At 43.8% G+C, this 121896-nt stretch overlaps 2 protein-coding genes and 1 long non-coding RNA gene across 3 annotated transcripts; 1 reads left to right on the top strand and 2 right to left on the bottom strand.

Annotated features, from left to right (window-relative positions):
* Window positions 1-6094: 6094 nt before the first annotated feature.
* On the bottom strand, window positions 6095-47703 carry acad9 (acyl-CoA dehydrogenase family, member 9). The gene is made up of 17 exons (XM_082959537.1): window positions 47420-47703; window positions 47083-47176; window positions 44815-44916; window positions 44566-44672; window positions 44364-44464; window positions 39396-39474; window positions 39075-39249; window positions 37166-37239; window positions 33572-33647; window positions 33281-33471; window positions 31191-31319; window positions 27676-27755; window positions 24576-24702; window positions 20011-20088; window positions 13744-13872; window positions 8118-8190; window positions 6095-6571 (listed from the first exon to the last, which is right to left on the bottom strand). Exons 1-17 carry the CDS (start codon window positions 47588-47590, stop codon window positions 6471-6473), a joined length of 1887 nt encoding a protein of 628 aa, XP_082815663.1. The 5' UTR covers window positions 47591-47703; the 3' UTR covers window positions 6095-6470.
* Window positions 47704-55159: 7456 nt separating this feature from the next.
* Window positions 55160-63373, bottom strand: LOC106566286 (uncharacterized). Its single transcript, XR_014379827.1, has 2 exons — window positions 62973-63373; window positions 55160-57479 (listed from the first exon to the last, which is right to left on the bottom strand). It is a non-coding gene; the product is annotated as an uncharacterized LOC106566286 (long non-coding RNA).
* A 27677-nt stretch (window positions 63374-91050) lies between these two features.
* On the top strand, window positions 91051-95546 carry LOC106566281 (homeobox protein BarH-like 1). The gene is made up of 4 exons (XM_014134170.3): window positions 91051-91609; window positions 93625-93916; window positions 94166-94250; window positions 94774-95546. Exons 1-4 carry the CDS (start codon window positions 91408-91410, stop codon window positions 94939-94941), a joined length of 747 nt encoding a protein of 248 aa, XP_013989645.1. The 5' UTR covers window positions 91051-91407; the 3' UTR covers window positions 94942-95546.
* The last annotated feature ends 26350 nt before the right edge of the window (window positions 95547-121896 follow it).

Here is a 121896-nt window from a genome sequence, read left to right as displayed (position 1 = left end):
GTAACCCTGTAACTATTAACACTGTAAAGTCACCTGTAACCCTGTTCATGTACCTATTAACACTGTAATAACACCTGTAACCCTGTTCATGTGACTATTAACACTGTAACCCTGTACCTATTAACACTGTAATAACACCTGTAACCCTGTACCTATTAACACTGTAATATCACCTGTAACCCTGTTCATGTACCTATTAACACTGTAATATCACCTGTAACCCTGTTCATGTACCTATTAACACTTTAATAACACCTGTAACCCTGTACCTATTAACACTGTAATAACACCTGTAACCCTGTACCTATTAACACTGTAATAACACCTGTAACCCTGTTCATGTGACTATTAACACTGTAATATCACCTGTAACCCTGTTCATGTACCTATTAACACTGTAATAACACCTGTAACCCTGTACATGTGACTATTAACACTGTAATATCACCTGTAACCCTGTACCTATTAACACTGTAATAACACCTGTAACCCTGTACCTATTAACACTGTAATAACACCTGTAACCCTGTTCATGTACCTATGAACACTGTAATATATCACCTGTAACCCTGTACATGTGACTATTAACACTGTAATATCACCTGTAACCCTGTTCATGTACCTATTAACACTGTAATAACACCTGTAACCCTGTTCATGTGACTATTAACACTGTAATATCACCTGTAACCCTGTACATGTAACTATTAACACTGTAATATCACCTGTAACCCTGTTCATGTACCTATTAACACTGTAATATTACCTGTAACCCTGTTCATGTACCTATTAACACTGTAATAACACCTGTAACCCTGTACCTATTAACACTGTAATAACACCTGTAACCCTGTACCTATTAACACTGTAATATCACCTGTAACCCTGTTCATGTACCTATTAACACTGTAATAACACCTGTAACCCTGTTCATGTACCTATTAACACTGTAATAACACCTGTAACCCTGTCAGACCTATTAACACTGTAATATCACCTGTAACCCTGTTCATGTACCTATTAACACTGTAATAACACCTGTAACCCTGTTCATGTGACTATTAACACTGTAACCCTGTACCTATTAACACTGTAATAACACCTGTAACCCTGTACCTATTAACACTGTAATAACACCTGTAACCCTGTTCATGTGACTATTAACACTGTAATATCACCTGTAACCCTGTTCATGTACCTATTAACACTGTAATAACACCTGTAACCCTGTACCTATTAACACTGTAATAACACCTGTAACCCTGTACCTATTAACACTGTAATAACACCTGTAACCCTGTTCATGTACCTATGAACACTGTAATATCACCTGTAACCCTGTACATGTGACTATTAACACTGTAATAACACCTGTAACCCTGTTCATGTACCTATTAACACTGTAATATCACCTGTAACCCTGTTCATGTGACTATTAACACTGTAATATCACCTGTAACCCTGTACCTATTAACACTGTAATATCACCTGTAACCCTGTAACTATTAACACTGTAATATCACCTGTAACCCTGTTCATGTACCTATTAACACTGTAATAACACCTGTAACCCTGTACCTATTAACACTGTAATAACACCTGTAACCCTGTAACTATTAACACTGTAATATCACCTGTAACCCTGTTCATGTACCTATTAACACTGTAATATCACCTGTAACCCTGTTCATGTGACTATTAACACTAATATCACCTGTAACCCTGTACATGTGACTATTAACACTGTAATATCACCTGTAACCCTGTACCTATTAACACTGTAATAACACCTGTAACCCTGTAACTATTAACACTGTAATATCACCTGTAACCCTGTTCATGTACCTATTAACACTGTAATAACACCTGTAACCCTGTACATGTGACTATTAACACTGTAATAATACCTGTAACCCTGTACCTATTAACACTGTAATATCACCTGTAACCCTGTAACTATTAACACTGTAATATCACCTGTAACCCTGTTCATGTACCTATTAACACTGTAATATTACCTGTAACCCTGTTCATGTACCTATTAACACTGTAATAACACCTGTAACCCTGTACCTATTAACACTGTAATAACACCTGTAACCCTGTACCTATTAACACTGTAATAACACCTGTAACCCTGTTCATGTACCTATGAACACTGTAATATCACCTGTAACCCTGTACATGTGACTATTAACACTGTAATATCACCTGTAACCCTGTAACTATTAACACTGTAATATCACCTGTAACCCTGTTCATGTACCTATTAACACTGTAATATTACCTGTAACCCTGTTCATGTACCTATTAACACTGTAATAACACCTGTAACCCTGTACCTATTAACACTGTAATAACACCTGTAACCCTGTACCTATTAACACTGTAATAACACCTGTAACCCTGTACCTATTAACACTGTAATATCATCTCTAACCCTGTTCATGTACCTATTAACACTGTAATATCACCTGTAACCCTGTTCATGTACCTATTAACACTGTAATAACACCTGTAACCCTTCACCTGTAACCCTGTTCATGTACCTATTAACACTGTAATATTACCTGTAACCCTGTAACTATTAACACTGTAATATCACCTGTAACCCTGTTCATGTACCTATTAACACTGTAATAACACCTGTAACCCTGTTCATGTACCTATTAACACTGTAATATCACCTGTAACCCTGTTCATGTACCTATTAACACTGTAATATCACCTGTAACCCTGTTCATGTGACTATTAACACTGTAATATCACCTGTAACCCTGTACATGTGACTATTAACACTGTAATATCACCTGTAACCCTGTACCTATTAACACTGTAATAACACCTGTAACCCTGTCAGACTATGAACACTGTAATAACACCTGTAACCCTGTACCTATTAACACTGTAATAACACCTGTAACCCTGTACCTATTAACACTGTAATAACACCTGTAACCCTGTTCATGTGACTATTAACACTGTAATACACCTGTAACCCTGTTCATGTACCTATTAACACTGTAATAACACCTGTAACCCTGTTCATGTGACTATTAACACTGTAATATCACCTGTAACCCTGTACATGTGACTATTAACACTGTAATATCACCTGTAACCCTGTACCTATTAACAATGTAATAACACCTGTAACCCTGTAACTATTAACACTGTAATATCACCTGTACCCCTGTTCATGTACCTATTAACACTGTAATAACACCTGTAACCCTGTACATGTGACTATTAACACTGTAATATCACCTGTAACCCTGTTCATGTACCTATTAACACTGTAATATCACCTGTAACCCTGTACATGTGACTATTAACACTGTAATAACACCTGTAACCCTGTACCTATTAACACTGTAATAACACCTGTAACCCTGTACCTATTAACACTGTAATACACCTGTAACCCTGTACCTATTAACACTGTAATAACACCTGTACCTATTAACACTGTAATACACCTGTAACCCTGTAACTATTAACACTGTAATATCACCTGTAACCCTGTTCATGTACCTATTAACACTGTAATAACACCTGTAACCCTGTTCATGTGACTATTAACACTGTAACCCTGTACCTATTAACACTGTAATATCACCTGTAACCCTGTCAGTACCTATTAACACTGTAATATCACCTGTAACCCTGTTCATGTACCTATTAACACTGTAATAACACCTGTAACCCTGTACCTATTAACACTGTAATATCACCTGTAACCCTGTTCATGTACCTATTAACACTGTAATAACACCTGTAACCCTGTAACTATTAACACTGTAATATCACCTGTAACCCTGTTCATGTACCTATTAACACTGTAATAACACCTGTAACCCTGTTCATGTACCTATTAACACTGTAATAACACCTGTAACCCTGTACCTATTAACACTGTAATAACACCTGTAACCCTGTACCTATTAACACTGTAATAACACCTGTAACCCTGTACCTATTAACACTGTAATATCACCTGTAACCCTGTACCTATTAACACTGTAATAACACCTGTAACCCTGTACCTATTAACACTGTAATAACACCTGTAACCCTGTTCATGTGACTATTAACACTGTAATATCACCTGTAACCCTGTTCATGTACCTATTAACACTGTAATAACACCTGTAACCCTGTTCATGTGACTATTAACACTAATATCACCTGTAACCCTGTACATGTGACTATTAACACTGTAATATCACCTGTAACCCTGTACCTATTAACACTGTAATAACACCTGTAACCCTGTACCTATTAACACTGTAATAACACCTGTAACCCTGTTCATGTACCTATGAACACTGTAATATCACCTGTAACCCTGTACATGTGACTATTAACACTGTAATATCACCTGTAACCCTGTACCTATTAACACTGTAATAACACCTGTAACCCTGTTCATGTGACTATTAACACTGTAATATCACCTGTAACCCTGTACCTATTAACACTGTAATATCACCTGTAACCCTGTAACTATTAACACTGTAATATCACCTGTAACCCTGTTCATGTACCTATTAACACTAATATTACCTGTAACCCTGTTCATGTACCTATTAACACTGTAATAACACCTGTAACCCTGTACCTATTAACACTGTAATATCACCTGTAACCCTGTAACTATTAACACTGTAATATCACCTGTAACCCTGTCCATGTACCTTTTAACACTGTAATAACACCTGTACATGTGACTATTAACACTGTAATATCACCTGTAACCCTGTACCTATTAACACTGTAATATCACCTGTAACCCTGTAACTATTAACTCTGTAATAAAACCTGTAACCCTGTTCATGTACCTATTAACACTGTAATAACACCTGTAACCCTGTTCATGTACCTATGAACACTGTAATATCACCTGTAACCCTGTACATGTGACTATTAACACTGTAATAACACCTGTAACCCTGTTCATGTACCTATTAACACTGTAATATTACCTGTAACCCTGTTCATGTACCTATTAACACTGTAATAACACCTGTAACCCTGTACCTATTAACACTGTAATAACACCTGTAACCCTGTACCTATTAACACTGTAATAACACCTGTAACCCTGTAACTATTAACACTGTAATAACACCTGTAACCCTGTACCTATTAACACTGTAATATCACCTGTAACCCTGTTCATGTACCTATTAACACTGTAATATTACCTGTAACCCTGTTCATGTACCTATTAACACTGTAATAACACCTGTAACCCTGTACCTATTAACACTGTAATATCACCTGTAACCCTGTACCTATTAACACTGTAATTACACCTGTAACCCTGTTCATGTGACTATTAAACACTGAATCTTAATCTCTGAATCTGAGCTGCCACATGGATGGCGCCAACCCAGGGAAGCTGCAGGACATGCTGAAGGATCGACCAATGAAATACTTCCTCAGAAAGCCTGGCCTCACCTTAAATGTAGGGCCAGGCAGTGTCAGAGGCCTTAAAAATAGCCAAAGACTCCAGCCAGTCTAGTCATGGACTGTTCTCTCTGCTACTGCACGGCAAGCGGTACCGGAGCGCCAAGTCTAGGTCCGAAAGGCTTCTTAACAGCTTTGTTGTAGAGAGCACGTTGTTCGCCCTGGGACCGTTCCTGGACCAGTCTGAGCTGGGACGACAACACCATCATTCTACAACAAGCACCACGTCCTGTACCTCACAACCTTTAACAGACTCACATTATGTTTACAAGATAATCACAACCGTAAAGAGACAAAAAGACGATTAGAAACAGGGGAAATGGGGTCTGTAGCTGATGGCTATAGGAGCCGTCTCCTCAGGTCTATCCAGCCTTAAGGACCATAAAACATAAGTGTGATGTCACTTCCTGCAGGGGAGTTCCTGAAGCAGAGGTCCTTTCAGGACTAGAGGTTGGCTCCGCCCCTAACAGAAGAGGAGAGGCGTGTCCATATCTACCAGAAACCCACCACCCCCTATGACATCAGACAGTCAGCCGGCCAATGACAGCCGGCCAGGGAGGTCACCTTGCACCGACACGTCAGGGAACCATTTGAGACGAACCATCAGACTGAAACCACACTATGAAAACAAATCAACTCTTTAATAGAAAGGCCAGTAACCTACAACCACTGTTCACTTCAACCAAAGTTCCATCAGTAAAACAAGGTCATTATAGTCAATCGTAGTTCTAAATGATATACAGAATTAAATGAACATCATAAAGACTTGCTTCAGAACTGAGGAGATAGTTATTGCTCGTTCACAATACAGAGTAGAGGCATGTAGCCATGGATGGAACTTTAGGGTCACAGGACCTCGAGGTCCGGCTCTACTGGTCCCCTAATGCCTTTACAGTGCCCTACTTTTAGGTTGCTACATATGGCTCTGGCCCAAAGTAGTGCACTGCATAGGGAATAGGAGACCATGTCTCCTCCAGTCACAGAGTTCTGTTCCGGTTCTAGAAGGTTCTGTCCAGAGGGTGGGAACAGACATAGGCTCTCTTCTCCAGGACCTCCCTGGCGATCTTCTTAATGTTCTCATCTTGGTTCTCAGGTGAGTCTGGAACAAAAATAACATTCATTAGCCTACACACACACACACACACTACCTTCATTACACACACACACACTAGCCTACAACTATTGATCTGATAAAACAATATAGAGTGGTTCTCTCTCTGAGGACGTTGTGTAACCGATTCTCTCTCTCTCTGAGGACGTTGTGTAACCGATTCTCTCTCTCTGAGGACGTTGTGTAACCGATTCTCTCTCTCTCTGAGGACGTTGTGTAACCGATTCTCTCTCTCTCTGAGGACGTTGTGTAACCGATTCTCTCTGAGGACGTTGTGTAACCGATTATCTCTCTCTGAGGACGTTGTGTAACCGATTCTCTCTCTCTCTGAGGACGTTGTGTAACCGATTATCTCTCTCTGAGGACGTTGTGTAACCGATTCTCTCTGAGGACGTTGTGTAACCGATTCTCTCTCTCTCTGAGGACGTTGTGTAACCGATTCTCTCTCTCTGAGGACGTTGTGTAACCGATTCTCTCTCTCTCTCTCTGAGGACGTTGTGTAACCGATTCTCTCTCTCTCTGAGGACGTTGTGTAACCGATTCTCTCTCTCTCTGAGGACGTTGTGTAACCGATTCTCTCTCTCTCTCTGAGGACGTTGTGTAACCGATTCTCTCTCTCTCTCTGAGGACGTTGTGTAACCGATTCTCTCTCTCTCTCTGAGGACGTTGTGTAACCGATTCTCTCTCTCTCTGAGGACGTTGTGTAACCGATTCTCTCTCTCTCTGAGGACGTTGTGTAACCGATTCTCTCTCTCTGAGGACGTTGTGTAACCGATTCTCTCTCTCTGAGGACGTTGTGTAACCGATTCTCTCTCTCTGAGGACGTTGTGTAACCGATTCTCTCTCTCTGAGGACGTTGTGTAACCGATTCTCTCTCTCTGAGGACGTTGTGTAACCGATTCTCTCTCTGAGGACGTTGTGTAACCGATTCTCTCTCTCTGAGGACGTTGTGTAACCGATTCTCTCTCTCTGAGGACGTTGTGTAACCGATTCTCTCTCTCTGAGGACGTTGTGTAACCGATTCTCTCTCTCTGAGGACGTTGTGTAACCGATTCTCTCTCTCTGAGGACGTTGTGTAACCGATTCTCTCTCTCTGAGGACGTTGTGTAACCGATTCTCTCTCTCTGAGGACGTTGTGTAACCGATTCTCTCTCTCTGAGGACGTTGTGTAACTGAAACAAAACATATGAGTGTTCACTAATTATAATAGCTGCTACAATTATATGTTAATATGTTGATCACACGTGATGCTGTGGCTGGCTGGTTGGCTGGCTGACTGGCTGTGCATTGAGGTCACCGAGCCGACAAGGTTAAAAACCTTCCAATGAGCCCTTGGGCAAGGCACTTAACCCCTAATGTCTCCAGGGTCACTGTTGGAGGTGTCAGGGATAGTTGGGATATGCAAAAAATACACATTTCCAATATACACATGCGTACATGTGTGAACTAGGATAAATGTAAGCACCCCACAATGAGACCTCATCAAAAGTAGTGCACTATAAAGGGAATAGGGTGCCAACTCTGTCCTACTCACTCTTCTGTAGCTGCGTTATCCAGTAGTTGTTCTTGAAGAAGGCGTCGGTGCAGAACGTGTTAGCCAGAAGCACCTAGAACAGCAGGATCTTCATGAGGAAGGCAAACAGAAATCATACTACGCTGTCGGTTAGTGGAGCAACCAATAAGCTTCAAGACGTATGAATAATAAAACTAAATATTACCATGTTAGATCCTACTGCATGTTTTATTTAACCTTTATTGATCGAGGCGAGTCAGTTAAGAACAAATTCTTATTTCCAATCACGGCCTGCCCCAGCGACGCCGCCCTATGGGACTCCCAATCACGGCCTGCCCCAGCGACGCCGCCCTATGGGACTCCCAATCACGGCCTGCCCCAGCGACGCCGCCCTAAATCACGGCCTGCCCCAGCGACGCCGCCCTATGGGACTCCCAATCACGGCCTGCCCCAGCGACGCCGCCCTATGGGACTCCCAATCACGGCCTGCCCCAGCGACGCCGCCCTATGGGACTCCCAATCACGGCCTGCCCCAGCGACGCCGCCCTATGGGACTCCCAATCACGGCCTGCCCCAGCGACGCCGCCCTATGGGACTCCCAATCACGGCCTGCCCCAGCGACGCCGCCCTATGGGACTCCCAATCACGGCCTGCCCCAGCGACGCCGCCCTATGGGACTCCCAATCACGGCCTGCCCCAGCGACGCCGCCCTATGGGACTCCCAATCACGGCCTGCCCCAGCGACGCCGCCCTATGGGACTCCCAATCACGGCCTGCCCCAGCGACGCCGCCCTATGGGACTCCCAATCACGGCCTGCCCCAGCGACGCCGCCCTATGGGACTCCCAATCACGGCCTGCCCCAGCGACGCCGCCCTATGGGACTCCCAATCACGGCCTGCCCCAGCGACGCCGCCCTATGGGACTCCCAATCACGGCCTGCCCCAGCGGCGCCGCCCTATGGGACTCCCAATCACGGCCGGATGATTCAGCCTGAATGTGTTGGATTAAGACTTACTGACACTGTAAACTTCCTGATACAGCGGTAATACTGACACTGTAAACTTCCTGATACAGCGGTAATACTGACACTGTAAACTTCCTGATACAGCGGTAATACTGACACTGTAAACTTCCTGATACAGCGGTAATACTGACACTGTAAACTTCCTGATACAGCGGTAATACTGACACTGTAAACTTCCTGATACAGCGGTAATACTGACACTGTATACTTCCTGATACAGCGGTAATACTGATACTGTATAAATACTGATACTGTATACTTCCTGATACGGCGGTAATACTAATATTGTATACTTCCTGATACAGCGGTAATATTGATACTGTATAAATACTGATACTGTATACTTCCTGATACAGCGGTAATATTGATACTGTAAACATACTGATATTGTATACTTCCTGATACAGCGGTAATATTGATACTGTATACATACTGATACTGTATACTTCCTAATACAGCGGTAATATTGATACTGTATACATACTGATACTGTATACTTGGGGATGACCAGGTATATCTCACTGGTCACCCCCAAAGCCAACACCTCCTTTGGCCGCCTTTCCTTCCAGTTCTCTGCTGCCAATGACTGGAACGAACTACAAAAATCGCTGAAGCTGGAGACTTATATTTCCCTCACTAACTTTAAACATCAGCTCTCTGAGCAGCTAACCGATCGCTGCAGCTGTACACAGCCCATCTGTAAATAGCCCACCCAATCTACCTACCTCATCCCCATATTGTTTTTATTTACTTTCTGCTCTTTTGCACACCAGTATCTCTACTTGCACACCATCCTCTGCTCATCTGTCACTCCAGTGTTCATTTGCTAAATTGTAATTACTTCGGTATTATGTCCTATTTATTGCCTTACCTCCTCACGGCATTTGGACACACTGTATATAGACGTTCTTTTTTTCTATTGTGTTATTGACTGTACGCTTGTTTATTCCATGTGTAACTCTGTGTTGTTGTTTGTGTCACACTGCTTTGCTTTATCTTGGCCAGGTCACAGTTGTAAATGAGAACTTGTTCTCAACTGGCCTACCTGGTTAAATAAAGGGTTATATATATATAATATATAAATACCTGGTTAAATAAAGGGTTATATATAATATATATAAATACCTGGTTAAATAAAGGGTTATATATATAATATATAAATACCTGGTTAAATAAAGGGTTATATATATATAATATATAAATACCTGGTTAAATAAAGGGTTATATATATAATATATAAATACCTGGTTAAATAAAGGGTTAGGGTTATATATATATATAAATAAATACCTGGTTAAATAAAGGGTTATATATATATATAATATATAAATACCTGGTTAAATAAAGGGATATATATATATATAATATATAAATACCTGGTTAAATAAAGCCTTTGTGACCCACCATAAGGGTTGAGCAGTGAAAACACAGACGAAGAATAAGTAAAAAAATATCATCTTGGCAGTGGAGAGAAAAATTTGCAGTTTGAAATCCTGCCATGGAGCAGAAAGACAATTTTGCACTTTTAAAGCCAATTTCTGTCAATTATCCACATTATGCCATGGCTAATGCTGTGTGGTTATACTCAAACATTATAACAAAATCAATGGTGGCCTGATTGTCTAGCTTTTAAAAACTCTCATCAGGTTTCCAGGTAAAGTAATAACACAATGTAGCAGTAATGCTTTCAGAGCAGCGCTCTGGGAACATCAGGTAAATGTTTTATACAAACATTATAATCAGCGCAACCTAACGAATGTTCTGGGAAATTTCACATAGCCAATTCTGGTTTGCTGGATAGTGTACAGTACAGTACTACCTCATGGTTGTAGTTCCTGAGCCCTATAGAGGTAGTGTACAGTACAGTACTACCTCATGGTCGTAGTTCCTGAGCCCTATAGAGGTAGTGTACAGTACAGTACTACCTCATGGTCGTAGTTCCTGAGCCCTATAGAGGTAGTGTACAGTACTACCTCATGGTCGTAGTTCCTGAGCCCTATAGAGGTAGTGTACAGTACAGTACTACCTCATGGTCGTAGTTCCTGAGCCCTATAGAGGTAGTGTACAGTACAGTACTACCTCATGGTCGTAGTTCCTGAGCCCTATAGAGGTAGTGTACAGTACAGTACTACCTCATGGTCGTAGTTCCTGAGCCCTATAGAGGTAGTGTACAGTACTACCTCATGGTCGTAGTTCCTGAGCCCTATAGAGGTAGTGTACAGTACAGTACTACCTCATGGCCGTAGTTCCTGAGCCCTATAGAGGTAGTGTACAGTACAGTACTACCTCATGGTCGTAGTTCCTGAGCCCTATAGAGGTAGTGTACAGTACAGTACTACCTCATGGTCGTAGTTCCTGAGCCCTATAGAGGTAGTGTACAGTACTACCTCATGGCCGTAGTTCCTGAGCCCTATAGAGGTAGTGTACAGTACTACCTCATGGCCGTAGTTCCTGAGCCCTATAGAGGTAGTGTACAGTACTACCTCATGGTCGTAGTTCCTGAGCCCTATAGAGGTAGTGTACAGTACTACCTCATGGCCGTAGTTCCTGAGCCCTATAGAGGTAGTGTACAGTACTACCTCATGGCCGTAGTTCCTGAGCCCTATAGAGGTAGTGTACAGTACTACCTCATGGTCGTAGTTCCTGAGCCCTATAGAGGTAGTGTACAGTACTACCTCATGGTCGTAGTTCCTGAGCCCTATAGAGGTAGTGTACAGTACTACCTCATGGTCGTAGTTCCTGAGCCCTATAGAGGTAGTGTACAGTACTACCTCATGGCCGTAGTTCCTGAGCCCTATAGAGGTAGTGTACAGTACTACCTCATGGCCGTAGTTCCTGAGCCCTATAGAGGTAGTGTACAGTACTACCTCATGGCCGTAGTTCCTGAGCCCTATAGAGGTAGTGTACAGTACAGTACTACCTCATGGCCGTAGTTCCTGAGCCCTATAGAGGTAGTGTACAGTACAGTACTACCTCATGGCCGTAGTTCCTGAGCCCTATAGAGGTAGTGTACAGTACTACCTCATGGCCGTAGTTCCTGAGCCCTATAGAGGTAGTGTACAGTACAGTACTACCTCATGGCCGTAGTTCCTGAGCCCTATAGAGGTAGTGTACAGTACTACCTCATGGCCGTAGTTCCTGAGCCCTATAGAGGTAGTGTACAGTACTACCTCATGGCCGTAGTTCCTGAGCCCTATAGAGGTAGTGTACAGTACTACCTCATGGCCGTAGTTCCTGAGCCCTATAGAGGTAGTGTACAGTACAGTACTACCTCATGGTCGTAGTTCCTGAGCCCTATAGAGGTAGTGTACAGTACAGTACTACCTCATGGTCGTAGTTCCTGAGCCCTATAGAGGTAGTGTACAGTACTACCTCATGGCCGTAGTTCCTGAGCCCTATAGAGGTAGTGTACAGTACCATCTCATGGTCGTAGTTCCTGAGCCCTATAGAGGTAGTGTACAGTACTACCTCATGGTCGTAGTTCCTGAGCCCTATAGAGGTAGTGTACAGTACTACCTCATGGTCGTAGTTCCTGAGCCCTATAGAGGTAGTGTACAGTACTACCTCATGGTCGTAGTTCCTGAGCCCTATAGAGGTAGTGTACAGTACTACCTCATGGCCGTAGTTCCTGAGCCCTATAGAGGTAGTGTACAGTACTACCTCATGGTCGTAGTTCCTGAGCCCTATAGAGGTAGTGTACAGTACTACCTCATGGTCGTAGTTCCTGAGCCCTATAGAGGTAGTGTACAGTACTACCTCATGGTCGTAGTTCCTGAGCCCTATAGAGGTAGTGTACAGTACTACCTCATGGCCGTAGTTCCTGAGCCCTATAGAGGTAGTGTACAGTACTACCTCATGGCCGTAGTTCCTGAGCCCGATAGAGGTAGTGTACAGTACTACCTCATGGTCGTAGTTCCTGAGCCCTATAGAGGTAGTGTACAGTACTACCTCATGGCCGTAGTTCCTGAGCCCTATAGAGGTAGTGTACAGTACTACCGCATGGCCGTAGTTCCTGAGCCCTATAGAGGTAGTGGCGTGAAAAGGTATTTGCCCCCTTTCTGAATATGTTTTATACTGAATGTTATCAGATCTTCAACCAAAACCTGATAATAGATAAAGGGAACCTGAATGAACAAATAACTAAAATGTGCCACTTATTTAATTTAATAAACAAAGTTATGCAACACCCAATGCTCCTTTGTGAAAAGGTTTGTGCCACCTTTAGCTGCAATGCCTGTTGATCAGTCTAACATTGCTGTGGGGAATTTTGGCCCACTATTCCATGCAGAACTGCTCAACTCAGCGACACCTGAACTGCTCGTTTCAAGTCCTGCAACATCTCACTTGTGATTAGGTCTTGACTTTAACTAGGCCATTCCAAAACTTAAAATGTGTTGCTTTTTAGCCATTTTCATGTCGACTTGATTGTGTGTTTTTTAGATCATTGTCTTGCTGCATGACCCAGTTGCACTTCAGCTCGCAGATGGAAGGCCTGACATTCTGAGGTTCTTAATGTGGAATGCACTGTTTGACTTTCACCAGATGTGGATAAAATCAGAAAGGGGGAAAATTCTTTACGACACTGTATATCAACAAGATGGTGATGTATAGTTCAGTATTACCTCATGGTCGTGGTTCCTGAGCCCTATAGAGATAGATCTACTAGATCGTGATAGGACGGCTGTCATGGCATACAGGTTGATCAGGACGTCAGCAACACGCTTCAGGATCAGCTGCTCCTCTACTATCGTCTGGAGGAACAGAAAGACACAGGTATATACATCCTGAAACTATTCAGACCCCTTCACTTTTTCCACGTTGTTATTTTACAGCTTTATTCTAAAATGTATGAAATAAAACGTTTTCCTCATCCATCTACACACAATACCCCATAACGACAAAGTGAAAAAATTCAGACCCTTTGCTATGAGACTCGAAACTGAGCTCAGGTGCATCCTGTTTCCATTGATCATCCTTGAGATGTTTATAGAACTTGGAGTCCACCTGTGGTAAATTCAATAGATTGGACACGATTTGGAAAGGCACACACCTGTCTATATAAAGGTCCCACAGTTGACAGTGCATGTCAGAGCAAAAACCAAGCCATGAGGTCGAAGGAATTGTCCGTAGAGCTCCGAGACAGGATTGTGTCAAGGCACAGATCTGGGGAAGGGTACCAAAACATTTCTGCCGCATTGAAGGTCCCCAAGAACACAGTGGCCTCCATCATTCTTAAATGGAAGAAGTTTGGAACCACCAAGACTCTTCCTAGAGCTGGCCACCCGACCATAAGGAGAAATTGTGGGATAAGGGCCTTTGTCAGGGAGGTGACCAAGAACCTGATGGTCACTGACAGAGCTCCAGAGTTCCTCTGTGGAGATGGGAGAACCTTCCAGAAAGACAACCATCTCTGCAGCACTCCACCAAATCAGGCCTTTATGGTGGCCAGAGGGGGAGGAGGAGAACAGGAAAGAGGGGGAGGACAGGAGGAGGCAGAGTAGATGGAAAGGAGGAGGTAGAAGAGGGGGAGGGAGAGTCGGTGGACAGGAAGGGGAGAAGAGGAGGAAAGTAGGAGGACAGGAGGCGACTGAATATTTTAAAAGCCTTGTTGGTGACAGTGACAAAATTAAGCTGTTTTAAAGCAAATTCCCTGCAATTCTACACATTTTGCCATGGCTTATGCTGTCTGAGTGACTCAAACATTCTAACAAAATCAATGGGGGTCCCATGCATGCCAATTTTTGATTCTCCCTGACTGTTGTCATGACTCTCCTGTGAGGATCAGAAGGATCAGGTTACAGTGGGTCAGCTCTATAGCACCCTCTCTCTCCTGCAGCGGGGGAGAGGGATGAAGTTGTCCCGGTTTTATGACTTAACAACAGGATCGTAAATACCTTGCAGGAACTGTATCTTTGGACTCTGCAGTATTGAAATAGAATGTCTGAGTGTAACAGAGACACTTGGCCAAAACTGTAACATCAAAACAATATTTCTAACGTAAATAATGTGGGAAATGGTTGGTGCGGCTCTAAACAATAATCATGTCAAATAAGTTGTTGTTTTGTGATATCATTAACCTCTCTGGGCTAGGCGGGACGAATTCGTCCCACCTACGTAACAGCCACTTGCAGCCTGTGGCGCGATTTTCAAAACCTTAAAAATCCTATTACTTCAATTTCTCAAACATATTACTATTTTACAGCTATTTAAAGACAAGACTCTCGTTAATCTAACCACACTGTCCGATTTCAAAGGCTTTACAACGAAAGCAAAACATTAGATTATGTCAGCAGAGTACCAAGCCAGAAATAATCAGACACCCATTTTTCAAGCCAGCATATAATGTCACCAAAACCCAGAAGACAGCTAAATGCAGCACTCACCTTTGATGATCTTCATCAGATGACAACCCTAGGACATTATGTTATACAATACATGCATGTTTTGTTCAATCAAGTTCATATTTATATCAAAAACCAGCTTTTTACATTAGCATGTGACGTTCAGAACTAGCATACCCCCCGCAAACTTCCGGGGAATTCGCTAACATTTTACTAAATTACTCACGATAAACGTTCACAAAAAGCATAACAATTATTTTAAGAATTATAGATACAGACCTCCTCTATGCACTCGATATGTCCGATTTTAAAATAGCTATTTGGTGAAAGCACATTTTGCAATATTCTAAGTACATAGCCCAGGCATCACGGGCTCGCTATTTAGACACCCGGCAAGTTTAGCACTCACCATAATCATATTTACTATTATAAAAGTTTCATTACCTTTTGTTGTCTTCGTCAGAATGCACACCCAAGACTGCTACTTCAATAACAAATGTTGGTTTGGTCCAAAATAATCCATCGTTATATCCGAATAGCGGCGTTTTGTTCGTGCGTTCCAGACACTATCCGAAATGGTAAAGAAGGGTCGTGCGCATGGCGCAATTCATGACAAAAAAATTCTAAATATTCCATTACCGTACTTCGAAGCATGTCAACCGCTGTTTAAAATCAATTTTTACGCCATTTTTCTCGTAGAAAAGCGATAATATTCCGACAGGGAATCTCCTTTTCGGCAAACAGAGGAAAAAAATCACAAAGGCGGGGGCGGTCGGGTCACGCGCATAAGCCCAGAGTCCCTTGATCGGCCACTTGAGAAAGGCGATAATGTGTTTCAGCCTGGGGCTGGAATGACGACATTCTGTTTTTTCCCGGGCTCTGAGCGCCTATGGACGACGTGGGAAGTGTCACGTTAGAGCAGAGATCCTTAGTAAAAGATAGAGATGGAAAAGAAGTTCAAGAAATGGTCAGACAGGCCACTTCCTGTAAAGGAATCTCTCAGGTTTTGACCTGCGATTTGAGTTCTGTTATACTCACAGACACCATTCAAACAGTTTTAGAAACTTTAGGGTGTTTTCTATCCAAATGTAATAAGTATATGCATATTCTAGTTACTGGGTAGGAGTGGTAACCAGATTAAATCGGGTATGTTTTTTATCCAGCCGTGTCAATACTGCCCCCTAGCCCTAACAGGTTAAGGACGGTATAACCAAATAATGTTAACTCTACAAATGTATACATCCCAGTTATCAGATTTATATCTAGATGTTGTGGAACTTATATGATTAAATATGAAACTATTTGTGAGAAGATTAAATGTGATTAGCCTTCTAAATGAGAATGATCTTTCATGTGAAGTTTTACCCAGTTGGTAACCACGCCCACGTGAGCACAGACATTATGACAAAAGGAGGGAACGCCCTTTTTCCCCCAAGTGTTTATTAAAGGACTCCTAACAAAATGTACATTAGACCAGAGAATGTGAGGATCATCCACATGTTGAAATGGTTGGAATCCCTACAGACCAGACAGCGTGGAGCGGTGGCTACATGGCTGAGAAATTGTTTAAAACTAAAGACAAGTATACGTGTAGCGCTAGCAGAATACGTTACGAAAGGGTTTAAAGACTCCAATACCGGAAAATGTTAAGACCCTCTGAAACTCTCTCTCTCTCGGACTACACAGGAACATTCAGTCTGCAGCTGTTGTTGCACCGTTAGCCTAGGAAACTCGACCGAAGACAAGAGACAAAGAACAATTTCCTCTCACCACTATAGGTATCTCTAGGGTATCTACTCTAAACAAACAGAGTGAAGGACAAGGCCCGCTGAACACCGTGTGGTACACCTCTGGAAGAGCTGTTCTAACAGACACTCTGAGACCAAGAAATTACGACTACAAAGGACATGGTGACCTCTGGTGGACAAGCAGAGACTTTCTGTTGACTGACTCCCCAGAAAATGGACCGGGTGATTTCAACAGAGATGACAAAGACATACAAGCATAAATATGTACTTTGCACTTCTAAATCCGAATGAGCGATTGTTAGGTTGCTAAATATTCATATTTACGATGAGCGTATTATTCAACTGTATGTACGATAGTTGAATTCCTTTGTCTCTCCTTCTCCCGCTCTTTCTTTCCCCACCTCTTTCATTGTGTAACCAGCTGTCATATCGGGTTAGTCCACTAGGGGCTTTTCATTGTGTAACAAGCCGTCATATCGGGTTAGTCCACTAGGGACTTTTCAATGCATCATGTTAATGCTCATGAGGAGTATTAATCTATCCTGTGTGTTTATGTATTTCTGTGTGATTATTTCATTAGTTAATAAATACTTAAGCCAATTTGTGCAAGCTGATTCATCATGGAGACCACGGTTCTTTCAGATTTATAGGATATTACGACGTTCAGAATGAGACTGAAATAGGAACTTCTGCAAATGAATGGTGGGATGTGAACGACAGTAGATGACACACCCCTTCAACATGCATACTGTAAACAGACCAAACTCATCTCGTCTTCTCATATTATCTTCGGTTTCTGTGAGGAAAAAATGCATGGCGTGCTGAAACTAATCGACGGATTACTTTACATTTCTAGAAAGTGTTTTACCTAATTATTTCGATCAACGGTGAGCTCACTCGTGATGTGATTAATTATACATAGTAATTGCTATTAGCTAATTCATGGTATAGTTTACGTCAGCCGAGAGTTAGAAAATATGACCGCTTGTGTTGCGTCAATCTTTCCTCAGCGCTAGGACAAATGTAGCCTACATTTTTCCGGTTAGGATGATTGTGTTATGCTATAGATACTTCTGTGAATATCTGAACATTGCATACAAAAATAAACTGCTCACATTCTGGACATAACTTTGTAAGGACTGTGTTTGTGTAAATAGTTTCTGAAAAAAAAGTGTGGCCAGCTCAAATGCTGATTGTTGCGTCATTCGAAACTGGCCGTTCTAAATGAGCGTTCTAAATGAGCGTTCTAAATGAGCGTTCTAATCACACGGGGTGCGATCGTACGCTTCAGGGACCACTGTAGAACGATCACACCCCGTGTGATGGTACATGTGAAAGGGTTAACTTGGCTTTCGAAGACCTTAGAAAGGCAGGGTAGGACAGATATAGGTCTGTAGCAGTTTGGGTCTAGGGTGTCTCCCCCTTTGAAGAGGGGGATGACCGTGGCAGATTTCCAATCTCTGGGTATCTTCTCAGATGATACGAAAGAGGTTGAACAGGCTAGTAATAGGGGTTGCAACAATTGCGGTTGATAGTTTTAGAAAGAGAGGGTCCAGATTGTCTAGCCCGGCTGATTTCTAGGGGTCCAGGTTTTGCAGCTCTTTCAGAACATCAGCTATCTGGATTTGGGTGAAGGAGAAATGGGGGAAGCTTGGGCAAGGTGATGAATTATCATTGATGTAGTTTATTTTTACCAATCACTTAAACATATTTAATAATGATCTCTTAGCTAGCTTGATGACTGTGGGCATTTTTCTTACTCTTTGTTGTTCTATATAGAGACAGCTAGAAGGGCCATATCAGATTGTTGTTCTACATAGAGACAGCTAGAAGGGCCATATCAGATTGTTGTTCTACATAGAGACAGCTAGAAGGGCCATATCAGATTGTTGTTCTACATAGAGACAGCTAGAAGGGCCATGGGTCATATTAGATTGTGTAGAAATTCAGGAAATGAGCATAAGATGTTTTCCCAGACCCCCCGCCAAGTTATGCCCCCCCCCCCAATATCCACAACATCGTAGTTAGGAAGCCTGTACAGAATAAAAAAATATTCCAAAACATACATCCTGTTTGCAAGCATGGTGGTGGCTGCATCATGTTCTGGGTATGCTTGTCATCGACTGCAGAGTTTTAAGGATAAAAATAAACAAAATGGATCTAAGCAAAGGCAAAATCCTAGAGGAAAACCTGGTTCAGTCTGCTATCCACCAGACACTGGGAGATTCACTTTTTAGCAGGACAACCTGAGTGGCCGAGTTACAGTTTTGACTTAAATTCGCTTGACAATCTATGGGAAGACCTGAAAATGGTTGTCTAGCAATGATCAACAACCAATTTGACAGAACTTGATTAATTTTGAAAATAATAAATAGGCAACTGTTGCACAATCCAGGTGTGGAATGCTCTTTGGGAGTTTTTCCTAGCCACCGTGCTTCTACATCTGCATTGCTTGCTGTTTGGGGTTTTAGGCTGGGTTTCTGTATAGCACTGTGACATCGGCTGATGTAAAAAGGGCTTTATAAATACATTTGATTGATTGATTAGCCTTACCCAGAAATACTCACAACTGGAATCGCTGCCAAAGTTGATTCTAACATGTATTACCTCAGGGGTGTGAATACTTACGTAAATGAGATGTTTCCGTATTTAATTTTCAATACATTTGAAAAAATTTCCCAAAACACGTTTTCACTTTGTCATTATGGGGTATTATGTGTAGATGGGTTGTTTTTCTTTCATCCATTTTGAATTCAGGCTGTAACGACAAAATGTGAAATATGTCAAGGCTATAATGTACCTTTCCATATCTGTACAGCAGGTTCTCCACTGTGGAGCCAAAATGGGCCACGTTCTGCTCCAGTTTCTTGGCACTGTCCTGGGAGAGAATAGGGGACAAGGAAACTATGACTTCATTTATACATTCCAGTCACTCATTAGATCAGGGTCTCCCAACCCTCTCCTCGGGCCACCCCAGACTTTTTAGCATTTTTGTTTTAACCCTAAACTGGCACACCTGATTCAATTAGTCAAAGGCTTGATGATTAGTTGACAAATTGAATCAGGTGCATCAGTTTAGGGTTAAAACAAACACGCGGAACGTCTGGGATGCCCGAGGAGAGGGTTGGGAAACTCTGCATTAGATCCCACCGAAGTGACAGAATGGTTCTAAAACAACATGTGACAGAATGCAGGGTTTGTACAGACAGTGGCAAGTCAAATTCAAGGATATTCAAGTACTTATTCATGCAATAATATTCATTTTCAAGGACCATCAATTTGTAATTGTTACTATTATGCAATTGTTTCTAGTCGCTTCCGACTGGCAGCTTTAGTGTCGCCGGTCTGGAGAATGGCGAGTGGGCTGTGTGAGGAAAACGGCAGGAGCACGGGAACGGCAGGAGCGCGGGAACGGCAGGAGCGCGGGAACGGCAGGAGCGCGGGAACGGCAGGAGCGCGGGAACGGCAGGAGCGCGGGAACGGCAGGAGCGCGGGAACGGCAGGAGCGCGGGAACGGCAGGAGCGCGGGAACGGCAGGAGCACGGGAACGGCAGGAGCGCGGGAACGGCAGGAGCACGGGAACGGCAGGAGCACGGGAACGGCAGGAGCACGGCTGCTGCTTGATAAAGCGGAATATTGCGGGTGCCCCAAGAATGAGGCAATTGGCAAAAAAGCTCTGAAGTTTGTTGCAAAGAAAATGTCCATATGTAGCTCGTTTTTGGTCACAGGTCCAGGAATGGCTGAAGAATTGCAATATTTACCTAGAGCTATGCAAATAGTCTGGGTAGCCATTTGATTAGATGTTCAGGAGTCTCATGGCTTGGGGGTAGAAGCTGTTTAGAATCCTCTTGGACCTAGACTTGGCGCTCCGGTAACGGTTGCCATGCGGAGGTAGAGAGAACAGTCTATGACTAGGGTGGTTGGAGTCTTTGACCTTCCTCTGACACCGCCTGGTATAGAGGTCCTGGATGGCAGAAAGCTTGGCCCCAGTGATGTACTGGGCCGTTCGCACTACCGTCTGTAGTGCCTTATGGTCGGAGGCCGAGCAGTTGCCATACCAGGCTGGGATGCAACCAGTCAGGATGCTCTCGATGGTGCAGCTGTAGAACCTTTTGAGGATCTCAGGACCCATGCCAAATCTTTTTAGTTTCCTGAGGGGAAATAGGCTTTGTCGTGCCCTCTTCACGACTGCCTTGGTATGTTTGGACCATTCTAGTTTGTTGTTGATGTGGACGCCAAGGAACTTGAAGCTCTCAACCTGCTCCACTGCAGCCCCGTCGATGAGAATGGGGGCGTGTTCGGCCCTCATTTTCCTGTAGTCCACAATCATCTCCTTTGTCTTGATCACGTTGAGGGAGAGGTTGTTGTCCTGGCACCACATGGTCAGGTCTCTGACCTCCTCCCTTTAGGCTGTCTCATCATTGTCGGTGATCAGGCGTATCACTGTTGGGTCATCAGCAAACTTAATTGTTATTGTTTATTAGTTTACTCCAATTGGGGGAGGGGTGGTAGGGTTTGTGGGGAATAATAAGGGAAGGTATATTCTTTAAAAAGTGTGTTGAAAAGTTTGGGGTCACTAAGAAATGTCCACATGTCATTGGAACACAGGAGTGATGGTTGCTGATAATGGGCCTCTGTACGCCTATGTAGATATTCTGTTTCCAGCTACAACAGTCATTTACAACATTAACATTGTCTACACTGTATTTCTGATCATTTTGATGTCATTTTAAATGGGCAAAAAAGGTGCTTTTCTTTAAAAAACAAGGACATTTCTAAGTGACCCCAAACTTTTGAACGGTAGTGTATATATTTACATCCAAAAATATAGGGGATTGGAAATGATGCAGACAATTACATTGATGGAAGAAACAATCTATCCTCAACATGAAAGCTGATCCACCCCCTAAAAAAATATATAAATAAAACATAAAAATAAAGTAACAACTTGAGAAAATGTCTAATTTTCAAGGTATTCCAGTACTTTCAGGATGTCCATTAGAAAGGGCTTGAACAGTTCACTAAATAAGGGCTCTTCTTAACCAGACTAAATTATGGGTTAAAAGACAGCTTTGATGTCATTCTGAAATACTTATTTTAGATTACTTATTACAGGGATCATCAACAGGAATGTTGCGGGACAATTTTTTCTTGAGCAGATGGTCAGAACATAATTACAAATTATTTGTAGAGTGCAAATTGACCGCAAGAAGCCCAAACCGAAATAATATTTGACTAAAACAATAATTTCAAACCTTGCTTACATTTGTATACGATCACAAATCTCTCTCATTTGTGGGAATACTTTGGAACAGATTTTCCCAAAATGGTATCACTTGGTGTTTATTTTTTCACAGTACTTTAGGTCCAACAATTACACAGACAAAATAGCCAGTGGGCCACCAGTTCGTAAGCCTGTGGGGATCAATACAGTTCAAAACAATTCCACCACACTAGGATGTTCCAGCCAGGTTAATAGTATTATATACACAGTACATTCGGAAAGTACTCAGACCGCTTGACTTTCTCCACATTGTTACATTACAGCCTTATTCTAAAATGGATAAAATAAATTATTTTCCTCATCAATCTACACACAATACCCCATAATGACAAAGCCAACACAGTTTTGAAATTTTTTAACATGTTTTAAAAAAGAAAACCCCCCCAGAAATACCTTATCTACAAACAAACCAGTCAAAGGTTGACACACCTACTCATTCCAGTTATGACACAGCTACTCATTCCTATTTTCTACATTATAGAATAATAGTGAAGACATCAACACTATGAAATAACACATATGGAATCATGTAGTAACCAAAAAAAAGTGTTAAACAAATCAAAATATATTTTATATTTGAGATTCTTTGCCTTGATGACAGCTTCACGAGGTAGTTTCCTGGAATGCATTTCAGTTAACAGGTGTGTCTTGTTAAACGTTAAGAATGAAAGAAATTCCACAAATTAATGCTTTTGAGCCAAATCAGTAGTGTTGTGACAAGGTAGGTATACAGTAGATAGCCATATTTGGTAAAAGACCAAGTCCATATTATGGCAAGAACAGCTCAAATAAGCAGAGAGAAATGACAGTCCATCATTACTTCAAGGTCAGTCAATCCGGAAAATTTCAAGAACTTTGAACGTTTCTTCAAATGCAGTCACAAAAACCATCAAGCGCAATGATGAAACTGGCTCTCATAAGGACAGCAACAGGAAAGGAAGACCCAGAGTTACCTCTGCTGCAGAGGATGTTCATTAGAGATACCTGACTCAGAAATTGCAGGCCAAATAAATGCTTCACAAAAGTTCAAGAAACAGACCCATCTCATCAACTGTTCAGAGGAGACTGTGTGAATCAGGCCTTCATGGTCGAATTGCTGCAAAGAAACCACTACTAAAGGACACCAATAAGAAGAAGAGACTTGCTTGGGCCAAGAAACACGAGCAATGGACATTAGACCGGTTGAAATCTGTCCTTTAGTCTGATGAGTCCAAATTTGAGATTTTTGGTTCCAACCGCTGTCTTTGAGACGCAGAGTAGGTGAACAGATGATCTCTGCATGTGTGGTTCGCACCGTGAAGCATGGAGGAGGAGGTGTGATGATGTGGGGGTGCTTTGCTGGTGACACTGTTGGTGATTTATTTAGAATTCAAGGCACACTTAACCAGCATGGCTACCACAGCATTCTGCAGTGATACATCATCCCATCTGGTTTGCGCTTAGTGGGACTATCATTTGTTTTTCAACAGGACAATGACCCAACACACCTCCAGGCTGTGTAAGGGCTATTTGACTGTGAGCACACAGCCTAGACAACGCAGGAGTGGCTTCGGGACAAGTCTCTGAATGTCCTTGAGTGTCCCAGCCAAAGCCCGGACTTGAACCCGATCAAACTTCTCTGGAGAGACCTGAAAATAGTTGTGAAGCGACGCTTCCCATCCAACCTGACAGAGCTTGAGAGGATCTGCAGAGAAGAATGGGAGAAACTCCCCAAATACAGGTGTGACAAGCTTGTAGCGTCATACCCAAGAAGACTCGAGGCTGTAATCGCTGCCAAAGGTGCTTCAACAAAGTACTGAGTAAAGGGTCTGAATACTTATGTAAATGTAATATCAGATAAAAAAATATATAAATTTGCACAAAAAAACATTTTGCTTTGTCATTATGGGATATAGTGTTTAGATTGATGAGGGGGAAAAAAACTATTTCATCCATTTTAGAATAAGGCTGTAACGTAACAAAATGAAGAAAAAGTTAAGGGGTCTGAATACTTTCCGAATGCTCTGTAGTACTGCATATGAGGTACATACCGTCCCATTCAGTCCCAGGGTTAGAGGTTATAGGTTAAATAAGGTACGCACCGCCAGACTAGGATGCACCACCCCATCCATCCCAGTCAGTCCCAGGTCCACCTTCCTCCCCAACGCGTCTCCCAACTTCCTGCCCAACATCTCCAAGGCCACACCCACATTCCCCTTCTTCATCTCCCTGATTGGATAAGGTAGAGAGACAGGTGACAATTTCAGAATTTTACAGATAGAAATGTAATGAATTGAGCTGATTAGATTCCCCATAATACACTAATATATATATACTGCTCAAAAAAATAAAGGGAACACTTAAACAACACAATGTAACTCCAAGTCAATCACACTTCTGTGAAATCAAACTGTCCACTTAGGAAGCAACACTGATTGACAATACATTTCACATGCTGTTGTGCAAATGGAATAGACAACAGGTGGAAATTATAGGCAATTAGCAAGACACCCCCAATAAAGGAGTGGTTCTGCAGGTGGTGACCACAGACCACTTCTCAGTTCCTATGCTTCCTGGCTGATGTTTTGGTCACTTTTGAATGCTGGCGGTGCTTTCACTCTAGTGGTAGCATGAGACGGAGTCTACAACCCACACAAGTGGCTCAGGTAGTGCAGCTCATCCAGGATGGCACATCAATGCAAGCTGTGGCAAGAAGGTTTGCTGTGTCTGTCAGCGTAGTGTCCAGAGCATGGAGGCGCTACCAGGAGACAGGCCAGTACATCAGGAGACGTGGAGGAGGCCGTAGGAGGGCAACAACCCAGCAGCAGGACCGCTACCTCCGCCTTTGTGCAAGGAGGAGCAGGAGGAGCACTGCCAGAGCCCTGCAAAATGACCTCCAGCAGGCCACAAATGTGCATGTGTCTGCTCAAACGGTCAGAAACAGACTCCATGAGGGTGGTATGAGGGCCCGACGTCCACAGGTGGGGGTTGTGCTTACAGCCCAACACCGTGCAGGACGTTTGGCATTTGCCAGAGAACACCAAGATTGGCAAATTCGCCACTGGCGCCCTGTGCTCTTCACAGATGAAAGCAGGTTCACACTGAGCACGTGACAGACGTGACAGAGTCTGGAGACGCCGTGGAGAACGTTCTGCTGCCTGCAACATCCTCCAGCATGACCGGTTTGGCGGTGGGTCAGTCATGGTGTGGGGTGGCATTTCTTTGGGGGGGCCACACAGCCCTCCATGTGCTCGCCAGAGGTAGCCTGACTGCCATTAGGTACCGAGATGAGATCCTCAGACCCCTTGTGAGACCATATGCTGGTGCGGTTGGCCCTGGGTTCCTCCTAATGCAAGACAATGCTAGACCTCATGTGGCTGGAGTGTGTCAGCAGTTCCTGCAAGAGGAAGGCATTGATGCTATGGACTGGCCCGCCCGTTCCCCAGACCTGAATCCAATTGAGCACATCTGGGACATCATGTCTCGCTCCATCCACCAACGCCACGTTGCACCACAGACTGTCCAGGAGTTGGCGGATGCTTTAGTCCAGGTCTGGGAGGAGATCCCTCAGGAGACCATCCGCCACCTCATCAGGAGCATGCCCAGGCGTTGTAGGGAGGTCATACAGGCACATGGAGGCCACACACACTACTGAGCCTCATTTTGACTTGTTTTAAGGACATTACATCAAAGTTGGATCAGCCTGTAGTGTGGTTTTCCACTTTAATTTTGAGCGTGACTCCAAATCCAGACCTCCATGGGTTGATAAATTGGATTTTCATTGATTATTTTTGTGTGATTTTGTTGTCAGCACATTCAAAAATGTAAAGAAAAAAGTATTTAATTCATTCAGATCTAGGATGTATTATTTTAGTGTTCCCTTAGATGCATGTATGTATGTATGTATGTATGTATGTATGTATATACACACATACACATATACATACACATATATATACATACATACATATATATATATATATATATACATACATACATACATACATACACATATACATACATATATATATACATATATATATACATATATATATACATATATATATACATATATATATACATATATATATACATATATATATACATATATATATATACATACATACATATACACATATATATATATATACACACACATACACAAAAGTATGTGGACACCCCTTCAAATGAGTGGATTCGGCTATTTCAGCCACACCCGTTGCTGACAGGTGAATCAAATCTAACACAGCCATGCAATCTCCATAGACAAACATTGGCAGTAGAATGGCCTTACTGAAGAGCTCTGCGACTTTCAACGTGGTCCATACAGAAATGGTTTGTTGAGATCGTGTGGAAGAACTTGACGGGCTGGCACAGAGCCCTGACCTCGACCCCATCGAACACCTTTGGGATGAATTGGAACGCAAATTGCGAGCCAGGCCTAATTGCCCGACCTCACGAATGCTCGTGGCTTAAGTCCCCGCAGTAATGCTCCAACATCTAGTGGAAAGCCTTCCCAGAAGAGTGGAGGCTGTTATAGCAGCAATGTTCCAACATCTAGTGGAAAGCCTTCCCAGAAGAGTGGAGGCTGTTATAGCAGCAATGTTCCAACATCTAGTGGAAAGCCTTCCCAGAAGAGTGGAGGCTGTTATAGCAACAATGTTCCAACATCTAGTGGAAAGCCTTCCCAGAAGAGTGGAGGCTGTTATAGCAGCAATGTTCCAACATCTAGTGGAAAGCCTTCCCAGAAGAGTGGAGGCTGTTATAGCAGCGAAGGGGGACCAAGTCCATATTAATGACCATGATTTGGGAATGAGATGTTCGACGAGCAGGTGTCCACATACTTCTGGTCATGTAACTTATCTTAAAAAGGCTGCAATATGCAGAAATCACACCACAATTTCCTGGTTGTTAAATCTGTAATAGTTAGCCTAATTTCAGTTCATGACAAAACAAGCAGGTATAGTGTGGAGAATCACTGTACCATCTAAACCTCTGTGAAATACATTTTCTATAACCAAGATTAGTATTTTCAGCTGTTTGAAGCTGGTGTACAAAACCAAAAGACGTAAAAACGAAGAAATAGAAATAGCACAAATAGAAGAGATCTACCGCTTCTTGGACTTGCTTTCAATGCGAATGACTGATCTACAACTCACATTTCTATATGAATTTGATCAGGTCGCCCAAAAAGTTTCTTACTTGATTTTGCCTGTCAGTATTTTTCCAGCGTACTGCATCCCAGTCAGAGCTATGTACATCCTCAGGATCTCATTGGTGCCCTGAAGAGACAGAACACAACGTCAAGTTAAGACCTCTTCATAACTACAATCTAACATGTTCATATCTCCAGTAGATACAGAGCCTTCAGAAAGTATTCACACCCTTCGACTTATTCCACATGTTGTTGTTATTATTATTTTTTTATTCTTGAAGCTCTATCAAATTGGTTGTTGATCATTGCTAGACAGCCATTTTTCACGAATGCCATATATTTTCCAGATGATTTAAGTCATAACTGTAACTCGGCCACTCAGGAACATTCGACGTCTTCTTGGTAAGCGACTCCAGTATATATTTGACCTTGTGTTTTAGGTTATTATTCTGCTGAAAGGTGAATTGGTCTCCCAGTGTCTGGTGGAAAGCAGAAAACCAGGTTTCCTCTAGGATTGTGCTTAGCTCTACTCCGTTTATTTTTATCCCCCCCAAAAAAACCCTAGTCCTTCCTGATGACAAACAACATACATGCAGCCACCACCATGCTTGAAAATATGAGTGGTACTCAGTGACGTGTTGGAGTTTCCCCCAAACATAACGCTTGGTATTCAGGACTTAAAATGTATTTCATTGCCACATTTTTTACAGTTTAACTTTAGTGCCTATCGTAAACAGGATGCATGTTTTGGAATATCTGTATTCTGTACACGCTTCCTTTTTAGGTTAGTATTGTGGAGGTAACTACAATGTTGTAGATCCATCCACAGTCTTCTCCTATCACAGCCATTAATCTCTGTTTAAAGTCACCATTGTCCTCATTGTGAAATCCCTGAGCGGTTTCCTTTCTCTCCGGCAACTGAGTTAGGAAGGACACCTGTATCTTTGTACTGACTGGGTGTATTGATACACCCTTCAAAGTGTAATTAATAACTTCACCATGCTCAAAGGGATATTCAATGTTTGCTTTTATTTTACCCATCTACAAATAGATGCCCTTCTTTGACAGGCATTAGAAAACCTCCCTGGTCTTTGTGGTTGGAATTAGAGGTCGATGACTTTTCAGCGCCGATACCGATTTATCGGTAAATTTTTTATTTGTAATAATGAAAATTACAACAATACTGAATGAACACTCATTTTAACTTAATATAATACATCAATAAAATCTATTTAGCGTCAAATAAATAATGAAACATGTTCAATTTGGTTTAAATAATGCAAAAACAAAGTGTTGGAGAAGAAAGTAAAAGTGCAATATGTGCCATGTAAGAAAGCTAACGTTTAAGTTCCTTGCTCAGAACATGAGAACATATGAAAGCTGGTGGTTCCTTTTAACATGAGTCTTCAATATTCCCAGGTAAGAAGTTTTAGGTTGTAGTTATTATAAGAATTATAGGACTATTTCTCTCTATACGATTTGTATTTCATATACCTTTGACTATTGGATGTTCTTATAGGCCCTTTAGTATTGCCAGTGTAACAGTATAGCTTCCATCCCTCTCCTCGCTCCTACCTGGGCTTGAACCAGGAACACATCGACAACAGCCACCCTCGAAGCAGCGTTACCTATGCAGAGCAAGGGGAACAACTACTCCAAGTCTCAGAGCGAGTGACGTTTGAAACGCTATTAGTGCGCACCCCGCTAACTAGCTAGCCATTTCACATCGGTTACACCAGCCTAATCTCGGGAGTTGATAGGCTTGAAGTCATAAACAGCTCAATGCTTGAATTATTGCGAAGAGCTGCTGGCAAAACGCACGAAAGTGCTGTTTGAATGAACGCTTACGAGCTGCTGCTGCCGACCACCGCTCAGTCAGACTGCTCTATCAAATCATAGACTTAATTATAACATAATAACACACAGAAATACGAGCCTTGGGTCATTAATATGGTCGAATCCAGAAACTATCATCTCGAAAACAAAACGTTCTTCCTTTCAGTGAAATACGGAACCGTTCCGTATTTTATCTAACGGGTGGCATCCATAAGTCTAAATATTGCTGTTACATTGCACAACCTTCAATGTTATGTCATAATTACGTAAAATTCGGGCAAATTAGTTTGCAACGAGCCAGGCGGTCATGGACACAGCCAGCACTGCTATCATCCATCACCACATAACATAGCCATCACTGCCATCATCCCTCACTACATAACATAGCCATCACTGCCATCATCCCTCACTACATAACATAGCCATCACTGCTATCATCCATCACCACATAACATAGCCATCACTGCCATCATCCATCACTACATAACATAGCCAGCACTGCCATCATCCATCACTACATAACATAGCCATCACTGCCATCATCCATCACTACATAACATAGCCAGCTCTGCTATCATCCATCACTACATAACATAGCCATCACTGCCATCATCCATCACTACATAACATAGCCATCATCCCTCACTACATAACATAGCCATCACTGCTATCATCCATCACTACATAACATAGCCAGCCCTGCCATCATCCATCACTACATAACATAGCCATCACTGCTATCATCCATCACTACATAACATAGCTAGCACTGCCATCATCCATCACTACATAACATAGCCAGCACTGCCATCATCCATCACTACATAACATAGCCAGCCCTGCCATCATCCATCACTACATAACATAGCCATCACTGCCATCATCCCTCACTACATAACATAGCCAGCACTGCTATCATCCATCACTACATAACATAGCCAGCACTGCCATCATCCCTCACTACATAACATAGCCATCACTGCCATCATCCATCACTACATAACATAGCCATCACTGCCATCATCCCTCACTACATAACATAGCCAGCACTGCTATCATCCATCACTACATAACATAGCCAGCACTGCCATCATCCCTCACTACATAACATAGCCATCACTGCCATCATCCATCACTACATAACATAGCCATCACTGCTATCATCCATCACTACATAACACTGCCATCATCCATCACTACATAACATAGCCAGCACTGCGTTTGTTTTTATTGAATTAAACTTCAACTATGTACTTTATTTAGTTAAAACTACTTTTCTTTCTGTTCGCAAAATCATTATTTAGCTCTGTAGGCTATTGGGCCAACATACAGTGAAGCCCTAAAAGTTTAGGCTTATGCACTAATACCAGATAGCCTAAAATAATTAAAGAAAAACCACAATGTAGCCTATAGATATAAATTGCACAAGAAATATAAATGAATGGATTATTGGTATTGTTTCTCTTTACTCAACCTGCCCGCCCTTCAGCCACACAATAGTTCTGGACCCCCAAACCCGTTCGCCCCGTGGATAGACCCGCAGGGACTGAGTTATGAGTCAACCCGCCAATCACTAGCATCTAGTCGGTCAAGGTGGACATCTGTCCTCTGGTGGACACTACACAGTTAACTCTCTGTTATTACAGGAGAAACACTGCACTGTGTGTGTGTGTGTGTGTGTGTGTGTGTGTGTGTGTGTGTGTGTGTGTGTGTGTGTGAGAGCTACCTCGAAGATCAGCAGGATGCGGCAGTCTCTGAGGTAGCGTTCGTAGGGATAGTTCTTAGTGTAGCCCAGCCCTCCTAGGACCTGCAGAGCCTCAGACACACAGATCCAGCCTCCCTCAGAGCTGAACACCTGCAGAGAGAGAGGTGAGCAAAGACACAATAAGGTACTCTGTCATGTAACCAGTACCTACAGAGAGAGGTGAGTAAAGACAGACAATGAGACAGTAGTGTGTCTATAGTGTAACAGTAGTGTGTCTATAGTGTAACAGTAGTGTGTCTACAGTGTAACAGTAGTAGTAGTAGTAGTACTACTATCAGTAGCAGAAGTAGTACTACTATCAGTAGCAGAAGTAGTACTATCAGTAGCAGAAGTAGTAGTAGTAACAGTAGCAATAGTATGAGTAGCATCAGTAGTAGTAGTAGCAGTAGCATCAGTAGTAGTAGCAGTAGCATCAGTAGTAGTAGCAGTAGCATCAGTAGTAGTAGTAGCAGTAGTAGTAACAGTAGCAATAGTATGAGTAGCATCAGTAGTAGTAGCAGTAGCATCAGTAGTAGTAGCAGTAGCATCAGTAGTAGTAGCAGCAGTAGTAGTAGTAGTAGTAGTATTGGTATTAGCAGTAGTAGTAGCAGTAGTAGTAACAGTAGCATCAGTAGTAGTAACAGTAGCATCAGTAATAATAGTAGTACTACTATCAGTAGCAGAAGTAGTAACAGTAGTAGTAACAGCAGCATCAGTAGTAGTAACAGCAACAGTAGTAGTAGTAGCAGTAGTAACATTAGCATCAGTAGTAGTAACATTAGCATCAGTAGTAGTAGTAGTAGTAGCAGCAGCATCAGTAGTAGTAACATTAGCATCAGTAGTAGTAACAGCAACAGTAGTAGCATCAGTAGTAGTAACATTAGCATCAGTAGTAGTAGTAGTAGTAGCAGCAGCATCAGTAGTAGTAACATTAGCATCAGTAGTAACATTAGCATCAGTAGTAACATTAGCATCAGTAGTAGTAACATTAGCATCAGTAGTAGTAGTAGTAGTAGCATCAGTAGTAGTAACATTAGCATCAGTAGTAACATTAGCATCAGTAGTAGTAGTAGTAGTAGTAGTAGCATCAGTAGTAGTAACATTAGCAGCAGTAGTAGTAGTAGTAACAGCAGTAGTAGTAGTAGTAGCAGTAGTAGCAGTAGTAACAGTAGTAGTAGCAACAGTAGCATCAAAAGAAGTAATAACAGCAGTAGTAGCAGTAGTAGTAGCAGCAGTAACAGTAGTAGTAGTAGTAGTAGCAGCAGTAGTAATAGCAGTAACAGTAGTAGTAGTAGTAGCAGCAGTAGTAATAGCAGTAACAGTAGCAGTAGTAGTAATAATAGTAGCATCAGTAGCTCAATCAGCATCAGTAGTAGTAGTAGTAGTAGTAGTAGCAGCAGCAGTAGTAGTAGCAGCAGCAGTAGTAACAGTAGTAGTAGCAACAGTAGTAGTAGTATTAGTAGCAGCAGTAATAGCAGTAGCAGTAGTAGTAATAGCAGTAACAGTAGTAGTAATAGCAGTAACAGTAGTAGTAGTAGTAGTAGTAGTAATAATAGTAGCATCAGTAGCTCAATCAGCATCAGTAGTAGTAGCAGTAGTAACAGCAGTTTGTAGTAGTAGTAGTAGCAGTAGTAACAGCAGCAGTAGTAGTATTAGTAACAGCATTAGCAGCAGTAAAAGTACCTTAACCATAGCAGCCTCTAGAGAACAGTCATTATTAGCAGCAGTAGCAGCAGTAGCAGCAGTAGTAACAGCAGCAGTAGTAGTATTAGTAACAGCAGCAGTAGTAGTATTAGTAACAGCAGCAGTAGTTGTAGTAACAGCATTAGTAGTAGTAGTAACAGCAGCATTAGCAGTAGTAACAGCAGCAGCAGTAGTAGCAGCAGTAGTAGTATTAGTAGCAGCAGCAGTAGTAGTTGTAGTAACAGCATTAGCAGCAGTAAAAGTACCTTAACCATAGCAGCCTCTAGAGAACAGTCATTATTAGCAGCAGTAGCAGCAGTAGCAGCAGTAGTAGCAGTAGTAGCAGTAGCAGCAGTAGTAGTACCACAGTATAGCAGCAGTAAAAGTACCTTAACCATAGCAGCCTCTAGAGAACAGTCAGGGACCCCCGGCCGATCCATCATCCCAGCCGTCAGGTACGCCATGCTCTCCATCACAAATGCATTCTGGGCCATCACCGCAAACTTCTCTTGGATCATCCCAAACTCACTGAGGTTCTTACCAAACTGTTTCCTGCTGCCAGCGTACTCTGCTGTCATCTCTGGAGGGAGACAAGATACACCATTCTCTTCATTACTACAACCATCATCATCATCATTATGAGCTTCTCACACTCATCATTATACTCTACAGCTTCATACCGATGAGTTTCTTGATCATTCCAGAGCCGGCGCTGCCCATACTGAACCTGCCAGAGTTCAGGATGTTCATCGCTACCTGGATAATGACACATACAGAGAATCAGTAAACGTTTAAGTGAAAACACATGTACAAAGATACAGTGGGGGAAAAAAGTATTTGATCCCCTGCTGATTTTGTACGTTTGCCCACTGACAAAGAAATGATCAGTCTATAATTTTAATGGTAGGTTTATTTGAACAGTGAGAGACAGAATAACAACAACAAAAATCCAGAAAAACGCATGTCAAAAATGTTATAAAATGATTTGCATTTTAATGAGGGAAATAAGTATTTGACCCCTCTGCAAAACATGACTTAGTACTTGGTGGCAAAACCCTTGTTGGCAATCACAGAGGTCAGACGTTTCTTGTAGTTGGCCACCAGGTTTGCACACATCTCAGGAGGGATTTTGTCCCACTTCTCTTTGCAGATCTTCTCCAAGTCATTAAGGTTTCGAGGCTGACGTTTGGCAACTCGAACCTTCAGCTCCCTCCACAGATTTTCTATGAGATTAAGGTCTGGAGACTGGCTAGGCCACTCCAGGACCTTAACCTGTTAGGGCTAGGGGGCAGTATTGACACAGCCGGATAAAAAAACGTACCCGATTTAATCTGGTTACTACTCCTGCCCAGTAACTAGAATATGCATATAATTATTGGCTTTGGATAGAAAACACCCTAAAGTTTCTAAAACTGTTTGAATGGTGTCTGTGAGTATAACAGAACTCATATGGCAGGCCAAAACCTGAGAAGATTCCATGCAGGAAGTGGCCTGTCTGACAAGTTGTTGTTCATCTTGGCTCTTTTTATTGAAGACTGAGGATCTTTGCTATAACGTGACACTTCCTACGGCTCCCATAGGCTCTCAGAGCCCGGGAAAAAGCTGAATGATATCGAGGCAGCCTCTGGCTGAAACACATTATCGCGTTTGGCAAGTGGCCGATCAGAGGACAATGGGCTTAGGCGCGTGCACGAGTCGACCCCGTGCTTTATTTTCTTTCCTCTTTTTACCTAAAAGCAGATTCCCAGTCGGAATATTATCGCTTTTTTTACGAGAAAAATGGCATAAAAATTGATTTTAAACAGCGGTTGACATGCTTCGAAGTACGGTAATGGAATATTTAGAATTTTTTTGTCACGAAATGCGCCATGCTCGTCACCCTTATTTACCCTTTCGGATAGTGTCTTGAACGCACGAACAAAACGCCGCTATTTGGATATAACAATGGATTATTTGGGACCAAACCAACATTTGTTATTGAAGTAGAAGTCCTGGGAGTGCATTCTGACGAAGAACAGCAAAGGTAATAACATTTTTATTATAGTAAATCTGATTTTGGTGAAGGCTAAACTTGCTGGGTGTCTAAATAGCTAGCCCGTGATGGCTGGGCTATGTACTTAGAATATTGCAAAATGTGCTTTCACCAAAAAGCTATTTTAAAATTGGACATATCGAGTGCATAGAGGAGTTCTGTATCTATAATTCTTAAAATAATTGTTATGCTTTTTGTGAACGTTTATCGTGAGTAATTTAGTAAATTCACCGGCAGTGTTCGGTGGGAATGCTAGTCACATGCTAATGTAAAAAGCTGGTTTTTGATATAAATATGAACTTGATTGAACAAAACATGCATGTATTGTATAACATAATGTCCTAGGGTTGTCATCTGATGAAGATCAAAGGTTAGTGCTGCATTTAGCTGTGGTTTGGGTTTATGTGACATTATATGCTAGCTTGAAAAATGGGTGTCTGATTATTTCTGGCTGGGTACTCTGCTGACATAATCTAATGTTTTGCTTTCGTTGTAAAGCCTTTTTGAAAGCGGACAGTGTGGTTAGATTAACGAGAGTCTTGTCTTTAAAATGGTGTAAAATAGTCATATGTTTGAAAAATTGAAGTTTTTGCATTTTTGAGGAATTTGAATATCGCGCCACGGGATTACACTGGCTGTTGAGTAGGTGGGACGCAAGCCCACCTAGCCCATAGAGGTTAATGTGCTTCTTCTTGAGCCACTCCTTTGTTGCCTTGGCCGTGTGTTTTGGGTCATTGTCATGCTGGAATACCCATCCATGACCCATTTTCAATGCCCTGGCTGAGGGAAGGAGGTTCTCACCCAAGATTTGACGGTACATGGCCCGTCCATCGTCCCTTTGATGCGGTGAAGTTGTCCTGTCCCCTTAGCAGAAAAACACCCCCAAAGCATAATGTTTCCACCTCCATGTTTGACGGTGGAGATGGTGTTCTTGGGGTCATAGGCAGCATTCCTCCTCCTCCAAACACGGCGAGTTGATGTCAAAGAGCTCCATTTTGGTCTCATCTGACCACAACACTGTCACCAGTTGTCCTCTGAATCATTCAGATGTTCATTGGCAAACTTCAGACGGGCATGTATATGTATCCTTGAGCAGGGGGACCTTGAGGGCGCTGCAGGATTTCAGTCCTTCACGGCGTAGTGTGTTACCAAGTGTTTTCTTAGTGACTATGGTCCCAGCTGCCTTGAGATCATTGACAAGATCCTCCCGTGTAGTTCTGGGCTGATTCCTCACCGTTCTCATGATCATTGCAACTCCACGAGGTGAGATCTTGCATGGAGCCCCAGGCCGAGGGATATTGACAGTTCTTTTGTGTTTCTTCCATTTGCGAATAATCGCACCAAATGTTGTCACCTTCTCACCAAGCTGCTTGGCGATGGTCTTGTAGCCCATTCCAGCCTTGTGTAGGTCTACAATCTTGTCCCTGACATCCTTGGAGAGCTCTTTGGTCTTGGCCATGGTGGAGAGTTTGGAATCTGATTGATTGATTGCTTCTAAGGACAGGTGTCTTTTTTACAGGTAACAAGCTGCGGTTAGGAGCACTCCCTTTAAGAGTGTGCTCCTAATCTCAGCTCGTTACCTGTATAAAAGACACCTGGGAGCCAGAAATCTTTCTGATTGAGAGGGGGTCAAATACTTATTTCCCTCATTAAAATGCAAATCAATTTATAACATTTTTGACATGCGTTTCTCTGGATTTTTTTGTTGTTATTCTGTCTCTCACTGTTCAAATAAACCTACCATTAAAATTATAGACTGATCATTTGTCAGTGGGCAAACGTACACAATCAGCAGGGGATCAAATACTTTTCCCCCCCACTGTATTAATCCTGCTGTAGGACTCATTGCGGCCAGCACTAGTTGGTTAAACGAACGACTAAAATTAACAAATCACTCAGAAAAACGAATCAGGGGCTCCCGAGTGGCGCAGCGGTCTAAGGCACTGCATCTCAGTTCTAGAGGCGTCACTACAGACCCTGGTTTGATTCCAGGCTCTATCACATCCGGCTGTGATTGGGAGTCCCATAGGGCGGCACACAATTGGCCCAGTGTCGTCCAGGTTTGAGTTTGGCCGGGGAAGGCTGTCATTGTAAATATGAATTTGTTCTTAACTGACTTGCCTAGTTAAATAAAAGGTTAAATAAAAAAAAATGTAATGACTCTCCAGCTAGTGAAAAGAGACGTTGAAAAATAACTGCACATCAGTAGCATAGAACAGAGGGAAAAGGGAAGTGACATCACCTTGAAGCCTCCTCCTACTTCTCCTATTACATTCTCCACAGGAACTGGACAGTTGTCGAACGAGACTTCACATGCTGGTGGACAGAAACAGTTATAGAACAGTGAACGGTACACAACAGGGATTTTCCTTGGCTAACTGACCGCTACAGTTATCTTGTTACAATACTTTTAAATCCTTGAAGAGGAGTGAATGAGATCACACAAGGAGAACAGGTATTATTGGTCCGTTTTACCTCTGGCTTTCCGTGATTACCTCTAGACTAACACCAACAGAAGTACTGTTATTTACTCCGCTAGGCTAACACTAACAGAAGTACTGTTATTTACTCCGCTAGGCTAGGCTAACACCAACAGAAGTACTGAGTGTGAAGGTGAACGGAAAGGCTGGAGCAACGAACCGCCCTTGCTGTCTCTGCCTTGCCGGTTCCCCTCTTTCCACTGGGATTCTCTGCCTCTAACCCTTTTACAGGGGCTGAGTCACTGGCCTACTGGTGTTCTTCCATGCCGTCCATGGGAGGGGTGCGTCACTTGAGTGGGTTGAGTCACTGACGTGGTCTTCCTGTCTGGGTTGGCGCCCCCCCCCTTGGGTTGTGCCATGGCGGAGATCGTTGTGGGCTATACTCGGCCTTGTCTTAGGACGGTAAGTTGGTGGTTGGAGACATCCCTCTAGTGGTGTGGGGGCTGTGCTTTGGCAAAGTGGGTGGGGTTATATCCTTCCTGTTTGGCCCTGTCCGGGGGTATCATCGGATGGGGCCACAGTGTCTTCTGATCCCTCCTGTCTCAGCCTCCAGTATTTATGCTGCAGTAGTTTATGTGTCGGGGGGCTAGGGTCAGTCTGTTACATCTGGAGTATTTCTCTTGTCTTATCCGGTGTCCTGTGTGTATTTAAATATGCTCTCTCTAATTCTCTCTTTCTCTCTTTCTGTCTTTCTCTCGGAGGACCTGAGCCCTAGGACCATGCCTCAGGACTACCTGGTATGATGACTCCTTGCTGTCCCCAGTCCACCTGGCCGTGTTGCTGCTCCAGTTTCAACTGTTCTGCCTGCGGCTATGGAACCCTGACCTGTTCACCGGACGTGCTTGTTGCACCCTCGACAACTACTATGATTATTATTATTTGACCATGCTGGTCATTTATGAACATTTTAACATTTTAACATTTTGACCATGTTCTGTTATAATATCCACCCTGCACAGCCAGAAGAGGACTGGCCACCCCTCATAGCCTGGTTCCTCTCTAGGTTTCTTCCTAGGTTTTTGGCCTTTCTAGGGAGTTTTTCCTAGGGAGTTTTTCCTAGCCACCGTGCTTCTTTCACATGCTTTGCTTGCTGTTTGGGGTTTTAGGCTGGGTTTCTGTACAGCACTTTGAGAATATCAGCTGATGTACGAAGGGCTATATAAAAATAAATTTGATTTGATTTGATTTGATTACTGTTATTTACTCCGCTAGGCTAGGCTAACACCAACAGAAGTACTGTTATTTACTCCGCTAGGCTAACACCAACAGAATTACTGTTATTTACTCCACTAGGCTAACACCAACAGAATTACTGTTATTTACTCCGCTAGGCTAACACCAACAGAATTACTGTTATTTACTCCGCTAGGCTAGGCTAACAGCAACAGAAGTACTGTTATTTACTCCGCTAGGCTAACACCAACAGAATTACTGTCATTTACTCCGCTAGACTAACAGCAACAGAAGTACTGTTATTTACTCCGCTAGGCTAACACCAACAGAAGTACTGTCATTTACTCCGCTAGACTAACAGCAACAGAAGTACTGTTATTTACTCCGCTAGGCTAGGCTAACAGCAACAGAAGTACTGTTATTTACTCCGCTAGGCTAGGCTAACAGCAACAGAAGTACTGAAGTGAACATCAACAGTAGGTATAGAGGTGATCTTACTGTTAGACCCCCTAATGCCTAGTTTGTCTTCTGGTTTTCCGCTGATGATCCCTCCGAAGGCTCGCTCTACGATGAAGGCAGTGATCTTATCTTTCTTCAATCCATCCTCTCCTACCACCTCCGTACGAGCAAACACCGTCATCAGGTCTGCAAACCCACCGTTGGAGATCCAGATCTGGACAGAAGATCATTCAGCATGGAAATAGTCCCACCACTGTCCTTTAGACTGAATCATCATAGCACAAACACAAAGTACCAACAACAGCAGGTAGCTAACACATGACTGACAGGCAAAACACAGGTAGGAGAGGAACGTCTCACCTTTGACCCGTTGAGCAGGTATGTTTTCCTGTCTTCTGATAGGGTGGCTTTGGTCTGAATGGACGCAGCATCACTCCCACTGAAACATACAGGATCCACAGGAAACAGTCAGATTCAGAGAACATGACAAAACCACCTTTAAAATACACAACCACTTCCGTCATTGGTTTGGTATTATAAAAGCTGGAAAGCTTTCCAGTGGCTAAAAGACAGCTTTACGGCATACAGATCCAGATGATGTGTGATTGGTCGAAAAGCAGAATGATGTCATCCAGAGTTGGTTCAGGATGGTAAGATTTCAGCAGGTTGTGTTTTTAATTTCACCTTTATTTAACCAGGTATTTATATATTATATATATAACCCTTTATTTAACCAGGTATTTATATATTATATATATAACCCTTTATTTAACCAGGTATTTATATATTATATATATAACCCTTTATTTAACCAGGTATTTATATATTATATATATATAACCCTAACCCTTTATTTAACCAGGTATTTATATATTATATATATAACCCTTTATTTAACCAGGTATTTATATATTATATATATAACCCTTTATTTAACCAGGTATTTATATATTATATATATAACCCTTTATTTAACCAGGTATTTATATATTATATATATAACCCTTTATTTAACCAGGTATTTATATATTATATATATAACCCTTTATTTAACCAGGTATTTATATATTATATATATATATATAACCCTTTATTTAACCAGGTATTTATATATTATATATATAACCCTTTATTTAACCAGGTAGGCCAGTTGAGAACAAGTCCTTTATTTAACCAGGTAGGCCAGTTGAGAACAAGTTCTCATTTACAACTGAGACCTGGCCAAGATAAAGCAAAGCAGTTCGACACAAACAACACAGAGTTACACATAAACAAACATACAGTCAATAATACAATAGAAACATATATATATATATAGTGTGTGCAAATGTAGTAAGATTAGGGAGGTAAGGCAATAAATAGGCCACAGTGGTGAAATAATTACAATTTAGCATTAACACTGGAGTGTTGCAGTAGGTTCGTACCTACCAGGCTCAGTGGGACAGACGGTATTTACCTGCCAGGCTCAGTAGGACAGACGGTATTTACCTGCCAGGCTCAGTGGGACAGACGGTATTTACCTGCCAGGCTCAGTGGGACAGACGGTATTTACCTGCCAGGCTCAGTGGGACAGACGGTATTTACCTACCAGGCTCAGTGGGACAGACGGTATTTACCTGCCAGGCTCAGTAGGACAGACGGTATTTACCTGCCAGGCTCAGTGGGACAGACGGTATTTACCTGCCAGGCTCAGTGGGACAGACGGTATTTACCTGCCAGGCTCAGTAGGACAGACGGTATTTACCTGCCAGGCTCAGTGGGACAGACGGTATTTACCTGCCAGGCTCAGTGGGACAGACGGTATTTACCTGCCAGGCTCAGTGAGACAGACGGTATTTACCTGCCAGGCTCAGTGGGACAGACGGTATTTACCTGCCAGGCTCAGTGAGACAGACGGTATTTACCTACCAGGCTCAGTGGGACAGACGGTATTTACCTGCCAGGCTCAGTGAGACAGACGGTATTTACCTGCCAGGCTCAGTAGGACAGACGGTATTTACCTGCCAGGCTCAGTGAGACAGACGGTATTTACCTGCCAGGCTCAGTGAGACAGACGGTATTTACCTGCCAGGCTCAGTGGGACAGACGGTATTTACCTGCCAGGCTCAGTGGGACAGACGGTATTTACCTGCCAGGCTCAGTGGGACAGACGGTATTTACCTGCCAGGCTCAGTAGGACAGACGGTATTTACCTGCCAGGCTCAGTGGGACAGACGGTATTTACCTACCAGGCTCAGTGGGACAGACGGTATTTACCTGCCAGGCTCAGTGGGACAGACGGTATTTACCTGCCAGGCTCAGTGGGACAGACGGTATTTACCTGCCAGGCTCAGTGGGACAGACGGTATTTACCTGCCAGGCTCAGTGGGACAGACGGTATTTACCTGCCAGGCTCAGTGGGACAGACGGTATTTACCTACCAGGCTCAGTGGGACAGACGGTATTTACCTGCCAGGCTCAGTAGGACAGACGGTATTTACCTGCCAGGCTCAGTAGGACAGACGGTATTAACCTGCCAGGCTCAGTGAGACAGACGGTATTTACCTGCCAGGCTCAGTAGGACAGACGGTATTTACCTGCCAGGCTCAGTGGGACAGACGGTATTTACCTACCAGGCTCAGTGGGACAGACGGTATTTACCTGCCAGGCTCAGTGAGACAGACGGTATTTACCTGCCAGGCTCAGTGAGACAGACGGTATTTACCTGCCAGGCTCAGTGGGACAGACGGTATTTACCTGCCAGGCTCAGTGGGACAGACGGTATTTACCTGCCAGGCTCAGTAGGACAGACGGTATTTACCTGCCAGGCTCAGTGGGACAGACGGTATTTACCTGCCAGGCTCAGTGGGACAGACGGTATTTACCTGCCAGGCTCAGTGGGACAGACGGTATTTACCTGCCAGGCTCAGTGGGACAGACGGTATTTACCTGCCAGGCTCAGTGGGACAGACGGTATTTACCTGCCAGGCTCAGTGGGACAGACGGTATTTACCTGCCAGGCTCAGTGGGACAGACGGTATTTACCTGCCAGGCTCAGTGGGACAGACGGTATTTACCTGCCAGGCTCAGTGAGACAGACGGTATTTACCTGCCAGGCTCAGTGGGACAGACGGTATTTACCTGCCAGGCTCAGTGGGACAGACGGTATTTACCTGCCAGGCTCAGTGGGACAGACGGTATTTACCTGCCAGGCTCAGTGAAACAGACGGTATTTACCTGCCAGGCTCAGTAGGACAGACGGTATTTACCTGCCAGGCTCAGTGGGACAGACGGTATTTACCTGCCAGGCTCAGTGGGACAGACGGTATTTACCTGCCAGGCTCAGTAGGACAGACGGTATTTACCTGCCAGGCTCAGTGAGACAGACGGTATTTACCTGCCAGGCTCAGTGGGACAGACGGTATTTACCTGCCAGGCTCAGTGAGACAGACGGTATTTACCTGCCAGGCTCAGTGGGACAGACGGTATTTACCTGCCAGGCTCAGTGGGACAGACGGTATTTACCTGCCAGGCTCAGTGAGACAGACGGTATTTACCTGCCAGGCTCAGTGGGACAGACGGTATTTACCTGCCAGGCTCAGTGGGACAGACGGTATTTACCTGCCAGGCTCAGTGGGACAGACGGTATTTACCTGCCAGGCTCAGTGGGACAGACGGTATTTACCTACCAGGCTCAGTGGGACAGACGGTATTTACCTGCCAGGCTCAGTGAGACAGACGGTATTTACCTGCCAGGCTCAGTAGGACAGACGGTATTTACCTGCCAGGCTCAGTGAGACAGACGGTATTTACCTGCCAGGCTCAGTGAGACAGACGGTATTTACCTGCCAGGCTCAGTGGGACAGACGGTATTTACCTGCCAGGCTCAGTGGGACAGACGGTATTTACCTGCCAGGCTCAGTGGGACAGACGGTATTTACCTGCCAGGCTCAGTGGGACAGACGGTATTTACCTACCAGGCTCAGTGGGACAGACGGTATTTACCTGCCAGGCTCAGTGGGACAGACGGTATTTACCTGCCAGGCTCAGTGGGACAGACGGTATTTACCTGCCAGGCTCAGTGGGACAGACGGTATTTACCTGCCAGGCTCAGTGGGACAGACGGTATTTACCTACCAGGCTCAGTAGGACAGACGGTATTTACCTGCCAGGCTCAGTAGGACAGACGGTATTTACCTGCCAGGCTCAGTAGGACAGACGGTATTAACCTGCCAGGCTCAGTGAGACAGACGGTATTTACCTGCCAGGCTCAGTGGGACAGACGGTATTTACCTGCCAGGCTCAGTGGGACAGACGGTATTTACCTACCAGGCTCAGTGGGACAGACGGTATTTACCTGCCAGGCTCAGTGAGACAGACGGTATTTACCTGCCAGGCTCAGTGAGACAGACGGTATTTACCTGCCAGGCTCAGTGAGACAGACGGTATTTACCTGCCAGGCTCAGTGGGACAGACTGTATTTACCTGCCAGGCTCAGTGGGACAGACGGTATTTACCTGCCAGGCTCAGTGGGACAGACGGTATTTACCTGCCAGGCTCAGTAGGACAGACGGTATTTACCTGCCAGGCTCAGTGAGACAGACGGTATTTACCTGCCAGGCTCAGTGAGACAGACGGTATTTACCTGCCAGGCTCAGTGGGACAGACGGTATTTACCTGCCAGGCTCAGTAGGACAGACGGTATTTACCTGCCAGGCTCAGTAGGACAGACGGTATTTACCTGCCAGGCTCAGTGGGACAGACGGTATTTACCTGCCAGGCTCAGTGGGACAGACGGTATTTACCTGCCAGGCTCAGTGGGACAGACGGTATTTACCTGCCAGGCTCAGTGAGACAGACGGTATTTACCTGCCAGGCTCAGTGGGACAGACGGTATTTACCTGCCAGGCTCAGTGAGACAGACGGTATTTACCTGCCAGGCTCAGTGGGACAGACCATATTTACCTGCCAGGCTCAGTGGGACAGACGGTATTTACCTGCCAGGCTCAGTAGGACAGACGGTATTTACCTGCCAGGCTCAGTGGGACAGACGGTATTTACCTGCCAGGCTCGGTGGGACAGACGGTATTTACCTGCCAGGCTCAGTAGGACAGACGGTATTTACCTGCCAGGCTCAGTAGGACAGACGGTATTTACCTGCCAGGCTCGGTGGGACAGACGGTATTTACCTGCCAGGCTCAGTAGGACAGACGGTATTTACCTGCCAGGCTCAGTGAGACAGACGGTATTTACCTGCCAGGCTCAGTGAGACAGACGGTATTTACCTGCCAGGCTCGGTGGGACAGACGGTATTTACCTGCCAGGCTCAGTGGGACAGACGGTATTTACCTGCCAGGCTCAGTGAGACAGAAGGCAGCTACATGTTCTCCTGAAGCCAGCTTGGGGAGATATTTAGCCTTCTGCTCCTCACTACCGGCTATAAGGATCCCCTAACACACAGCAAGACATCACAGGTTCACAAACAGCAGAAACATTATACAACACAGATAAAAAGAAACAGCCTTGAATCCATCGGTGCAGGACTCTTTACCTTGAGTCCGATGGCTTGGTGGGCAGCCAGTGTAACTGCGATGGATCCATCCAGAGAGATGATCTCTCCTAGTCGGGCATACATGGTGTTGGACAGACCCAGGCCACCTAGGAAGTTATGTGGAGTGGTGTCATGTGTCCAGAAGTAACAAGATCTCTGATACAGTATGAAGACCTTACCAGCGATAGGTCTAATGTTTATTGTACAGGCTGTGACCTTACAATACTCCTCTGATATTAAACTCCTCACCGTACTCCTCAGGCACCTGGATACCGAACAGTCCCAGCTCCTTCAGTCCATTCAGAGTCTCTGGAGGAATCTTAGCTTCATGGTCGATACGCTTGGAGTCCACTGAAATACAAGGACAGGTCTCAGACCACCACACTGGAACACAGTCCCACACTGGAACACAGTCCCAGAATAACACAGTCCCAGAATACCACACTGGAACACAGTCCCAGAATACCAGACAGTCCCAGAATGCAACACTGGAACACACTCCCACACTGGAACACAGTCCCAGAATGCAACACAGTCCCAGAATGCAACACAGTCCCAGAATGCCACACTGGAACACAGTCCCAGAATGCAACACTGGAACACAGTCCCAGAATGCAACACTGGAACACAGTCCCAGAATGCAACACAGTCCCAGAATGCAACACAGTCCCAGAATACCACAGTCCCAGAATGCCACACTGGGACACAGTCCCAGAATACCACACTGGAACACAGTCCCAGAATACCACACTGGAACACAGTCCCAGAATACCACACTGGAACACAGTCCCAGAATACCACACTGGAACACAGTCCCAGAATACCACACTGGAACACAGTCCCAGAATGCCACACTGGAACACAGTCCCAGAATGCAACACAGTCCCAGAATGCCACACTGGGACACAGTCCCAGAATACCACACTGGAACACAGTCCCACACTGGAACACAGTCCCAGAATGCAACACTGGAACACAGTCCCAGAATGCAACACAGTCCCAGAATGCAACACTGGAACACAGTCCCACACTGGAACACAGTCCCAGAATGCAATACTGGAACACAGTCCCACACTGGAACACAGTCCCAGAATACCACACTGGAACGCAGTCCCAGAATACCACACAGTCCCAGAATGCAACACTGGAACACAGTCCCACACTGGAACACAGTCCCAGAATGCAACACTGGAACACAGTCCCAGAATGCAACACAGGAACACAGTTCCAGAATGCAACACAGTCCCAGAATACCACAGTCCCAGAATGCCACACTGGAACACAGTCCCAGAATGCAATACTGGAACACAGTCCCAGAATGCAACACAGTCCCAGAATACCACAGTCCCAGAATGCCACACTGGGACACAGTCCCAGAATACCACACTGGAACACAGTCCCAGAATACCACACTGGAACACAGTCCCAGAATACCACACTGGAACACAGTCCCAGAATACCACACTGGAACACAGTCCCAGAATACCACACTGGAACACAGTCCCAGAATGCCACACTGGAACACAGTCCCAGAATGCAACACAGTCCCAGAATGCCACACTGGGACACAGTCCCAGAATACCACACTGGAACACAGTCCCACACTGGAACACAGTCCCAGAATGCAACACTGGAACACAGTCCCAGAATGCAACACAGTCCCAGAATGCAACACTGGAACACAGTCCCACACTGGAACACAGTCCCAGAATGCAATACTGGAACACAGTCCCACACTGGAACACAGTCCCAGAATACCACAGTCCCAGAATGCAACACAGTCCCAGAATGCCACACAGTCCCAGAATGCCACACTGGAACACAGTCCCAGAATACAACACAGTCCCAGAATACCACACAGTCCCAGAATACCACACTGGAACACAGTCCCAGAATACTACACTGGAACACAGTCCCAGAATACTACACTGGAACACAGTCCCAGAATACTACACTGGAACACAGTCCCAGAATACCACACTGGAACACAGTCCCAGAATACCACACTGGAACACAGTCCCAGAATACCACACTGGAACACAGTCCCAGAATACCACACTGGAACACAGTCCCAGAATACCACACTGGAACACAGTCCCAGAATACCACACTGGAACACAGTCCCAGAATGCTACACTGGAACACAGTCCCAGAATGCAACACTGGAACACAGTCCCAGAATGCAACACTGGAACACAGTCCCAGAATGCAACACTGGAACACAGTCCCAGAATACCACACTGGAACACAGTCCCAGAATACCACACTGGAACACAGTCCCAGAATGCAATGATACTTATCCATGAAACACAAAGTCTCTCAGAATAAAATGCAGATTATTTGAACTAAACAATAACACTGACTGGGGTGACTAGACAAGGTCTCCTAGAATGAAACAGCACTGAAAGACAACAGTCTCTATAAACTGATTGACTAGTATGAAGGTCCATTAGAAGAGAACCACACTTTGAATCTGAGTCTTGTATAAAGGACAGCAGTCTCTTCTCTCAGGCTCACCCTCTTCAGTGAAGAATTTCTCTACCGGAGCAACAAACGAGTTGATCTCCTCCAGCTCTTCATTTCTAATCTCTGGATAGGGGAAGCACTCTGCCTGGAGGAGGAATCAGATACTTGGTTCATTTATCCTTCTGGGTTTTAGGATTTTCTCATTGTCTTCCAAGGCAACAAATGGCTTCTCTCTGGCTAGAGGTGACAGCTGACAATAACAAGGGAAAGATGGCTATGGGTGAGCAAGTTATCTGAGCAAGCTAGCACATATGTCTTAGACAGTACGGCTAAATCAACATTGTATTCATTATCTAGAATTAAAAAAACTAGCTAGCTAGTCGCTTACTTTGTTAACTTTGCCAAGGAACAGGTCCTTGGCGTAGGCCAGGTTCCGAGCATGAGTTCTGATGGTTCGGTGAGGTAAGGTGACTTCCTTGGCAGCATGTCTTGCGTTAGATGTTAAAATCTCTCCATATTTAACAGATCTGGATAAAGCTATAAGTCTGTTGATATTCATTGCCCTGTCAAATTTTCACCTCTCCCAGACTTCTGCTGCTTCCGAAAATGGGTTAAAAGCAGGTTAAAATATGGTCGTAGCTATACGGGATCCATGGGACGTCCCGACACTGACGTCACCCATACGTAACCATTTTACATTTTAGTCATTTATCAGACGCTCTTATCCAGAGATACTTACAGTAGTGAATACATACATTTCATACATATTTTTTTTTTTCGTACTGACCAGTAGTTAAGGTAAGGGTTAAGGTTAGGTAAGGGTTATGGCTAAGGTTAGGATACGGGTAGGGGTTAAGGTAAGGGTTAAGGTTAGGTAAGGGTTAAGGTTAGGTAAGGGTTATGGCTAAGGTTAGGATCTAGGGTAGGGACGCGCCAAGGATACCGAATAGCCCTAACAGTAAACAGACCTTTCACCTCATTCTGTCGCATACTGATGACGTGAAATGGGCGTTTCGTAATGAATCAGCTGCAATTCTTCATTAAACCACTGGAGGGGACTGTTTATTCAGGAACAAAATGTACATGGAAGTGCTCACCGCCTGCTAAAAAAAACAATAGACACATTTCTGTATACTGCACATGTATAATGAACAAAAATATAAACACAACATGCAACAATTTAAAATAGTTTACTGAGTTACAGTTCATAAGGAAATCAGTCAATTGAAATCAATTCATCAGTCCATAATCTATGAATTTCACATGACTGGGAATACAGATATGCATCTGTTGCTCACAGATACCTTAAAAACAAAGGTAGGAGCGAGGATCAGAAAACCAGTCAGTATCTGGTGTGACCACCATTTACCTCATGCAGTGTAACACATCTTCGCATAGAATTTATGAAGCTGTTGATTGAAGAGGAGTGGGACAACATTCCACAGGCCACAATGGCTGTGTGAAGTTGCTGGATATTGGTGGGAACTGGAACACGCTGTCGTACACGCGTTGATCCAGCGCATCCCAAACATGCTCAATGGGTGACATGTCTGGTGAGTATACAGGCAACAGCTCTGGTGAATTTTCCTGCAGTCAGCATGCTAATGGCACCGAACACTTGAGACATCTGTGGCATTATATTGTGTGACAAAACTGCACATTTCAGAGTGGCCTTATTGTCCCCAGCACAAGGTGCACCTGTGTAATGATCATGCTGTTTAATCAGCTTCTTGATATGCCACACCTGTCAGGTGGACAGATTATCTTGGCAAAGGAGAAATGCCCACTAAACAGGATGTAAACAAATGTGTGCACAAAATCTGAGAGAAATAATATTTTTGTGTTTATGGAACATTTCTGGGATCTTTAATTTCAGCTCATAAAACATGGGACCAACACTTTACCTGTTGTGTTTATGTTTTTGTTTAGTATATTAAACTAACATATGGAAGCCCATTCAAGTCAAATGCGCTGAATACAACCTTACCGTGAAATGCTTACTTACAAGCCCTTAACCAACAACGCAGTGAAGAAAAATAAGAGTTAAGCACATATTAACTAAAGTAAAAAAATAAAAAGAGCAACAAAATAACGAGGCTGTATACAGGGTGTACCGGCAACGAGTCAATGTGCAGGTTAGTCGAGGTAATATGTACATGTAGGTGGGATTAACGTGACTATGCATAGATAATAACCAGTACCTCTTTCTCCGTCTCTTCACACAGATCACGGGGATCAGGGCCTGTTCCCGAGGAAGCAAGCCAAGCACAACTCCAACATTAAGTTTGCAGACGGCACAACGGCAGTAGGCCTGATCACCGTCAACAATGAGAGGGAGGTCAGAGACCTGGCAGTGTGGTGCCAGGACAACAACCTCTCCCTCAATGTGATCAAGACAATGGAGATAATCGTGGACTACAGGAAAAGGAGGGCTGAGCACGCCCCCGTTCTCATCGACTGGGCTGCAGTGGAGCAGGTTGAGAGCTTCAAGTTCCTTGGTGTCCACATCACCAAACTAACATGGTCCAAGCACACAAATACAGTTGTGAAGAGGGCACAACAACACCCTTTCCCCCTCAGGAGACTGAAATGATTTGGCATGGGTCCTCAGATCCTCAAAAGGTTTTACAGCTGCACCATCGAGAGCATCCTGACTGGTTGTATCACCGCCTGGTATGGCAACTGCTCGGCCTCCGACAGCAAGGCACTACAGAGGGTAGTGCATACTGACCAGTACATCCCTGGGGCCAAGCTTTCTGCCATCCAGGACCTCTATACCAGGCGGTGTCAGAGGAAGGCCCTAAAAATGGTCAAAGACTCCAGCATCCCTAGTCATAGACTGTTCTCTCTGTTACCGCACTGCAAACGGTACCGGAGCGCCAAGAGGCTTCTAAACAGCTTCTACCCCCATAAGACTCCTGAACACCTAATCAAATGGCTACTCAGACTATTTGCATTGCCCCCCCCCCCCCTCCCCACACCACTGCTACTCTCTGTTGTCATCTATGCATAGTTACTTTAATAACTCTACCTACATGCACATACTACCTCAACTAACCGGTGCCCCCGCACATTGACTCTGTACCGGTACCCCCTGTAAAAACAGTTGAAGTTGGAAGTTTACATACACCTTAGCCAAATATATTTAAACTCTGTTTTTCACAATTGCTGACATTTAATCCTAGTAAAAATTCCCTGTTTTAGGTCAGTTAGGATCACCACTTTATTTTAAGAATGTGAAATGTCAGAATAATAGTAGAGAGAATGATTTATTTCAGCTTTTATTTCTTTCATCACATTCCCAGTGGGTCAGAAGTTTACATACACTCAATTAGTATTTGGTAGAATTGCCTTTAAATTGTTTAACTTGGGTCAAACATTTCGGGTAGCCTTCCACAAGCTTCCCACAATAAGTTGGGTGAATTTTGGCCCATTCGTCCTGACAGAGCTGGTGTAACTGAGTCAGGTTTGTAGGCCTCCTTGCTCGCACACACTTTTTCAGTTCTGCCCACATATGTTCTATAGGATTGAGGTCAAGCCTTTGTGATGGCCACTCCAATACCTTGACTTTGTTGTCCTTAAGCCATTTTGCCACAACTTTGGAAAGTTGCTTGGGGTCATTGTCCATTTGGAAGACCCATTTGCGACCAAGCTTTAACCTCCTGACTGATGTCTTGAGATGTTGCTTCAATATATCCACATCAATTTCCTCCCTCATGATGCCATCTATTTTGTGAAGTGCACCAGTCCCTCCTGCAGCAAAGCACCCCTACAACATGATGCTGCCACCCCCATGCTTCACGGTTGGGATGGTGTTCTTCAGCTTGCAAGCATCCCATTTTTTCTCCAAACATAACGATGGCCATTATGGCCAAACAGTTCTATTTTTGTTTCATCAGACTAGAGGACATTTCTACAAAAAGTACAATCTTTGACCCCATGTGCAGTTTCAAACCGTAGTCTGGCTTTTTTATGGCAGTTTTGGAGCAGTGGCTTCTTCCTTGCTGAGCGGCCTTTCAGGTTATGTCGATATTAGACTCGCTTTACTGTGGATATAGATACTTTTGTACCTGTTTCCTCCAGCATCTTCACACCAAAGTACCTTCATCTCTAGGAGACAGAACACATCTCCTTCCTGAGCGGTATGACGACTGCGTGGTCCCACGGTGTTTATACTTCAGACGTTTGGAAATTGTTCCAAGGATGAACCAGACTTGTGGAGGTCTACAATTTCTTTTCTGAGGTCTTGGCTGATTTTCCCATGATGTCAAGCATGAGTTTGAAAGTAGGCCTTGAAATACATCCACAGGTACACCTCCAATTGACTCAAATAATGTCAATTAGCCTATCAGAGCTTCTAGGGCCATAACATTTTCTGGAATTTTCCAAGCTGTTTAAAGACACAGTCAACCTAGTGTATGTAAACTTCTGACCCACTGGAATTGTGATACAGTGAATTATAAGTGAAATAATCTGTCTGTAAACAATTGTTGGAAAATTACTTGTGTCATGCACAAAAGAGATGTCCTAACCGACTTGCCAAAACTATAGTTTGTTAACAAGAAATTTGTGGAGTGGTTGAAAAAAACAAGTTTTAATGACTCCAACCTAAGTGTATGTAAACTTCTGACTTCAACTGTAGTCTCGTTATTGTTATTTTACTGCTGCTCTATAATTACTTGTTACTTCTCTCTTATTCTTATCCGAATTTTTATGAAAGTGCATTGTTGGTTAGGGGCTCGTAGTTTAGTTTATTAATTCGACCATTTTAAAAAACAATCACACATAAAACTTGAAAAAGCTATACATGCACATGAGTTAAATCACGGAGGATAACACACTATGAAGCCTGGGACTTATTTCCATTGTTAACCCTCCCGTTGTCCAGGCCGGGTCAGAGCGACCTGCCGGCTCGGCCACGCGTTAGGAGCCGTTCCCCCGCGTCCAGGCCGGGTCGGAGAGACCCCCCTGGCTCGGCCACGCGTTAGCCCTCCCGTTGTCCAGGCCGGGTCAGAGAGACCCCGGGGGAAGCGTTAGCAATGCGTATGTTATATCCCCCTCTGCAGTTGTCTAGGCCGGGTCAGAGAGACCCCCCCCGGCTCGGCCGTGCGTCAGCAATGCGTATGTTATATCCCCCTCTGCAGTTGTCCAGGCCGGGTCAGAGAGACCCCCCCCGGGCCGGGCGCGGCGCGTCAGCGTGCAGTCGGCCGGCCGTAGAGAGGCTACTAATATTGTCAGGAAGAAGAAGAAGAAGAAAAAGAAGAAGACGAGGACGACGATGAGGACGATGGCGAGGAATACGACCCCGCCGAGTGCAAGGCCGCAGCCGGCGCCTCGCCGCGGTCCCGATTTCAGCGCGGCTCAGGTCCTGGAACAGATAGCCTCCAGCGTCGACCGAGAAGACGAAGAAGACTTTTGCGATTCCGAAGAGGAGGACGTTTCGGAAGACGGCGAGGAATACGACCCCGAACGTGACGCGGACGACTCGGCCTTGCGGTCGCGCTCTTCTTCTTCGGAGGAGGAGGAAGAGCGAGAGGGAGAGCGAGACACGGCCGCCGCCCGAGAGCGAGACAGAGAGCCAGAGCGAGAGTACACGGCGGCGGCGGCGGCCTCTGCCCAAAGGGCCCGAAGGGAGACGTTGCTGTCAAAAAACGGCAAAATCAAATGGTCCTCCGCGGCCTATCGCGGCCCGGACCTGCCCCGCGCCGTCCACCACCCCGGCCCCGCGGTGACGCCTGGCCCTACGGCCTACGCGGCGTCGCGCGCGCTCGACATCGAGTCCACCTTCCGGCTGTTTGTCACGCCGGCGATAGAAAGGATCGTCGTGGACATGACCAATCTGCAGGGGGTGAGAAAATACGGCGACGGCTGGCGACCCATGGACTCGGTCGACCTGCGCGCCTACCTAGGGCTGCTAATCCTAGCGGGCGTCTACAGGTCCCGGGGCGAGGCCGCGGCCAGCCTGTGGGACGCGGAGAGCGGCAGGACCGTGTTCCGAGCCACCATGCCGCTCATGGTCTTTCACAAGTACTCGAGGCTGCTGCGATTCGACGACCGCCGGTCGAGACCCGCGAGACTCGCCGCCGACAGACTGGCGGCCATAAGAGAGGTCTGGGACCTGTGGGAGGAGTGGCTGCCGGCCCTCTACAACCCGGGGTCCGACTTGACGGTGGACGAACAACTGGTCCCGTTCAGAGGTACCGTGTGCGTGTGTGTGTGTCTGTGCGTATCTGCTGTGAGTATCTGTGCGTGTACTAGAGAGGTAGCGTCGGCGTGTAACATAAACGCCGTGCGCCCCCCAATGATGAGCCAGCGGTAGTATAGAGGGGTAGCGGCATCATCATCATCAGCAGCAGCAGCAGTATCAGCAGCATGACGCTGCTTGATGAGCCAGCGGTAGTATAGAGGGGTAGCGGCATCATCATCATCATCAGCAGCAGCAGTAGCAGCAGCAGTATCAGCAGCATGACACTGCTTGATGAGCCAGCGGTAGTATAGAGGGGTAGCGGCATCATCATCAGCAGCAGCAGCATCAGCAGCATGACGCTGCTTGATGAGCCAGCGGTAGTATAGAGAGGTAGCGTCGGCGTGTAACATAAACGCCGTGCGCCCCCCAATGATGAGCCAGCGGTAGTATAGAGGGGTAGCGGCATCATCAGTGACGCCGCCGCCGCCGCTAATCTCCTTCCTCTCCCTCTCCCAAAAGGGCGCTGTCCTTTCCGACAGTACATCCCCAGCAAGCCGGCCAAATACGGCATCAAGTCATGGGTGGCCTGCGACGCCAAGTCCAGCTACGCTTGGAAGATGCAAGTCTACACCGGTAAGGCGGCCGGCGGAGCCCCCGAGAAGAACCAGGGCGCCCGCGTCGTCCTCGATCTCACGCAGGGGCTGCCCGCTGGTCACAACGTCACCTGCGACAATTTCTTCACCGCCTACAAACTCGGCCAGCGGCTCCTCGAGAGGAACCTCACCATGGTCGGCACGGTGCGAAAGAACAAGCCCGAGCTCCCTCCCGCGCTGCTCCAGTCAAAGGGCAGACAGGTCTCGTCCTCCAGGTTCGCCTTCACGCCCACCGCCACTCTGGTGTCCTACCTGGCAAAGAGAAATAAGAACGTGCTGCTCCTGAGCACGCTGCACACGGAGGCCGACGTTAGCGATCGCCGCGACCGGAAGCCCCGGCCCTCATCCTAGACTACAACCGCAACAAGGGCGGCGTGGACAACCTAGACAAGGTGGTCGGCACCTACAGCTGCAGACGGATGGCTGGCCCCTGGTCATCTTCCACAACATCCTCGACGTGTCCTCCTACAACGCCTTTGTCATATGGCGAGAGATCAAGCCCGACTGGATGCCTCGGAAGCGGAACAAGAGGAGGGTGTTCCTGGAGCAGCTGGGAAAGGCGCTTGTCAAGCCCTTGATACAAAGAAGGCAGCGTCTCTCCCGCACCGAAGCCGCGCTCGTCAAAGTCCTGCAGAGTGCCGACCGCGACGCCGCTCCTCCGCCAGCCCGGGAGCACGCCGCCGGCCCGGACGCCGCTGGCCCGGCCGCCGCCCCGCTAGTGGCGAGTAAGAGGTGTCAGTTCTGCCCGCCCAAGAAGGACGCCAAGACACACACGGCGTGCTGCAGGTGTAAGAAATACATCTGCAAAGGCTGTTCGCACGCCTACTGTCACACTTGTGCCCTCTGGGCCTTTAGCCGAGACGGGACAGGGTGACCCGCCCGGGGACACGGGGAGTAGGCAGAATGGGAGGACAACGGGAGGGTTAAAATGATAAACTTGGATTAGCTAACACAACGTGCCATTGGAACACAGGAGTGATGGTTGCTGATAATGGGCCTGTTTTTAATGGAATATCTATGTAGGCGTAAAATCAGCTGTTTCTAGCTACAATAGTCATTTACAACTTAAACAATGTCTACACTGTATTTCTGATCAATTTGATGTTATTTTAATGGACAAAATGTTTTTCCTTTTCTTTCAAAAACAAGGACATTTCTAAGTGTCCCCAAACTGTTGAACAGTAGTGTAACTAAACCAAAATGGAACATGCAGAAAATACATTTCTGAAGCAACAAAATGATACCTTGTTCACCCCCCCTCAATAACCCATAACGAAAAAGCCAAAACTGGTTTAGACATTAATTTATTCAAAATAAAAAACAGAAATAACACAATTACATTAAGTATTCAGACCCTTTTCTCAGTACTTTATTGAAGCACCTTTGGCAGTGATTACAGCCTCGAGTCTTCTTGGGTATGACGCTACAAGCTTGGCACATCTGTATTTGGGGAGTTTCTCCCATTCTTCGCTGCAGGTCCTTTCAAGCTCTGTCAGGTTGGATGGGGAGTGTCGCTGCACAGCTATTTTCAGGTCTCTCCAGAGATGTTAGATCGGATTCAAGTCCGGGCTCTGACTGGGCCACTCAAGGACATTCAGAGACTTGTCCCAAGGCCACTCCTGTGTTGTCTTGGTTGTGTGCTTAGGGTCGTTGTCCTGTTGGAAGGTGAACCTTCACCCCAGTCTGTGGTTCTGAGCGCTCTGGAACAGCTAGTACAGCCCCTAGTACCTTAGGTAGTACAGTATAGCCTCAGCTAGTCCAGCCCCTAGTCCAGCAGGTAGTACAGTATAGCCTCAGCTAGTCCAGCAGGTAGTCCAGTATAGCCTCAGCTAGTCCAGCTCCTAGTCCAGCAGGTAGTACAGTATAGCCTCAGCTAGTCCAGCAGGTAGTCCAGCAGGTAGTACAGTATAGCCTCAGCTAGTCCAGCAGGTAGTCCAGCAGGTAGTACAGTATAGCCTCAGCTAGTCCAGCAGGTAGTCCAGTATAGCCTCAGCTAGTCCAGCTCCTAGTCCAGCAGGTAGTACAGTATAGCCTCAGCTAGTCCAGCAGGTAGTCCAGTATAGCCTCAGCTAGTACAGCAGGTAGTACAGTATTGCCTCAGCTAGTACAGCTCCTAGTCCAGCAGGTAGTACAGTATAGCCTCAGCTAGTCCAGCAGGTAGTCCAGCAGGTAGTACAGTATAGCCTCAGCTAGTCCAGCAGGTAGTCCAGCAGGTAGTACAGTATAGCCTCAGCTAGTCCAGCAGGTAGTACAGTATAGCCTCAGCTAGTCCAGCTCCTAGTCCAGCAGGTAGTACAGTATAGCCTCAGCTAGTCCAGCAGGTAGTACAGTATAGCCTCAGCTAGTCCAGCTCCTAGTCCAGCAGGTAGTCCAGTATAGCCTCAGCTAGTCCAGCTCCTAGTCCAGCAGGTAGTACAGTATAGCCTCAGCTAGTCCAGCAGGTAGTACTGTATAGCCTCAGCTAGTCAGCCCCTAGTCCAGTATAGCCTCAGCTAGTCAGCCCCTAGTCCAGCAGGTAGTTGGTTTTGAGAGAGAGCCTTGACAGAATGATAACCACGCCACAGAACTGTATACATTTATCAATGATACATGTTCCAACTCGGGTCCCTTGACACAGAGGCAAGTACGCTAACCCCAAGATAGACAACTCTAGAGCTTCTCCCTAACCCTTAACCCTAACCGCTTAACCCTAACCCCAAGATAGACAACTCTAGAGCTTCTCCCTAACCCTTAACCCTAACCCCAAGATAGACAACTCTAGAGCTAACCCTAAACCTTAACCCTAACCCCAAGATAGACAACTCTAGAGCTTCTCCCTAACCCTAACCCTTAACCCTAACCCTTAACCCTAACCCCAAGATAGACAACTCTAGAGCTAACCCTAACCCTTAACCCCTAACCCTTAACCCCTAACCCCTAACCCTTAACCCTAACCCCAAGATAGACAACTCTAGAGCTAACCCTAACCCTTAACCCTAACCCCTAACCCTAACCCCTAACCCCAAGATAGACAACTCTAGAGCTAACCCTAACCCTTAACCCCTAACCCTTAACCCCTAACCCCTAACCCTAACCCCTAACCCCAAGATAGACAACTCTAGAGCTTCTGAAAGGTTGTTCTAGTGTGGATATGAATGGAGGCTATGGTCATAACAGAGAACAGAAAAACATGGATGTCTGAGAGTAGTTGTTCTGCTGGTCAGGGAAGGCAATAGATTGTATAGTTATCTTCTGATCAGGGTAAAATCACTACCCCACAACAATACAATCTACTACCTCACAACGCCTCAGCAGATAGACAATGACTTCATAATGTTGACGATGTACCTTGATGATTTCTTCCTGTTCGTTCTCAAAACACCACAGCAAATACGATCAGAATAGAATCTTTTACAATGACCATAAGAGGAGATTGACTGTAGTATCCTTGGTGATTGACACATTGAGAAAGACAGTAGGTTGTACAGTTATCTCCCAGTGTGGGTGTGACCCTAAAACTATCCAACCTACTACCTCATCCCACTGAGCTGAGGAACCTGGAGAGGAACCTGGAGAGGAACCTGGAGAGGAACCTGGAGAGGAACCTGGTCTGATCCACCTCACAGCATCTGTTGAGAGAGAGACTGGATAGTAATACTGCCACTTTTAGGATCAATTCCATCATATCAAACAAACAAAAAAATTTTTTTTTTTTTTAATTCCTCAATCTACACACAATAACCCATGATGACAAAGCAAAAACAGGTTTAGAAAATGTTGCAAATTTGTCCTTATACTTTTTGTTATTTGCAGAATTCAGGGGTAGAGGGATTTGAGAGAAACCTTTTATTCAACTAGTTGTGTTATTCTGGGGGTGTTTTGAGGCCAAGGTTGTGGACCAAGGTTTCCAGAACCTGCTGATCTCTTACGTGGTTTAACTAAGGGAAAACACTGGGGAAATACAGAGTTGAAAGACGGGAGTAAAGTCTGGTCAGCAGGACTCCTCATCGACCTGATTAGAAACGGTTTTTATATAAACAATATCAATCAACATCTTAAAAGCTCTGCCAATTACTTTAGTTCAATATTCTACATTTAATGCTACTAATCCTCCCCATCATTTAATGCTACTAATCCTCCCCATCATTTAATGCTACTAATCCTCCCATCATTTAATGCTACTAATCCTCCCCATCATTTAATGCTACTAATCCTCCCCATCATTTAATGCTACTAATCCTCCCCATCATTTAATGCTACTAATCCTCCCCATCATTTAATGCTACTAATCCTCCCCATCATTTAATGCTACTAATCCTCCCCATCATTTAATGCTACTAATCCTCCCCATCATTTAATGCTACTAATCCTCCCCATCATTTAATGCTACTAATCCTCCCCATCATTTAATGCTACTAATCCTCCCCATCATTTAATGCTACTAATCCTCCCATCATTTAATGCTACTAATCCTCCCATCATTTAATGCTACTAATCCTCCCCATCATTTAATGCTACTAATCCTCCCATCATTTAATGCTACTAATCCTCCCCATCATTTAATGCTACTAATCCTCCCATCATTTAATGCTACTAATCCCTCCCATCATTTAATGCTACTAATCCTCCCCATCATTTAATGCTACTAATCCTCCCCATCATTTAATGCTACTAATACTTCCCATCTGTTCATTTCCAGCTGCCAAAGAGAAGTGGAAAGTTGGAAAGTGGTCAAATGTCAGCATAAAGAATACCTTTATTAGCCAAATTATTTAGAGAGAATGATCAATAAGGGAGGCAGATAAACAGGTCAGTCTGTGGGCATATAGAGGAGGAGATATCTGGAGTATTTACTATTCAGATAAACAGTGAGGAGCTGCCTTGTCTAAAACCCACTGGGACTCAGAGCAGGTACGTCAGGAGCTGCCTTGTCTAAAACCATTGCATGGTACTACTAGATGCAAAAGCCTTCACAGATCATTTTGAGGAGAGAGGTGTCAATATTAAAAACATATTGGCTATTACAACTGATGGTTCCCCGCTATGGTGGGGAAACAAAAGATTCTCAAAGCTGATTGAAGATAAGCTTGGCCACCCTGTGGTTAAATAAAAAATACATTTAAAAAAGTAAATCAACAAAAGTTGGGACACCTGTAGGAATTGTTAGCATCAACTTTCAATGCTTAATTTACTTCCATTGCTGCAGAACAGCTAGCTGTAAGTTGTTAACCCATTACTTGTTCCCTGAAAAAAAATTATAAAATATGTATAACTGAAATGTACATTATTTTTCAGTTTTTTGTAACCTAAACTTTTTTTTTTTTTTTTTAAACCTCTGGCAGTTTAGCGCATAACGTTACCTTTGTACCATTTCAGGATATTCACTGGAAGCTAGTGGGCTCACTGGTCAAGTCAAGCCGCTAATGCTAGCTAGTTAGCATTACAGTTGAACCACAGAACAATGAGATGGCTAGTGGGCTCACTGGTCAAGCCAAGCCGCTAATGCTAGCTAGTTAGCGTTACAGTTGAACCACAGAACAATGAAAATGGCTAGTGGGCTCACTGGTCAAGCCAAGCCGCTAATGTTAGCTAGTTAGCGTTACAGTTGAACCACAGAACAATGAGATGGCTAGTGGGCTCACTGGTCAAGCCAAGCCGCTAATGTTAGCTAGTTAGCGTTACAGTTGAACCACAGAACAATGAGATGGCTAGTGGGCTCACTGGTCAAGTCAAGCCGCTAATGCTAGCTAGTTAGCTGGCGTTACAGTTGAACCACAGAACAATGAGATGGCTAGTGGGCTCACTGGTCAAGCCAAGCCGCTAATGCTAGCTAGTTAGCGTTACAGTTGAACCACAGAACAATGAAAATGGCTAGTGGGCTCACTGGTCAAGCCAAGCCGCTAATGTTAGCTAGTTAGCGTTACAGTTGAACCACAGAACAATGAGATGGCTAGTGGGCTCACTGGTCAAGTCAAGCCGCTAATGCTAGCTAGTTAGCTGGCGTTACAGTTGAACCACAGAACAATGAGATGGCTAGTGGGCTCACTGGTCAAGCCAAGCCGCTAATGCTAGCTAGTTAGCGTTACAGTTGAACCACAGAACAATGAAAATGGCTAGTGGGCTCACTGGTCAAGCCAAGCCGCTAATGTTAGCTAGTTAGCGTTACAGTTGAACCACAGAACAATGAGATGGCTAGTGGGCTCACTGGTCAAGCCAAGCCGCTAATGTTAGCTAGTTAGCGTTACAGTTGAACCACAGAACAATGAGATGGCTAGTGGGCTCACTGGTCAAGTCAAGCCGCTAATGCTAGCTAGTTAGCTGGCGTTACAGTTGAACCACAGAACAATGAGATGGCTAGTGGGCTCACTGGTCAAGCCAAGCCGCTAATGCTAGCTAGTTAGCTGGCGTTACAGTTGAACCACAGAACAATGAGATGGCTAGTGGGCTCACTGGTCAAGCCAAGCCGCTAATGCTAGCTAGTTAGCTGGCGTTACAGTTGAAAAACAGAACAATGAGATGGCTAGTGGGCTCACTGGTCAAGCCAAGCCGCTAATGCTAGCTAGTTAGCTGGCGTTACAGTTGAACCACAGAACAATGAGATGGCTAGTGGGCTCACTGGTCAAGCCAAGCCGCTAATGCTAGCTAGTTAGCTGGCGTTACAGTTGAACCACAGAACAATGAGATGGCTAGTGGGCTCACTGGTCAAGCCAAGCCGCTAATGCTAGCTAGTTAGCTGGCGTTACAGTTGAACCACAGAACAATGAGATGGCTAGTGGGCTCACTGGTCAAGTCAAGCCGCTAATGCTAGCTAGTTAGCTGGCGTTACAGTTGAACCACAGAACAATGAGATGGCTAGTGGGCTCACTGGTCAAGCCAAGCCGCTAATGCTAGCTAGTTAGCTGGCGTTACAGTTGAACCACAGAACAATGAGATGGCTAGTGGGCTCACTGGTCAAGCCAAGCCGCTAATGCTAGCTAGTTAGCTGGCGTTACAGTTGAACCACAGAACAATGAGATGGCTAGTGGGCTCACTGGTCAAGCCAAGCCGCTAATGCTAGCTAGTTAGCTGGCGTTACAGTTGAACCACAGAACAATGAGATGGCTAGTGGGCTCACTGGTCAAGCCAAGCCGCTAATGCTAGCTAGTTAGCTGGCGTTACAGTTGAACCACAGAACAATGAGATGGCTAGTGGGCTCACTGGTCAAGCCAAGCCGCTAATGCTAGCTAGTTAGCTGGCGTTACAGTTGAACCACAGAACAATGAGATGGCTAGTGGGCTCACTGGTCAAGCCAAGCCGCTAATGCTAGCTAGTTAGCTGGCGTTACAGTTGAACCATAGAACAATGAGATGGCTAGTGGGCTCACTGGTCAAGTCAAGCCGCTAATGCTAGCTAGTTAGCGTTACAGTTGAACCACAGAACAATGAAAATGGCTAGTGGGCTCACTGGTCAAGCCAAGCCGCTAATGTTAGCTAGTTAGCGTTACAGTTGAACCACAGAACAATGAGATGGCTAGTGGGCTCACTGGTCAAGTCAAGCCGCTAATGCTAGCTAGTTAGCTGGCGTTACAGTTGAACCACAGAACAATGAGATGGCTAGTGGGCTCACTGGTCAAGCCAAGCCGCTAATGCTAGCTAGTTAGCGTTACAGTTGAACCACAGAACAATGAAAATGGCTAGTGGGCTCACTGGTCAAGCCAAGCCGCTAATGTTAGCTAGTTAGCGTTACAGTTGAACCACAGAACAATGAGATGGCTAGTGGGCTCACTGGTCAAGCCAAGCCGCTAATGTTAGCTAGTTAGCGTTACAGTTGAACCACAGAAGAATGAAAATGGCTAGTGGGCTCACTGGTCAAGCCAAGCCGTTAATGTTAGCTAGTTAGCGTTACAGTTGAACCACAGAACAATGAGATGGCTAGTGGGCTCACTGGTCAAGTCAAGCCGCTAATGCTAGCTAGTTAGCTGGCGTTACAGTTGAACCACAGAACAATGAGATGGCTAGTGGGCTCACTGGTCAAGCCAAGCCGCTAATGCTAGCTAGTTAGCTGGCGTTACAGTTGAACCACAGAACAATGAGATGGCTAGTGGGCTCACTGGTCAAGTCAAGCCGCTAATGCTAGCTAGTTAGCTGGCGTTAGTTGAACCACAGAACAATGAGATGGCTAGTGGGCTCACGGGTCAAGCCAAGCCGCTAATGCTAGCTAGTTAGCTGGCGTTACAGTTGAACCACAGAACAATGAGATGGCTAGTGGGCTCACTGGTCAAGCCAAGCCGCTAATGCTAGCTAGTTAGCTGGCGTTACAGTTGAACCACAGAACAATGAGATGGCTAGTTCACCAGATGTAGAGATGTGAAGCATCCGGTTCACGTTTCCACGGAAACTCAAAGGCCAGCAATGGGAGAAGATGGAACAAGATGGGTTTTGCCTGACAATCTGATAATTTACTCATCGACGAAAAATGTGATGTCAATGCAGTTTTCTGTTCGCAAAACTACATTCTGTTACTAACAGAGTGGACTACCTTTTGTAGACTAAAAATTGCGCAGGCAAATTGAGTTATTGCACACGCGCACATCAGAGTAAGCGTTCCCCAAACGGAAATATGCAAATGATTGCTAGAACGCGCCAATAGGATCTCGCTAGCTCGCGCGTGGCTCGGGCCACCTTGTTTTTCTGTCCACTGTGGCTCATTTGTACCCGTTTGAAACGACAGGCTGTGGTCTATCTTGGTTTAGTTATTAAAATCTTTGCCCTCGCTTCAGGTAAATATAGGAGGTTCCTTCTAGCCAGTCACGATATCATCTAGCTGAGATAGTTAAGAAATTAAAATCCGTTAGTCAATAATTAGTCAACAATATAAAACCCTCTCAAATAGTTTGATAGAAAACATGGGTTCATAGCTAGCTAGCCATCTTAACTAGCCAAATCACAAAGCAAATGAGGACGACTAACTTAGTTTAGTTAGCTAGCTGACGTTAGCATTCCAAGGCCTGGTCAGGAAAGCAAATTTGGTCTGACCTATTGCAGAAAAACAGATTAATAATAGTCATAGAACCAGCTATGTGGTAAACTATAACGTTATTCCGTGTATTCCCAAGTAAAGCCACAGATTCTAGCCCTACTTACCTGCCTCTCCAGTTAGCCTGTGATGTCGCAGCAGCAGGGAGACCAGGGGCTCGTCCGGTGCCGTCATGCCGCCCTCTACCGGCAGAGCCATGTAGCGCTCTGTTCGACCAACGATAATAATTAGAACATATTAAAGTTATTCTCCTATCAACCTACTGGTTTCATAGACTGGCAGAGCTACCAACAGACTAGAGCGCATTACAACCAATTAATTTAGTTTGTTTCTGTTCACCTGTCACATTCATCTCTAGCAACATCAATACATTGAACTGGCTTTTTATATATAGAGTACTGACTTCAAATCACTAGCTTGCCCAGCATGATGGCATGCTAAATTACGCACAGAACAACGATACAGATATTTGACCGGATGTATACATTGGAAGCATCTGCTTGCGTTTCAGCTGACTGCCAAATAGAGAGGAAGCTCAGTGGCCGGAAGTGGGAGAACAACGAGATGGATTCTGGCCAAAAAAAGCGAATTGAGTTATTGCACAGGCGCACTTCACAGGCTGGGCGTTCCCTAACAGAATAATGCAAATACACGCTACAACGCGCCAATAGGATCTTGCTAGCTCGTACTTGGCTCTGCCCACTATGACTCATTTGTTCCCATTTGGAACGACGGTCTGTCGTTTATCTTGGTTAAGTTATAATCATCTTCAAAGCAAATTGTATTGGTCATGTACACATGTTTAGCAGATGTTATTGCAGGTGTAGCGAAATGCTTGTCTTCCTAGCGCCGACAGTGCAGTAGTATCTAACAATTCACAACAGTACAATAATGGAATTAAGAAACACATAAATATTAGGATGACCACTGTCGGAGAGCAGAGATCTGTCTTCCTCTGTATTGGGTTTAGCCTAGAGCTCAGAGAGAGCAGAGATCTGTCTTCCTCTGTATTGGGTTTAGCCTATAGCTCAGAGAGAGCAGAGATCTGTCTTCCTCTGTATTGGGGTTAGCCTAGAGCTCAGAGAGAGCAGAGATCTGTCTTCCTCTGTATTGGGTTTAGCCTAGAGCTCAGAGAGAGCAGATATTTGTATTCCTCTGTATTGACTTTAACCTAGAGCTCAGAGAGAGCAGATATCTGTCTTGCTCTGTTTTGGCTTCAGCCTAGAGCTCAGAGAGAGCAGAGATCAAATAAAATGTTATTAGTCACATGCGACGAATACAACAGCTGTGGACCTTACCGTGAAATGTTGAATACAACAGCTGTGGACCTTACCGTGAAATGCTGAATACAACAGCTGTGGACCTTACCGTGAAATGTTGAATACAACAGCTGTGGACCTTACCGTGAAATGCTGAATACAACAGCTGTGGACCTTACCGTGAAATGCTGAATACAACAGCTGTGGACCTTACCGTGAAATGCTTAATACAACAGCTGTGGACCTTACCGTGAAATGCTTAATACAACAGCTGTGGACCTTACCGTGAAATGCTGAATACAACAGCTGTGGACCTTACCGTGAAATGCTGAATACAACAGCTGTGGACCTTACCGTGAAATGCTGAATACAACAGCTGTGGACCTTACCGTGAAATGCTTAATTACAAACCCTTAACCAACAATGCAGTTCAATAAATAGAGTTAAGAAAATATTTACTAAATAAACTAAAGTAAAATGTTAAAATAAAATAAAAAAGTAACACAATCAATTTACATAACAATAACGAGGCTATATACAGGGGGTACTGGTATTGAGTCAATGTGCGGGGGTACAGGTTAGTTGAGGTAATTTATAAAGTGACTATGCATAGATAATAGTAAAAACAAACAGGGGGGGGGGTCAATGTAAATAGTCCGGTGTCCATTTGATTAATTGTTCAGCAGTCTGATGGCTTGGGGGTAGAAGCTGCTAAGGAGCCTTTTGGTCCTAGACTTGGCGCTCCGGTACCGCTTTCTGTGTGGTAGCAGAGAGAACAGTCTATGACTGGAGGTGGCTGGAGTCTGACAATTTTTAGGGCCTTCCTCTGACACCGCCTAGTATAGAGGTCCTGGATGTCAGGAGGCTTGACACCAGTGATGTACTGGGCCGTACCCACTATCCTCTGTAGTGCCTTACGGTCAGATGCCGAGCAGTTGCCATACCAGGCAGTGATGCAACCGGTCAGGATGCTCTCGATGGTGCAGCTGTAGAACTTTTTTGAGGATCTGAGGACCCATGCCAAATCGTCTCCTGAAAGCAGAGATCTTTTTTCCTTTTGTGTTGGCTTTAACCTAGAGCTCAGAGAGAGCAGAGATTTGCCTTCCTGTTTGTAGGCTATTATTGTGCTATTATGTGTTTTTATCGTGTTATTTGTAACTTATTTTGTACATAATGTTTCTGCAGCCGTATCTTACGGCAATAAAGAGCTTCTGGATATCAGGACAGAGATCACTCACCTCGGATTAGACAAAGATTTTTTTCTTCAACAAGCAGGACGCACAGGACATTCTCCAAACACCCGACAGGGCCAACATCCCCGCTATTTGCAAGAGGAAGCGACGTAGGTACAGAGGACACAGAGCGGGATGCCTCATGAGGACCCGCAGAAGGCGAGTGGGAAAGCTGAAGTAGAGTATCTTGTGATAAATTGCAGGCCACACTATTTGCCTAGGGAGTTTTCATCTATACTTTTCGTGGCTGTTTATTTACCACCACAGACAGATGCTGGCACTTAAGACTGCACTCAGTCAGCTGTATAAGGAAATAAGCAAACTGGAAACCACTCACCCAGAGGCGGCGCTCCTAGTGGCTGGAGACTTTAATGCAGGGAAACTTAACCTCTCTAGGATAGGGGGCAGTATTTTCACATGCGGATAAAAAACGTACCCAATTTAATCTGGTTATTACTACTGCCCAGAAACTAGAATATGCATATAATTGTTTGATTTGGATAGAAAACACCCTAAAGTTTCTAAAACTGTTTGAATGGTATCTGTGTGTATAACAGAACTCATATGGCAGGCAAAAACCTGAGAAGATTCTGTACAGGAAGTGCCCTCTCTGACCATTTCTTGGCCTTTTACACTCTCTTTATTGAAAACTGAGGATCTCTGCTGTAACGTGACACTTCCTACGGCTCCCATAGGCTCTCAGAAGGCGCCAGAACGTTGAATGATGACTTTGCAGCCCATGGCTGAAAAACAGTAGCGCATTTGGTAAGTGGTCGATCTGAGAACAATGAGACGGGGGCGCGCGTGCACATGAAGAGTCCATTTTAGATTTTGAGTCTTTGAACGAAAACAGGGTTTCCCGGTCGGAATATTATCGCTTTTTTACGAGAAAAATCGCATAAAAATTGATTTTAAACAGCGTTTGACATGCTTCGAAGTACGGTAATGGAATATTTAGAATTTTTTTGTCACGATACGCGTCCGCGCGTCACCGTTCGGATAGTGTCTTGAACGCAAGAACAAAACAGAGGATATTTGAACATAACTATGGATTATTTTGAACCAAAACAACATTTGTGGATGAAGTAGAAGTCCTGGGAGTGCATTCTGACGAAGAACAGCAAAGGTAATCCAATTTTTCTTATAGGAAATCTGAGTTTGGTGAGTGCCAAACTCGGTGGGTGTCAAAATAGCTAGCCCGTGATGGCGAGCTATCTACTCAGAATATTGTAAAATGTGCTTTTGCCGAAAAGCTATTTTAAAATCGGACACCGCAATTGCATAAAGGAGTTCTGTATCTATAATTCTTAAAATAATTGTTATGTTTTTTGTGAACGTTTATCATGAGTAATTTAGTAAATTCACCGGAAGTTTGCGGTGGGTATGCTAGTTCTGAACATCACATGCTAATGTAAAAAGCTGGTTTTTGATATAAATATGAACTTGATTGAACAAAACATGCATGTATTGTATAACATAATGCCCTAGGAGTGTCATCTGATGAAGATCATCAAAGGTTAGTGCTGCATTTAGCTGTGGTTTTGGTTTTTGTGACATTATATGCTAGCTTGAAAAATGGGTGTCTGATTATTTCTGGCTGGGTACTCTGCTGACATATTCTAATGTTATGCTTTCGTTGTAACATAATTAGATTATGTTAGAGGAGTATATCGTAAAAATAGCCACATAGCCATTTTCCGACCAACCACATGCATCACAAATAACCAAAAAACAGCTAAATGCAGCACTAACCTTTGACAATCTTCATCAGATGACACACCTAGGACATCATGTTACACAATGCATGCATTCTTTTGTTCAATAAAGGTCATATTTATATATAAAAACAGCATTTTACATTGGTGCATAACGTTGACTAACTATTTTCCCTCAAATGCATCCGATGAAACAGAGCTACAATTTACTAAATTACTATTCGAAAACATTTTTAAAACGTAATATTGTCATTCTAAGATTTATAGATGAATGTCTCTTGAAAGCACCTGTAATGCCAGATTTAAAATGAACTTTACTGGGTAATCATACTTTGCGATGAAAGGGGATGCGATACTCTGAAAAATAGGCTAACGTTACAGGTCAGCGCCATCTTGGAACAATCGCATATCACATCTAGTCTTGTATACTATTGTCAATAATCCCTTACCTTTGGTTGTCTTCATCAGAAAGCACTTCCAGGAATCCCAGGTCCACAACAAATGTATTTTCGTTCGAAAAAAATACTCCTTTATGTTCCAAGAGCTTGTTCTTGTTAGCGCGTCTGAAGGCTGCTCCAAAACTTCCGTCGGCCGCGGGACAGCCATTTCGAGAAAATGCATTTTTTCCCCATTTAGGTTCGTTCAAACATGTCAAACGTTGTATAACATAAATCTTCAGGGCGTTTTTCAACAAGAGAGCCAATAAGATTCGAGGGGGACGATTGCATTGTGTTTCAAAACGTTTCGAAAGGGGAGGGTACCAGGGGCGTCGGCGTCATAATGGTGATGGCCCTCTCCGTGTGACCACGTTCCACAGCGTCTCATTCATTCAGTTTTCACAGTAGGAGTCTCAAATCACTTTGTAAAGACTGGGGACATCTAGTGGAAGCAATAGGAAGTGCTCAATGAACCATAGCTCACGGTGTGATTAATAGGCAACGTGATGAAGTTGAGTTCGCAATTCAGAATTCCACTTCCTGTTTCGATCTGTCTCGGGGTTTTGACTGACATATGAGTTCTGTTATACTCACAGACACCATTCAAACAGTTTTAGAAACTTTAGGGTGTTTTCTATCCACAAATATTAATTATATGCATATCCTAGCTTCTGAGTTTGAGTAGGAGGCCGTTTAAAATGGGCACAAATTTTTTTCAAAAATCGCTTTAGCGCCCCCTATCCTAGGGGAACGCCAAGAGGTTAAAGCAGGAAGCACCAGTGACTCAGTCCATAAAAAAGTGGACAGATGAAGCAGATGATAAACTACAGGACTGTTTTGCTAGCACAGACTGGAACATGTTCCGGGATTCTTCCGATGGCATTGAGGAGTACACCACATCAGTCACTGGCTTCATCAATAAGTGCATCGAGGACGTCGTCCCCACAGTGACTGTGCGTACATACCCCAACCAGAAGCCATGGATTACAGACAACATTCGCACTGAGCTAAAGGGTAGAGCTGCCGCTTTCAAGGAGCGGGACACTAACCCGGAGGCTTACAAGAAATCCTGCTATACCCTGCGACGAATCATCAAACAGGCAAAGCGTCAATACAGGGCTAAGATTGAATCATACTACACCGGCTCCGACGCTCGTCGGATGTGGCAGGGCTTGCAAACTATTACAGACTACAAAGGGAAGCACAGCCGCGAGCTGCCCAGTGACACGAGCCTACCAGACGAGCTAAATTACTTCTATGTTCGCTTCTAGGCAAGCAACACTGAGGCATGCATGAGAGCGTCAGCTGTTCTGGACGACTGTGTGATCACGCTCTCCGTAGCCGACGTGAGTAAGACCTTTAAACAGTTCAACATACACAAGGCTGCGGGGCCAGACTGATTACCAGGACGTGATTACCAGCATGTGCTGACCAACTGGCAGGTGGCTTCACTGACATTTTCAACATGTCCCTGATTAAGTCTGTAATACCAACATGTTTCAAAACCCTAGACCCACTCCAATTTGCATACCGCCCAAACAGATCCACAGATGATGCAATCTCTATTGCACTCCACACTGCCCTTTCCCACTTGGACAAAAGGAACACATACGTGAGAATGCTACTCATTGACTACAGCTCAGCGTTCAACACCATAGTGCCCTCAAAGCTCATCACTAAGCAAAGGATCCTGGGACTAAACACCTCCCTCTGCAACTGGATCCTGGACTTCCTGATGGGCCGCCCGAAGGTGATGAGGGTAGGTAGCAACCCATCTGCCACGCTGATCCTCAACACTGGAGCTCCCCAGGGGTGCGTGCTCAGACCCCTCCTGTACTCCCTGTTCACCCACGACCGCATGGCCAGGCACGACTCCAACACCATCATTAAGTTTGCAGATGACACAACAGTGGTAGGCCTGATCACCGACAATGACGAGACAGCCTATAAGGTGGTGGTCAGAGACCTGGCCTGGTGGTGCCAGAATAACAACCTCTCCCTCAACGTAACCAAGACAAAGGAGATGATTGTGGACTACAGGAAAAGGAGGACCGAGCACTCCCCCATTCTCATCGACAGGGCTGCAGTGGAGCAGGTTAAGAGCTTCAAGTTCCTTAGTGTCCACATCACCAACAAACTAGAATGGTCCAAACACACCAAGACAGTCGTGAAGAGGAGATAACAAAGCCTATTCCCCCCTCAAGAAACTAAAAAGATTTGGCATGGGTCCTGAGATCCTCAAAAGGTTTTACAGCTGCAACATTGAGAGCATCCTGACTGGTTGCATCACTGCCTGATACGGAAATTGCTAGGCCTAAGACCGCAAGGCACTACAGAGGGTAGTGCATACGGCCCAGTACATCACTGGGGCCAAGCTGCCTGCCATCCAGGACCTCTACAACAGGCGGTGTCAGAGGAAGGCCCTAAAAATTGTCAAAGACCCCAGCCACCCCAGTCATAGACTGTTCTCTCTACTACCACATGGCAAGAGTTACCGGCGTGCCAAGTCTAGGACAAAAAGGCTTCTCAGCAGTTTTTACCCCCCAAGCCATAAGACTCTTGAACAGGTAATCAAATGGCTACCCGGACTATGAACAGGGATACACACACCATCTGAGGGGCCCTTGTGTTGAGGATCAGCTTGGCGGATGTGTTGTTACCTACCCTCACCACCTGGGGGCAGCCTGTCAGGAAGTCCAGGATCCAAAAAAAAGGATTCTGTTAGTCCGTGGTGAGTAATCGCAGTCCTGGTGTTTTAGACGTTATAAGAGATGCTAGCGGCAACATTATGTACAAAATAAGTAAAAAAATAAGTAACAAACAACGCAGATAAACGAACAAAATACACAATCTGTTGGGGGCACGTAAAATGTCTGTCTTCTGCTCCGGCACCATCTTAGGAATCTTGTGTGTTGTTCGTGTTTCTTGTTTTGTTTTATGTTGCGTTTATTTGTTAAAACACTCTCTCCCTGAACTTGCTTCCTGACTCTCAGCGCACATCGTTACAGAGAGAGCATCTGCCTTCCTCTGTGTTGGCTTTAGCCTAGAGCTCAGACAGAGACACACATGGTTGTTGAACTTGTTCATTTTCAGTCCTGTTGTCTTCACCAAGTGAGTTCCTAGGCGAATGTTGTAATTATAATGAAACTCTTTCTGCTAATACATTGCACCTCATCACCTATCTCATAAGGCCTTATTCTGAGGTCTCACTTTACCCTAATACAGTGGCCTGAACTGCAAAATTACCAGATCCTGGTTGAAGGATTTCCAGGAATCTTCCGACTGTGATTTCTGGAAAACCTGAGAAATGTACCAGAATTGTTCAACCCTGCAAATCACGTTGTGCTGGATTGCAAAGTGATGTGGGGGGAGTGATGAGCTCTACAGCAGAGTCTCACAACTCAATCGCTGGTTGAAAACTGTTTTCTGCCCCTCCCAAAAGATAGAATTTGTAGATAATTGGCCCTCTTTTCTGGGACTCACCCACAAACAGGACCAAGCCTGGCCTGCTGAGGAGTGACGGACTCCATCCTAGCTGGAGGGGTGCTCTCATCTTATGTACGAACATAGACAGGGCTCTAACTCCTCTAGCTCCACAATGAAATAGGGTGCAGGCCAGGAAGCAGGCTGTTAGCTTAGTGGAGTCTGCCACTAGCACAGTCAGTGTAGTCAGCTCAGCTATCCCCATTGAGACCGTGTCTGTGCCTCGACCTAGGTTGGGCAAAACTAAACATGGCGGTGATTGCCTTAGCAATCTCACTGGAATAAAGACCTCCTCCATTCCTGCCATTATTGAAAGAGATCGTGATACCTCACATCTCAAAATAGGGCTACTTAATGTTAGATCCCTCACTTCAAAGGCAGTTATAGTCAATGAACTAATCACTGATCATAATTTTGATGTGATTGGCCTGACTGAAACATGGCTTAAGCCTGATGAATTTACTGTGTTAAATGAGGCCTCACCCCCTGGTTACACTAGTGACCATATCCCCCGCACATCCCGCAAAGGCGGAGGTGTTGCTAACATTTATGATAGCAAATTTAAATTTACCCCCCAAAAAACAACGACGTTTTCGTCTTTTGAGCTTCTAGTCATGAAATCTATGCAGCCTACTCACTCACTTTTTATAGCTACTGTTTACAGGCCTCCTGGGCCATATGCAGCGTTCTTCACTGAGTTCCCTGAATTCCTATCGGACCTTGTAGTCATCACAGATAATATTCTAATTTTTGGTGACTTTAATATTCACATGGAAAAGTCCACAGACCCACTCCAAAAGGCTTTCGGAGCCATCATCGACTCAGTGGGTTTTGTCCAACATGTCTCTGGACCTACTCACTGCCACAGTCATACTCTGGACCTAGTTTTGTCCCATGGAATAAATGTTGTGGATCTTAATGTTTTTCCTCATAATCCTGGACTATCGGACCACCATTTTATTACGTTCGCAATCACAACAAATAATCTGCTCAGACCCCAACCAAGAAGCATTAAAAGTCGTGCTATAAATTCTCAGACAACCCAAAGATTCCTTGATGCCCTTCCAGACTCCCTCCACCTACCCAAGGACATCAGAGGACAAAAATCAGTTAACCACCTAACCGAGGAACTCAATTTAACCTTGCGCAATACCCTAGATGCAGTTGCACCCCTAAAAACTAAAAACATTTGTCATAAGAAACTATCTCCCCGATATACAGAAAATACACGAGCTCTGTGAAGCAAGCTTCCAGAAAATTGGAACGGAAATGGCGCCCCACCGAACTGGAAGTCTTCCGACTAGCTTGGAAAGACAGTACCGTGCAGTATCGAAGAGCCCTCACTGCTGCTCGATCATCCTATTTTTCCAACTTAATTGAGGAAAATAAGAACAATCCAAAATTAATTTTTGATAGTGTCGCAAAGTTAACTAAAAATCAGCATTCCCCAAGAGAGGATGGCTCTCACTTCAGCAGTAATGAATTCATGAACTTCTTTGAGGAAAAGATCATGATCATTAGAAAGCAAATTACGGACTCCTCTTTAAATCTGGGTATTCCTCCAAAGCTCCGTTGTCCTGAGTCTGCACAACCCTCCCAGGACCTAGGATCAAGGGAGATACTAAAGTGTTTTAGTACTATATCTCTTGACACAATGATGAAAATAATCATGGCCTCTAAACCTTCAAGCTGCATACTGGACCCTTTTCCAACTAAACTACTGAAAGAGCTGCTTTCTGTGCTTGGCCCTCCTATGTTGAACATAATAAACGGCTCTCTATCCACCGGATGTGTACCAAACTCACTAAAAGTGGCAGTAATAAAGCCTCTCTTGAAAAAGCCAAATCTTGACCCAGAAATTATAAAAAACTATCGGCCTATATCGAATCTTCCATTCCTCTCAAAAATTGTAGAAAAAGCTGTTGCGCAGCAACTCACTGCCTTCCTGAAGACAAACAATGTATACGAAACGCTTCAGTCTGGTTTTAGACCCCATCATAGCACTGAGAACTGCACTTGTGAAGGTGGTAAAATACCTTTTAATGGCGTCAGACCGAGGCTCTGCATCTGTCCTCGTGCTCCTAGACCTTAGTGCTGCTTTTGATACCATCGATCACCACATTCTTTTGGGGAGATTGGAAACCCAAATTGGTCTACATGGACAAGTTCTGGCCTGGTTTAGGTCTTATCTGTCGGAAAGATATCAGTTTGTCTCTGTGAATGGTTTGTCCTCTGACAAATCAACTGTAAATTTCGGTGTTCCTCAAGGTTCCGTTTTAGGACCACTATTGTTTTCACTATATATTTTACCTCTTGGGGATGTCATTCGAAAACATAATGTTAAATTTCACTGCTATGCGGATGACACACAGCTGTACATTTCAATGAAACATGGTGAAGCCCCAAAATTGCCCTCGCTAGAAGCCTGTGTCTCAGACATAAGGAAGTGGATGGCTGCAAACTTTCTACTTTTAAACTCGGACAAAACAGAGATGCTTGTTCTACGTCCCAAGAAACAAAGAGATCTTCTGTTGAATCTGACAATTAATCTGGATGGTTGTACAGTCGTCTCAAATAAAACTGTGAAAGACCTCGGCGTTACTCTGGACCCTGATCTCTCTTTTGAAGAACATATCAAGACTGTTTCAAGGACAGCTTTTTTCCATCTACGTAACATTGCAAAAATCAGAAACTTTCTGTCCAAAAATGACGCAGAAAAATGTATCCATGCCTTTGTTACTTCTAGGTTGGACTACTGCAATGCTCTACGTTCCGGGTACCCGGATAAAGAACTAAATTAACTTCAGTTAGTGCTAAATAGGGCTGCTAGAATCCTGACTAGAACCCAAAAATTTGATCATATTACTCCAGTGCTAGCCTCCCTACACTGGCTTCCTGTTAAGGCAAGGGCTGATTTCAAGGTTTTACTGCTAACCTACAAAGCATTACATGGGCTTGCTCCTACCTATCTTTCCGATTTGGTCCTGCCGTACATACCTACACGTACGCTACGGTCACAAGACACGGGCCTCCTAATTGTTCCTAGAATGTCTAAGCAAACAGCTGGAGGCAGGGCTTTCTCCTATAGAGCTCCATTTTTATGGAATAGTCTGCCTACCCATGTGAGAGACGCAGACTCAGTCTCAAGCTTTAAGTCTTTACTGAAGACACATCTCTTCAGTAGGTCCTTTAAGTGTAGTCTGGCCCAGGGGTGTGAAGGTGAACGGAAAGGCTGGAGCAACGAACAGCCCTTGCTGTCTCTGCCTGGCCGGTTTCCCCTCTTTCCACTGGGATTCTCTACCTCTACCCCTATTACGGGGGCTGAGTCACTGGCTTACCGGTGTTCTTCCATGCCGTCCCTGGGAGGGGTGCTTCACTTGAGTGGGTTGAGTCACTGACGTGGTCTTCCTGTCTGGGTTGGCGCCCCCCCTTGGGCTGTGTCGTGGTGGAGATCTTTGTGGGCTAAACTCGGCCTTGTCCCGGGATGGTATGTTGGTGGTTGGAGATATCCCTCCAGTGGTGTGGAGGCTGTGCTTTGGCGAAAGTGGGTGGGATTATATCTTACCTGTTTGGCCCTGTCACGGGGTTTCATCGGATGGGGCCACAGTGTCTCCTGACCCTCCTGTCTCAGCCTCCAGTATTTATGCTGCAGTAGTTTATGTGTCGGGGGGCTAGGGTCAGTCTGTCACATCTGGAGTATTTCTCTTGTCTTTTCCGGTGTCCTGTGTAAATTTAAATATTCTCTCTCTAATTCTCTCTTTCTCTCTTTCTTTCTCTCTCTCGGAGGACCTGAGCCCTAGGACCATGCCTCAGGACTACCTGGCTCGATGACTCCTTGCTGTCCCCAGTTCACCTGGCCGTGCTGCTGCTCCAGTTCCAACTGTTCTGCCTGCAGCTATGGAACCCTGACCTGTTCACCGGACGTGCTACCTGTCCCAGACCTGCTGTCCCAGACCTGCTGGATCCCTGACCTATTCACCGGACGTGCTACCTGTCCCAGACCTGCTGTTTTCAACTCTCTAGAGACAGCAGGAGCGGTAGAGATACTCTCAAAGATCGGCTATGAAAAAGCCAACTGACACCTACTCTTGTGTTACTGACTTGTTGCACCCTCGACAACTACTATGATTATTATTATTTGATCATGCTGGTCATTTATGAACATTTGAACATCTAGGCCATGTGCTGTTATAATCTCCACCCGGCACAGCCAGAAGAGGACTGGCCACCCCTCATAGCCTGGTTCCTCTCTAGGTTTCTTCCTAGGTTTTGGCCTTTCTAGGGAGTTTTTCCTAGCCACCGTGCTTCTACACCTGCATTGCTTACTGTTTGGGGTTTTAGGCTGGGTTTCTGTACAGCACTTTGAGATATCAGCTGATGTAAGAAGGGCTATATAAATACATTTGATTTGATTTGATGTGGCTCAGTTGGTAGAGCATGGTGTTTGCAACGCCAGCATGGTGTGTGCAACGCCAGGGTTGTGGGTTCGATTCCCACGGGGGGCCAGTACAACAACAAAAAAGGCATGAAATGTATGAAATGCACTACTGTAAGTCGCTCTGGATAAGAGCGTCAGCTAAATGACTAAAATGTAAAATGTAAATGTGTAATTCCTATTGGAATCCAGCCAGAGTTAGGATATCCAACAGTAGTAATGTGTAATTCCTATTGGAATCCAGCCAGAGTTAGGATATCCAACAGTAGTAATGTGTAATTCCTATTGGAATCCAGCCAGAGTTAGGATATCCAACAGTAGTAATGTGTAATTCCTATTGGAATCCAGCCAGAGTTAGGATATCCAACAGTAGTAATGTGTAATTCCTATTGGAATCCAGCCAGAGTTAGGATATCCAACAGTAGTAATGTGTCATTCCTATTGGAATCCAGCCAGAGTGAGGATATCCAACAGTAGAAATGTGTAATTCCTATTGGAATCCAGCCAGAGTTAGGATATCCAACAGTAGTAATGTGTAATTCCTATTGGAATCCAGCCGGAGTGAGGATATCCAACAGTAGAAATGTGTAATTCCTATTGGAATCCAGCCAGAGTTAGGATATCCAAAGTAATGTGTAATTCATATTGGAATCCAGCCAGAGTTAGGATATCCAACAGTAGTAATGTGTAATTCCTATTGGAATCCAGCCAGAGTTAGGATATCCAAAGTAATGTGTAATTCCTATTGGAATCCAGCCAGAGTTAGGATATCCAACAGTAGTGATGTGTAATTCCTATTGGAATCCAGCCGGAGTGAGGATATCCAACAGTAGTAATGTGTAATTCCTATTGGAATCCAGCCAGAGTTAGGATATCCAAAGTAATGTGTAATTCATATTGGAATCCAGCCAGAGTTAGGATATCCAACAGTAGAAATGTGTAATTCCTATTGGAATCCAGCCAGAGTTAGGATATCCAAAGTAATGTGTAATTCCTATTGGAATCCAGCCAGAGTTAGGATATCCAAAGTAATGTGTAATTCCTATTGGAATCCAGCCAGAGTGAGGATATCCAACAGTAGTAATGTGTAATTCCTATTGGAATCCAGCCAGAGTTAGGATATCCAACAGTAGTAATGTGTAATTCCTATTGGAATCCAGCCAGAGTTAGGATATCCAACAGTAGTAATGTGTAATTCCTATTGGAATCCAGCCAGAGTGAGGATATCCAAAGTAATGTGTAATTCCTATTGGAATCCAGCCAGAAGTAGGATATCCAACAGTAGTAATGTGTAATTCCTATTGGAATCCAGCCAGAGTTAGGATATCCAACAGTAGTAATGTGTAATTCCTATTGGAATCCAGCCAGAGTTAGGATATCCAACAGTAGTAATGTGTAATTGCTATTGGAATCCAGCCAGAGTTAGGATATCCAACAGTAGCAATGTGTAATTCCTATTGGAATCCAGCCAGAGTTAGGATATCCAACAGTAGTAATGTGTAATTCCTATTGGAATCCAGCCAGAGTTAGGATATCCAACAGTAGTAATGTGTAATTCCTATTGGAATCCAGCCAGAGTTAGGATATCCAACAGTAGTAATGTGTAATTCCTATTGGAATCCAGCCAGAGTTAGGATATCCAACAGTAGTAATGTGTAATTCCTATTGGAATCCAGCCAGAGTGAGGATATCCAACAGTAGAAATGTGTAATTCCTATTGGAATCCAGCCAGAGTTAGGATATCCAACAGTAGTAATGTGTAATTCCTATTGGAATCCAGCCGGAGTGAGGATATCCAACAGTAGAAATGTGTAATTCCTATTGGAATCCAGCCAGAGTTAGGATATCCAAAGTAATGTGTAATTCATATTGGAATCCAGCCAGAGTTAGGATATCCAACAGTAGTAATGTGTAATTCCTATTGGAATCCAGCCGGAGTGAGGATATCCAACAGTAGAAATGTGTAATTCCTATTGGAATCCAGCCAGAGTTAGGATATCCAAAGTAATGTGTAATTCCTATTGGAATCCAGCCAGAGTGAGGATATCCAACAGTAGTAATGTGTAATTCCTATTGGAATCCAGCCAGAGTTAGGATATCCAACAGTAGTAATGTGTAATTCCTATTGGAATCCAGACAGAGTTAGGATATCCAACAGTAGTAATGTGTAATTCCTATTGGAATCCAGCCAGAGTTAGGATATCCAACAGTAGTAATGTGTAATTCCTATTGGAATCCAGCCAGAGTTAGGATATCCAAAGTAATGTGTAATTCCTATTGGAACCCAGCCAGAGTTAGGATATCCAACAGTAGTAATGTGTAATTCCTATTGGAATCCAGCCAGAGTTAGGATATCCAACAGTAGTAATGTGTAATTCCTATTGGAATCCAGCCAGAGTTAGGATATCCAACAGTAGTAATGTGTAATTCCTATTGGAATCCAGCCAGAGTGAGGATATCCAAAGTAATGTGTAATTCCTATTGGAATCCAGCCAGAGTTAGGATATCCAACAGTAGTAATGTGTAATTCCTATTGGAATCCAGCCAGAGTTAGGATATCCAACAGTAGTAATGTGTAATTCCTATTGGAATCCAGCCAGAGTTAGGATATCCAACAGTAGTAATGTGTAATTCCTATTGGAATCCAGCCAGAGTGAGGATATCCAAAGTAATGTGTAATTCCTATTGGAATCCAGCCAGAGTTAGGATATCCAACAGTAGTAATGTGTAATTCCTATTGGAATCCAGCCAGAGTTAGGATATCCAACAGTAGTAATGTGTAATTCCTATTGGAATCCAGCCAGAGTTAGGATATCCAACAGTAGTAATGTGTAATTGGGATTGGAATCCAGCCAGAGTTAGGATATCCAACAGTAGTAATGTGTAATTCCTATTGGAATCCAGCCAGAGTTAGGATATCCAAAGTAATGTGTAATTCCTATTGGAATCCAGCCAGAGTGAGGATATCCAACAGTAGTAATGTGTAATTCCTATTGGAATCCAGCCAGAGTTAGGATATCCAACAGTAGTAATGTGTAATTCCTATTGGAATCCAGCCAGAGTTAGGATATCCAACAGTAGTAATGTGTAATTCCTATTGGAATCCAGCCAGAGTGAGGATATCCAACAGTAGTAATGTGTAATTCCTATTGGAATCCAGCCAGAGTTAGGATATCCAACAGTAGTAATGTGTAATTCCTATTGGAATCCAGCCAGAGTTAGGATATCCAACAGTAGTAATGTGTAATTCCTATTGGAATCCAGCCAGAGTTAGGATATCCAACAGTAGTAATGTGTAATTCCTATTGGAATCCAGCCAGAGTTAGGATATCCAAAGTGATGTGTAATTCCTATTGGAATCCAGCCAGAGTTAGGATATCCAACAGTAGTAATGTGTAATTCCTATTGGAATCCAGCCAGAGTTAGGATATCCAACAGTAGTAATGTGTAATTCCTATTGGAATCCAGCCAGAGTTAGGATATCCAACAGTAGTAATGTGTAATTCCTATTGGAATCCAGCCAGAGTTAGGATATCCAACAGTAGTAATGTGTAATTCCTATTGGAATCCAGCCAGAGTGAGGATATCCAACAGTAGTAATGTGTAATTCTGTCACGTCCTGACCAGCAGATGGAGCTGTTGTTGTAGTTTTGGGGTCAGGACGTGGCAGTCTTGTGTTCTGTGTTGGTCTTGTGGCTCCTAATCAGGAACAGCTGGGGATCGTTGTTCCTGATTGGGAGTCATATATGTAGGAGTATGTTTGTCACTTGGGTTTGTGGGTAGTTGTTTTTACACTGCGTGTATAGCCTGTAAAACTGCTACTGTTGTCACCGTCATTGTTTTTTCAAGTGGATGCTTTACTCTTTTTTTGGTAATAAAATAACCATGAGTATTCACATACCTGCTGCGCCTTGGTCCATTCATGAAGACAACCGTTACAGAACTACCCACCACCAAAGGACCAAGCAGCAGAAGAGGAGAAAGCCACAGGAGAAGGAAATGGAAGAATGGACCTGGCAGGACGAGAGAAAATTCTGGGCGGACAAGTTAAGGGAGCTAAGGGAACCCGAGAGGCAGCCCCAAGATTTTTTTTGGGGGGGGCACACGGGTAGTTTGGCCAGGCCAGGGAAGAGCCGTAAGCCAGCTACCCGTGACTACAGGGAGGTGCGTACGAGGTGGAGGGCGTCATGTTACGCTGAGGTGCGCACCATCTCGCCTATAAGGAAGCACAGCCCAGTGCGCCCAGTACCAGCGCCCCGCAGGTGCCAGGGCAAGAGGAGCATCGAGCCGGAACGGGTGATGCCAACCCTGCGCTCAAGACCGCCAGTGCGCCCTTTCGGTCCGGTGTTTCCCGCTAGACACACTAGCATGGAGGTGCGTGTCTCCAGGCTGGTACGTCCAATACCTGCCCCACGCATCAGGAGTCAACAGTCGTCGGAGCTGCCCGCCAGTCAACAGTCGTCGGAGCTGCCCGCCAGTCAACAGTCGTCGGAGCTGCCCGCCAGTCAACAGTCGTCGGAGCTGCCCGCCAGTCAACAGTCGTCGGAGCTGCCCGCCAGTCAACAGTCGCCGGAGTGGCCGGACTGCGCTGAACTGCCGGAGTGGTCGGACTGCGCTGAACTGCCGGAGTGGCCGGACTGCGCTGAACTGCCGGAGTGGCCGGACTGCCCTGAACTGCCGGAGTGGCCGGACTGCCCTGAACTGCCGGAGTGGCCGGACTGCCCTGAACTGCCGGAGTGGCCGGACTGCCCTGAACTGCCGGAGTGGCCGGACTGCCCTGAACTGCCGGAGTGGCCGGACTGCCCTGTTCTGCCGGAGTGGCCGGACTGCCCTGTTCTGCCAGAGTGGCCGGACTGCCCTGTTCTGCCAGAGTGGCCGGACTGCCCTGTTCTGCCAGAGTGGCCGGACTGCCCTGTTCTGCCAGAGTGGCCGGACTGCCCTGTTCTGCCAGAGTGGCCGGACTGCCCTGTTCTGCCAGAGTGGCCGGACTGCCCTGTTCTGCCAGAGTGGCCGGACTGCCCTGTTCTGCCAGAGTGGCCGGACTGCCCTGTTCTGCCAGAGTGGCCGGACTGCCCGGTTCTGCCAGAGGTGCCTGCCTGCCCTGATCTGCCAGGGTGCCCGGCCTGTCAGGATCAGCCCGAGTGGTCCTCCTGCCCTCCGGTCCAGCCCGAGTGGTCCTCCTGCCCTCCGGCCCAGCCCGAGTGGCCCGCATGCCTTCCGGCCCAGCCCGAGTGGCCCGCATGCCTTCCGGCCCAGCCCGAGTGGCCCGCATGCCTTCCGGCCCAGCCCGAGTGGCCCGCATGCCTTCCGGCCCAGCCCGAGTGGCCCGCATGCCTTCCGGCCCAGCCCGAGTGGCCCGCATGCCTTCCGGCCCAGCCCGAGTGGCCCGCATGCCTTCCGGCCCAGCCCGAGTGGCCCGCATGCCTTCCGGCCCAGCCCGAGGGGCCCGCATGCCTTCCGGCCCAGCCCGAGTGGCCCGCATGCCTTCCGGCCCAGCCCGAGTGGCCCGCATGCTCTCCGGCCCAGCCCGAGGGGCCCTCCTGCTCTCCGGCCCAGCCCGAGGGGCCCTCCTGCTCTCCGGCCCAGCCCGAGGGGCCCTCCTGCTCCCCGGCCCAGCCCGAGGGGTCCTCCTGCTCCCCGGCCCAGCCCGAGGGGCCCTCCTGCTCCCCGGCCCAGCCCGAGGGGCCCTCCTGCCCCCCGGCCCAGCCCGAGGGGCCCTCCTGCCCCCCGGCCCAGCCCGAGGGGCCCTCCTGCCCCCCGGCCCAGCCCGAGGGGCCCTCCTGTTCCCCGGCCCAGCCCGAGGGGCCCTCCTGTTCCCCGGCCCAGCCCGAAGGGCCCTCCTGTCCTCCGGCCCGGCTCGAGGGGTCCGTCTGCCTGGTGCAGCTATCGGCTCCACCAAAGTGGGCGACGCCGAGGGTGGAGCAGGGTCCACGTCCTGCACCGGAGCCACCTCCAGGATAGGTGGGTTGGGGAGGGAGGGTGTAGCACAGTGCCGTCGTTGACGGCAGCCACCCTCCCTTCCCTCCCTTATTGTTTAGGGGTTATTGTTTATGGGTTTTGTTGGGGATTTTTGTTTGTTGGTGTTTTTTCATTGTTAGGTGCATTCCGGGGTCTGCACCTTGAGGGGGGGGTACTGTCACGTCCTGACCAGCAGATGGAGCTGTTGTTGTAGTTTTGGGGTCAGGACGTGGCAGTCTTGTGTTCTGTGTTGGTCTTGTGGCTCCTAATCAGGAACAGCTGGGGATCGTTGTTCCTGATTGGGAGTCATATATGTAGGAGTATGTTTGTCACTTGGGTTTGTGGGTAGTTGTTTTTACACTGCGTGTATAGCCTGTAAAACTGCTACTGTTGTCACCGTCATTGTTTTTTCAAGTGGATGCTTTACTCTTTTTTTGGTAATAAAATAACCATGAGTATTCACATACCTGCTGCGCCTTGGTCCATTCATGAAGACAACCGTTACAAATTCCTATTGGAATCCAGCCAGAGTTAGGATATCCAACAGTAGTAATGTGTAATTCCTATTGGAATCCAGCCAGAGTTAGGATATCCAACAGTAGTAATGTGTAATTCCTATTGGAATCCAGCCAGAGTTAGGATATCCAACAGTAGTAATGTGTAATTCCTATTGGAATCCAGCCAGAGTTAGGATATCCAAAGTGATGTGTAATTCCTATTGGAATCCAGCCAGAGTTAGGATATCCAACAGTAGTAATGTGTAATTCCTATTGGAATCCAGCCAGAGTTAGGATATCCAACAGTAGTCATGTGTAATTCCTATTGGAATCCAGCCAGAGTTAGGATATCCAACAGTAGTAATGTGTAATTCCTATTGGAATCCAGCCAGAGTTAGGATATCCAAAGTGATGTGTAATTCCTATTGGAATCCAGCCAGAGTTAGGATATCCAACAGTAGTAATGTGTAATTCCTATTGGAATCAAGCCAGAGTTAGGATATCCAACAGTAGTAATGTGTAATTCCTATTGGAATCCAGCCAGAGTTAGGATATCCAACAGTAGTAATGTGTAATTCCTATTGGAATCCAGCCAGAGTTAGGATATCCAACAGTAGTAATGTGTAATTCCTATTGGAATCCAGCCAGAGTGAGGATATCCAACAGTAGCAATGTGTAATTCCTATTGGAATCCAGCCAGAGTGAGGATATCCAACAGTAGTAATGTGTAATTCACCCTCAACCTACATTCACAATGACTGCCGTGGTTAGTAACAGTGGTCGGAGACTAGCTAAAACATAAACATATGAAGTAATAATACATTTTCATTGACTTTGAGTTCAACTTACTAGAAGTATTTGAAATGCTTTTGGGTTTATAATGTGTTATTTCCATATTGCCAGAATTTTTTGCTTCAGTTATTCTAGTTTTGTTAGAAAAAAATTGGTTTATTTATTTCACATGACAAAAATGAATACTAGTCCTATCTGGAAAAACGTGTAGATTTCAGTTAGATTGCAAGAAAATGTAGAACAGACCAGAGTTTATTGGTTTAGACTCAAACTGTTTGTTTCTCTCTGTGCTGGTTTGCGTTGCGTACAGTGCCTTCAGAAAGCGTTCACACCCCTTGACTTGTTGTGTTACAGATGTAATTTAAAATAGATTCAATTAAAATGTTGTGTCACTGGCCTACCCCTATAATGTGAAAGTGGAATTATGTTTTTAGAAAATGTTTACAAATTAATAAAAAAATGAAAAGCTGAAATGTCTTGAGTCAATAAGTATTCAACCCTTTTGTTATGCCAAGCCTAAATAAGTTCAGGAGTAAAAATGTCCTTGACAAGTCACATAATCAGTTGCATGGACTCACTCTGTGTGTAATAATGGTGTTTTCATGATTTTTGAATGACTACTTCATCTCTGTATCCCACACATACAATTATCTGTAAGGTCCCTCAGTCGAGCAGTGAATTTTAAACAGATTCAACCACAAAGACCAGGGAGGTTTTCCAATGCCTCACAAAGAAGGGTACCTATTGGTAGGTGCATACAAATAAAAATAGCGCATTAAATATCCCTTTGAGCATGGTGAAGTTATTAATTACACTTTGAAGGGTGTATCAATACATCCAGTCACTACGAAGATACAGGCGTTCTTCCTAACTCAGTTGCCGGAGAGGAAGGAAACCGCTCAGGGATTTTACATTGAGGCCAATGGTGACTTTAAAACAGTTACAGAGTTGAATGGCTGTGACAAGAGAAAACTGAGGATGGATCAACAACATTGTAGTTACTCCACAATACTAACCTAAATGACAGAGTGAAAAGAAGGAAGCTTGTACAGAATACAAATATTCCAAAATATGCATCCTGTTTGCAATAAGGCGCTAAAGTGAAACTGCAAAAACATTTGGCAAAGAAATTAACTTTGTGTCCTGAATCCAACACAACACATCACTAAGTACCACCCTTCATATTTTCAAGCATTCAAGCACACTGCCAAAGGTGATTCTAACATGTATTTACTCAGGGGTGAGAATACTTACTGTATGTAAATTAGATATTTCTGTATTTCATTTTCAATAAATTTGCTAAAATGTCTAAAAGCCTATTTTCACTTTTTCATTATGGGGTATTGTGTGAAGATGGGTGAGAGAAATAAATCAATTTAATACATTTTAAATTCAGACTGCAACACAACAAAATGTGGAATAAGTCAAGGGGTATGAATACTTTCTGAAGGCACAGTAGAGGGTTCACTTTAAAAAGGGTTCGACATATCGGGACTATTCAGAAATATACATCTCAATAACTATTTTTCAGAAAAGGTTAAATTCTGTAAAGATGGAAACTTTTTAATAACATTTCATTCAACATTTTTGGGAACATCAGCATTGATCTAGCACGACTCAAGATGCCAGTGGATTAATATATTTAATTTTAGGTAAGCAAATTCGTTTTTTAAATCAAATGTGTGAAGCCATAATCGAAGGCCTATGGTCATTGTGATGAAATATAAGCCTGCAGTGGTTTCAGAGGTTGTTAAGCTACTGAACTAAAATAGAAACCATTTGGTCTCATGTTTATGAGCTGAAATAAAAGATCACAGAATTTCTTTATTTTTTTTTAGCTGTGTTTCATGAATTTTCCATACTCACAAAAAGCTTATTTCTTTCAAATTTTGTGTACAAATTTGTTTACATCCCTGTTAGTGAGTATTTCACTGCAACTCCCCTCCAAGTCTCCGACCACTACCTTGTATCCTTTTCCCTCTCGCTCTCCTCCAACACTACTCACTCTGCCCCTACTCGGATGGTATTGCGCCGTCGCAACCTTCGCTCTCTCTCTCTCCTGCTACTCTCTCCTCTTCCATCCTATCATCTCTTCCCTCTGCTCAATCCTTCTCCAACCAATCTCCTGATTCTGCCTCCTCAACCCTCCTCTCCTCCCTTTCTGCATCCTTTGATTCTCTATGTCCCCTATCCTCCAGGCCGGCTCGGTCCTCCCCTCCTGCTCCGTGGCTTGACGACTCATTGCGAGCTCACAGAACAGGGCTCCGGGCAGCCGAGCGGAAATGGAGGAAAACTAGCCTCCCTGCGGACCTGGCATCTTTTCACTCCCTCCTCTCTACATTTTCTTACTCTGTTTCTGCTGCTAAAGCCACTTTCTACCACTCTAAATTCCAAGCATCTGCCTCTAACCCTAGGAAGCACTTTGCTACCTTCTCCTCCCTCCTGAATCCTCCTCCCCCTCCCCCCTCCTCTCTCTCTGCGGATGACTTTGTCAACCATTTTGAAAAGAAGGTTGACGACATCCGATCCTCGTTTGTTAAGTCAAACGACACCGCTGGTCCTGCTCACATTGCCCTACCCTGTGCTTTGACCTCTTTCTCCCCTCTCTCTCCAGATGAAATCTTGCGACTTGTGATGGCCGGCCGCCCAACAACCTGCCCGCTTGACCCTATCCCCTCCTCTCTTCTCCAGACCATTTCCGGAGACCTTCTCCCTTACCTCACCTCGCTCATCAACTCATCCTTGACCGCTGGCTACGTCCCTTCCGTCTTCAAGAGAGCGAGAGTTGCACCCCTTCTCAAAAAACCTACACTCGATCCCTCCAATGTCAACAACTACAGACCAGTATCCCTTCTTTCTTTTCTCTCCAAAACTCTTGAAATTGCCGTCCTTGGCCAGCTCTCCTGCTATCTCTCTCAGAATGACCTTCTTGATCCAAATCAGTCAGGTTTCAAGACTGGTCATTCAACTGAGACTGCTCTTCTCTGTGTCACGGAGGCTCTCCGCACTGCTAAAGCTAACTCTCTCTCCTCTGCTCTCATCCTTCTAGACCTATCTGCTGCCTTTGATACTGTGAACCATCAGATCCTCCTCTCCACCCTCTCCGAGCTGGGCATCTCCGGCGCGGCTCACTCTTGGATTGCGTCCTACCTGACAGGTCGCTCCTACCAGGTGGCGTGGCGAGAATCCGTCTCCGCACCACGTGCTCTCACCACTGGTGTCCCCCAGGGCTCTGTTCTAGGCCCTCTCCTATTCTCGCTATACACCAAGTCACTTGGCTCTGTCATATCCTCACATGGTCTCTCCTATCATTGCTACGCAGACGACACACAATTAATCTTCTCCTTTCCCCCTTCTGATAACCAGGTGGCGAATCGCATCTCTGCATGTCTGGCAGACATATCAGTGTGGATGATGGATCACCACCTCAAGCTGAACCTCAGCAAGACGGAGCTGCTCTTCCTCCCGGGGAAGGACTGCCCTTTCCATGATCTCGCCATCACGGTTGACAACTCCATTGTGTCCTCCTCCCAGAGTGCTAAGAGCCTTGGCGTGACCCTGGACAACACCCTGTCGTTCTCCGCTAACATCAAGGCGGTGACCCGCTCCTGTAGGTTCATGCTCTACAACATTCACAGAGTACGACCCTGCCTTACACAGGAAGCGGCGCAGGTCCTAATCCAGGCACTTGTCATCTCCCGTCTGGATTACTGCAACTCGCTGCTGGCGGGGCTCCCTGCCTGTGCCATTAAACCCCTACAACTCATCCAGAACGCCGCAGCCCGTCTGGTGTTCAACCTTCCCAAGTTCTCTCATGTCACCCCGCTCCTCCGCTCTCTCCACTGGCTTCCAGTTGAAGCTCGCATCTGCTACAAGACCATGGTGCTTGCCTACGGAGCTGTGAGGGGAACGGCACCTCCGTACCTCCAGGCTCTGATCAGTCCCTACACCCAAACAAGGGCACTGCGTTCATACACCTCTGGCCTGCTTGCCTCCCTACCTCTGCGGAAGCACAGTTCCCGCTCAGCCCAGTCAAAACTGTTCGCTGCTCTGGCACCCCAATGGTGGAACAAGCTCCCTCACGACGCCAGGACAGCGGAGTCAATCACCACCTTCCATAGACACCTGAAACCCCACCTCTTTAAGGAATACCTGGGATAGGATAAAGTAATCCTTCTAACCCCCCCCCCCCCCCTTAAAAGATTTAGATGCACTATTGTAAAGTGGTTGTTCCACTGGATATCATAAGGTGAATGCACCAATTTCTAAGTCGCTCTGGATAAGAGCATCTGCTAAATGACGTAAATGTAAATGTAAGTGTATTTCTCCTTTGCCAAGATAATCCATTGAGCTGGCATGTGTGGCATATCAACAATCTGATTAAACAGCATGATAATTACACAGGTGCACCTTGTGCTGGGGACAATAAAAGGCCACTCTAAAATGTGCAGTTGTGTCATACAACACAATGCCAGTTGTGAGGGAGGGTCAATTGGCAACAGAGCTGTTGCCAGAGATTTGAATGTTCATTTCTCTACCAAGTGGGTGGGCCTATGCCCTCCCAGGCCCACCTATGGCCAGTCATGTGAAAACCATAGATTAGGGCGTAATAAATGTATTTAAATTGACTGATTTCCTTCTATGAACTGTAACTCTCTTTGAAATTGTTGCATGTTGCGTTTTATATTTTTGTTCAGTATACTATCCAGTATTTGAGGCCTAGCATTAGCAAACATTATACCACTTTACAAGCTTACCCTGTTTGAATTTGAAGCTACACCATATATACAAATGTATGTGGACACCCCTTCAAATTAGTGGATTCGACTATTTCAGCCACACCCGTTGCTGACAGGCGTATACTATCGAGCACAGAGCCATGCAATCTCCATAGACAAACATTGGCATTAGAATGGCCTTACTGAAGAGCTCAGTGACTGTCAGCATGGCACCGTCATAGGATGCCACCTTTCCAACAATTTTATTTATTTAACAAGGCAAGTCAGTTAAGAACAAATTCTTATTTACAATGAGGGCCTGCCCCTGCCAAACCATTACCCGGACAACGCTGGGCCAATTGTATGCCGCCCTTTGGGACTCCCAATCATGGCCGGTTGTGATACAGCCTGGAATCGAACCAGGGTCTGTAGTGACACCTCTAGCACTGAGATGCAGTGCCTTAGACTGCTGCACCACTCATGAACCCAACAGGTTAGTTCGGCAAATTTCTGCCCGGCTAGAGCTTCCCCAGGCCAACTGTGATTGCTGTTATTGTAAAGTGAAAAGGGCTAGGAGCAAAAACGGCTCAGCCACAAAGTGGTAGGCCACACAAGCTCAGTTTACAGAACGGGACCGCCGAGCGCTAAAGCGTGTAGCGCGTAAAAATCATCTGTCCTCGGTTGCAACACTCACTACCGAGTTCCAAACTGCCTCTGGAAGAAACGTCAGCACAAGAACTGTTCGGTGGGAGCTTCATGAAATGGGTTTCCATGGTCGAGCAGCCGCACCCAAGCCTATGATCACCATATGCAATGCCAAGCGTCGGCTGGAGTGGTGTAAAGCTCGCCGCTATTGGACTCTGGAGCAGTGGAAACGTGTTCTCTGGAGTGATGAATAACGCTTCACCATCTGGCAGTCCGACGGACGAATCTGGGTTTGGCAGATGCTAGGAGGACGCTACCTGCCCCAATGCATAGTGCCAACTGTAAAGTTTGGTGGAGGAGGAATAATGGTCTGGGGCTGTTTTTCATGGTTCGTGCCCCTTAGTTCCAGTGAAAGGAAATTGTATTGCTTCAGAATACAATGACATTCTAGATGATTCTGTTCTTCCAACTTTGTGGCAACAGTTTCAGCATGACAATGCCCCCGTGCACAAAGTGAGGTCCATACAGAAATAGTTTGTCGAGATCGGTGTGTAGGGAACTTGACTGGCCTGCACAGAGCCCTCACCTCAACCCCATCGATCATCTTTGGGATGAATTGGAAGGCTGACTGCGAGCCAGTGTCACGGTAGTTGTAAGGATCGGACCAAAACGCAGCGGGAATATGTACACTCATCTTCTTTTATTGGGACAAAGAAGGAAAAACACAAAACAAACACGTATACACAACACAACAACGAATAACAGGCCGGTAAGGCACAAAGCTATACACAGCACAATCTCCCACAAACTAACAGGTGAAAACAGGCGACCTAAGTATGACTCTCAATCAGCAACAACGATGTACAGCTGTTCCTGATTGAGAATCATACCAGGCCAACACAGAAATACAAAACTAGAACAGCCCCTTAGAAATACAAACACAAGAACATACCCAACACCCATAAATAAACTACCCCCTCTACATCGACACTTACACCAATAAACCCCAGAAACACTCTACACAAAATATCCCTCTTATCTAAACACATACACAAAACTATAATAACAAATACCCTCTGCCACGTCCTGACCAAACTACAATAACAAATACCCTCTGCCACGTCCTGACCAAACTACAATAACAAATACCCTCTGCCACGTCCTGACCAAACTATAATAACAAATACCCTCTGCCACGTCCTGACCAAACTACAATAACAAATACCCTCTGCCACGTCCTGACCAAACTACAATAACAAATACCCTCTGCCACGTCCTGACCAAACTACAATAACAAATACCCTCTGCCACGTCCTGACCAAACTACAATAACAAATACCCTCTGCCACGTCCTGACCAAACTACAATAACAAATACCCTCTGCCACGTCCTGACCAAACTACAATAACAAATACCCTCTGCCACGTCCTGACCAAGCTACAATAACAAATACCCTCTGCCACGTCCTGACCAAACTACAATAACAAATACCCTCTGCCACGTCCTGACCAAACTACAATAACAAATACCCTCTGCCACGTCCTGACCAAGCTACAATAACAAATACCCTCTGCCACGTCCTGACCAAACTACAATAACAAATACCCTCTGCCACGTCCTGACCAAACTATAATAACAAATACCCTCTGCCACGTCCTGACCAAACTACAATAACAAATACCCTCTGCCACGTCCTGACCAAACTACAATAACAAATACCCTCTGCCACGTCCTGACCAAACTACAATAACAAATACCCTCTGCCACGTCCTGACCAAACTATAATAACAAATAGACCCCTTTACTGGTCAGGACGTGACAGCCAGGCCTAATCGCCTAACATCAGTACCTGACCTCACCAATGCTCTTATACTGAATTGAAGCAAGTCCCCGCAGCAATGTTCCAGCATCTAGTGGAAAGCCTTCCCAGAAGAAAGGAGGCTGTTATAGCAGCAAAGGGGGACCAACTCTATATTAATGACTTCCCAGAAGAGTGGAGGCTGTTATAGCAGCAAAGGGGGGACCAACTCCATATTATTGCCTATGATTTGGAATGAGATGTTTGACGAGCAGGTCATAATTTTGGTCATGTAGTGTATATCTGAACATATGAGATTTGTAAGTTTGTTTTAACTATAATCTAAAATAGAAGTTGAAGAGTGATGGAGTTTTTTTTGTTTTATTTTATTTCACCTTTATTTAACCAGGTATTTATATATTATATATATAACCCTAACCCTTTATTTAACCAGGTATTTATATATTATATATATATATATAACCCTTTATTTAACCAGTTATTTATATATTATATATATAACCCTTTATTTAACCAGGTATTTATATATTATATATATAACCCTTTATTTAACCAGGTATTTATATATTATATATATAACCCTTTATTTAACCAGGTATTTATATATTATATATATAACCCTTTATTTAACCAGGTATTTATATATTATATATATAACCCTTTATTTAACCAGGTATTTATATATTATATATATATATAACCCTAACCCTTTATTTAACCAGGTATTTATATATTATATATATAACCCTAACCCTTTATTTAACCAGATATTTATATATTATATATATCCCTTTATTTAACCAGGTATTTATATATTATATATATAACCCTTTATTTAACCAGGTATTTATATATTATATATATAACCCTTTATTTAACCAGGTATTTATATAATACAATATGGGGATGAGGTAGTTGGATAGATGGGCTGTTTACAGATGGACTATATACAGGTGCAGTACATTGTGCATAATAAATCTCTCTTGCTTTCTCTGGTCAAGAGTAGATAGGCAGGCTAAGGTGTCCAAACCAAATGCATGCCTGCTAATTTGCTTAAATAATTTGCCTATTTTAGCATGCAAAGTAGCGTTACTAGACGTTTCCTTCCTTCCTCGGGTCTGAGAGGCTGGCTGGTCTTAGGAAGGGAGGGGCATAGAAAGGGCTCTCTCTTATAAGCGTTGAACTGCTGTCCTTCATGCATATTCTCCGCGACGCTATAGTCTACAGTAAACACGGGTAGACTGCATGACTTCATATTGGCCGGAAATGAAACATTATGATGACACTTTGAGGACGTTTGCTTCCATATTGCACATTTATTAAGGAGATAATAAGAAAAGGACACGTCGGATTCAGCCACCCGGCGGGATCCGGGACGGGTTTCTTTCAGTGTCCAGTTGAGGATGTTAACTTCCAGCACTGCATCAGAGTGACTTATTCTCTCCCGAAAGTTGTAAAGTGAGAAAGGACGTTATAGATAGACTACCCAAGAAGGAAGAAAAAAAATTACGTTTTTATTGCACTCCGTCTCTCCCGTTGACTTAACCGAACCATGCAGCATCCCTTGGATTTGGGGGCTCACTACTATCTACCGGAGGGTTATACCGACCCCCGCTCCCACTCACACCGCTACCGGAGCTTCATGATGGAGGAGATTCTGACCGACCACCATAAGGTGTCCACCCCGGCAGGGGAGCTGCTCAAGTTCGGAGTACAAGCTCTGTTGTCGGCACGACCATACCACAGCCACCTGGGTAAGATCCACTGCTTATGATTCTAGCTTGTTTTAAAATGGAGGTGTGTATCCGAAAAATGTGATAGTATTTGCAATAAGTCGTTGTTATATAATCTTCTCTAGACCAGGACCGAGTTTGGGAAACCCTTCTCCCGATGACTGCTTGCGTTTCGTTCAGGCGGTAATTGTCCCAAATGGCGCTCGTAAAACAGGTTGATTCTTTAAATATGAGCCTGTTTACATTTGTGTTTCTGGGATTATTTAGTTATTGAAAGTGTACGATCTAGGAACGTTTTAAATCCGTATATATAGGCTACAAATAGTATGTTATAGGTCAAAGGTCAACCAACGGTTTCTCTGATGCACCCCAAAATAAGCAATCGAGAGAAGCGCGTTACCAGCGCGTGCCTGTCACGGCCGGATGTGATACAGCCTGGATACGAACCAGGGACGCTTCTTGCACTGCATCGCCTTAGACCGCTGCGCCACTCGGGTGCCCTAATTTAGTCACCGTATTTCAAGAACAACATTGTAATTTCATTGGATCTTTAAGAAGGTTTCTAAAGTATATATTGCTGTATCAAAAAAGGTAGACAAGTTTATCTTGTGAATGTTTCCACTCCAGCGAATGTTCACACTGGGTCACCAGACTTTAGAAAGGGCGATGCGGGCCTTAGAAAGGGCGATGCGGGCCTTAGAAAGGGCGATGCGGGCCTTAGAAAGGGCGATGTGGGCCTTAGAAAGGGCGATGCGGGCCTTAAGTTTCACGCAGCGGGTCTCTGCCTTCAGAGTATTGGACTCATGTTATTTTTCCAGTGTAGTATTATCAATCAATCAATCAATCAATCAATCAATCAATCAAATGTATTTATAAAGCTCTTCTTACATCAGCTGATATCTCAAAGTGCTGTACAGAAACCCAGCCTAAAACCCCAAACAGCAAGCAATACAGGTGTAGAAGCACGGTGGCTAGGAAAAACTCCCTAGAAAGGCCAGAACCCAGGAAGAAACCTAGAGAGGAACCAGGCTATGAGGGGTGGCTAGGAAAAACTCCCCTTGAAAGGCCAGAACCTATTACACGTGTTTACATTGATTGGTCATGTGATTTGTAAAATTAGGCCTTGTTTATCGAATAGCACTATTTATGCATTTCAGCAGTCATACGGGTCATATGAATTCGGCTCATACGGGTCATATGAATTCGGCTCATACGGGTCATATGAATTCGGCTCATACGGGTCATATGAATTCGGCTCATACGGGTCATATGAATTCGGCTCATACGGGTCATATGAATTCGGCTCATACGGGTCATATGAATTCGGCTCATACGGGTCATATGAATTCGGCTCATACGGGTCATATGAATTCGGCTCATACGGGTCATATGAATTCGGCTCATACGGGTCATATGAATTCGGCTCATACGGGTCATATGAATTCGGCTCATACGGGTCATATGAATTCGGCTCAGGGAAGTTGTGTTGATGGGTGAAGAAACACACTAAGAAAGTAGTAGTATGAAGTATATTTCGACTAGAAAGGCGATGCATTTGGTTACATATGACATTAATTGAAATTATATTTTCATTGTTAATTAGAATATACATATATAATGTTTATAATAATAGAACTATTGCTATAAGTATTACCATAATTATAAAATAAATACAATACCATTTTACAATTAAATTATTCTTATTTGTAGTGGGCCGAGGCCTATCGTAGTATAACGTAATAATATCTTAAATAGGCTACAATACTACTATGACTTAACTATTATTAAAATAATACAGATCTAACAATATAATAATACAAATAATAATAATAATAATAATAATATTATAAAATAAAATGTTTTAGTAACATTTTACTGTATTCATGTTAACCTTTATTTTCCCAAGAAAACAGTCATCATCAGTTTGTAAAAGCTAATAGTCGTGTTCAGCCTATAGGCGTTGTTAAATGATTTATCTTCATGTAGACCGAGAATAATTCCATTTAAATGTGATATTGTTGGACTTTGACTTGCAGTTTTGAAGGCCGACCGGTCGGGGATCCTGAAATTCCCCATGTCGCCACTCTCTTGTTCACTTGGATCACAGTTAGGCTCTGCTCTCCTATCCGGGGCTCCAGGCCTGCACAGCGGCTCAGCCTCCCACCACCTCCCGCTGGACCTCCACCTCCGAAGCAAGCTGGAGCACATCGGCGACGGCAGCAGCAAGACCAAAAAGGGCCGACGGAGCAGGACGGTCTTCACTGAGCTACAGCTCATGGGCCTGGAGAAGAGATTTGAGAAACAAAAGTACCTTTCAACACCAGACAGGTATTCAAATGAATTCAATCAACTTCGTTTATCCCCAAGCCCAGTTATTGCTGATGTGCGGAAAAGGTGACAGGCGGAAATAAAAGCATCCAAATGCCTTATCTGCTTTTAGGACTGATGAAACCAAAGAAAATACCGTTCTTTATTACCATTGACTATCGACTGCTTTTAGTTCAAGGCAGCGTCATACTGTGCTATTAGAGAATGTAAAGGAAATCTCTCTAATCGCCTCTGTCTTTGTTCATGTAGAATAGATCTGGCTGAGTGTCTGGACCTGAGTCAACTACAAGTCAAGACCTGGTACCAGAACAGGAGAATGAAATGGAAGAAAATAGTAAGTTCTTATTCTGAATAATATGACAAGGAGGAGAATGACTTGTCAATAATTATCTCGGTTTAATGGTAGGAATTATCTTGGTTTTATGGTAGGAATTATCTTGGTTTTATGGTAGGAATTATCTTGGTTTTATGGTAGGAATTATCATGGTTTTATGGTAGGAATTATCTTGGTTTTATGGTAGGAATTATCATGGTTTTATGGTAGGAATTATCTTGGTGTTATGGTAGGAATTATCTTGGTTTTATGGTAGGAATTATCTTGGTTTTATGGTAGGAATTATCATGGTTTTATGGTAGGAATTATCTTGGTTTAATGGTAGGAATTATCTTGGTTTAATGGTAGGAATTATCATGGTTTAATGGTAGGAATTATCTTGGTTTTATGGTAGGAATTATCATGGTTTTATGGTAGGAATTATCTTGGTTTAATGGTAGGAATTATCTTGGTTTAATGGTAGGACTAAACCGTTTCATTGCGGACTATTGAATTATTTTAACTGAATGTTTCCACTGTACAGGTCCTACAAGGAGGAGGATTGGAGTCTCCGACCAAACCAAAAGGCCGCCCCAAGAAGAATTCCATCCCGTCGAGCGACCAGCTTTCGGAGCAGGAGAGGACTCGAGACGTCGACCGTCAGTCGGACGGTTCCACCTCGTCACATTCAGACACTAACCAAGAGGAATAATACCGAGGATCCGACTAACTGACAACTAACTATCTGACGATGTTCTCTTGGCATACAGCCTCTGGGATGCGTAATGTTGCATGGTCGACCGTTGGATCCAAGTGCCTTGACGTCGATATGTTGGAACTTAGAGAGCGACTGATGTTCGCCTCCGGTACGAGAGGCGGAACCGAATTTTTTTTCATTTTACTACTAATCTCGCTCATGCTGGGACGATGTTAATTTTTGTATGCTATATTACATCTTCTTTCATCATCAATATGTTCTCAATACCTACTATGTGCGTCCCTCCGCGTCACGACGAGCTGTTGTTACGGCCGTGGATCGGTAGAGGAGAGGAGGAGGAGAGGAGGAGGAGAGGAGAGGAGAGGAGAGGAGAGGAGAGGAGGGGAGAGGAGAGGAGAGGAGAGGAGGAGAGGAGAGGAGGAGGAGAGCAGAGGGGACAGAGAAACACCGACCAGTAGGTACCGCTTCATTGTCTCCATTCGAAGGATCCACTTTACACTGTTCTGTTCTGCCTTTGTTTGTTTTGCATATTTACATGTTTTATTCGGTTTTTATTATAAAGACATTTTTGGATGTAATTAAATATTTTTTCACTTACACTTAAATTGTTATTTTATTTGTATTTTATATTGAAAGGAAATTTGACCAAAATAGATATTTCCTGCAATCACATAAGAATGTTGATGTTGACAGCTGGGAGGTATTTTCCCCTCCAAAACATGACCATTCTGGGACACTTATAGGCCTGTCCATCTGCTTTTTCTGTTCCAACGCTGTGATGTGAACTGTCGTTCACTTAATAACATTTTAGCAGTGCTACAATTTCTTGGTGGGTAGGCCTAACATTACGGACAATTCTGCGTGATATAGAGAGCCCTGGGTTTATTTGAATGGAAACGAAATGTAACGACCAAAGCGAAATATGAGTGCTTAATAATATGACTTTAAGGGTAATTTAACACAGGCTAACTCCATAGAAAACTGGTGCTTGAACACTCATAACTGTGACTGAGGCCTACAGGCACATCCAATATGATAAAATCTAGTGCTCACCACTGATAATGAACATGATACTGTCATGTTTCAAACATAATGATCGAATCAAACGTTTTTAACTAGACAACCAATAACCCTTGTCGGTCAATAATGACATTTCATATCTAACTGATCGGCTAACGCGATAAGGATTAGAAAGACTTCCCTTTCCAACCACGGAGTCAGCTAAACAAACTAGTGAACAGCTTGCACGTCTCAAAGAAGAACACCACATTAGTTTCTGATCCAATAAACTAGTATCCTTCCTTTCACATTCTCAATAGGGGGATTCCCGACCCGAGTTAAACCCGCATAAATCAACATATCAACTTCCCCACAGTAAAGTTATCAAATGCTGTGCCATTACGCAGCATTTCAATTGTAAGACCTTTTATCTTGCAGGGAAGGCCGCTCTCGAACGTCTTAATTACAGGCTACCCCGACATTATCTGTCATGTTAAATATTAACCACTATCATTATCGGCCGTCAGTAACGACCACACATAGGCCTATTTAACTGGCAATTTACTGTTAGTTCCCTTCAGTTAGGTATAGCCTACATTATCATTCCATTTAATTACACTGTCAGTTCCCTTCAGTTGGTATAGCCTACATTATCATTCCATTTAATTACACTGTCAGTTCCCTTCAGTTGGTATAGCCTACATTATCATTCCATTTAATTACACTCTTAGTTCCCTTCAGTTGGTATAGCCTACATTATCATTCCATTACACTGTTAGTTCCCTTCAGTTGGTATAGCCTACATTATCATTCCATTACACTGTTAGTTCCCTTCAGTTGGTATAGTCTACATTATCATTCCATTTAATTACACTGTTAGTTCCCTTCAGTTAGGTATAGTCGACATTATCATTCCATTTAATTACACTGTCAGTTCCCTTCAGTTGGTATAGCCTACATTATCATTCCATTACACTGTTAGTTCCCTTCAGTTGGTATAGCCTACATTATCATTCCATTCCATTACACTGTTAGTTCCCTTCAGTTGGTATAGCCTACATTATCATTCCATTACACTGTCAGTTCCCTTCAGTTGGTATAGCCTACATTATCATTCCATTACACTGTCAGTTCCCTTCAGTTGGTATAGCCTACATTATTATTCCATTACACTGTTAGTTCCCTTCAGTTGGTATAGCCTACATTATCATTCCATTACACTGTCAGTTCCCTTCAGTTGGTATAGCCTACATTATCATTCCATTCCATTACACTGTTAGTTCCCTTCAGTTGGTATAGTCTACATTATCATTCCATTACACTGTTAGTTCCCTTCAGTTGGTATAGCCTACATTATCATTCCATTACACTGTTAGTTCCCTTCAGTTGGTATAGTCTACATTATCATTCCATTACACTGTCAGTTCCCTTCAGTTGGTATAGCCTACATTATCATTCCATTACACTGTTAGTTCCCTTCAGTTGGTATAGTCTACATTATCATTCCATCACACTGTCAGTTCCCTTCAGTTGGTATAGTCTACATTATCATTCCATTTAATTACGCTGTTAGTTCCCTTCAGTTGGTATAGTCTACATTATCATTCCATTACACTGTCAGTTCCCTTCAGTTGGTATAGCCTACATTATCATTCCATTTAATGACACAATTAGTTCCCTTCAGTTGGTATAGTATACATTATCATTCCATTTAATTACACTGTTAGTTCCCTTCAGTTGGTATAGCCTACATTATCATTCCATTACACTGTCAGTTCCCTTCAGTTGGTATAGCCTACATTATCATTCCATTACACTGTCAGTTCCCTTCAGTTGGTATAGCCTACATTATCATTCCATTTAATTACACTGTTAGTTCTCTTCAGTTGGTATAGCCTACATTATCATTCCATTTAATTACACTGTCAGTTCCCTTCAGTTGGTATATGCTACATTATCATTCCATTACACTGTCAGTTCCCTTCAGCTAGTATAGCCTACATTATCATCCCATTACACTGTCAGTTCCCTTCAGTTGGTATAGCCTACATTATCATTCCATTTAATTACACTGTTAGTTCCCTTCAGTTGGTATAGCCTACATTATCATTCCATTACACTGTTAGTTCCCTTCAGTTGGTATAGCCTACATTATCATTCCATTCCATTACACTGTCAGTTCCCTTCAGTTGGTATAGCCTACATTATCATTCCATGTAATTACACTGTCAGTTCCCTTCAGTTGGTATAGCCTACATTATCATTCCATTACACTGTCAGTTCCCTTCAGTTGGTATAGCCTACATTATCATTCCATGTAATTACGCTGTTAGTTCCCTTCAGTTGGTATAGTCTACATTATCATTCCATTTAATTACGCTGTTAGTTCCCTTCAGTTGGTATATGCTACATTATCATTCCATCACACTGTTAGTTCCCTTCAGTTGGTATAGTCGACATTATCATTCCATTACACTGTTAGTTCCCTTCAGTTGGTATAGCCTACATTATCATTCCATTTAATTACACTGTCAGTTCCCTTCAGTTGGTATAGCCTACATTATCATTCCATTACACTGTTAGTTCCCTTCAGTTGGTATAAGCTACATTATCATTCCATTACACTGTCAGTCCCCTTCAGTTGGTATAGCCTACATTATCATTCCATTACACTGTTAGTTCCCTTCAGTTGGTATAGTCTACATTATCATTCCATTACACTGTTAGTTCCCTTCAGTTGGTATAGCCTACATTATCATTCCATTACACTGTTAGTTCCCTTCAGTTGGTATAAGCTACATTATCATTCCATTACACTGTCAGTCCCCTTCAGTTGGTATAGTCTACATTATCATTCCATTACACTGTCAGTTCCCTTCAGTTGGTATAGCCTACATTATCATTCCATTTAATTACACTGTCAGTTCCCTTCAGTTGGTATAGCCTACATTATCATTCCATTACACTGTTAGTTCCCTTCAGTTGGTATAAGCTACATTATCATTCCATTACACTGTCAGTTCCCTTCAGTTGGTATAGCCTACATTATCATTCCATTACACTGTTAGTTCCCTTCAGTTGGTATAGCCTACATTATCATTCCATCACACTGTTAGTTCCCTTCAGTTGGTATAGCCTACATTATCATTCCATTACACTGTTAGTTCCCTTCAGTTGGTATAGCCTACATTATCATTCCATTACACTGTTAGTTCCCTTCAGTTGGTATAGCCTACATTATCATTCCATTACACTGTTAGTTCCCTTCAGTTGGTATAAGCTACATTATCATTCCATTACACTGTTAGTTCCCTTCAGTTGGTATAGCCTACATTATCATTCCATTTAATTACACTGTTAGTTCCCTTCAGTTGGTATAGCCTACATTATCATTCCATTACACTGTCAGTCCCCTTCAGTTGGTATAGCCTACATTATCATTCCATTACACTGTTAGTTCCCTTCAGTTGGTATAGTCTACATTATCATTCCATTTAATTACATTGTTTCCTTTACCTTAATTTTCTTCCACGGTAAACGCTGTCATGGCCGTGTGGTTGTTTCTGAGGATCATTAGTAACAGTTCATAATAAACAATTTGAACCCGACACATGTGGCAATACCTGGCCGCGTCATCACACAGTCCCATGGTCAGTACAGGTAATAGACGAGGGTATAACCTACTATTGAACAGTATTATCCCTGTTATAACAGTCTCATGGTTAGTACAGGTAATAGACCAGGTTATAACCTACTATAACAGTATTATCCCTGTTATAACAGTCCCATGGTTAGTACAGGTAATAGACCAGGGTATAACCTACTATTGAACAGTATTATCCCTGTTATAACAGTTCCATGGTTAGTGCAGGTAATAGACCAGGGTATAACCTACTATTGAACAGTATTATCCCTGTTATAACAGTTCCATGGTTAGTACAGGTAATAGACCAGGTTATAACCTACTATTGAACAGTATTCTCCCTGTTATAACAGTATTATCCCTGTTATAACAGTCTCATGGTTAGTACAGGTAATAGACCAGGTTATAACCTACTATTGAACACTATTCTCCCTGTTATAACAGTATTATCCCTGTTATAACAGTCTCATGGTTAGTACAGGTAATAGACCAGGTTATAACCTACTATTGAACACTATTCTCCCTGTTATAACAGTATTATCCCTGTTATAACAGTCCCATGGTTAGTACAGGTAATAGACCAGGGTATAACTTACTATAACAGTCCCATGGTTAGTACAGGTAATAGACGAGGGTATAACCTACTATTGAACAGTATTATCCCTGTTATAACAGTTCCATGGTTAGTACAGGTAATAGACCAGGTTATAACCTACTATAACAGTATTATCCCTGTTATAACAGTCCCATGGTTAGTACAGGTAATAGACCAGGGTATAACCTACTATTGAACAGTATTATCCCTGTTATAACAGTCCCATGGTTAGTACAGGTAATAGACGAGGGTATAACCTACTATTGAACAGTATTCTCCCTGTTATAACAGTCCCATGGTTAATACAGGTAATAGACCAGGGTATAACCTACTATTGAACAGTATTATCCCTGTTATAACAGTTCCATGGTTAGTACAGGTAATAGACCAGGGTATAACCTACTATTGAACAGTATTATCCCTGTTATAACAGTCCCATGGTTAGTACAGGTAATAGACCAGGGTATAACCTACTATTGAACAGTATTCTCCCTGTTATAACAGTTCCATGGTTAATACAGGTAATAGACCAGGGTATAACCTACTATTGAACAGTATTATCCCTGTTATAACAGTATTATCCCTGTTATAACAGTCCCATGGTTAGTACAGGTAATAGACCAGGGTATAACCTACTATTGAACAGTATTCTCCCTGTTATAACAGTTCCATGGTTAATACAGGTAATAGACCAGGGTATAACCTACTATTGAACAGTATTATCCCTGTTATAACAGTATTATCCCTGTTATAACAGTCTCATGGTTAGTACAGGTAATAGACCAGGGTATAACCTACTATAACAGTATTATCCCTGTTATTCTATGTGCACTAATCTCCCTGTTATAATTCTATGTGCACTAGTCTCCCTGTTATAATTCTATGTGCACTAGTCTTCCAACATTACCATGGGTTGAAGAACTGAACGAGGTAATTTTTACCACCGTTTTCTTTCTTTCAGGCTTAAATGTTCTTCAAACCTGTTTTTTATGATTGAATTTAAAAAAAAAAAAAATTATTTAACCTTTTATTTAAATGATTCATAAACACGTTCCCAAACCTAAATAATCTACAAGATCAGAGTATTTTTAAATCCACCAATTGCTGAAACAGATGAATATGCATATAATATTTGGATGGGTTTCTTTAACTGATCCTTAACATTCGGAACCCATTCTCTCTCTCTCGAGTGTGCCGACAAAATTCGAAATAAAAAAGTACACTGTATTTAAAGGGGATGGTTTAAGATACATTTACTGAAAACAATATCGAATTAAAAATTCCACAGTAAAATCTGTCGGCTAGCAAGTTTTCAGCGGTTGGAAAGTTGTAAATTCCTAAATCGGAATGGGTCCCCATGAGAATAGCATGCTTTTCACCAGCTATTCCTTTTGGGTGGAGATCAAAGAAATGCAGGTGTGTCTACAGGTATGTTCTGACCTTGACTTATTAAGGTTCCAAGTGGAACAACAGGTACTTTCATTTTCCCGATAGAAATAACACCATGTAAATACACACATTCCTCCCATTTTCAGCAACAATTGGCAGATTTAAAAATACGCAAACCTTTTTTTTTTAAATTATTTTTATATAACCTTTATTTAACCAGGAAAAGCCCATTGAGACCCAGAGTCTATTTTTCAAGGGAGACCTGGACAAGAAGGCATCAACAATCAATACATTACAGATTTAAAACATACAACAACATGATCCAGCCTAAAAAAAGCATTTACAGTGAGGGAAAAAGTATTTTATCCCCTGCTGATTTTGTACGTTTGCCCACTGACAAAGAAAGGATCAGTCTATAATTTTAATAGTAGGTTTATATGAACAGTGAGAGACAGAATGACAACAAAAAAATCCAGAAAAACCCATATCAAATGTTATACATTGATTTGCATTTTAATGAGGGAAATAAGACCCCCTGTCTTTTATACAGGTAACGAGCTGCGGTTAGAAGCACTCCCTTTAAGAGTGTGCTCCTAATCTCAGCTCATTACCTGTATAAAAGACACCTGGGAGCCAGAAATCTTTCTGATTGAGAGGGGGTCAAATACTTATTTCCCTCATTAAAATGCAAATCAATTTATAACATTTTTGACATGCGTTTTTCTGGATTTTTTTGTTGTTATTCTGCCTCTCACTGTTCAAATAAACCTACCATTAAAATTATAGACTGATCATTTCTTTATCAGTGGGCAAACGTACAAAATCAGCAGGGGATCAAATACTTTTTCCCCCCACTGTACACTCCTCTGTAAAAGTCTCCCATCAATATTTTAAATTCTTTCAGTGGCACTAACAAATCTAGATGAAGCATGGATTATAGATTATTCTATGCGTCTGGTTCACAAGAAGAGAAGACAGTCTTGCCTAATACTGTGAATGTCCTGGGGACTTTAAGTAGCAACCACCTAGCAGACCGGGTATGGTAATGTAGCAAACACCTAGCAGACTGGGTATGGTAACATAGCAACCACCTAGCAGACCAGGTATGGTAACATAGCAACCACCTAGCAGACCAGGTATGGTAACATAGCAACCACCTAGCAGACCAGGTATGGTAACTGCTGGTGGTGAAGGAGACCAGACTACAGAGGGAGTTTACCCAAAAGGCCTTTGTAGATGAACACATACACATGTATCTTTCTGCACATATAAAGTGAAGTCCAACCTACCATTTGGTACAAGGTGCAATGGTGGGTGAGTGACTTGGCATTTGTAATAAAGTGCAAGGATGCATGATAAACAGAGTCCAGTCTCTGGTAGACAGAGGAGGCTGCATGCATATACAACAAGTCACCATAATCAATTACAGAGAGAAGTGGCCTGAACAAACTTCTTTCTAGCCATAAACGGGAAGCAAGCCTTATTACGAAAATAAAAACCCAATTTCATTTTAAGCTTTGTCACAAGATTATCCAAATGAACTTTAAAGGACAACTTGTCATTCAACCAAATACCTAGGTATTTGTAGGATGCCACTTTTTCAATGGATAATCCACCAGATGTGACAATGCTAACGTTCTCTGGCAGAGTTCTAGCTCTGGTAAAGGTCATGAATTTAGTTGTTTGTACATTCAAGACCAGTTTGAGACCATAAAGGGAGGCCTGCAGTGACTGAAAAGCAGTCTGGAGCTCTTCAACAGCCTGAACCAGAGAAGGAGCCCATGAATATATGACTGTATCATCTGCATATAGATGTAACTTTATTGGTTGCATCCCATTTCCCAAATCATTAATAAACATTGAGAACAACACAGGAGCTAAAATGGAACCCTGGGGGACACCTCTATTAATCTCTAGAAAGCTAGACTTGTGATTGTCAGTATATACACATTGTGTTCTGTCAGAAAGATTGTTCCTAAACCAATTTACTGCCCCTTCACTGAGACCAATGTTACTGAGACTAGCTAGCAACAATTCATGGTCAACTGAATCAAAGGCCTTTTGATCAATCCACAAACAGAGCAGCACGATGTTGCTTTTTATATCAAGTGCATTAATGATGTCGTTTGCCACTGCCATAGCTGCAGTTGGGTGCTGTGCCCCGATCTAAAGCCAGACTAAACCCCGCTCAGTATGTTCTCCACAATTAAGAAGTCTAACGGAGTTCACTAGGGATTCATAGACTATGGCCAGGATAGGGAGTTCACTAGGGATTCATAGACTATGGCCAGGATAGGGAGTTCACTAGGGATTCATATACTATGGCCAGGATAGAGGGAGTTCACTAGGGATTCATAGACTTTGGCCAGGATAGAGGGAGTTCACTAGGGATTCATAGACTATGGCCAGGATAGAGGGAGTTCACTAGGGATTCATAGACTATGGCCAGGATAGATAGTTCACTAGGGATTCATAGACTATGGCCAGGATAGAGGGAGTTCACTAGGGATTCATAGACTATGGCCAGGATAGGGAGTTCACTAGGGATTCATAGACTATGGCCAGGATAGATAGTTCACTAGGGATTCATAGACTATGGCCAGGATAGAGGGAGTTCACTAGGGATTCATAGACTATGGCCAGGATAGGGAGTTCACTAGGGATTCATAGACTATGGCCAGGATAGGGAGTTCACTAGGGATTCATAGACTATGGCCAGGATAGAGGGAGTTCACTAGGGATTCATAGACTATGGGCAGGATAGAGGGAGTTCACTAGGGATTCATAGACTATGGCCAGGATAGAGGGAGTTCACTAGGGATTCATAGACTATGGCCAGGATAGAGGGAGTTCACTAGGGATTCATAGACTTTGGCCAGGATAGAGAGTTCACTAGGGATTCATAGACTATGGCCAGGATAGGGAGTTCACTAGGGATTCATAGACTATGGCCAGGATAGGGAGTTCACTAGGGATTCATAGACTATGGCCAGGATCGGGAGTTCACTAGGGATTCATAGACTATGGCCAGGATAGGGAGTTCACTAGGGATTCATAGACTATGGCCAGGATAGGGAGTTCACTAGGGATTCATAGACTATGGCCAGGATAGGGAGTTCACTAGGGATTCATAGACTATGGCCAGGATAGGGAGTTCACTAGGGATTCATAGACTATGGCCAGGATAGAGAGTTCACTAGGGATTCATAGACTATGGCCAGGATAGAGGGAGTTCACTAGGGATTCATAGACTATGGCCAGGATAGAGGGAGTTCACTAGGGATTCATAGACTATGGCCAGGATAGAAGGAGTTCACTAGGGATTCATAGACTATGGGCAGGATAGAGGGAGTTCACTAGGGATTCATAGACTATGGCCAGGATAGAGGGAGTTCACTAGGGATTCATAGACTATGGCCAGGATAGGGAGTTCACTAGGGATTCATAGACTTTGGCCAGGATAGAGGGAGTTCACTAGGGATTCATAGACTATGGCCAGGATAGAGAGTTCACTAGGGATTCATAGACTATGGCCAGGATAGAGAGTTCACTAGGGATTCATAGACTATTGCCAGGATAGGGAGTTCACTAGGGATTCATAGACTATGGCCAGGATAGGGAGTTCACTAGGGATTCATAGACTATGGCCAGGATAGGGAGTTCACTAGGGATTCATAGACTATGGCCAGGATAGAGGGAGTTCACTAGGGATTCATAGACTTTGGCCAGGATAGAGAGTTCACTAGGGATTCATAGACTATGGCCAGGATTTAGGGAGTTCACTAGGGATTCATAGACTATGGCCAGGATAGGGAGTTCACTAGGGATTCATAGACTATGGCCAGGATAGGGAGTTCACTAGGGATTCATAGACTATGGCCAGGATAGAGAGTTCACTAGGGATTCATAGACTATGGCCAGGATAGAGGGAGTTCACTAGGGATTCATAGACTATGGCCAGGATAGAGGGAGTTCACTAGGGATTCATAGACTATGGCCAGGATAGAGGGAGTTCACTAGGGATTCATAGACTATGGGCAGGATAGAGGGAGTTCACTAGGGATTCATAGACTATGGCCAGGATAGAGGGAGTTCACTAGGGATTCATAGACTATGGCCAGGATAGGGAGTTCACTAGGGATTCATAGACTTTGGCCAGGATAGAGGGAGTTCACTAGGGATTCATAGACTATGGCCAGGATAGAGAGTTCACTAGGGATTCATAGACTATGGCCAGGATAGAGAGTTCACTAGGGATTCATAGACTATGGCCAGGATAGGGAGTTCACTAGGGATTCATAGACTATGGCCAGGATAGGGAGTTCACTAGGGATTCATAGACTATGGCCAGGATAGGGAGTTCACTAGGGATTCATAGACTATGGCCAGGATAGAGGGAGTTCACTAGGGATTCATAGACTTTGGCCAGGATAGAGAGTTCACTAGGGATTCATAGACTATGGCCAGGATTTAGGGAGTTCACTAGGGATTCATAGACTATGGCCAGGATAGGGAGTTCACTAGGGATTCATAGACTATGGCCAGGATAGGGAGTTCACTAGGGATTCATAGACTATGGCCAGGATAGAGGGAGTTCACTAGGGATTCATAGACTTTGGCCAGGATAGAGAGTTCACTAGGGATTCATAGACTATGGCCAGGATTTAGGGAGTTCACTAGGGATTCATAGACTATGGCCAGGATAGGGAGTTCACTAGGGATTCATAGACTTTGGCCAGGATAGAGGGAGTTCACTAGGGATTCATAGACTATGGCCAGGATAGGGAGTTCACTAGGGATTCATAGACTATGGCCAGGATAGAGGGAATTCACTAGCGATTCATAGACTATGGCCAGGATAGAGGGTTCACTGGGGATTCATAGACTATGGCCAGGATAGAGGGAGTTCACTAGGGATTCATAGACTATGGCCAGGATAGGGAGTTAACTAGGGATTCATAGACTATGGCCAGGATAGAGGGAGTTCACTAGGGATTCATAGACTATGGCCAGGATAGGGAGTTCACTAGGGATTCATAGACTTTGGCCAGGATAGAGGGAGTTCACTAGGGATTCATAGACTATGGCCAGGATAGATAGTTCACTAGGGATTCATAGACTATGGCCAGGATAGAGAGTTCACTAGGGATTCATAGACTATGGCCAGGATAGGGAGTTCACTAGGGATTCATAGACTTTGGCCAGGATAGAGAGTTCACTAGGGATTCATAGACTTTGGACAGGATAGAGGGAGTTCACTAGGGATTCATAGACTATGGCCAGGATAGAGAGTTCACTAGGGATTGATAGACTATGGCCAGGATAGAGGGAGTTCACTAGGGATTCATAGACTATGGCCAGGATAGAGGGAGTTCACTAGGGATTCATAGACTATGGCCAGGATAGAGGGAGTTCACTAGGGATTCATAGACTATGGCCAGGATAGGGAGTTCACTAGGGATTCATAGACTTTGGCCAGGATAGAGAGTTCACTAGGGATTCATAGACTATGGCCAGGCTAGAGAGTTCACTAGGGATTCATAGACTTTGGCCAGGATAGAGGGAGTTCACTAGGGATTCATAGACTATGGCCAGGATAGAGGGAGTTCACTAGGGATTCATAGACTATGGCCAGGATAGAGAGTTCACTAGGGATTCATAGACTATGGCCAGGATAGAGAGTTCACTAGGGATTCATAGACTATGGCCAGGACAGAGAGTTCACTAGGGATTCATAGACTATGGCCAGGATAGAGAGTTCACTAGGGATTCATAGACTATGGCCAGGATAGAGAGTTCACTAGGGATTCATAGACTATGGCCAGGACAGAGGGAGTTCACTAGGGATTCATAGACTATGGCCAGGATAGAGAGTTTACTAGGGATTCATAGACTATGGCCAGGATAGAGAGTTCACTAGGGATTCATAGACTATGGCCAGGATAGAGAGTTCACTAGGGATTCATAGACTATGGCCAGGATAGGGAGTTCACTAGGGATTCATAGACTTTGTCCAGGATAGGGAGATTAGAGAAAGGATGACAGTTATTAGCATCTGAGGGATCTCCACCCTTTCGCAGTGGGAGGACATCCGCTGATTTCTAAATGCTGGGTATGGAATTGGTCAAGAGTCAAGTTGAAAATGTGAGCCACAGGTTCAGTAATAATACCAGCTGCTATCTTTAAAAGGTATCGGTCCAGGTTGTCTGGACCTGCAGACTTTTTGGTGTCTATTGCCTTTAGTGCCTTATAGACCTCAGTATAAGAAACGGGCTCAACGTTAAAATGGTTCACATGAGGGCCTATATCATAGTTGACTGTAAGAGAGCTTACATTAGAGGCCTGGGCCCCCACCCTATCAAAAACTGAACCAACAGATATGAAGTGCTTGTTAAAAAACCCTACAATATCGGCTTTATCCTTCACTTCATTAGAATTCATCATTAAACGTCAGGAAGGCCAGAGGAGACCTTAAAACCTGCCACTGATTTGATTAGCTTCCAGAACTTGGTAGGGTTGTTTTAGGTTCTCTGTGACTGCATTTAAATAGTCCTGTGCATTTGTTAGCGCTATGAAGGAGGCCCAGTCAACAGGAGCATTTGTATGTCTAGCTTGAGCCCAAGATATATGCAGTCTCACCCCTCTTCTATGACCTGGCACCCCAATGGTGGAACCAGCTTCCCCCTGAAGCTAGGACAGCAGAGTCCCTGTCCATCTTCCCCCTGAAGCTAGGACAGCAGAAACCCTGCCCATCTTCCCCCTGAAGCTAGGACAGCAGAGTCCCTGTCCATCTTCCCCCTGAAGCTAGGACAGCAGAGTCCCTGCCCATCGTCCCCCTGAAGCTAGGACAGCAGAGTCCCTGTACATCTTCCCCCCTGAAACCTATAGCCTGGGTTCAGCCCTACAGAAGCCTATAGCCTGGGTTCAGCCCTACAGAAAACTATAGCCTGGGTTCAGCCCTACAGAAGCCTATAGCCTGGGTTCAACCCTACAGAAGCCTATAGCCTGGGTTCAGCCCTACAGAAGCCTATATCTTGGGTTCAGCCCTACAGAAAGCCTATAGCCTGGGTTCAGCCCTACAGAAGCCTATAGCTTGGGTTCAGCCCTACAGAAGCCTATAGCCTGGGTTCAGCCCTACAGAAAGAAGCCTATAGCCTGGGTTCAGCCCTACAGAACACTATAGCCTGGGTTCAGCCCTACAGAAGACTATAGCTTGGGTTCAGCCCTACAGAAGCCTATAGCCTGGGTTCAGCCCTACAGAAGACTATAGCCTGGGTTCAGCCCTACAGAAGCCTATAGCCTGGGTTCAGCCCTACAGAAGCCTATAGCCTGGGTTCAGCCCTACAGAAGCCTATATCTTGGGTTCGGCCCTACGGCCCTACAGAAGACTATACCTTGGGTCTTCAAATTTCACCACGCAAATTGAGGGCACACAATCAAAATTCTGAATAACAGCACGACTATTTATTGCCTACTTCACTGTGGAAAAGGAGCCACAATACATGTCATGTTTATTGGACTTTCAGTTTTCTTCCATATTACTGGTTTCACATTCATCCACTGGGATCATAAGGAAAAATCATGTAAAACAATGAATGTGTATTTACAATCCCCTTCTCCGAACAGATGACTCATTTACCTAACACTTATCAATTTATAACGTAATGGTGGTGGAATTTTTAGGGTCAAGGTCAGAATATGACATATCTGTAGACACACCTCTGGCCACACAGTCTATCTGTAGACACACCTCTGGCCACACAGTCTATCTGTAGACACACCTCTGGCCACACCTCTGGCCACACAGTCTATCTGTAGACACACCTCTGGCCACAAATGTAAAATGTAAAAATGTACCTCTGGCCACACCTCTGGCCACACCTGTGGCCACACAGTGTATCTGTAGACACACCTCTGGCCACACCTCTGGCCACACAGTGTATCTGTAGACACACCTCCGGCCACACCTCTGGCCACACAGTGTATCTGTAGACACACCTCCGGCCACACCTCTGGCCACACCTTCATTTATTAGATCTCCCCCCAAAACTAATAGCGGGTGAATAGCATGTTATTCAGATGCTTGAGTTTAAGATCACAATACGCATAGAGAAAAAAGTGCTTAAAAGGGGAATTACGTTCCATTTACACTTAACTCAGGTCGGAATTTCCCCCGAAGAGAATAATCCTTGATATGCCTCATCAGAGAATAATCCTTGATATGCCTCATCAGAGAATAATCCTTGATATGTCTCATCAGAGAATAATCCTTGATATGCCTCATCAGAGAATAATCCTTGATATGCCTCAGAGCATAATCCTTGATATGCCTCAGAGAATAATCCTTGATATGCCTCATCAGAGAATAATCCTTGATATGTCTCATCAGAGAATAATCCTTGATATGCCTCAGAGAATAATCCTTGATATGCCTCATCAGAGAATAATCCTTGATATGCCTCATCAGAGAATAATCCTTGATATGCCTCAGAGAATAATCCTTGATATGCCTCATCAGAGAATAATCCTTGATATGCCTCAGAGAATAATCCTTGATATGCCTCATCAGAGAATAATCCTTGATATGCCTCATCAGAGAATAATCCTTGATATGCCTCATCAGAGAATAATCCTTGATATGTCTCATCAGAGAATAATCCTTGACATGCCTCATCAGAGAATAATCCTTGAAATGTCTCATCAGAGAATAATCCTTGATATGCCTCATCAGAGAATAATCCTTGATATGTCTCATCAGAGAATAATCCTTGATATGCCTCATCAGAGAATAATCCTTGATATGTCTCATCAGAGAATAATCCTTGACATGCCTCATCAGAGAATAATCCTTGAAATGTCTCATCAGAGAATAATCCTTGATATGCCTCAGAGAATAATCCTTGAAATGCCTCATCAGAGAATAATCCTTGATATGCCTCATCAGAGAATAATCCTTGATATGCCTCATCAGAGAATAATTCTTGATATTCCTCATCAGAGAATAATCCTTGATATGCCTCATCAGAGAATAATCCTTGATATGCCTCAGAGAATAATCCTTGATATGTCTCATCAGAGAATACTCCTTGATATGCCTCATCAGAGAATAATCTTTGATATGTCTCATCAGAGAATAATCCTTGATATGCCTCATCAGAGAATAATCCTTGATATGCCTCATCAGAGAATAATCCTTGATATGCCTCTGAGAATAATCCTTGATATGCCTCATCAGAGAATAATCCTTGATATGCCTCATCAGAGAATAATCATTGATATGCCTCATCAGAGAATAATCCTTGATATGCCTCATCAGAGAATAATCCTTGATATGCCTCAGAGAATAATCCTTGATATGCCTCATCAGAGAATAATCCTTGATATGCCTCATCAGAGAATAATCCTTGATATGCCTCATCAGAGAATAATCCTTGATATGCCTCAGAGAATAATCCTTGATATGCCTCAGAGAATAATCCTTGATATGTCTCATCAGAGAATAATCCTTGATATGCCTCAGAGAATAATCCTTGATATGCCTCATCAGAGAATAATCCTTGATATGCCTCAGAGAATAATCCTTGATATGCCTCATCAGAGAATAATCCTTGATATGCCTCATCAGAGAATAATCCTTGATATGCCTCATCAGAGAATAATCCTTGATATGTCTCATCAGAGAATAATCCTTGACATGCCTCATCAGAGAATAATCCTTGAAATGTCTCATCAGAGAATAATCCTTGATATGCCTCAGAGAATAATCCTTGAAATGCCTCATCAGAGAATAATCCTTGATATGCCTCATCAGAGAATAATCCTTGATATGCCTCATCAGAGAATAATTCTTGATATTCCTCATCAGAGAATAATCCTTGATATGCCTCATCAGAGAATAATCCTTGATATGCCTCAGAGAATAATCCTTGATATGTCTCATCAGAGAATACTCCTTGATATGCCTCATCAGAGAATAATCTTTGATATGTCTCATCAGAGAATAATCCTTGATATGCCTCATCAGAGAATAATCCTTGATATGCCTCATCAGAGAATAATCCTTGATATGCCTCTGAGAATAATCCTTGATATGCCTCATCAGAGAATAATCCTTGATATGCCTCATCAGAGAATAATCATTGATATGCCTCATCAGAGAATAATCCTTGATATGCCTCATCAGAGAATAATCCTTGATATGCCTCAGAGAATAATCCTTGATATGCCTCATCAGAGAATAATCCTTGATATGCCTCATCAGAGAATAATCCTTGATATGCCTCATCAGAGAATAATCCTTGATATGCCTCAGAGAATAATCCTTGATATGCCTCAGAGAATAATCCTTGATATGTCTCATCAGAGAATAATCCTTGATATGCCTCAGAGAATAATCCTTGATATGCCTCATCAGAGAATAATCCTTGATATGCCTCAGAGAATAATCCTTGATATGCCTCATCAGAGAATAATCCTTGATATGCCTCATCAGAGAATAATCCTTGATATGCCTCATCAGAGAATAATCCTTGATATGCCTCATCAGAGAATAATCCTTGATATGCCTCATCAGAGAATAATCCTTGATATGTCTCATCAGAGAATAATCCTTGATATGCCTCATCAGAGAATAATCCTTGATATGCCTCAGAGAATAATCCTTGATATGCCTCAGAGAATAATCCTTGATATGTCTCATCAGAGAATAATCCTTGATATGCCTCAGAGAATAATCCTTGATATGCCTCATCAAAGAATAATCCTTGATATGCCTCATCAGAGAATAATCCTTGATATGTCTCATCAGAGAATAATCCTTGATATGCCTCATCAGAGAATAATCCTTGATATGCCTCAGAGAATAATCCTTGATATGCCTCATCAGAGAATAATCCTTGATATGCCTCATCAGAGAATAATCCTTGATATGCCTCAGAGAATAATCCTTGATATGCCTCATCAGAGAATAATCCTTGATATGCCTCATCAGAGAATAATCCTTGATATGCCTCATCAGAGAATAATCCTTGATATGCCTCAGAGAATAATCCTTGATATGTCTCATCAGAGAATAATCCTTGATATGCCTCAGAGAATAATCCTTGATATGCCTCATCAGAGAATAATCCTTGATATGCCTCAGAGAATAATCCTTGATATGCCTCATCAGAGAATAATCCTTGATATGCCTCATCAGAGAATAATCCTTGATATGCCTCATCAGAGAATAATCCTTGATATGTCTCATCAGAGAATAATCCTTGATATGCCTCATCAGAGAATAATCCTTGATATGTCTCATCAGAGAATAATCCTTGACATGCCTCATCAGAGAATAATCCTTGAAATGTCTCATCAGAGAATAATCCTTGATATGCCTCAGAGAATAATCCTTGAAATGCCTCATCAGAGAATAATCCTTGATATGCCTCATCAGAGAATAATCCTTGATATGCCTCATCAGAGAATAATTCTTGATATTCCTCATCAGAGAATAATCCTTGATATGCCTCATCAGAGAATAATCCTTGATATGCCTCAGAGAATAATCCTTGATATGTCTCATCAGAGAATACTCCTTGATATGCCTCATCAGAGAATAATCTTTGATATGTCTCATCAGAGAATAATCCTTGATATGCCTCATCAGAGAATAATCCTTGATATGCCTCATCAGAGAATAATCCTTGATATGCCTCTGAGAATAATCCTTGATATGCCTCATCAGAGAATAATCCTTGATATGCCTCATCAGAGAATAATCATTGATATGCCTCATCAGAGAATAATCCTTGATATGCCTCATCAGAGAATAATCCTTGATATGCCTCAGAGAATAATCCTTGATATGCCTCATCAGAGAATAATCCTTGATATGCCTCATCAGAGAATAATCCTTGATATGTCTCATCAGAGAATAATCCTTGATATGCCTCAGAGAATAATCCTTGATATGCCTCATCAGAGAATAATCCTTGATATGCCTCATCAGAGAATAATCCTTGATATGTCTCATCAGAGAATAATCCTTGATATGCCTCATCAGAGAATAATCCTTGATATGCCTCAGAGAATAATCCTTGATATGCCTCATCAGAGAATAATCCTTGATATGCCTCATCAGAGAATAATCCTTGATATGCCTCAGAGAATAATCCTTGATATGCCTCATCAGAGAATAATCCTTGATATGCCTCATCAGAGAATAATCCTTGATATGCCTCATCAGAGATGCAGTGTTTTATGGGGCAGATTGTTGACCATGCATTTATTTACACAGTAGTGTCCTACTCCCATCATCCATTGTAGTCATAACAATATTAGAAAAGAGAGGACTGTCTGGGTCGTTAGTGTGTATAGCAATATGGGGTTTCTACTCATAATTAAACCTAAACCTATTGCAGATTTATCAACACAGATAGTGGAAAATAAGATTATTGACAGACATGTCAACTCTGAAAGATAATATTAAACCCTATCCGCTGCATCAGAGGAACTATTCTAAATCGAACAAATGCTGAGATAGTATTTTCATGTTTTTTTAGTTGCAGTAATGACATGAGCTTGATTTCAAAAGCATTCTTAAAAATGTCCCTCCTTTGAAAGTAAGATATATTTAGGCCTGCGTTTATAAACTGTAGAGAGCTGGTAACCTCAGCCAAGAGCTGCTGGTGACGCTCTTCAAATAAACCTAGTGTGGTTGAGCCACATCACACGACCATGCCTTTTTAAATGTCCCGTTTCAGGACGCAGTGTTTAGCAATAAACTTGGTTGCGGGAAATCTTACATTTTCATTAAAACCTCCGTTTTGTGAGGGGGCGTGTTTACACTGACTGGTAAATATGTGGTAATGTAAGAATATTTTCAGAGATTCAAAGTTATTTATTCTTACGGATATATTTACAGAAGTCTCACATCAAAGGATTTGACTCAAATGAACTTCAGTTGGTTTGAATAATGACTAAATGACTGTAGAGATTCCAAGTCAACAGACGGATTGGTTAAATAACCCTGGTAGTCCTTCTCCAGAACCACTGGGTTGAAAAACTCTCAATAATATTTATTGTCTTATTTGAGGGGTATTGTTTTTACATCTTCTTAGTAGAAAGACTTCTAGGTCTTTATTTACGAGGCGCGCCACGGACGGTCACGTACACTTTATCATTCTGTCTGTATTAAAGCCCTTTACTGATTGGCAGGGCTCCCCAGTGGGTGGGCCTGGCTCCCCAGGGGGTGGGCCTGGCTCCCCAAGGGGTGGGCCTGGCTGCCCAGGGGGTGGGCCTGGCTCCCCAGGGGGTGGGCCTGGCTCCCCAGCGGGTGGGCCTGGCTGCCCAACGGGTGGGCCTGGCTCCCCAGGGGGTGGGCCTGGCTCCCCAGGGGGTGGGCCTGGCTCCCCAGGGGGTGGGCCTGGCTGCCCAGGGGGTGGGCTTGGCTGCCTAGCGGGTGGGCCTGGCTCCCCAGGGGGTGGGCCTGGCCGCCCAGGGGGTGGGCCTGGCTCCCCAGGGGGTGGGCCTGGCTCCCCAGGGGGTGGGCCTGGCTGCCCAGGGGGTGGGCTTGGCTGCCTAGCGGGTGGGCCTGGCTCCCCAGGGGGTGGGCCTGGCCGCCCAGGGGGTGGGCCTGGCTCCCCAGGGGTGGGCCTGGCTGCCTAGCGGGTGGGCCTGGCTCCGCAGGGGGTGGGCCTGGCTCCCCAGGGGGTGGGCCTGGCTGCCCAACGGGTGGGCCTGGCTCCCCAGGGGGTGGGCCTGGCTGCCTAGCGGGTGGGCCTGGCTGCCCAGGGGTGGGCCTGGCTGCCTAGCGGGTGGGCCTGGCTCCCCAGGGGGTGGGCCTGGCTCCCCAGGGGGTGGGCCTGGCTCCCCAGGGGGTGGGCCTGGCTGCCCAGGGGGTGGGCTTGGCTGCCTAGCGGGTGGGCCTGGCTCCCCAGGGGGTGGGCCTGGCCGCCCAGGGGGTGGGCCTGGCTCCCCAGGGGGTGGGCTTGGCTGCCTAGCGGGTGGGCCTGGCTGCCCAGGGGTGGGCCTGGCTGCCTAGCGGGTGGGCCTGGCTCCGCAGGGGGTGGGCCTGGCTCCCCAGGGGGTGGGCCTGGCTGCCTAGCGGGTGGGCCTGGCTCCCCAGGGGTGGGCTTGGCTCCCCAGGGGGTGGGCCTGGCTGCCTAGCGGGTGGGCCTGGCTCCCCAGGGGGTGGGCCTGGCTCCCCAGGGGGTGGGCCTGGCTCCCCAGGGGGTGGGCCTGGCTCCCCAGGGGGTGGGCTTGGCTCCCCAGGGCGTGGGCCTGGCTGCCCAGGGGTGGGCCTGGCTGCCTAGCGGGTGGGCCTGGCTCCCCAGGGGGTGGGCCTGGCTCCCCAGGGGGTGGGCTTGGCTCCCCAGGGCGTGGGCCTGGCTGCCCAGGGGGTGGGCCTGGCTGCCTAGCGGGTGGGCCTGGCTCCCCAGGGGGTGGGCCTGGCTCCCCAGGGCGTGGGCCTGGCTGCCCAGGGGGTGGGCTTGGCTGCCCAGGGGGTGGGCCTGGCTCCCCAGGGGGTGGGCCTGGCTGCCCAACGGGTGGGCCTGGCTCCCCAGGGGGTGGGCCTGGCTGCCCAGGGCGTGGGCCTATGCCATCCAAGACTCACCCATGTATTTCAATTGACTGATTTCATTATATGAACTGTAACTCAGTAAAACCTTTGAAATTGTTACATATTTTTTCAGTATATATAAACATAAATTGTTACATGTTACACATATATTGTTAGAGCCTGGACTAATACTACACTTTAACCCTCCTGCTGTGTTCCGGTCGAATTGGACCGATTTACAAGGTTTCTCTCTGAAAAATGAAGATAATTTAATCTGATTGTCATAAGGTTCCATGACTTGGTCCACACAGGGCATCTGAACACACAAAATACATTTTGATGATTTTCATTACATTTTGGGTGTTTTATTTAACTTTTGTACACCTGTGGTGTTCCCGGTCAAAAATGACCGGTCATTAGAAATGAGTGTATAAAACTGAGTTCAGGCTCATGCCCATTCATCAGATGGACACACCACACACACACACACACACACACACACACACACACACACACACACACACACACACACACACACACACACACACACACACACACACACACACACACACACACACACACACACACACACACACACACTCACACACACACACACACACACACACACACACACACACACACACACACACTCACACACACCTACCTACCTACCTCACTCCCCTTCTTGGCTTCCATGGCAACCCCCACGGGAATCTTTCCCCCCACGGGGAATCACACCTGTCATCGTTCTCACAAACAATCGCAACATTGTTTCAATAATATATAGAACTTTTCTCCAGCTCTGGTATATAAAAGCTTTTTTGAGGCCTTGCTCACAATTCATTCTGTGGCAACACAACGACCAAACGATATACTGTATGTGAGGCTCTTGATCATATCTTTGATCATGACACTGGTGAGGAGGGAGAGAAGCCAGTGTCATGCTGACAGTGAAGATGCATTAGAGGAGGAAGTGTCAGAAGTTGAAGAAAACACAGAATATGATCCAGACCAAGAGACAACCGATGTGGAACAATCCAGTGATGAGGAAGAGGCTCCTGCTGAGGTTGTTGTTACAGAATGAGAATTTATCCTGGTCTTCATCCCCACCTGAGAGGAGAGGTCGGCTGAAAATGTTCTCAGGATGACCCCAGGGCCAACGAGATATATCCCTAACATAAAATCCCGCCACTATTTAAACATTTGAAATAGTTTCATAACAAATGTTCTTGTTAAATTTTGACGCAAAGTAGTCTGTGATAAATAGCACAATATGTTTCATCTGAGTCTTTGTTATAGTCAAAATAATCCATACATTATGTTTTTATTTACTCAAAAACGAGTTGTATGAGCTCAGCTCAATGAGGCCTACAGGCCATAAATAGCAAATAGAAGTTCAAAACGTGTAATGTTCACGAGAACTTATAAAAAAATCTCACACAACATTAAGTGATCATATATGTATTATTATGGATTTATAATCAGCTATAATGGGGTGGTCATTTTGAACCAGGAACACAGAATTAATTCACATGGAACGAACACAAGCAGGAGGGTTAAATGGCTTGCTTGGCATTGAGCGGTAAACAAAATGTTGCTACAATTTATAACATTCCTAGGCCACGAACACTGGTGGTGAAGTTTACAGAGAAAACAATGTTAGTAATGGGTATGATGGATGCTGCAGCGGGACTAAGAAGGTTCGCTGGTTGATTAACCTGCCGGTCCGGCTGGGCCGGTCCGGCTGGGCCGGTCAGGGAGACCAGAGGGAGACTGCGTTTCCTGCTGTCACGTGAATGACGGACAAGCGTTGTTGAGTGGTTCTGACCACATGAAAATCTACTCAATATTTACAACTGCATCATGTTGCGTTTCTGTAAACACTTTAAACTGAAAATGGGATATACCGAATTAACTATTTTATTTTATTTAGATTAGGCCAAATGTATTCGAATGTAAAACGTTTAGTTCTATAGACTTGTTGAATACACCATGTTAATGGTACATCATTAATAACGATACATATTTAACATAACCTGGAGATATGTTGAGATGCGCGCGACACATCAGCTGATACTGAAAATACTGAAGTAAATACAAGGAACATGTCATTTTAACATCTCTAAGAAAGATGAAACAGCTGACCACATGATGTTCTGCGTAATGTAGGCCTATGAGCTTTGGGAAATTTGGTGACCGTCACCGAACTAAATTTGACAACATAAACTCAACTTTTTGATGACACCTTAGCGAGAAAAACTATAGAACTAAATGGATTTAGGCAAAACAATATGTAGGTTTAACACCACAATATGTAGGGTTAACACCACAATAATAAACAATATGTAGGTTTAATGCCACAATAATAAACAATATGTAGGTTGAACACCACAATAATAAACAATATGTAGGGTTAACACCACAATAATAAACAATATGTAGGTTTAACACCACAATATGTAGGTTTAACACCACAATAATATAACAATATGTAGGTTTAACACCACAATAATAAACAATATGTAGGTTTAACACCACAATAAGTAGGTTTAACACCACAATAATATAACAATATGTAGGTTTAACACCACAATAATAAACAATATGTAGGTTTAATGCCACAATAATAAACAATATGTAGGTTTAACACCACAATAATAAACAATATGTAGGTTTAACACCACAATAATAAACAATATGTAGGTTTAACACCACAATAATAAACAATATGTAGGGTTAACACCACAATAATAAACAATATGTAGGTTTAATGCCACAATAATAAACAATATGTAGGTTTAACGCCACAATAATAAACAATATGTAGGTTTAACACCACAATAATAAACAATATGTAGGTTTAACACCACAATAATAAACAATATGTAGGTTTAACACCACAATAATAAACAATATGTAGGTTTAACACCACAATAATAAACAATATGTAGGTTTAACACCACAATAATAAACAATATGTAGGTTTAACACCACAATAATAAACAATATGTAGGTTTAACACCACAATAATAAACAATATGTAGGTTTAACACCACAATAATAAACAATATGTAGGTTTAACACCACAATAATAAACAATATGTAGGTTTAACACCACAATATGTAGGTTTAACACCACAATAATATAACAATATGTAGGGTTAACACCACAATAATATAACAATATGTAGGTTTAACACCACAATAATAAACAATATGTAGGTTTAACACCACAATAATAAACAATATGTAGGTTTAACACCACAATAATATAACAATATGTAGGGTTATCACCACAATATGTAGGGTTAATGCCACAATAATAAACAATATGTAGGGTTAACACCACAATAATAAACAATATGTAGGTTTATCACCACAATATGTAGGTTTAACACCACAATAATAAACAATATGTAGGTTTAACACCACAATAATAAACAATATGTAGGTTTAATGCCACAATAATAAACAATATGTAGGTTTAACACCACAATATGTAGGTTTAACACCACAATAATAAACAATATGTAGGTTTAACACCACAATAATATAACAATATGTAGGGTTAACACCACAATAATAAACAATATGTAGGTTTAACACCACAATATGTAGGTTTAACACCACAATATGTAGGTTTAACACCACAATATGTAGGTTTAACACCACAATATGTAGGGTTAACACCACAATAATAAACAATATGTAGGTTTAACACCACAATAATAAACAATATGTAGGTTTAACACCACAATAATAAACAATATGTAGGTTTAACACCACAATATGTAGGTTTAACACCACAATAATATAACAATATGTAGGGTTAACACCACAATAATATAACAATATGTAGGTTTAACACCACAATAATAAACAATATGTAGGTTTAACACCACAATAATAAACAATATGTAGGTTTAACACCACAATAATATAACAATATGTAGGGTTATCACCACAATATGTAGGGTTAATGCCACAATAATAAACAATATGTAGGGTTAACACCACAATAATAAACAATATGTAGGTTTATCACCACAATATGTAGGTTTAACACCACAATAATAAACAATATGTAGGTTTAACACCACAATAATAAACAATATGTAGGTTTAATGCCACAATAATAAACAATATGTAGGTTTAACACCACAATATGTAGGTTTAACACCACAATAATAAACAATATGTAGGTTTAACACCACAATAATATAACAATATGTAGGGTTAACACCACAATAATAAACAATATGTAGGTTTAACACCACAATAATAAACAATATGTAGGGTTAACACCACAATAATATAACAATATGTAGGGTTATCACCACAATATGTAGGGTTAATGCCACAATAATATAAAAATATGTAGGTTTAACACCACAATAATAAACAATATGTAGGTTTAACACCACAATAATAAACAATATGTAGGTTTAACACCACAATAATAAACAATATGTAGGTTTAACACCACAATATGTAGGTTTAACACCACAATAATATAACAATATGTAGGGTTAACACCACAATAATATAACAATATGTAGGTTTAACACCACAATAATAAACAATATGTAGGTTTAACACCACAATAATAAACAATATGTAGGTTTAACACCACAATAATATAACAATATGTAGGGTTATCACCACAATATGTAGGGTTAATGCCACAATAATAAACAATATGTAGGGTTAACACCACAATAATAAACAATATGTAGGTTTATCACCACAATATGTAGGTTTAACACCACAATAATAAACAATATGTAGGTTTAACACCACAATAATAAACAATATGTAGGTTTAATGCCACAATAATAAACAATATGTAGGTTTAACACCACAATATGTAGGTTTAACACCACAATAATAAACAATATGTAGGTTTAACACCACAATAATATAACAATATGTAGGGTTAACACCACAATAATAAACAATATGTAGGTTTAACACCACAATAATAAACAATATGTAGGGTTAACACCACAATAATATAACAATATGTAGGGTTATCTCCACAATATGTAGGGTTAATGCCACAATAATATAACAATATGTAGGTTTAACACCACAATAATAAACAATATGTAGGTTTAACACCACAATAATAAACAATATGTAGGGTTAACACCACAATAATATAACAATATGTAGGGTTAACACCACAATAATAAACAATATGTAGGTTTAACACCACAATAATAAACAATATGTAGGGTTAACACCACAATAATAAACAATATGTAGGGTTATCACCACAATAATAAAATAAATTGACATAGGCATATGTTTGTAATATGCTTTTTGTTTTTTCGCGCTACGGGTGCATTTCCTCATTTAGGCAAAACATCCACTGCCGAATTCATCCTTGAGGAACTAAATACACTTTTGAGCCCCCTCTCCAAATGTGATACAATTTTAAAAGCACTTTACACGGCATTCGAATCTGTATCCTGTACATAATTACGTCGAGTGTTTGGACGAAAGGCTATAGAGTAGAAAACACGTGTCAAACACATCACTTTACCAAGATGGCTAGCCCAAATGGCTCACGACATGGACCATCTTTAGAAGAATGTCAACACTGCAGGTTTCACCATCTGGAGACTGGCGAGTCCAATAGACAACTTAACCTCAACAATTGTACGCGTTGATTTAGTATCTTCGATTGGTGTAGTGGGGATAGGAACGAAAATATAAATCAAAGAAACAGTAGGAAAATGTGAAATGTATAAATGAGCATTTTCTTCATATGTA

The sequence above is a fragment of the Salmo salar genome, chromosome 12 (assembly GCF_965601325.2).
Source record: "Salmo salar chromosome 12, fSalSal1, whole genome shotgun sequence".
Lineage (NCBI taxonomy): Eukaryota > Metazoa > Chordata > Actinopteri > Salmoniformes > Salmonidae > Salmo > Salmo salar.
The sequence above is the reverse complement of the archived record's forward strand: the minus strand, read 5'-3'. Positions and strand labels throughout refer to the sequence as shown.

Excerpts from the sequence above, each read along its gene's own strand:
- LOC106566281 (XM_014134170.3), top strand. The coding sequence starts at position 91,408 with ATGCAGCATCCCTTGGATTTGGGGGCTCACTACTATCTACCGGAGGGT. Across the intron at positions 91,610-93,624 it reads ACCATACCACAGCCACCTGG|TTTTGAAGGCCGACCGGTCG; the intron begins GTAAGATCCACT and ends TTTGACTTGCAG. Across the intron at positions 93,917-94,165 it reads TACCTTTCAACACCAGACAG|AATAGATCTGGCTGAGTGTC; the intron begins GTATTCAAATGA and ends TTGTTCATGTAG.
- acad9 (XM_082959537.1), bottom strand. The coding sequence starts at position 47,590 with ATGAATATCAACAGACTTATAGCTTTATCCAGATCTGTTAAATATGGA. Across the intron at positions 39,250-39,395 it reads ACCTGCTCAACGGGTCAAAG|ATCTGGATCTCCAACGGTGG; the intron begins GTGAGACGTTCC and ends TCTTCTGTCCAG. Across the intron at positions 20,089-24,575 it reads TGGTGCATCCTAGTCTGGCG|GACAGTGCCAAGAAACTGGA; the intron begins GTGCGTACCTTA and ends ATTCTCTCCCAG.